The sequence below is a fragment of the Lissotriton vulgaris genome, chromosome 2_1 (genome assembly GCF_964263255.1).
Source record: "Lissotriton vulgaris chromosome 2_1, aLisVul1.2, whole genome shotgun sequence".
Classification (NCBI taxonomy): domain Eukaryota; kingdom Metazoa; phylum Chordata; class Amphibia; order Caudata; family Salamandridae; genus Lissotriton; species Lissotriton vulgaris.
Genome location: NC_141687.1, coordinates 85500682 through 85644860, shown reverse-complemented (window position 1 = coordinate 85644860; position 144179 = coordinate 85500682).

The following is a 144179-nucleotide window of genomic DNA, read 5'->3' as shown; positions in this document are numbered from 1 at the left end:
ACAGCTGAGGTGACTCTCCCACAAGGACAACTGCGGTGACTCTCCCACAAGGACAGCTGAGGTGACTCTCCCACAAGGACAACTGGGATGACTCTCCCACAAGGACAGCTGAGGTGACTCCCCCACAAGGACAGGTGGGGAGAATCTCACACAAGGACAGGTGGGGAGAATCTCCCACAAGGACAACTGAGGTGACTCTCCCACAAGGACAGCTGAGGTGACTATCCCACAAGGATAACTGGGGTGATTCCTCCACAAGGCCAGGTGGGGGGACTCTCCCACAAGGACAGCTGAGGTGACTCTCCCACGAGGACAGCTGAGGTGACTCTCCCACAAGGACAGCTGAGGTGACTCTCCCACAAGGACAGCTGAGGTGACTCTCCCACAAGGACAGCTGAGGAGGCTCTCCCACAAGGACAGCTGGGGAGGCTCTCCCACAAGGACAGCTGGGGAGGCTCTCCCACAGAGACAATTTGGGAGACTCTCTCACAGGGACAGCTGATGTGACTCTCCCACAAGGACATATGGAAGGCTCTCCCACAACGGTGTCTGATCAATGGTTTGTAACAGCAGCTGCCGTCACAAAGCACTGATACATACAACTGTGACTTCCACGTAGGCCCCTTCCTATGTGTGACTCATATTGGGATGTAAACCCCCTTTTGAGAATCAGAGCTAATATTCTAACTTGCAATGGGCGTTTTGCTCATCATAAAACGCTACTTTACTGATGCAACACTGTGGCTGTGACGCAAAACCTCTTTTGTACATGAGGTCCCTGATTCTACTATATACAGAGCTCTGTTTAACTCGGGTGCACAAATAAAGCTAATTGCAATAGCGGCACTTTACTCCTGATGTGGCTGTAATTCAGAGTTTAGGATTCACTATACCCCCAAAGTGCACAGGGAAACCATTGTCGCATGTAATTTTGATACGTCTGCGGTAGTTGTAGGCCCTATAGTTGCATTTAGGCCACCTGTCTTGAGAATTGCCATGATGAAGGAAGCAGTCCGTGAGATAGTACGGGTTGTTGCCCCAGATGGTTCGTCTTTCAGGTATGTCAGTGCACAGACCTTCGATAATGTCCTCCCGTTTGTGGATGAAGGTGTTTCGTCGTTTACAGAGTCCACGTGTTCCCTTGATACCTCGATTTAGTATTTCATCGGTGCAGTAATTGTTGTCTCCTTCTTGAACCGAGTCGTCAATGTGCTTGTTCCTAAACGCTTCCCAAGACTGTGAGGATGCGGGGTTAAAACCTAAAATGGCGACTAGGAACAATAGGAGAAAGACACAGGACGCCATGTTCTTCACAGCCATCTTCTTCCGGGGAGGGACCTGCAGGGGTGAGAAGGACAGGGGGTGGGCGTAAGGTCAGCAAGGAAGTACTCTCGCAGTTACAGCCTTATCATACATGGAAACCTGCAATAAATGTATTAAAACTCACTCCAAATTAGCATAAATCAATGTGACATCACGACTTGCCATCAATAGAAAAGCACTATTCTACTTTAATATTTTTTCAGAGTTGAGGTGACGTCACTGAGTCTATACCACAGGTGCCATGACAAATTACTGTTGAAACAATATGAGAGAAATCCGCTCTCCCGCTGAATTATTCGTCCCTTAATATGTATACTTTAGGTTTTTTAGAAGACATGTACAGCAACATTTGTATTTACTGCACCACAAACCTTCTTTTTACAAGAAAGCACAAATATATATGCATCTTCCCACACAATTTTAACTACTGTTACTGTGTAAAGTAGCATATCTGATTATAATGTAATATAAACAACAATTACATAATATAGTGAGGTCTTTGTGCATACTTGCAACCAGACAATCTCTTTCATAACAAGAAGTAATAGACAGGTGAACATTTACAAGACGGCTGGGGGAAGGGACATGGTGTAATACAAGCAATAAAGTACAAGATATACTAAGGGATAATCCAAAAAATCACAGTGGTTGAGACCTCAGAGCCCATTTTTCTTATGTACTAATTCATACCAAGTTACCATTTGGAAAGACTAGGGTCAGGGCGTTCTTTCGAAACTGTGAGTCGGTGTAGTAATTAGCAATGGGCTGCGGTTGCAAATGCACAGGCAATGTATCAATGGTTTCCAGTTGCAAGCCAATGATCAGGTGCAGGTTCCCAATTTAGGGTGGTACCTAATTGACAAACGGGAAGGGTGTGTCATGAACTCTGTGGTGATATTTAGAATTGTATGATGCAGTCATGATGCAGTGGAATTGCATCACAGGGAATGTTCTAATGTTAACCAGTATTTTGCTGGTATTGCTGATGGTTGCTGCATGAAACTTGTACTCCATTAAAGATACTTTAAGAATTTATATGAAGCTTTCTGTGTGGATTACTACAAACTCCTCCTTCGTAAATCGGTGTGGCAGCCTGTGGGGAGAGGGGGATAGTCTTACAGAGGATCAATGCCTGACTCTATAAAAATTAATCTTTTTTAAGGCAGCCCCGGTTTCTTAATGGAATATGGGCTGCTTTGAAAAAAAGACTTACGTTTTTGAATGCAATCAACTATCAGCGTTACATTTTTATTATTTTACAGAAAAATATTTTGACCAATTATTTTTTGAGCTAAATATATGTTTTTCTTTCCCCTGCATTCACTGCCTCTGTAATTTACCAAAGCGAGATTCCACAGTCAGGGTGGAGATCTCTCTAAAATAAAGTATATGAAGCATTAAACTTCTTTTAAACTTTATAATAAATAGTAAAAATATTTTATGCTACATAATAATGTAAATTCATTTTATATATTTATTTTGAATGTAAGACAAAACAAAACAAGCATTTGCAATGCAATCATTCTCGCATTCGTGAAAATGTGAGCTATTGGTGTTGCAAATGTTAATGTTTTTTTTGTTTCAAATTATGCCAACAGCAGCGTACATAATCAGTAAGAAATTACTAGACCCGAAGAGACTATTTCGTTATTGGTTTAGGGACCGGACTGTTGTACACAATGTGGGGAGATGGAGGCAGGCTTCTTGCATGTGGCATGGTTGTGCCCCCACAGTTAGCTGACTTTTGGAAACAGATCTTTTACACACTAACTGCTATCACCAAACAATCACTGTCCCCAAACCCTCTACTAGTACTCCTGGGATACACAAAGCTTCTCAAATAAGGGTATCAGGAAAATTGTCTCCATGGGATTATTATTGGCTAAGCGCAGGATAGCGATGCGTTGGATGCAAGGTTCCGTACCCAAGGTAACAGAATGGGAGCAGGATATGCTGAACTGCAATACTCAGTCATATGTCTATAATGCCCCGGTTACTTACCGGTAATCTTCATTACTCCGAGTCCTTGTCTTCCTCGCCACAGTATAGTTTCCCTTCCCTCCCGGCCCTGGTGGTGGCTTCATGTCTACGGCTTGGTTCTTCAGGTCGTGTTGGTGATTATGTGTCCCTTTATGGGATTAGCTGGAGCAACTGGGGGCCATATTGGAGGAGGGAGAGGGAGACTAGAACGCTGTTTTGTTTGTACTTGGAGTTCTGTGTGGAGCCAGAGGCTCATATGTGATTACTGTGCCGAGGAAGACTGGACGAGGAGGTAATGAGCTGTTGTCCCTCCAAAGCTGACCAATAAGTTTCTGGGGTCTATACACGCAATACCCAGCATCTAAACAAGTCAAAAACACAGATAATGAATAGTAGTACGCTATGACTCTGGTCCCATAAATAACATACGCAATATAGTCACTGCATCAACTTTGAACACGTCAGTTGTTTACCAAATGTGACTTCTGATTGTAACGAGGTTGACAGGTTCCACAGGCTGCTGCATGGAGACGTCAGAGCATAATGTTCCCCCTTTGTTTTTGTGTCTTTAATAATTTGCCTGTACTTGAAGTGAAGAACCATCACCACTGTGCAATATGCTAATAGTTGAGGCCGACTAATCGACTGACTCATATACTTTGTTTATCTTGTACCGTGCATTCATCTGAACTGTTTTTCAAAATTAAATAAAGAAAATAAAAAGTAAAAATAAAAACAGTAAGAAATTCCACATGAAGGAAGGGTGCAGTACCACAGGCTGTTACTAGGTGGCTGGGACTCCTAGTAACAGCCTGTGGGACTGCACCCTTTCCTTAAGACATAATATAGGAATTACATTACCATGAGCTTTAAGAAACGAGAAATGTAGCCTTTACAATAAAAAAATAAATTCCACTAAAGAAGGAAAAATGCTCACACTCCTTCCTTGAGCCATTTAGTAATTGAATTCTTATATTATGTCTTAAGGTAAGGGTGCAGTCCCACAGGCTGTTACTAGGGACACCTAGTAACGACGTGTGATATGGCACCCTTTCCTTAACACCTAATATAGGAATCCTATTACAATGAGGCTTAAGGAACTAGCACAAGTTTTTTTTCCTTTTTGAAGTGGAATTTATGTTTTTACCACAAAGGCTACAAAAGCCTTAAAAAAAAAAGCACAGAAATGCTCACGCTTGTACTAGTGGCAATGAAATTCTTATATAAGTTCTTAAGGAAAGGTTGCAGTACACAGGCTGTTACTAGGTGTCCCGAGGACACCTAGTAACAGTCTGCTAGGTGTCCCTGGGACACCTAGTAACAGCCTGTGTACTGCAACCTTACCATCAGGCTTAAGAAACGAGCTCGAGCATTTTAAGCTTTTGTGGCCTTTGTGATGATAAAAAATAAATTCCACCAATGAAGGAAAAATGCCTGCGCTGGTTCCTTAAGCCACATAGTAATGGAATTCCTATATTATGTGTTAAGGAAAGAGTGCAGTGCCACAGGCTGTTACTAGGGACACCTAGTAACAGCCTGTGGTACTGCACCCTTTCCTTAAGACATATTTACATTCTATTACCATGAGGCTTAAGGAAAAAGTGCAAGCATTTTTTCCTTAATAAGTGCAATTTCTGTTACTATCACAAAGGTTACTAAAGCCTAAACAAATTGCACCGAAATGGTTGAGCTTCTTCCTTAAACCCCTCGTGGTAATGGGATTCCCAGATTTGGCTTTAAGGAAAGGGTGAAGTACCACAGCCTGTTACTAGGTGTCCCTAGTAACAGCATTTGGCACTGCACCCTTTCCTTAAGACATAGTATAGGAATTCCATTAACATGAGGCTTAAATGTTAAATGTTGTATACTTGTAAAGCGCACAGCTGCCCCAGCAAAGGGGCGTCCCGGCGCTGTATACCGCTGGGGAACCCATCCTGGCTTTCCCTGTGAGGTGGTCCCTCCTGGGCATCTTCAAGGTGTAGACAAGCATCCCCGGCGCTGATGGGGCCGTTAGTACAGATTAAGCAAGTTATTGCCCAGAGTTGCTGAGTGGGATCCATGGTTGGAGTAGGCACCAAGGCGAGAATTATCGAGTCCGCTGACCATGGCCCAAGACCCTGCCGCGTCGGGAATCGAACTCTGGTCCCGGGTTGACCTCTGCTTCTGGGTCTGCCTCCTCTAACCAGTGAGCCACACCACTCTACATACTTAAGAAATGAGCGCGAGTGTTTTAATCTTATGGAGCCTTTGTGAGAAGAAAAATGTATTCCACTAATGAAGGAACAAAATGTCACGCTTGTTCCTTGAGCCAAATACCAATGGAATCCTTATATTATGTCTTAAGGGAAGAGTGCAGTACCACAGGCTGTTATTAGGGACACCTAGTAACAACCTGTGGGACTGCACCCTTTACTTAAGGCATTCACATTCTATCACACAGATGGATTGGGCTACGCTAATGAAGCCCACGAACAAGATTGCGCTACATGAGGAAACAGTGGCTGCAGGGGCTGAGCGAGAGAGCACCAGAATGAGGCTTCTCTCGGGTGAAACTGCCCTAGAAGGAGAAGCTTTAGTTACACAGGACTGGCACAAGTAGCCGACGATGATGCAGCATTGGAACAAGGACAGGGCTGCACTTTGTCTGGAGTGAATAAAAACTGAGGCTGTGGCAAGGATAAATATAAAAGTGAATTATACTTAGAAACATGGTAGCCTGTGAACCAGGTGCCATGACGAAAAGTGAAGTAATCCCAAAACAAAACAGATGCAGCCCTGCAGTGTAACTACACTGTAGTTGGCCGGTGCTGCCTGCCTTGCAGCGGAAGTGACGTCTGGAAGTCCCAGCCTATAGGGAGCTGGAAATGCGGGAATGACCCAATGGCAACCAGCTGGAAGCAGCAGGCGAGATTATACTCCTTATAGCCATTACTCCATATCTTGCATACAGCACATGCGCGCTGCCTAGGCTTGACCTAAAAATGCTCAAGCACCATTAACTTAATTTGAATTATACCTTTAATTAATTTAAATACATTAAATTAAATAAAAAAGGTTTACTCAAAGTATAAATAAATAAAAAAATTCACCTAACATAAAAAAAAAAATTCTTAGCTCACTAATAATTTTAAAAAGTGATGTATAGAATTAATTAAACGTAATTTAATAAAACTTTAATAGTAAATTAAAGTTACACTAATTTATAAATTCAATAAAGGTTGTTAACATAGTTTATAATTAAATAACATATATGTTTCATTTCTAATTTCTTTTAACATCAAATTATATTCATTTATATTTTTAACTATTTTAAATAATTGAATTGAATTTACCATTATTTCTTAAGGGGCTTTATTTTAAGTACTAAACTCCATTATTTCTGAGGGAGGGTGTTGCAGTATCAGTGATTGTCCACGTGTGGTGCCGGACTTACTTCTGTTTCTTTTTGTCAATAGTAACTTATAGTCATAAATTTGGCTTCATCCCTTTTTTTCAAGGTGTGGATACATGTAACTTATACTTTTAATTTACTTTACTTTACTCTTGGATTTTGTGAATAGCCAATAGTAGTAACGTTACTCAAAAGTGTAAGAGTAAATTACATTTGTAAGTTTACTTTGTGAATAGCCCCAAATGTGTTTTTTCTGTTGAGGTCAATAAGAGGTGGGAGAAAGTAGTAGGAAAGAAAATCCATACTAATATAAGTTAGCGCAAATCGCTGCCTTGCCTTACTCTGCTTTATGGGGGTGTTCCACGGGTGGAGCATGGACGTTCCCATGAATCACCCATGGATTTTGGTGCATTCCCAGATTTAAAAAGACTTGTAAACCTCAAAATGCTACATGTTCCCAAAAGAGGTGTGACAAGGGATAACATGTTTTCTTTCTAGAAAGAGGAAAATACCTCCACTGTTGTTTTGTGCAGGAAGGCGTACCTTCCTGCACAAAAAACAATTCTGTGTGCAACACAGGCATCCTTGCACCATGGAGCAAGAGTGCGTGCATTGGTGCTAGCCTGCACACAACACACCAGCACAGAGAGAGAGCAGGAAGGTGTCATACCTTATTAGATTTAGTGAATTCCTGCCCTCGCCCTGTCACGCATCACAGCAAGTTTTCTTGTTACATCGCGTTGTGTGACTTTTTAATAAATGTCCCCGCAGATATTTTTGTATGCTTATATTGAGAGGTATGGGGAGTTTGGAGATGGTGGGAGGGTAGGGCAACAGGTATTTGGGACGGAAAACATTAGTAATGAGGGAAACCATTTTTTTTTTGTGGTGCCATCATGAGGGAGATGGAACATCGCCATAGGGGGATTTGTTGAGCGGGGGTTGGCTGGAGATAGGAGGGTATATTTCATGTTATGTCTTCTTGATTACCTTTATTTACATATCTTTTCACTGTGGTACAGGTAAAATGAGCGAGGCTCAATAACTGAAGTTAAAATGTAATTTCTAATAAACAAAGCAAGATCCTGAATATACATTCAAAAACTTGCATGCAAATCTTAGTTAATGCCGTTCACTTGGTGACTTAGAGCCGGATTTCCATCTTGGCGGATGGGTTCGTCCGTCCCAACAGTGACAGATATCCTGTCTGCCGAAATATAAATCCCATTGTATCCTATGGCATTTATATTTCGACGGACAGGATATCCGTCACTGTTGTGACGGAGTAACTCATCTGCCGACACCTAAATCAGGCCCTTAACCAGCATTTCATAAAAGCCAAGTGTCTCAATAATTTTTCCTTTTACAGATTGTTTTTGGAACTCACCAAAGGTATTAATAATAGCAGATTTACAGGGATTTTTACAATTTGGTTGGGCCACCAAATTTAGAATTTCCTTCTGCCTTGGTAGGTATTTCCAACCTGCGCTGTTTCCTACTGACATGCTGGGAGTCACGGCCATCATAGGAAGGATTAACTACAGCAAAATAGAGTGGTAGAATACAGAGGAAGTTGGACAGGACATTATTGTATTGGAGATGCCCTATAACTGCCCTCCTCAAGCTCTTAAAATGTTGCCCTTGAACATCTTCTCCTTTGTGAATCGGGGGGATCGGCCTCAAAGGGAAAATGTTGTCGCACAGAGAACCACTGCCCTCTCGCAACAATGCTCTTACATGCAGAGCTTATTTCTCTTTCGAGACAGCCCTAGTTTCTTAGCGGAGCATTGGATGCTTAAAAAACATAAGGTTTCAGTTTTTTTAATTGAAATCAAAGGGATTTTTCCATCCATGTGATTGCCGCCAATCATATGGGGTTGCAAATTGCTAGCTGTCTAATGAATATTAATTAGACAAGTAGTTTTTCAACCTGCTGAGATGACCTATTTTGCAAACTGACCTAATATTACGTAAGTTGGTTCGCAACATTTAGTTTTAATTCCAAAGTCAATGGACCATTTGTGTCCATTTTCTGGAAATCGAATCTTATTAAATTTGGCAAAAATTCCATCCTACCGTAAGTTATGAGGATATTGTAAATCACCTCAGAATTCTGTGACTTTCTAAAGCCACTCTGCCACTCTGCTTTGGGCCTTATTCTTCTAAATGGTCACAAATTTTCTAAATATATATGGTAGCTGGTACTTCATCCCTTATATACATTTGTAAAGCCCATCATTTTCATATTACAAACACATTGTGCCATCAGAACTGCTTTTACTGAGAAAATGAAGTCACAAATTGCTTTGAGTGGTTTATTAAAAGCACCAAAGTACATCACATTTCCTAATGAGGTCACTACCACACCGCACCCTGCAGGCTTCTCTCACTAACTGAATGTGTGATGACAGGTGTTGGTAATGACTCTTTCTGCAGGGTCACCACCAAACTTTTTAACTTCCTCCTCCTATGTTTATGACCTTTTTTTCTCGGCTTTAGGACTCCAGGCACTTTTACCACTACTACCCAGTGCATGTGCTCTCTGGGGGGCATGGCTAAGCTGTGGATCAGGATGGTCGCATGGAGCTGAATTTCATCTGGCCGCCGTAACATTGCGGCCTTTTCCCCGACTCCAATGCGACTAAAAACGTCGTAGCAGCCCGGGACACGAAGCAGAAGCACCCCTGCATCAGTGACAGCCGTCGGATGTGCTTATAAACGGTGAAACGGGTGGGATCAACATCGCGTTCTGCCGGAGCGGAGGGCAAAATGGCGGCGAGGCCGATGCGTCCGGAAACAAGATCGGAGGCGGACTGAGGGAATACGTTTGAGGCCTGGCGGGGGCGGTACGGTGAGTTGCGGTACACAGCAGACTAACAAGCATCCCGCTGTCCGGGGGGGTCCGTTAGGCCTTTCGCGCAGTGCCCCCATAGACGCGGGAGCCGGTGCTTGAAGGGAAGGGGCCTGTGCGCTCAGTGCAGGCCTCAACCGCGGCCTTGAGTACTTCATCTGGGACTGTAGTGTAGTTCCTATTTTCCCAATAGGCTCTGCGCATTGGAATAACATAAACAGCAGTGTAGACGTAGGACTGGGGTCATCTAGGTCTCTACTGACTATGTTAGACTTAATTTAGGTTTGCCAGCTAGCTCCGAGGTCACTAGAAACTTTCTCGAATGAATAGGTAGGGGTTAACTTTCCTGATTTAGACAAGAAGGGATTCAGCTTCTGACAACCGCATAAACATGACAACTTTGCTCCCTCAGAATAAAGAGTGTATCTCTAGAGTCGTTTGAAAACAATAGACGGCTATTCCACTCAGTCAATCCTGCACACTTAGTTTCACCAGAGTGCAGAGAAATCGAGAAACGCGCGTTTTCAATAAAAAGGTGTTATTTTATTGAGCAGTCCTCTTTCTCATGCATGAGAAATGAATTGCCACAATTGCAATACTTATTATGAAGTAAAGTGCGTACAGTAAAAGTAGTTTTACGAAATAATACTGTAAAAGCATAGATATGGTTTCTTAGCCATATGATAGTTAAAATAGATAAAATATATATACATACATAAAACCATTGACTAACGTACTCAACTGGTGCTTCTAACTACGCCTACCCCGATGTACCTGACCTAAGCCTAATACTTGGGAAGGAGTAAGTAAGTAGCAGTTTAAGTTAAGTTGGTTAAGATTGTTTTTGCCAAGGATCTGATTCAAGAATTCTCTTTAAGGGTTTAGTCAGCTCCGTACCTTAGTAATAGAATGTGGGAGGTCTGGTATCTCTTTCTTCAGGACTCGATCTCCCAGCAACCCGCAAGGGTGACTCGGGAACACCGGATCTGGATTTTCTCAGTGTGAGAAAAAGTAGCTTCTCCAGTGCGTCAAAGGGGAGGGGCGGCTTCCGTGGGCTCTCGCATCAGCTGGGCTCTCGGGCAAGTAGATAGCCGCTCTGCTCCAAACCACCGTGTGTTTGCTTAAGGCAACCATTGGTATTTTATACCTGAAAGGTGCCGAGTTTGACGTAAGGTTGGACATAAGACGTCGCTAAGAACTAACAGTTCTTGCTGGACTCCAGGAGTTCCTGTTCAAATCAAAACAAAAGCAGGGGGGGAATTTCCCGGGCTGCTGGAGGCTTGGTTTGTTTAAAGAACGCGTTGTGCTTTCTAGGAGTTGATGGGAATAGCCGTGCTGTGCTTTGGACTACTTGGGCTATTACTGAGTATGGATCTGATTCTTATGCCTTTGTAAGGATATTATTGATTATAACCGCACAAGGGCATGAATCGGGAATATCGAATTAGGGTCCTAGATAGAAATACAACACCCACTCCACGGATTAATGTCCATCATTACTAAAAAACTAATCAATAATAAACATGTAACAATGCATGTGTGTTTTCCAACCCACCCCAAAATACATATTTCGCATTTGAAATGGTATATGGTAAATACACGAAAATGAGTATTGGTACTGTAAGCTTTTTAAGCAGTGTCATCATTCATTAAAATGCATATATATATTAGCTGAATGATTTGCGAAAATTCACACATGAAATGGCTCTGAATACAGAAAAGAAGGTCGAGACCATTCCATCACATATTTATCCAAATTGCTGTATGTGCTAGAGGCTGAGGTAAAATATTGTCTCTAGTATCCTAAAAATAGAAGCTCTGTTCTCTAAGAATAGTTCTACTTTAAGCAGAGTACCATGTGCCAAAAAAGTTACATATTTTGGAAAGGGGAAAAAATTATTTCGATTTCAGGGGAAAAAATAGTTCCAAATGTTTTCAGTAGCTTTGTTTATCAAAACTGAAGGCCGAATTCAGAGTTCAGGGAACGCTGTGTGATCCTTGTTTTTTAAGAATTATTCTTGTTGACTGGAGAGAACATCATATCAGACAGACACGCAAAAAAATGGTCTACAACATGAGGTGAAAGTTTGACCAAGTTCGAAAATGCTGCGACTGTGCAGTCTGGAGCGTGATTGCTATCATCGATGTTTGGATCAGCAATGCTCACAGAAGGTTGTACCTGTATGGTGCTGCTTTCTTCTCCTACCTCACCGCCACCTACTCGTAGTGGTGAAGTCTCAAAGAATGCCGTCATCAGAATAGGTAGCCGCCGGGAACAACACGATGCATGAGTCGTTACCGGACCTAGCAAAGTATCGATATCCTTTGGTACTATTGATGGTTGTGTAAGACAGATGTCTAACACGCATTCTTCTCCGCATAGCAGACATCGAAGCACAGGTAAGATGCAATCCTGCCAGATTGGTCTGAATGAAAGAAACCAGGTTGTAGTTAGATCTCTTAGCCGGGCCAATCCGAGGACCTTAGTGATGCGGTCTCGGTATCGTATTGCTAGGATTGTTTCTTCCATCGTTGCTAGAGTCTTGTCTGTGGATTGGCTTGCCATTTCGGAGCAGAAGGAACAAAAATAAAATTCCTGCCATGAGTCCCAAGATTAATGGTAGGCCGCCAAAGACAGAATGGACAAAATTCGGGAAGATGGCCAGAACTGTTTCAAAGGGTGCTAACAGTCCCGAAAAAACTGTCTAAAATACATGTGCGATGCCACTGGTATCAGACATGTTTAAGATTTGGCTTAACATTTCTGCGAAATGCGCGGGGCAATTTGTCGATAAAAGAGAATGTATCTCTGCCGATATCCTTGCCATTTGCAGATCATACGTTTCTGTGGATGACGTTAGAGGCACAGTTGTCTGTAAAAGAATAGACTTCATTCTGCTTAAAGTATCAATTCGAATAGAAGAGATATTCAATGAAGGCCATAACCCAGCCCCCCGTATCTGGGTTGCTGTGTGGATACAATACTTGCATACAGCAAACGACCCTGGAAGTTACGGGCACGAGATAAGCTTTACCTGGCACCATCCCACAACAGCTGTGGTCACTTATTAAAATGTAACTCCTGTTACTAAGTTGTTTGAAAAATGGCTCTATCTGTTTTGCAGGCGTGCCATGCAGGTGACATGAAAGGTTATTTGAAGACCCTTTGCAGGCTCAATGCAAGTTAATACCTTGACACAGAAGTGTACCGCTTAGTGATTTTTTACATTTGTTACCACTAAGGAATACATCCCTTTTCCCTTCACTATAGCATCTGTGTGTATAGGGTAAATCCCATGTTGATTTGATGTATTCTTTACCCAACTTTTCATACTGGCCTGAAGGTATATACTCTTGGCAGTATTTAAACTGGAAAGTTGCTATCAGAATTGAAATTGTTCCGTGTATTATCCATTCAATGACAGGTCTCTCTGACATTGTCAATGGTAATCTCTCAAGTTTTTCAATGCTCAGAATCGTATAATTTGCTCCTTTTTGTGCCAAACTGATTTGTTTATCAGTAAGGCTAAAGATGCCGAATAATGACGTTGTGTTGATTAAACGCCTTGGTACGTAGCCTGAACGCAGATTTTGCAACGTCCAATCAAGCTGTACAATAGATCGTAATTGAGACTGTCCATGTTGTAACATTAGTAAGTCCTGTTCTATTATATCAATAGCAGATGATACAATGCTGTCCAATGAATATATTCTGGAGTACAGAGTTGTTAACCCATTGCTCACTACAGAAAGTGATTTTTCCAAATTAATACGATCAATTTTTTCTGCTGTTTCAATTTGCATTACTTTCCAAGCATCGTTGTATGCAGCGTATATACCGGCCGCTTTGAAACGTTTTTGACGCTGTTTGCGTGGTCCCATTATGAAATCACGCTAGTCAGCACCGTCTTTAAGTAAAGTCAAGTGTTGTCAAGTGTTGCTTAACATCAGCCAGTGTGGATTTCTGTAGCCACTCAAGGCATAGCTTCCCTATACTGTATGTTGTAACTATCCCTGGATGTTGTCTCTGGTAGTATCTTGGGTCTGGCCTGCTCATTTTTAACCCCTGTGTTTTGTTCAGGAATCTATCTTGATAGTTATTCGTGTCTGTTGGCCAGATCAACCACTTTTTCCATTCAGGATGTGTTCTGTTTTGGTTAAAAATATGGGTTATGTCTATCTCCACATCTGTAGTGTTATCTATCAGTTATGCGTTTCGGAATAGACGGTGTATTTAAATCTTTTATCTTAGCTAAGCCAAGACAAGTAGTTTGTTGAATTGTGTCATTCAAAAATATCATTTGTTCTCGGATCATGCAGGCCCTAAATAGTGCTTCTAGGCCTTGTACTTGCCAATCTTTGGTACCCCAGATCGTTTTTGTTTCAATGTTGTTATTCCAAAATTCGAAACCAACTGTAGACATTTTGTCATAAAATTTTTCAGAATAAATCAATTTAGTATTTGTCACCATTGTTTTCATTGAAGTCCTATTTAACATTTTAAAATAAAACGTTTTCGGATCACTGTTGTTATACCTTGAGAAGTACTGGAATTTCTCATAAAATGTTTTCGAGCTGCCTTTTGGCGGCGTTGGACAGTGTTCCCATTGGTTATAAGATAAAACATTTCTAGGCTGTGCAGTTTTATGCAAATAGTGATCACCAAAGTGGTTATAACAGTATAACTCTTCATAATTCGATGAAGTAAGTAATCATGTTCAGTAAATTTGGCTGACATTACTAAATCTGACATCATATTATTAATGTTTTCAAAGTCCCAATCATCAGAGAAACCTTGAAGTGGTGTGGATACTTCAAGAGCTCAACCGGGCCAAAAATGTCATATTCAGTTCTGTCCCATGCTACCCCACCGGGTATTGGTTTGGCTGAGATGTTTACTGATGATAGTTCTCTTTTCTTGATGTGGGAGGATGTGTGAGGCTTTAGGACCAAGTTGATGTTCTATTTTGCTGTGTCCATTGTACTATATTTTCCATCAATTAATTTTCCCAAACATAGAACCATGATGAGCCAAAGCAGGAGAGTAAGTACACCTAACACAATCCATAATTCAATCCATGGTAAAATCAGATATGTTTCTTTTAGTTGGAGAGAAAGTTCAATTATTTTGTCTTTGAAAATTTTTGTTACAGGCATTTCTTCATGCTCACTTGGATCTTCCGAGAACTCGTCGAAGTTGATGAAGTAGCCAGATGCAGTTCTGTCAATTGTTGGGATTTTTTCCGGATTTTCATTTGCTTTTGCATTTTTCTTTGTTTCATTAGAATAGTCAGAGGCTACATCATTGTAGATTGGTGTTTCTTGACGAACTGTTACTATTTGGGTTTCAAGAGGCACAAGTTCCATGGCATTATTGCATAGTCCTTTTTTATTCACTGCAGGTTTATCAAATTTGATTAGTCTCTCAGCATGAGCCTCTTGGATTGTAGCAAATTTCGGTATTCTGCTATTTCTTGGGAGTCCACTGGGCCTACTACTTATTATTGGCCACGTGATTATAGGTTTACCAGGTCGATGGATACAACTCGGTTCTCCTTTTTACCAGCAAGGGGCGGTAGTACAACTGATCTTGTTCCGCTGATGGCTAAGACAGGTACAGCTTTTCTGTAAGAAGGCCCAAATTCCTTCTTCACCGCGATCTTCTCTCTGACCAGATCCCCAATCTTTGGAATCCAGACAGATCTTACTGGGACAGGTGGTTTTTCTTCAGCGGTTGTCGGCTGTTGTTTCAATTTTATGTTACTCAGGCTTTTTCTTGTTTCATTTAGATCCTGTAAAACAGCCAAACGGTCTTTGATGTCAAAGCATTTTTCTTCTACCACTGAAGTGTGACAGTCAAGATCCTGAATTAGCATTCTAGTACCGAACAATAGTTCGTATGGAGTGAGACCTTTTAGAGAATTTCTTGGCAGATTATTAAGACTACGTTGGACACTTGTTAAATGTTTGACCCACCCATCACCCGAATCTAATACCCTCGCTGTTAAAGATTGCTTTATGTCCCGGTTTTTTCTTTACACTACCGCATTTCACTCAGGATGGAAGGGAGAAGAGTACCGCAATGCGATGCCCATGCTGTTCATGGACTCTTTGTAAGCTCGAGAGCTAAACGCAGGACCCTGATCAGAATGTAGCATGCCAATTGCGTATATGCCGATAAAGACTCGCAAATCTTTTTATAGCAGTTCTGGCGTCAGCGGAATGCTGCTGGTCTACATATTCAAGTTAATTTGTCTTAATAATTATTGGGACGCATTTCTCTGGTTGGATTTCTGTATCATAGAAAGCCTGAAGCTTTCTAAAAAAGATGTCCGGGCAGTATTCTGGTCCGGTTCACAGCTGCGATCTCTGTTGCAGTCTGGATAATCCATTGCAAATTTGTAAATTTGCACGCTCATTCCCGGCCACCAGTACTCTGATTGTAATTCTATTAAGGATTTCAAGATCTGTTGGTGCCTCGGACCCAGTCCCATGTGTGCGCTTTCAATCAAGAAAACTCTCCGGTTCGTGTTTGGAATTGCTCTATCCCCCACTCCAGGGATTTGAGCAATCGGAACGGAGTTTGCATCAATTATGTATGTATTACTGAGTGGATAGTTGGGAGGTAATGCTGCATAATTTCCTTTTAATGAGGCTTTTACTGCCAGCATGGTTTCCCCATCTATGTTTTTCTGAACGCTTTTCAGTGGCTACGGAAGCCGGTTTAAGCGCTTCCGCTGTGGCTGTGTCAATCCAATGAATTCCCTGCAACGTGAACGCCATCACGTTGATGACTCAGTGTGTGTATCACGTGAGTCTTCTGTAGTTCTTTCTTTACAAGAACTACTTGTTCCCAAAGCGATTTATGCTTTATAGTGGCACCTGTGTAATCTTTGTAACCGTTTTAACTCCATGTCTGCATGTCACTGTTGTAAGACTTGACGCAGAAATGCGAATCGCACACTATTAGTGTCGGGAATTCACGATCAGCATTTTCAAGCGCCATCTTTAAAGATCTTATTTCAGCTCGCTCAGCTGAACAGTTTCTGATTGATTCAGTTTTGGTAATCATCGGTCTGAATTTACCAGAGCGCCAGCGACCTTTAACAATCGTGCACGCTGCTTTGTACGATTTTTCCACTACATTGTAGTGTTGTGCAAATCTGTCCATGTAGATTACACAAGTGTACTTTTCTAGAGGCAGAATTTTGATTGGCAGAGGATATTCTTGTCCGTACTCTAGATCATCTAGTTTCTACAGTTTCGCATCAAAATAGTATTTAACGTCTTCTGCAGCAAGAGAATTTTCCCATTGTATCCATTCTGGATCTAATGCCACAGCATTTAAATTGTGTGTGCACGTTAATGCCTCAATGGCTGATTCTGCTGTAAAAACATTTATCCTTCTGCCTTGGGCTTGGGCTCTTTCTTTTGCTACAGCAGTTTGAACCGCTAACAGAATTTTTTCTGTAGAACTGGATTTCATTTCAGCTTTAGTGTACAAATGTGATTTGTAAGCTATAGGTACCGTTTCTCCCTCATTAGAAGTCAGGTATGTGAATCCGCATCTTCCTGGGATGACTCAGATTACAAGATTGCTTGTGTTTTCACGTGTTTGCAATTTTGTTTTAGTTAACATGTCTGTTTGTAGTGATCTTAACATTTCTGTGTGTTTCTGAGTCCAACTTATTGGTTTGAAATCAGGTCTTATTAATTCATAGAGAGGTTTCACTCTCTCTGCATAATTTAGTATGTATGTTCTTCCGAAATTCAGGAAACCTAGTATTGATTGTAAATTCTTCAGCTTTTTTGGTGCTTGGAGTACAGCACATTTCTCTAAGAAATTGTCTGCCAGGCTCTTGCTTTCACTTGATAATTCATATCCTAAAAATAGGACTGTTAGATGGGCAATTCGTGACTTTTTAAAGTTGAATTTGTAACCCTATGAAGCGAACCCAAGTATTATGGTGTTCACTCTTTTTAAGTGAGTTTCCAGGTCATCATCTGTGAGATAGATGTCATCGACATAGGATAATGCCTCATCGTCGTATATTTGTAGTAACTCTGTTACCCTTGCTGAGAATAATCCTGGGCTATTCTTGAATCCCTGTGGGAGTCGACAGAAGTGTTTTTGTGACCCCATTATTGAGAAAGAGGTCAAATACCTGCTTTCAGGTGCAATGTTTTGACAAAAGAATCTATTAGAGATATCTAATGTTGTTTTATATTTTTTGCGCACAATGTTATTCATTAGTGCTGTACTGTGTGACTTTTGTACTGCAAATGTTTTACAACAGGAGTTAAGGTGTCTGTAGTCCAAAACTAGACGATATGAATCTTCTGGTTTGGAGACAGGAAACAAAGATTGTTCATTTGTGAGGTGCATGTTTCAATCCCCCCTTGATATTCAAGTTGATCTAAAATCTCCTTGACTTGCTTTTTAGCTTCTTGTTTAACTGGGTACTGCCTTTGTGCAGTGGGTTGATTTTTTAACTGGATTTTGTGGTCAGGCGAATCCTCATCCCGTCCTACATGGTTTTTATATAAAGCAGGAGCTTGGGCTACTGGCCAATTTCTTGCAAGTGTATATTTTTTATGAATTGGTATATGATTAGAGAAGGCAGGCATAATTATTTATTCGCCATGAGGGCATTCCCTGAAAAACTCTGGTGGCCAGTCTTTTTCAGCTAACAGGATGTCATAGCCTTTCAAAAGGTTATCCCAAAAGAGACCCCTCACTTTCCTTGTCTTGTCCCCCTCTATACATAATGTTATTTCGTATATTTTATGGGGTTTGCTAACCCTGGTATCTGCAGTTTCCACCTGAATGTATTCATTTGTCTCCACTGTCTCCAGATGATTCATCAGGATCTTGCGAGATATGGTCACTTCTGCTGCGCTGTCTAGCATTGTCTGGGCCCACTCTCCATTTTTCAGCTGTGTCCTCAGAATACTCGGCATGTTTAATCTTAATACTTGCTACCTTCTTTCTGGGATATTGTGATTTATTACTTTGATGAGCAGGTTCCTTGTCTTTGGACTTGACGTGCTCTTCTCTGTGTTCTGATCGTCCTCTCCTTTCCGATTTCTGTGAGGAAGATCGAGAAAGATTGAGTAACAGTGATCGAGAGGGACGTGTATCAATATCTTGATATCTATCACGTTTTCTCAATTTATCCCTATCTCTAAGGTTGTATCTTTTTTCAGAGGGCTCCCTTTGGGGAGACTTGTTTCCTCGGTCTGGAGATTTTTTTCTCCGTTGAGGAGACCTTCCTCTGCACTGGAATCGCTTTTCCCTGGGAGTGGACTGTTTATTACCCTCCCAGCTCCTTTTTGGAATATTCAGATTATTTTTAATGAAGGTGTTTTCAGGATTTTCAGTTAGTTGGGGTTTTACCGGTTGCCCATCCAAACTATCTCTCCCTAGTTCTTCATAGGATTTTTCTATGATCCTGGCAAGTTCAGATGGCTGTTCTGCTATATCTGTCTCCTTCAATTTCTAGCGGATCGCCACAGATGCTGCTAGTTGAACTAATTCTCTGTATGCCTTTGTTAATTCTTTCAGTTTAACTAGGAGTTCTTCGCTTGACATTGTTTCGATGTCTGGGTGTGTTGCGTAACTGGCTAGAACCCGCCCCGTTGCTTCCGGTCTACCTAGTGGACCGTGCCTGTTGATGTGATTATTATGTTTTACGGCGCCATTAAACCAGAGCAGGTGCTCTTGGTAATTTAGTGGGATTTCAACGTCCTCGAAAGGAGTATATATATCCGGAAGTTCCTCTATTTTGTAATAGTGGAATTCTTTTGTTATAGAATTTACTGCTGGAAAGTGTATCCATGAATAGAATACCTCTGTCTGCCGATATTCATTGGCCTCTACCACGAATATGACTGTACCACCACGTGATGTCAGTCCATTTTTTATAAGTTCAAGAGTTATAGTTCTCCTTACGTTGACCGAAATGAGTATAACACTTGGGTCACTTTCTTGGATGGCTGTGTCATCCTCTATTAGTTGAGCTACTATTCTAGCTCTCTCAGCTTCATCTTCACTTTCTGACATTTTTACTGACAGAAAGCTTTTGATGCAGATCAAGTTTGAAGGAAACAAAGATTAGGTGCACAATATTTTTGGAACACTGTATTCTTCAACGTTGACTAAACCAAAAACTAATACATAGGAATCTCTTCCTACTAAGTTCCGGCAGATATTAACCTTTCACCTACTCCAGACGTCTTTTGGAGTTTTAACGGAGAAAGGGCTCTGTGTGAACAAGCACGACTGAGTTACTCTAGTGTCTGGCGTTAGATTATCGCCTTACCAAACGTTGGGCGCCATGTAGTGTAGTTCCTATTTTCCCAATAGGCTCTGCGCATTGGAATAACATAAACAGCAGTGTAGACATAGGACTGAGGTCATCTAGGTCTCTACTGACTATGTTAGACTTAATTTAGGTTTGCCAGCTAGCTCAGAGGTCACTAGAAACGTTCTTGAATGAATAGGGAGGGGTTAACTTCCTTGATTTAGACCAGAAGGGATTCAGCTTCTGACAACTCCATAAACATGACAACTTTGCTCCCTCAGAATAAAGAGTGTATCTCTAGAGTCGTGTGAAAACAATAGACAGCTATTTCACTCAGTCAATCGTGCATACTTAGTTTCACCAGAGTGCAGAGAAATAGAGAGACGGGCGTTTTCAATAAAAAGGTGTTATTTTATTGAGCAGTTTTCTTTCTCATGCAAGAGAAATGAATTGCCACAATTGCAATACTTATTATGAAGTAAAAGTGCGTACAGTAAAAGTAGTATTACAAAATAATACTGTAAAAGCATAGATATGGTTTTTTAGCCATATGACACTTAAAATAGATAAAACATATACATACATACATAAAACCATTGACTAACGTACTCAACTGGTGCTTCTAACTACGCTCACCCCGATGTACCTGACCTAAGCCTAATACTTGGGAAGGAGTAAGTAAGTAGCAGTTTAAGTTAAGTTGGTTAAGATTGTTTTTGCCAAGGATCTGATTCAAGAATTCTCTTTAAGGGTTTAGTCAGCTCCGTACCTTAGTAATAGAATGTGGGAGGTCTGGTATCTCTTTCTTCCGGACTTGATCTCCCAGCAACCCGCAAGGGTGATTCGGGAACACCGGAGCTGGATTTTCTCGGTGTGAGAAAAAGTAGCTTCTCCAGCGCGTCAAAGGGGAGGGGCGGCTTCCGTGGGCTCTCGCATCAGCTGGGCTCTCGGGCAAGTAGATAGCCGTTCTGCTCCAAACCACCGTGTGTTTGCTTAAGGCAACCGTTGGTATTTTATACCTGAAAGGTGCCGGGTTTGACGTAAGGTTGGACATAAGACGTCACTAAGAAACTAACAGTTCTTGCTGGACTCCAGGAGTTCTTGTTGAAATCAAAACAAAAGCAGGGGGGGAATTTCCCGGGCTGCTAGAGGCTTGGTTTTTTTAAAGAACGCGTTGCGCTTTCTAGGGGTCGATGGGAATAGCTGTGCTGTGCTTTGGACTGCTTGGGCTATTACTGAATATGGATATGATTCTTATGCCTTTGTAAGGATATTATTGATTATAACCGCACAAGGGCATGAATCGGGAATATCGAATTAGGGTCCTAGAAAGAAATACAACAGGACAGCGCTCTTGGGGTAACATCCATCGCTGTGTGCCCGTGCCTGGGCATGGTCCGTGGCCGTGCCACCCCACCATCGGACTGGAAACACCAGTGAACTGCCGGCATGATCCCCCCCGGCCTGGAAAACACAAAAGGGGTACTTGCGCAGCTGTCGCTTTCCGGCCATAGCACCGGCATAGGCGAATAAGCGATACCTACCTGCGACGTGAACACCGTGGTGCAACTCCATTCCACCACTGCGCAGTTGCGCTTACCCTGAACATAACTGGGCTGATTGACGCTTCTACACTCCCCTGCACGCTCCTCTAGTCACAGTCCTGACCTGCATAGCGGTCGGACGCCTGCACAGTGCTGGACTAAGCCACCTAGTAGTTGCCTGGTACACAAGCGTACCATCTGTTACACTCCTTCAGCATCCCAGTTAGAGGCCTTGACCCGAAGACCCTATTCTAGTTCTTCTGTGCTGCAGCGGCATGAGCCGCAAAGACCCTAAACAGTGCCTACTCCCCTTTGAAAATGATAGCGGAGGCTACCCATGACCAGCCTAGCGACATGGCAGTAGGTGGGCAATCATCCTCCATACCAGAGGACAACACCAGCCAGTTAGGCCCACTGCTACAGGAGATGAGGGCAGGATTCAAAGCGCTAGATGTGCGCTTTGATACATTGGACAAACACATGGAAAATCTGGGTACGAAGGTCCAGGTGCATGATAAGCGCCTCGATGTGGTAGAATCCCGCACGTCAGACCTGGAGGATGGGATGGCGCAATCTCTGAAAAGGATTCACCGCTTGGAGCATATCCTCAAAGATTTTGCAATAAAGAACGAAGATTTGGAGGCGCGTAGCCGCCGTAACAACATTCGCATTTTGGGCGTTCCCGATTTAACAGCGGCTGGCGCATGGAAAACATGGTGGAAACAATACTGATTGACTTGTTTGGAAGAGAATCCTTCACTCCAAGCTTTGTGGTAGAGCGTGCCCATAGATCACTTGGCCCGAGACCTAACCCAGGATGTCTACCTAGGCCCATCATCGCCCGAACAATGAACTTCAGAAACAGGATCCAGCGCTGCGACTGGCACGTGAGCGCGGGGAAACCGCTTGGCAGGGCTCCAAAGTGTCTCTATACCCAGACTTTATTGTAATGGTCCAGGATGCAAGGAGGAAATATCTCGGAGTCAAAGCAATGCTCAGAAACCTTGGGCTGAAATATGGTATGCTGTATCCAGCTAGGCTGCGAGTGGAGGTCAATGGACGGGCCTGGGTTTTTGAGAATCCTATAGAGGTTCAGGAGTTTTGCCATTCTTGCAAACTCAACAACAAACGACCTGCAGAGAAGGATACGCTATTTCACCCACACAGTGGTTCGGACGCTAGCATGGAACTGTTCTCTGGTTCTGGTCCCGGCTGACTGTTTGATAATTTTTTTGATAACTTGATATTAATATTGGGATTTGGCTCGTTTAGTACACTATTCTACATATGTTACTAGGCCGTAGGAGCGTGAACCCCCCCCCTTTTTGGTGTACACCTTGCTATAGTTTTATAGCCATTCTCATACTTAAGCCTATCCCCTTTAATTGCCATTCTGTAACATGAGATGACGAGGGCAGGTATGTGATTGTTGTGGGCACACTAATGAGTCACAAGATAGCATTCATATGTGTCTACGGCCCCAATGTCGATTCCCCTGATTTGTATTAATCATTACTCTCTAGGTTGATACAGATTGGCCCTGTGCCCCTGAAAGGTAAGGGGGCGATTTTAACATTGCCCTCATCCGAACTGCAGACAGCACTTCGACTGCCCCAGATCTCAAATCACAGGCACGTAGAGCCTTTGAGTCCCTGTGCGAGCAATTCTCATTGCTGGACTTGGGTCGTACACGTGATCCGAGTCACACTCACTATACATATTATACTAGCTCCCACAAAACAGTGGACCAGGATCAACTATTGGCTGACATCCCCAGAGATCTCCAATTGGTTTCATAGGCTCCAGATGCTTCCCAGGACTTACTCTGACAACTCCCCTGTTCTATTGTCATTGAGGGTCCCTCGTCCTGAAGGTTTCGAGAGACAGTTTCGTTTCCCCAGCAGTGCATTGGATGATGAGGTGTTCAGGCAGGAACTCCGAGAGGAGATCGAAGACTACTTTAGCATAAACACTGGGTCAGTGGATTCCGAGGCAATGTTATGGGAGGGGTTTAAAGCATACATGAGAGGTGTGTACATGTCTAAGAGCCCCGGAGTACTGCGGGACTTGCGTGGTACTCTTGCCCGCTTAGAGAAAGAGCTTGGACACTGGGCAGCTTTCACTGACCAGGAGACTTACCTATTGGAGGTCGCACTAGTGTACCTTGAGAAATTCATGCAAGACTTCTTAGTGGTGCCTATCACGGAAGAAAGCATTGATGAGGCTATATCTGCCCTAAAGTCTTCCACTGCCCCTGGTCTTGACGGTTTCACGGGCCAATTTTAGAAGACTTACAAGGACCAATTGATCCCTCGCCTCTTGGAGGTATATGCCGAAGCACTGGAGAGACAGGTTCTTCCACCTACTCTCCGTGAGGCTGTTGTAATACTACTCCCCAAACCAGGAAAAGACCCCCTATTGTGTGGCTCATATCAACCCCTATTGCTCCTAAACGGCGATTACAAAATCCTTGCCAAAGCTCTTGCATGCCTTCTCTCCCTCCTAATGGAATCTATCATTTCCCTGGCTCAGTCTGGTTGTGTTCCTCATCGCTCCACAGCCTTTATCCTCCGTACTTTATTCAATACCCTACATAGAATAAATCTGGACATCCCTGCAGCACCGATCCTTCTAGACACTGAAAAATCTTTTTACTCCCTTGAATGACCCTTTTTTCTGTCCGTAATGCAGCGTATGGGGATGCCACATGGATTCATTGCCACTACAGCTCTGTTATACATCCAACTCACAGACTCCGGCTAAATGGTACCTTATCGGCACCCTTTCTCCTATCACAGGGCAAGAGGCAGGGCTGCCCGTTGGCATCTTTGTTATTTATATCAGCAATGGACCTCTTGATAAGACACTTCCAGGAGAAACACCTACACAGGGGTTTACAGTTCACCATGGGCCCACTACTGGTTTCATTATATGTAGATGACACAATACTATATGTCCGTGACCCTCATGTAAACCTGGATCCTCTTATCCGGGAAATATTTCGTTTCGGTACTTTTTATGGACTGGGAATATATTGGCGTAAATCATTGATTTTTCCCCTCATGGCTAGCACAGTCCAATGGGACCTAGAGTTCCCGTTGGAATGGTTCTCAGACTCAGTGAAATATTTGGGGATACATATACATCTTGAGACAAATCAGATTATTCGTTGTAAATATGGGTTGGCAACAGGGCCGGACTGAGAACCACAACCAGCCCTGGTAAAGTGCTTGGCCGGCCCCCCCTCCCCACTCAGGGGGTTGGGGGTGCTGCCGAGCTTCTTGCAGCGGCCGCTTTTCAGCCGATTTTGGTACAGGGCCGCTTTTGCAGGTATGCTGCAAAAACGGCCCTGTAACTAAAATGGCCCCCAGGGGCCCAAAACCGGCCCCCACCCATGCGGCGCACCGGGGGATTGCCCGGTGCCCGCTATGGCCAGTCCGGCCCTGGTTGGCAATTTCCAAACTAGAGGCGCAAAGAGACACATGGCTTAAGCTCCCACTCTCCATGGCAGGGCGGGTGACCCTCATCAAGATGATTGTACTTTAGCTGCCATCCAAAAGTACTGGGGAAGGGGCCTATTGGAACCATCGGTGAGCTCGGCGTGCCAATATGTAGTAATGGCAGCGTGCACCTATAAGGCCGTCACCTGCTTATATAGACGTATGCTTGGGGAGAGTTTGCCGCCGCTGCAGAAGATACGGGATCAATGGATGACAGATATTGATAAAGAAATACCAGACTTGGCCTGGTCGCAGATAGTTAAGAGGGCATAGAAGAGCACTAGAAATGCCAGATTCCAATTAGTTCATTTCTTCATACTGCACAGGGCATACCTCACTCCGGCGAAAATAAATCAATATTTTCATGTAGACACAGCACAGTGCCCCCGCTGCACGTTAGTGGATGTGGACCTTTTGCATATGCTATCGGATTGTCCACAATTGGGTACATACTGGGAGGATATAGTAGTATTACTATGTACTATTACGGAGCGGCAGATTGCTCCGGACAAGGGTACCTGCCTACTGCATTGGTTCCCCCCACTAGTAAGAGAAAAATAACTAGTAAATTCCTGGATTTGGGATTGGTGCTTGCCAAAAGGGAAATCACAACCCACTGGAAGGCTGCAGGAGGGCCCAGTATCGCCAGATGGAAGGCTGTGTTGCTTACATGGGCGGGGAGTGACAGCATAGTTCACCTGCAGCAGGCCCAGAGACCCCACAATGATAAGGCAATAGAAGCAGCGCGGGTGTAGGAAGGCCTGGTCTCAGTTTTGAAGGCTGTAGATGCGGACTTTGGTTCGGAATCAAGCGAACACACAGGAGAAGGAGCCTCGTAAGTGATTGTGCCAATGCAAAGATATAGAAACGTGAGAGTGTGCCCCCCCCCCCCTGCTCTAGTCATATTCTTATACATCGTTATATGTATGGTTCCCCGTTTACCTAGTATTGCTCCACTTTGCTATCGAGATATGTTATGCTGTTGTAAAAGACACACCGGTGAGACTGGGTGGGTTGAGGGAGGGATGTTGGTGGGTGGGATAGTTTGACTTATTACAATACGCTCTGCAGCACATGCATACATATAATGCAGTTGGGTATTCTGGTGCTAACATGAGAATATTGGGGCTACTTAACCGATACTTACTGATTGAACATTATTCATCCTGGCCTACTGCCCTGATTGTGTTATCGCATGTCATATGATTTTACCACTGCCTAAGCGAGATTGAAGAGCAAGTATTGATATATTTAATAATTATGTAAGTTGATTGTGGGGAAAAAACAATAAACGAAAAAAAAAAAAAATCAAGATGATTGTACTTCTGAAATTTTTATATCTATTTCAGAACATTCCAATCCCACTCACGAACAGGTTTTTTAGCACTCTTCGCTCCCACTTAATTAAACTGGTATGGGGCAACAGGAGTCCCAGAGTACGCTGGCAGATCATGACGCTCCCCTGCAATAGAGGAGGGTATGGAGTCCCTGATTTGCAATAGTATTATTTGGCAACACAATGAAGCTTCGCACAGGCATGGTACCATGCAGATGCCAGGATACCCTTCCTGCGTCCGGAATTGGATTTTGTTCTGCCGGACACTTTAGCAACCGTACAGCCTCTGGGAATCCCCAAAGACTCCAAAGACATTTAGCCGGTTTCAACTACCAGCTTTGCATGGGGTAAGCTGGGGCGTATTACGAAATCCCAGTCGATGTACTCCTCTGTCCTTCCACTCCCTAACGCCAAATGGTTACCTATAATGGGCGAAAAGCTGGTGCAGTAGACTTTTACTAAATTTAGCATCGATACGATGGGTGGTTTGTATCCAGCAGGCCACATTTTTGATCCAGATGATGAGTCCTTATTTCCAAACATTACAATCATGGATAGGTTCATCTTGGCAAGACTACGTTCAGCACTGCGGGCTAAGCTCCCAGATTATCCGCTAGAACCTACATCTTTCCCCCCACTCACAATGGTGATAGATAGTAGCAAAGGGGTCCATCTTATATCCCAGCTCTACAAAGCATGTGCCGACATCATCCCAGTTAATGATGATGAGGTGTGCAGCGCTTGGGAGGCAGATTTGGGTAACCCAATAGCTAATGAGCAATGGATGGCTTGCTGTGCGGTGACAAAAACTGTATCCCTCAATAGTTGTCATAAATTGATTCATTTGAAGTTCCCACGCAGGATTTACGTCATCCCAGCTAGAGCACACAGGATAGATCCCACTAGATTGCACTTTTGCCAGAGGTGCAATTCCCCACAAGCAGACTTTGCGCACCTTGCCTGGACATGCCCACGCATACACACCTTTTGGGTAGAAGTACACAAGACAATAAGCAGCATGATAAAGGTGCCAGTGGACCACCTACCAGAGATTGCCCTCTTAGGATACGTCATCCAGTTTCCCCATAAAGTTTGCAGATTTGCTGCCATCTGTTTACTGTTGGCTAAAAGAGAAATCGGCATACACTGGGGCGGCAGGCGGACACCTACGATAAATGCTTGGCTCCATAGCTTAGCATCATGTTCTATGAAACGTGAATTGTATGCCAATACAATCCCTCCATCCTCCAGACCTAAAGACATCTGGGGCCCCTTCAGACCCTTCCTATCTACACAACAAGATCCCCCTACTCAACAGGAACAGGGTATAGTTCCAATAGGAGTGGGCTAGAGTGGTTCAGGTTATGCATCATTAACAAAGCATATACGACATCCAATTTATAGAGCTAAGATCTCATTCTATTTTGATGTATGTCATTGGTAGGATTGTTATTTGTGTATTGACGGACACGAGAAGTAGCGGTACACTCGAGATGCGTCATGAAAGAGCTATCTGTATTGTATATCACATTTCAACTCACCAAATGTGCTTAGGAGAGAGTTATGTCAGTTATAACTGAACTCAGTGCATTGCGTTGTCTTTAATCAAATGGTAAATAAAGTTATTTTTAAAGTGCCTGTCCTCTCTGCTACAAACATGGTAACATTGGTTTATCCACAACTGGTATATTTATTTTACTTATCAGTCCCTATTAAAGTGTACTACCTGTGCCCAGGTCATGCAAATTAAATGCTACTAGTGGGCCTTAAGCATTGAGTGTGCCACCCACTTGAGCAGCCTTTTAAACATGTCTCATGCCTGCCATTGCAGGACCTGTGTGTGCAGTTGTAAACTTGACAAGATAACATACTTGTCAAGCCCAAACCTTCCTTTTTATTACATATAAGCCACTCCTAAGGGGTAGACCCAAGACAGCCCTAAGGGCAGGGAGCAGTGTATTTAAAAAGTAGGACATGTACTTTTAAGTTTGACATGTTCTGGTAGTGAAAAACGTGGCCAGTGACATGGCTCTTCGATTAACCTCCTCTTTGATGGACTGGGTCCTGCACCTCCCCTCCTTCCCAGCGCCTTGAGACCCTTACGGGTGAGTAGTCGCGCTTCACAAACCCATGATTGATTGATTGAGTGATGCTTGGATTTTTTACAACCCCTATGACTTCAGTGATGTAACATTGATTGCAGTACCCCCACTCTGAAAACTGTTCCCGCACCACTGGGCTCAGTCCTGGCAGGCTTTGGCCCACTTAGAGCACTGACCGGCAGTAACACTGGAAGATACAAGGGTCCTCAACACAACATGGCTTACAGCAGAACCTTAACATAGTGTAAAACTACTGCAACACATAGGGCCTGAAAACAAAACAAAAACCAAAGTCATGGAATTCTATAACAAATCGAAAGCAACAACCGGCCAATGTCGGCTAACAAGAAGGATGTGGACCACAATGTCAGGTACAAGTAGGGAAGCTCTGGATGAAACTATTTGATAGGGTTGTCCAACCCATTCTCCTCCATAGCAGTGAAGTCTGGGGCTGTGCAGACACTAATGCTCACATCAAGAGGAGACATACACCTGCTGTCCTGCAAACAACTCGTGAACACTCTCAAGAACGCTCCCAGCAATGCCTGTTTTGAAAAAAGAAACCTGCTCAGTATGTAAAAACAAATTGAAAAATTCCACCTACAACTCATGTTGGTACTGAGAACAAATGGCTTCATCACCATAGAAAGTGTGGCTTTAAAGTATGTGACATTGGAACGCAAGACCACAATAATAGATGAAATAAATACCTCTAAAAACATGAAAAGTTGAGAAGCATGAATGTGAATCTTATCAAAAGAAAATAATAAAAATGCATGCAGCCCACTTTCAAACACAAACACAGAGCAGATCACAAACTACTCTCTTGTAGAATATTAACACACTCGATCTCAAAGAATCTCAAAGACAGAGACCCTGGAGACAAAAAACCAGGACTGTCAACAATGTGACATGCTTCAAATGAGAGGGAACTAGCAACAAAGCTGGAAATTTCAAAGGTGTGTGCCCTTCTCGGAGATGGACCTGAACTGTGAGGATAACCAGCAAAATGGCGGGAGGGGGATCACAGTGTGTCATGTGTTATATCACATAATATATTGCAAACACAGCATTAATATAACCACTACATTGCAAGGTAAGGCAAGGTTAATCAAAGATAAAAATAATCTATTAACGCAAGACCCAGAAGCAATTAAAACAGAATTCCAGGCATACTATCAAAATCTATTTACAGAGACTAATAAAAATCAACATCTAATCAACACATATCTAGACCAAGAACCGAGACCAACATTTTTGCAAAATGATTATGACAGCCTTGAAGCTATACCCCAATGGATCGAGATTTTACTCTCCATTAACAGCTTGCCTTCGGGGAAAGCCGCAGGACTAGACGGTATACCAGTCGAATTTTATGTAAAATTTTACAAACCACTTAAAGCAATACTCACGTCTCTTATGATTCACGTATTTATAACGGGGAAACCACCAAAATCCTGGTCAATGGCAAAAATAGTAATCTTCCCCCCAAAAAATAAGGATCCAACTGAACTCGGATCATACCGCCCCATAACTTTGATTAACTGTGATTCAAAAATCTATTCTAAGATGTTAGCCACCCGATTAGCCCCGATCATCCATAAAATCGTATCGGTACGACAACATGGATTTGTCCCCGGTCGCTCAACTACAGATCACATACAAAGGGTGATTACACTATTCGATATAACAGAAGTCACAGGAGACCCTATGGCACTTATATTATTGGATGCAGAAAAAGCATTCAATAGGGTATCCTGGCAATATCTTTGGACAGCCATGATAAAGAGTGGAATCGGAGAGCAATTCATTAATGCTATTCAGAGTTTATATTATAAACCAGAAGCCGTTGTGATGATAAATGGCGGAATGACGGGTAAGATCAAAATAACTAGGGGAACCAGACAAGGATGTCCATGCTCACCCTTATTATTTGCAATATTCATCGATCCCTTTATCAGTAAATTAGAATGTAATCAAAATATTTCACCAATAAAAACACCGAACGGAAATACTAAAATATTACCTCACGCCGATGACATCGCGATCACCACAAGTAATCCATATGCTACAATAAACCTGGTAGAAGAAGAGGCCTTACGTTTTGGAGAAATCTCTGGATATAAATTAAACGAAAATAAAACTCAGATAATAATCATCAAAAATATTAACTTAAGCGACGAAAGAATAGTTAGAAATGCTACATCTCGGCGTTAATATTTCCTCTAATTTGGATGAACTTGTCAAAATCAATATAGATCCCCTTTTAAAACAATCATCGGACAGCCTGAGCAGACTAAACAATTTACATTTAACTCTTATTGGGAGATGCAATGTAATTAAAATGATTTATTTACCGAAGTTTTTATATTTTTTTCGCACTATATGTTTAAATTTTGATACACTAATATTCAAACAAATCGACACGCTTTTTTCTCGATTCATATGGGGATATCAAAAAACACGCCGAGCATTTAAGCACATCTCACTTCCAAGAATGAGAGGGGGTCTTGCAGCACCAAATCTTAAAATATATTGGTGGGCTTCATTGATGAGCTACAGCAAAGGCTTACTCATGTCGGATGATTCTCCGATTATTGAAGGGGACGTCCCCTCTCCGTGCAGACTTATTCTGGGAGCAGAAACTGGTGATCATTTATGGCGACTAACATACGACAATCACTTAAAAAAAGTCTGATTTAAAACACTGTTAGGTATCTACAACGCTTGGTCTAACATCCGTAAATTACTAGGAATAGGCAGATATTCTCATTACACTAGTCTCATCCGAAATCATACCCTCCCAGGAATATTTCAGGATACGTGCATGACCAGATGGATCAATACTGGGATTAAACATTTGGGGGTATTTTTTTCTCCATTGGCCATTAAATCTTTTGAGGAATTAAAGATGGAATTCGGGCTTGAACATAGGGATTTATTTAAATACCTCCAAATCAGAGATTTCATAATAAAAAAAGGAGGAGGCAGGGCCGAGTTTCATAAAGTCCCGATTATAGAAGCTATTATCGGCAAGACACCTATCAGAATAGGAGATATTTATAAAACTCTAATCTCATTGCTACCAGATGATCTGGATAGACATAGTCTCAAATGGCAAAATAAACTAAATATCACTATAGACGGCGTACAATCAGCATTTCAATTCTCTCAAACATCACTAATATCTACGAAATTACAGGCTCAATATTATAAGACTTTCTTTCAACTATATTACACACCATCTCAGATTGCCAAATGGAGTATGGGTAAAGGTACGAATTGTCCAAAATGTGCTACACATGCCGCCGATATAGCACACATATTTGCCACATGCCCTTCACTAACTATTATCAGATCAGAAATTTCTAAATGTCTTTCTGAAATTTTTCAAAGTCCAGTCGTTATCACGACAACAGAAATAATGCTGGGATTAGAACAAGGTCTAAGATCCAGGGAAACACAGGGCTTGATATCCATATCTATGGCCATCTTTAGGATCTGTCTGGCAACTGGATGGCTGGATCCAACTCCTCCTCTATTTTCACAGTGGCGATCAAGAATATTAGCTAGCTATAGCCTAGAAATAGCTATATACAGGTGGAAGGGGATACACAAGAAAAAAAGGGGTCTCGAGATATGGGGCCCCCTAATTAATTGGCTGCAAAATAACGAATAATGATAGGCCGCAAGTAACTTATAAGTCGTGTGAAACTAACATGACTTAATAATATGCAAACGAATGGACGAATGAGTATGGAAATAGAAAATAAATATCCCTAACTTTTATAATTTATTCATCTAATAATCTAGCTACTTTTCTTTTCTTCTCCTCTCCCTTTTGTCTATAATAATGTGCTAGTATGTCCTTCATTACTTCTTATCATATTAAGTAAGAACGAGTGAAATAAGTGTATATATTTATGTTTTCGTAATGAAATTCTTGACCCAAAAAAGTTTATAAGCTGGCTGGGCATGGGTGGGGAGGGACAAAGGGTGGAAAGGGACTAATGTCAAAATGTACTGAATAAAGAACTGTTAAAAAAAAAAAAAAAAAGCAAGGTAAGGCAAGGTTATTCGACATGGGGCTATGAGTATTAAAGATGTACTTACTGTGTGATCTTGTGGTTAGCTCGATACAATGGCTGCTGTATTGATGTATGTCAATGTTCTCAACCTTGATGAAGTGACACACAACCAAAAGAATAAGTGTTAGGCATAAATGTTAGGCTTGGAGAGTTTCAGAGACACTCACAGCTTTGTACAACTAATGCAAAGTCTATTATGGAGCTTTCACAACACGTGTAACCCCATATGCCATGCTTAAAACACATTCCTAAATTTAATTGTGATAGAGGACAAATTACAGAGAAGGAGAGGGTAGAGGAGAGAGAACATAAGTAGAGGGGAAGTGACCAGACAATAAAAATTAATCACACAGGGAGACTAATTCCATGATATCATTCTGTATGAAATAAGGCTTAGCACAGCAGCTTCTGTGGGATTCCAAAATAAATGCCAAGAAATGAAGGTCCCTTCTCGCACCACTTACACTCGGAAGTGAGAGAGCAAGTTGGTGGCCAAATGAATCAGCCAGCCTCATAGCACTAGTAAAAAAAGACCCTCAGTCACAGAATGGATAAAGATATTTAGAACCTAATTTCGATGACTCTCCGACTGACATCCAAGGTTTCAAATCCGACCGCTCTATTAAAATGACAGTAGTCAGATTTGAAAACGGCCAGTCATTCCGGTTGGCATCCGATGGGCTCAACGTCAGTCATTCGGAAACCAAACATAATCCAATGCAAATGGCAGGATTATAATGATGGTTTCCGGCAGGCTTTCATTGTCAGGCTTTCCAATGTCAAAAGTCTGTCGGAAAGTTTTTTTAAAGTTTGATACTTCCACTGTGTAATCAACTTTGTGTAAATTAATTCTGTCTTTAGGGTGTACAATTATTGTAACTGTATTTCATGTAAATTCTGTATAGAACTATTGTCTTTTTATGATATTGATTTATCGAAATTAAGTATGACTGACTGACTGTCGGAAAGTGACTTTGGGGGCCCCTAGCAGGAACCCCTCTACTTACGTGGCCTCTAGTTGGGAGCCGAGGGGGCCCACACAGTGCAGGGATTTACAGTGACTCCCATTTCTCTATGGGAGTGTGAGCTGAGGCCGAGTTCCGACCGCCGCACAAGCTCCCTTAGGGAAACCATGCACCATGTTCAGTCACATCGTAATTGCGCTCTCGGACCGCCGATCCGAGGTAGGTTGGTTTCTAAACCACATGGATGTTGGTCAGAGGCAACATCCAAATTAGGCCATAAGTGTGTTATTTCAAAAAAAGGCAGATACTAACCAGTGATCTTTATATATCCTGGCACTCCAACCTCCCCACCATGCATAACAACGAGACCCGATTCAACAGAGAATCAGAATGTTTTCTCTACAAAATTATTCTGGTATATGGAGAACTAAATGCAGGACCAAACAGAGAATGAGAATAGCTATATATTCAGCAGGAATTGTCAATATGTCTGGTCCTGGCAGGTGTGCCTAGTTTTGCAAAACTATCTGACAGGCAAAATAAAATTTGCAAAAAAAAAATATAAAAAGGAGTGGCCTAGCAATCCAGGCCTACAATCCTTATCATTTGGCTGTACGCTTGTGATGAAACAAAATGACGTCGCAGTGCAACAAAGCCGACAGTTGTGGGCTGACCCTTTGCTCAAGTTCTGTGCTGTTGACGCATAATATGATTGACAATTGAACATGCTATTGCATGAAGAGGGCTTACTCAAAGCCCAGTTATGACTATATTTGTATGTATATGTATGCATTTTTACAACGCATTTTTCGACACTTGAGACTGACAAGACAGTTACAACTGTCTCTGAGCCAGACCTAGAAAGCGAATGAAGCAAATCCGGAAAAAAATTGCCTGTCCAAAAACGCATGACAAACAAAATACAGCACACATGTCAAAACAAATTACAAAATGTACAAAATAGCTACATTTATGCAAAGTCGAGTGGAGATTTACTGGGATGCTACAGAATATGTGATACTTTCAAACCAGCAAGGAACATAAAACATCCATGATTGGACTACAGTCCTAACTCTCTTGTCCCAACAAGACCACCTGCATGAATCCATCAGCAGTGAAACCACTAAGCCAAGTACCTCAAACAACCAGTGCAAACTACAACAAGAGAACATATGGGAACGAGACAACATTGTCATGTGGGGATATAGATGTAACACAACAAGAACCTAGAGGGACTACAAGTAACTATGATCTGCCGGAAGTAGTCTAAAAAAGAACCATCCAAGAAAGGGGAGGAGAAATTAAGTGAGTGCCGAATCCATAAACACATCCATCTGTCAGTGATTAACAAACAGTGCATCGTAGAGCTTCTCTCAAGCCATGCATTGCTTCTAAAGACCAAACTCAAAGGTACAATGCACCTCATGCCACCTGCCTGAGAAAATATGCATTTGTTGTTCTTTAAACAAGCACTGGATACCACAAAAGCTTTTCATATGCAGATCAAGGGGGGGTACTTACACAGTCTCTGTATAAGAAAACAAACCACGAAATTCGAAAAATATCCCTGGAATGAAATATTCAACACTTTCATTTCAGAGCTTTACCAGATCAGCAAAGGAACACAATATATACACATATTTTGCATATATATATATATATATATATATATATATATATATATATATATATATATATATATATATATATATATATATATATGCAAAATATGTGTATATATTGTGTATATGTATATATATATATATATATATATATATATATATATATATATATATATATATATATATATATATATATATATATATATATATATATATATATATGCACAACAAAAAACAGGGAACTCCCAGCATTGAATCTGCTCACCTCAAATGTCTGTGTTTCTAGCCAAGTGTTTGACCACAAGATTAGCAGAGTAACAACCACGCCTAGCTAGAAAGGGACAAAGCCTTCTGCCATTTTTTTAGCATCTTCCTTATGCACAGTATTGACTCAAATCCAATAAATTGTTACAGACAAATTCGGGGCACAAACTCCGATATAGTAAGTACAAATTATTTTATTGACAGTATGTCCATAAAATATATACACTTATATACACACACACACACACAGATATGTATATATATATATATATATATATATTCACTGAAAAGAACCATAGTATCAGACCCCCCAGGATATAGCGGCATAAAAGTGCAAATTTAGCGGCATTATTGCGGCACTTTATTTTACTCGAAATAATTCCTTTTCAGCCCTAAATCAATAAAACCTGTTTTAGCATAGTATTCCTCTTTGAAATAGGCGTGGTTAAAGTTTCTGCAGCTCTACAGAAGCACAGCTCCTATCTACTAACCTACTAACCTTGTGGGAGGGGACGTATTTCTCCCTGGGATTTTCTAGCGCCCATGAGTGCACCCCTGCCGGGGCACCACTTTCACCGCACCCTGGGTGCAGTCGCACAGCTCCCCTTTGCTCCATGTGTGCAGTCACACAGCCCCCATTTGCTCCCTGGGTGCAGTCACACAGACCCCCATCTCTCCCTGGGTGCAGAGGTACAGCCTCTTCTTGTGTTGCGTGCACTGACTCCCTTTTATGGGTAGTGCTGACAGGGCAGACATCTCGCCATAATCATCCTTCAGAACCAGGTTCCCCAGTTCCAAATTCAGTAGCTCTGACCATGGTGTCACATCCTCTCCCCCACTGAGAGAAACTCGCACTGCCTCAACTATAACCCAATTGTGCCCGCTATAAACACCTGGATGCGGCTCAATTTAAATGACACACTAGACAAGAGCAATATCCTGCCTGCAAAAAAAAGTAACATTATCCTGGAAAAAGCAAATACTCATAGGGAATACAAAATTAAGTAAAGCATATGAAATGTAAGCAGGAAAAACATGGTTACTTTAACGCTTTTACACTCACTATTCAGAAATCAGTGAGTGCGTTTGCCTGAAAAGTTAAGGGCACAGAATGGACCCATTTCAATGTCCATTGCTTATATCCTTACAGAATGTAAGCAGTATAATAAAAAGACCAATTCCCTGAACACCGAGACGCAGTACACATTTTGTTTTCCAATCCATGTGTTGCAGTGCCTCCCGCACTGGTGCACTAGTTCCCCGTGTAGGAGAGTAGGGTCTGCTATCCTATGGTCACCCCAATTTTTGCTTTTTGCTTCACTGGTTTTCGACTTACTGAGGCTGTGGGCCTGCTAATCAGACCCCCAGCCTGCTGTTCTCTCTCTAAATTTGTAATACATGTGCTATAGGTACATACCACAATTGGAAATGGACTCCTTGTCAGCCCCTGTACCATGCACTATAGGTGCCCAGGGCATAGGTGCCACCAAGGCCTACCAGGGGCTGAAGCATAGCTTTTGCCACCCCTGGCTGGTTCTTAAATTGACACAACTGGCTGATCACTCAGCTGGGGCAAGTGGGTGTAATCACCCCTTGCTTAGATATAGTATACCTATATCTAAACCTATATCTGGACACATATATAGCCTGTAAGCCACTCCTATGGAAGGCCTCATCAATCCTGGAGGCAGAGTGCGTGGTTCTATGTGAGATGGTGCTCTGGCATGAGCTGAGCCTGTCTGCAGCTGTCGGGGACAACTCCCTAAGCTGATCCGGGATAATGCCATACCATATACTCTTAAGCGCATTATAATCCTCGCGGTTATATAGCAACTTTGGTTTGGCTTTATCAAAACATGTCGTGTAAGGTGTCATACGAATTGGAATACTATCCCCTCGCCAGTTCTGGCGACGGGGATAGCATTCCACCCTTCTAGAGGGAGAAGACATGTTACTTTACTGAAACGCGGTTGATTTAAAATGAGCCTCAGATCCACAAAATGGATGCCCCTGCCACAGACACGGGTCTGACCTCCTGCTGCTGACCGAAACCCGGCGGAGGAGGCCTGGACAAAGAGTTTCCTGTCACAGGGCGGTGTCAAACCACCCCAGACAGGAGATAGTGGATTGGAGTAGGGAGGTTTCAATGAAACCAGACACTGCCTGGGGAGCACAAGGCTGCCCCTTGCAGGATCCGGCCAAACCGGTTCGGGGGCCTCCCAGCCCCTGTCCCAGCGCGGCCAGGATCAAAGGAGAGGGGTGTAACCACCCCCTTCCTGGGTCCCACCCATAGGAGGGGACCTAGCAGGATGTCCAACCCCCTAGATTCGAATAAGAGGGGGAGCAGTCCCAACGGACCGCAGATCATCCTGAAGAAACATAAGAAACGAAATCTGGACCCTTCGACTTTCTACACGACGTGAGAAGACTGAAGAATCTCCCTTGTGGTCAAGGAGTGACCACCCTGTGCAAACAGGCACCATCCAGCCCTCGACCCTTGCTTTGTTGCAGTTCCCGCCGGAACTCGAGCGACAGAGATCGACGAGATCAAGCTTGCCTGCCTTCTACCTGCCCGATCCACAGTCCCTGCAGAGCTGAGACCCGTGGAGGCGACCGGAAGCGTGGGGCACGCCATCTTGAAAAGGCCACAAGACGCTGACCGTGCGGCCCACGAGTGACCCTCGAAGCTGTACACCGGGGTTTGAGAAGCCCCAGTCCCAAGCTCCACTTGCACCAAAGCTCACCCCTCCACACTCGCTGAGTGCTGCGTGGGGCCCTTCTGCTTGTGTGCGCTCGACGCGTTGGCCCGGTCACTTGCCAGCTGGCTTGTGGCCCCTGTGCCGACGAACTTTGAAATCCGACTTGCTTTTCTGGTTGCTCCAGATCTGCACCAGCTCCTGTGAAAAGGAGCACCCACTCTGACCCTCCTGGTTCGAGTGATAAGCAATCTCCCGGTTCCGCGTGGATTGCTTTTGCCAAGTGCTGTTTGCTACAATCTTCAAGCCGACGGTGCTGACGGCGAGAGCCTACGTGGGACAGATCGTGACCTGCTCCTGGACGTCGCAGATGCCCCAGAGCCCACGTGACAGCGGAGAGAAGCCTATCGACAACCGCCTGATTGCGCCCGACATTGCCTGGTTCCGTCCTGGTTCCACCCTGGTCACTGCTGAGTGACCCAGACTCTGTCCCCTCTGCTTTCAGGTACTTTTCTACATCGATCCACCCTTGGATCGCACCGGACACTTCTGCTTCACAGCGCCTGCAGCTGCAACAGCTCCAAGCACCCAGAACCTGCGTGACAGAACCCGACGCCACTTCGACCCTGTGCACCCACGGCCTGTGGGTGAGGTAACATTGCAACGCCGGTGTCTTTACACTGGTACACACCTCTAGGGTCTGTGTCTAAAGTTTTGTGTTCCTAGGTTCAGCGGAAGTATCTTTTTATTCACTTTAACTGACTTTTACGCACCATTGACAGTGCATTGGTGCGCGCCGCACTTTCCGTGCTGCACCCGTCTCCTGTGGGCTACTCCCGACTTCTTCATTGCTTGTCCTGACTGCTCCCAGCGAATCTCTAGGCCCTAGGCCTAACCATTGTTCGTAAAGTGTTACTTATACCACTTTTTTGATATATGGTCTGAGTGGCCACCCGCCCTCATCCATAAACGTGCAACTTTATATGTGTAACAGTGCTTTTGATTTAACGCTTGTGCCCCTTTCCTCATAAAGAGTACTGGGGAGTAATTTAGAAATAAATACATATATTTTTATAATATATACTTGTGTGGTGTCCTTTCATTTGATTACAGGATTGTATGTGGTAAAACAAGCTCGCTTAACACGACCTCTTAAGTTAAGCCTTTAAGGCTGCTTAGTCCATGCTACCACTAGGATAGCTTGTCTACAAGGTTGACTTACAACCTGACATCTTTGGGGTTTGTTTGGACTGATAACCAGTGGTTCCAGAATTGGAAACACTACCTATCAGGCCAACTTCTCACATTGGTGGCAGCGGTGGGATTTGAGCTTGCTGTTTGTTTTACCATTGCAATCTTTATCAAATTGAAAGATCACATCAAGTACCTCTAGGTACATATAAATCAAAAGCTTAGCATATTAAGTTCTACTGAACTTAGTAGTTGTAGATTAAAGGGATTAGCACACCCTGACTACAACTCACTAGCAAGGTACAGTAGGAAACCACTTAGTGTAGGTAAGTGCACCACTTACACCTCACTAGCAGTCATGTCTGATACAGAAAGAGCCTCAGGCTCTGCTCCTGTAATAGTTGATCCTATAGGGACAACATCCAGATATGACAACCTTAGCCACAAAGACCTGAGTGCCTTGTGCACAGCCAGGGGGCTAAAAAAGGGCAGAGGCCCTACCATTCCTTCCCTAGTAGCTCTCCTAGAAAAGGATGACCTAGATAAGGTGAGTCAGACTCCCTTAGAAACAGAGGAAGGGATAAACTCCCCTGAGAATGAGGATCTTCAAGATGATGTAGTGGAGGAGGAAGAAGAAGAGGAAGGCTCTGATGTAGAAGAGCCTGAAGATCAGGATCAGGTGGGAAACCAGGTACAGGTTGCCAGGCTTAACCAGGCCAACTTGGACCTACATGGGAATGGAGGGGGCCAGCACCACTCCAGATCTCATAACCAAATTCTCCCAGGTAATAGAAGGGAGAGATCTCTGTCAAGGGACTCTCACCTTTCTAGTGCCTCAAGAGAATCTCAAAGAGGAATGACTTCCTCCCAGAGAAAAGAGCATAGGGCCAGGATGAGGGCTGTCCAACTCCAAATAGAAAGGGAAGAGGTAGCCTTGGCTCAAGCTAAACTTGCTTTAGCAAGAGAGAGAAAATTGTGTGGCTTAGATGCCACTGGTGGCAGCAAAGTTCCTAAAGAAAAAGACAGGGCCTATGACAATAGAAACCTGACAAAAATTGTGCCCCCCTACAAGGAAGGGGATGATATCCACAAATGGATGACTGCTCTTGAGAGGGCCTGCATGGTACAGCAGGTCCCTGAGGATCAGTGGGCAGCAATTTTATGGTACTCCTTTTCTGAGAAAGGGAGGGACAGGCTCCTCACTGTTAGACCTGAGGATGCCAAAAACTACTCTGTTCTGAAGAGTGCTCTTATTGAAGGGTTTGGCCTAACCACTGAGCAATACAGGTTGTTGTTCAGAGACACCCAAAAAGCACAGACTCAGGACTGGACTGATTTTGTAGATTGTGCCACTAAGGCTCTGGAGGGTTGGCTGCAGGGAAGTAAAGTTTCAGACTATACAGGATTGTACAATCTTATGATGAGAGAACAGATCCTTAATAACTGTCAGAACCAGCTGTTGCATCAATACCTTGTTGACTCTGATTTGACCTCTCCCCAAGAATTGGGAAAGAAGGCAGACAAATGGGTCAGAACAAGGATTAAGCAGAAAAACCAGAACCAAGGTGACCAGAAGAAAACAGACCAGAAGGGTGGGAATCAGAAAGATAAAGAAAAGGACCAGAAGTCTTCAGGCCCCCAAACTAGCAATAAGGAGGGGGGTTCCCAAAATGGAAACAAGAAAAAGAAGAACGATGGCCCAAAGAAACCTTGGTGTAATACCTGCAAATCAGTTTCACACTGGGGCAGTGAATGCACTAAGAAAAATCCAGTCCCCACCACTGCAGCTCCTAAAGCAACTGCACCCCCTAGTACAGTCAGCAGTGGTGGTACACAGCCAAAGGGTTTAGTAGGGTTGACCCTGGGTACTGAGGTGGAATCTGGCCTAGTCAGAATCCCCACACAGGCAGTTCTCCTATATGATGTGGACATATCTTTGCCCACTGCAGTAAGCCCCAGTAACCTGGGCAAATATAGGCAGACTCCCTTAATTAATGAGAAACTGGCTCAGGCCTACGGGGACACTTGTGCCAGTGTCACAATGGTGGCACCTGGCTTTGTGGACCCTGGACAAATTGTACTAGGTGAAAGTTACCTAGTGACCAATGCAAGCAACTCCACTACTTCCCATAGTGTGGCTGTTGTGAACTTCTCCTGGGGAGGGGTAGATGGCCTAAAGAAAGTTGTTGTGAGTGCAGACCTCCCAGTAGACTGTCTGTTAGGCAATGATCTTGAAAGCTCAGTTTGGTCAGAAGTGGAGTACAGGACTCATGCAGAAATGCTAGGGATTTCAGCTCATGTCCTTGCAGTGACAAGGTCTCAGGCTAAGAAGTGCCTTCCTGAACCAGTGGTGGATCTTGAAACAATAGACCAACCACAACCCAAGAGAAGGAGCAAGAGGGTTAAGGCTGTGCCTTCCCACTTGCCCCAGGTTGAGGATCAGGTTTCACAGGAAACTGATTCTGCAGTCCAAGAGGAGACTGTCTCAGAGGAGCTTGAACCTGATCAGGTTGAGTTTCTGGGGACAGGGGGACCCTCAAGGGCAGACCTGGGGCAGGCCCAATTAGATTGCCCTTCACTTGAACCCCTCAGACAGCAAGCTGCTGCTGAGGCTGCAGGGAATGCTCAAGGTACCCATAAAGTGTATTGGGATGAAGGACTCCTTTATTCAGAGGCTAGAGACCCCAAGCCTGGCACAACCAGGAGGTTGGTTATACCTTTGAAGTTTAGGGGCTTCCTTCTTACCTTGGCCCATGATATTCCCCTTGCAGGACACTTAGGCCAGAACAAGACTTGGGACAGGCTTGTTCCACACTTTCACTGGCCTCACATGTCAGAAAATGTCAAGGAGTTTTGTCGCTCCTGTGTCACTTGCCAAGCCAGTGGTAAGTCAGGTGCCACAACAAAGGCCCCCCTGATACCACTACCTGTGGTGGGGGTACCCTTTGAAAGAGTTGGAATAGACATTGTGGGTCCCATGGATCCTCAAACAGCATCTGGGCACAGATTTATACTGGTGGTAGTGGATCATGCCACCAGGTACCCAGAAGCAATTCCCCTGAGGACCACCACAGCTCCTGTGGTGGCAAAAGCCCTCATTGCAGTTTTCTCAAGAGTGGGCTTTCCAAAGGAGGTTCTTTCAGACAGAGGTACTAACTTCATGTCTGGATACTTAAAAGCAATGTGGAAAGAGTGTGGAGTAAACTATAAGTTTACCACAACCTACCATCCACAGTGCAATGGGCTTGTGGAAAGGTTCAACAAGACCCTAAAGGGAATGATAAAAGGGTTACCAGAGAAGCTTAGGCGGAAATGGGACATCCTTTTACCCTGCTTGCTCTTTGCTTACAGAGAGGTCCCACAGAAGGGGGTTGGCTACAGCCCTTTTGAACTTTTGTTTGGCCACCCTGTAAGAGGTCCATTGAGTTTGGTGAAGGAAGGATGGGAGTTACCTCTCAAAAAGCCTAAACTAGACATTGTGGATTATGTACTTGGTCTCCGCTCCAGGATGGCTGAATACATGGAGAGAGCATCCAAAAACCTTGAGGCCAGACAGAAAGCCTGGCATGACCAAAAGGCTGTTCTGGTTGAGTACCAGCCAGGGCAGAAGGTGTGGGTGTTGGACCCAGTGGGGCCAGCAGCTCTCCAGGACCAATGGACTGGACCCTACCCTATCATTGAAAAGAAGGGAGAAGTCACCTACCTGGTTGACTTTGGCACCCCTAGGAGCCCCCACAGGGTGCTCCATGTCAATCGTTTGAAAGCATTTGTTGACAGGGAGGACATGAGTCTCCTCATGGCCACAGATGGGGAACAGGAGGAAGAGAGTGACCCTCTCCCAGACCTGCTATCCCAGAACCCTGATGATGGTTCAGTTGATGGAGTAGCCTTGGCAGGCAGCCTCACTGAGCAGCAACAGGTGGACTGCAGACAGGTGTTGCAGGCCCACAGACAATTGTTTTCACTCACACCCAGTCAGACTAACTGGTGCACCCATGAGGTGGATACTGGTGACAATCTGCCTGTGAAGAATAAGATCTACAGGCAACCTGACCATGTCAGGGATTGTATAAAGGCTGAGGTGCAAAAGATGTTGGAGCTTGGAGTGATTGAGCCATCCGAGAGCCCATGGGCTAGCCCAGTGGTCCTTGTGCCAAAACCTCATACCAAAGATGGGAAGAGAGAAATGAGGTTTTGTGTGGACTACAGAGGTCTCAATGCTGTCACTAGGACAGATGCTCATCCCATTCCAAGAGCAGATGAGCTCATTGATAAATTGGCTTCTGCCAAGTTTCTGAGCACATTTGATTTGACAGCTGGCTACTGGCAAATCAGACTAGCTGAAGAGTCAAAAGCCAAAACAGCATTCTCTACCCCTAGTGGGCATTATCAGTTTGTGGTAATGCCCTTTGGTTTGAAGAATGCACCTGCCACTTTCCAAAGGTTGGTGAACCAAGTCCTTGCTGGGTTGGATGACTTTTGCGCAGCATATCTAGATGATATTGCTGTCTTTAGCTCCACCTGGGAGGATCACCTGATCCACCTGAAGAAGGTTCTGGAGGCCCTGCAAAAGGCAGGCCTGACTATCAAGGCTACTAAGTGCCAGATAGGGCAGAGCAAGGTTGTGTACTTGGGCCACCTAGTAGGTGGGGGTCAAGTTCAGCCACTGGAGAGCAAGATCCAGACCATACAGGACTGGACTCCTCCAACTACCCAGACACAAGTCAGAGCCTTCTTGGGCCTGACTGGGTATTACAGAAAATTTGTAAAGAACTATGGGTCCATTGTGACACCATTGAATGACTTGACATCCAAGAAGATGCCCAAAAAGGTTCAGTGGACAGTTAGCTGTCAAAAGGCATTTGATGACCTGAAGAAGGCCATGTGCTCTGCACCTATCCTGAAGAGTCCTGACTACTCCAAACAGTTCATTGTACAGACAGATGCTTCTGAGTTGGGGGTGGGAGCTGTGCTTTCACAACTTAATCAAGATGGTCAAGACCAGCCCATTGCTTTTATTAGCAGAAGGCTGACCCCCAGGGAGAAACGTTGGTCAGCTATTGAGAGGGAGGCCTTTGCTGTGGTTTGGGCCCTGAAGAAGTTGAGGCCATACTTGTTTGGTACTCACTTCCTAATTCAGACAGACCATAAGCCCCTCTTGTGGCTAAATCAGATGAAGGGTGAAAATCCCAAACTGCTCAGGTGGTCCATTTCCCTACAGGGGATGGACTTTACAGTGGAGCACCGCCCAGGGACTGACCATGGTAATGCAGATGGTCTCTCCAGGTACTTCCACTTAGAACATGAAGACTTATCTGGTCAAGGTTAAGTTTAATGTCCCTGCGTTTGGGGGGGGGTTATGTAGGAGAGTAGGGTCTGCTATCCTATGGTCACCCCAATTTTTGCTTTTTGCTTCACTGGTTTTCGACTTACTGAGGCTGTGGGCCTGCTAATCAGACCCCCAGCCTGCTGTTCTCTCTCTAAATTTGTAATACATGTGCTATAGGTACATACCACAATTGGAAATGGACTCCTTGTCAGCCCCTGTACCATGCACTATAGGTGCCCAGGGCATAGGTGCCACCAAGGCCTACCAGGGGCTGAAGCATAGCTTTTGCCACCCCTGGCTGGTTCTTAAATTGACACAACTGGCTGATCACTCAGCTGGGGCAAGTGGGTGTAATCACCCCTTGCTTAGATATAGTATACCTATATCTAAACCTATATCTGGACACATATATAGCCTGTAAGCCACTCCTATGGAAGGCCTCATCAATCCTGGAGGCAGAGTGCGTGGTTCTATGTGAGATGGTGCTCTGGCATGAGCTGAGACTGTCTGCAGCTGTCGGGGACAACTCCCTAAGCTGATCCGGGATAATGCCATACCATATACTCTTAAGCGCATTATAATCCTCGCGGTTATATAGCAACTTTGGTTTGGCTTTATCAAAACATGTCGTGTAAGGTGTCATACGAATTGGAATACTATCCCCTCACCAGTTCTGGCGACGGGGATAGCATTCCACCCTTCTAGAGGGAGAAGACATGTTACTTTACTGAAACGCGGTTGATTTAAAATGAGCCTCAGATCCACAAAATGGATGCCCCTGCCACAGACACGGGTCTGACCTCCTGCTGCTGACCGAAACCCGGCGGAGGAGGCCTGGACAAAGAGTTTCCTGTCACAGGGCGGTGTCAAACCACCCCAGACAGGAGATAGTGGATTGGAGTAGGGAGGTTTCAATGAAACCAGACACTGCCTGGGGAGCACAAGGCTGCCCCTTGCAGGATCCGGCCAAACCGGTTCGGGGGCCTCCCAGCCCCTGTCCCAGCGCGGCCAGGATCAAAGGAGAGGGGTGTAACCACCCCCTTCCTGGGTCCCACCCATAGGAGGGGACCTAGCAGGATGTCCAACCCCCTAGATTCGAATAAGAGGGGGAGCAGTCCCAACGGACCGCAGATCATCCTGAAGAAACATAAGAAACGAAATCTGGACCCTTCGACTTTCTACACGACGTGAGAAGACTGAAGAATCTCCCTTGTGGTCAAGGAGTGACCACCCTGTGCAAACAGGCACCATCCAGCCCTCGACCCTTGCTTTGTTGCAGTTCCCGCCGGAACTCGAGCGACAGAGATCGACGAGATCAAGCTTGCCTGCCTTCTACCTGCCCGATCCACAGTCCCTGCAGAGCTGAGACCCGTGGAGGCGACCGGAAGCGTGGGGCACGCCATCTTGAAAAGGCCACGAGACGCTGACCGTGCGGCCCACGAGTGACCCTCGAAGCTGTACACCGGGGTTTGAGAAGCCCCAGTCCCGAGCTCCACTTGCACCAAAGCTCACCCCTCCACACTCGCTGAGTGCTGCGTGGGGCCCTTCTGCTTGTGTGCGCTCGACGCGTTGGCCCGGTCACTTGCCAGCTGGCTTGTGGCCCCTGTGCCGACGAACTTTGAAATCCGACTTGCTTTTCTGGTTGCTCCAGATCTGCACCAGCTCCTGTGAAAAGGAGCACCCACTCTGACCCTCCTGGTTCGAGTGATAAGCAATCTCCCGGTTCCGCGTGGATTGCTTTTGCAAAGTGCTGTTTGCTACAATCTTCAAGCCGACGGTGCTGACGGCGAGAGCCTACGTGGGACAGATCGTGACCTGCTCCTGGACGTCGCAGATGCCCCAGAGCCCACGTGACAGCGGAGAGAAGCCTATCGACAACCGCCTGATTGCGCCCGACATTGCCTGGTTCCGTCCTGGTTCCACCCTGGTCACTGCTGAGTGACCCAGACTCTGTCCCCTCTGCTTTCAGGTACTTTTCTACATCGATCCACCCTTGGATCGCACCGGACACTTCTGCTTCACAGCGCCTGCAGCTGCAACAGCTCCAAGCACCCAGAACCTGCGTGACAGAACCCGACGCCACTTCGACCCTGTGCACCCACGGCCTGTGGGTGAGGTAACATTGCAACGCCGGTGTCTTAACACTGGTACACACCTCTAGGGTCTGTGTCTAAAGTTTTGTGTTCCTAGGTTCAGCGGAAGTATCTTTTTATTCACTTTAACTGACTTTTACGCACCATTGACAGTGCATTGGTGCGCGCCGCACTTTCCGTGCTGCACCCGTCTCCTGTGGGCTACTCCCGACTTCTTCATTGCTTGTCCTGACTGCTCCCAGCGAATCTCTAGGCCCTAGGCCTAACCATTGTTCGTAAAGTGTTACTTATACCACTTTTTTGATATATGGTCTGAGTGGCCACCCGCCCTCATCCATAAACGTGCAACTTTATATGTGTAACAGTGCTTTTGATTTAACGCTTGTGCCCCTTTCCTCATAAAGAGTACTGGGGAGTAATTTAGAAATAAATACATATATTTTTATAATATATACTTGTGTGGTGTCCTTTCATTTGATTACAGGATTGTATGTGGTAAAACAAGCTCGCTTAACACGACCTCTTAAGTTAAGCCTTTAAGGCTGCTTAGTCCATGCTACCCCTAGGATAGCTTGTCTACAAGGTTGACTTACAACCTGACATCTTTGGGGTTTGTTTGGACTGATAACCAGTGGTTCCAGAATTGGAAACACTACCTATCAGGCCAACTTCTCACACCCCGCCAGGGGGAAAACAACGCTATTCAAAGAAAGACAAGTAAACAAAAGAAGAGCTTCACTGGCAAACTCTGTAGAGTGGCGCAAATGTGTTTAGGTATGAATAAAATCAATCTGCCCACTTTGCTATCACTCTGGCTTTATTTAGTTATTTTTCATGTTTTGAACCTTTCTTTCCCACAGCTTCACTTTGGAACATTGCTTTCATTGGGCCGGTACTGTCCAGTACGTAGTACACAGCACTTTTTTATATTGAGAGAGAGAGAGTACCGGCACTTCTCAGAAACAAGCAGGTACTCTGTTACAGAGTACCTGCACTTGTATTTATCTATTTCAAGCACTACTCTGGAATTGTAAAATATCACAAAAAGACGTCAATTACATGTTTTTCTTTTTTTGGATCCATTTCACAAGTGCACAAATCAAGGAACGAAGAAAAGAGACTGGGAGAACCGTTTCTGAAGGCAGGGATTTCAGTAGGAGAGAAGCTGCTACACAAAGAGAGGGAAGAAAAGGGAGGTAGAAAGAAAGGGGGAGGGCAGTTGAAGCGGCAAAGCAGACACGGTGTATTCTGTGCGCAAGAAGGAAAAGACAGTCCTTTCCCTTCTCTGCGCGCCCCTCCCGTCCCCAGCTGGAATCGTAATTTTTTATTCTTTCCAGTCCCTGCAAGCTGAAGAGAAGCGATACTTTCCTCGCCTCGCTCCTCTTTCATAACTTTTGTAAACAAAGGAGGAAGCAGGCATCTAATAGCGCCGTTTGACGGGATGACGTATGGGCGCACAACCAATGAAATTGCATCATTTTTTCATGCCTACCGGGAGAGTTATTTTCGCGGGCAGTTAGGTAAATATCGCGCCCGTCGCGCTTGCCAGCTGATTTCGCGATTTTGTCGTGAATCGCGAAATCGCGAAATGCTGGAGGGTCTGCATAGGTTTCACACCAGTTATAGTTACCTGGAACTTTTACTGACATAAAACCATTGAGATTCCCACGTTATAGTTAGTTGGACTAACTATATCTTGCGCGCCTGCAATGCACTGCTGATGATGTCACATATTACATCACTCATGGCACCTTTTCTGCCCCGGCCGCAAGGCGACCGGGGTGGAAAAACGTCGGACGGTCTTTCCGTCCACCGCGGTCCCCCCCCGCCATCCTAATATGGCGGGGGGAATTAAAGTACAGAAGGCGGGTGTATTGCCCTAGCCAGGCTGGCTGTGGCTACCGCCAGCCTGGTGGGGGCAATCGGCCTGCTATCCTAATGGGCCCCTTTGTGTATGGAAAGTTTCGGGGTGATCCGTCAGGCGGGGGCTGAGAACAAAGGGGTCCCAAAATGCAAAATCCCCATGCATTTTCCATAGACTTCTTTAAGATGGGCTACAGCAAAAACTGCTGAACGAAATAACACCAAATTTGGCAGGAAGCTAGATTTTAGTACGCAGATTGTGCTTTTTGTAATTTGGTGTAAATCTGTTAAATAGAATTTGAGAAATTAAGGTTAAAATATAATTGTTTATCTGGTCAGTAGAGTTCACAAAAGTCACTTGGGACTCTTGCAGGAGCACCAATTTAAAAACAGAGTTTTCTGATTGGCTCAGGGAGCCTTATTTCCCTTGGGCCATCTCGCTCCAGTGGGACTCAGACTCCTGAGGGAGCAGGTGCTCTGATTGGCTGCCAGCAACATGAGAAAAATGTTGTTAGCAGCAATTACAGGACTCAAGGACTTAGTCTCCTGTTCTAAACATGTTTAAAGAAAAGAAGTGCAGGATGAACCACATGTGTGGTCCCAGATTGACCCCCCCCACCCCCAGGAGCAAAACATGAGAAAACACAGAAAACGTCCCTCAGGATCAGGTCCCCATGGCCTAATAAGGCTTGGGAGACGAGCCACACGCCCTCATTTCTCTTTAAAAAAAATAAGGTCCTGGGGGATGGGGTCCCCAGGGTCTAATAAGGCTTGGGAGGGGGGCCAATTGGTCCCCCTACCACTTTGAAACCCATAAGGCCCTTTGGCCAGCTCCCTCCTGTGCACAGCCTTTGCTTTTCGTATGCTAATAAAATATTAACCTACACTGAAAAGTAATATTATAGTTAGGTGTGATAAAAAAAGATCTGTAATTGTTTTTTTAAAAAAACATATACATTCACTGAAAAACCAAGGGTTTAAGTTAGCTAAATTTGTCAGTAGCAAGATTAACATTTTAAACTAAAAGAAACACAGAATTAAGCAGTTATAGTTAATAGAGATAACTATAACTTGCACCCCCGCCGTGTACTACTTATGACCTCACAAATTATATCACTCATGCCATATTCTATGACATCATCGATGACACCACTGATGACATCTCAAGTATATGAAAAGTGGGAATCTGTTAACATAAGAAACTAAACAAAATATGCAATTCATATTTTATAACATATGCAGTGCGTCACTACACGTGAATTAAGTCTTACCGACCTCTTTTCAGAGAGTTACTGTCCTCTGATGAGGAAGTTAACCGGTCCCAATTTTTCATGCCTCACTTATGAGCTGCAACCCAAGGCATAATGCATTATGTGCAGCACACAACTTTTTTTTCTCTACTCGCCCATCCACCTATTGACATTCAAGCTATAGGTACATTTCGCTCCTATCTCACCCTAACTTTGTCCCTCTATCTCCAAACAGCAATTGTGAGGGATGTACGGCTTTACGACGCATACTTTTACAACGCGTGCCGTTACAACGCGTTTTTTTCGACGCAAGTCGTTACCACGACTTGTGTTGGACGGGGTGCGGACTTAGGAATTTTTTAATTTACTATTCCAACACCAGCCTACGTACAGTAGGGAAGGTGTTGGATAGTAAATAAAAAAATTCCTTGTCCTGCAGTCCCTCCAACGCAAGTCGTGGTAAGCGTTGAAAAGACCGCGTTGTAACGGCACAGCGGTGTAACAGCCGCGTCGTAAAGGCTGTTCCCCAATTGTGAGTAATGCCATTTTAAGAACTTGATTGGCCGAGACAGTCTCATAATTTCATGCAGGGTGCAAATTGTTTATGAGTCCTGAGCAGCTGACAGCAACATAGATAAAAACAAAGAATACCTATTTTAATTACGATTGACACATAAAACTCAAGCAGGAGACACATTTATTACAAGATAGCATATACTCCCTATACTTCCTTATTCCCAAGAAGGACGGTTCCCAGAGACCAATATTGGACCTCAGACCCCTAAATCAATACATACTGTCGGAGCACTTCAGGGACTGGAGTATACTCCCTATACTTCCTTATTCCCAAGAAGGACGGTTCCCTCAGACCAATATTGGACCTCAGACCCCTAAATCAATACATACTATTGGAGCACTTCCATATGATTACACTGCAGCAAGTGCTCCTGTTGCTATAAAAAGGGGACTTCCTAGCAACATTAGACCTCAAGGAAGCGTATTTTCACAACAAAACACATCTGCCACTCAAACTCCAAGTCATCAAATACCCTGTAGGAGGTATGTTTTTGGTGTTTAGTGAGAGGTCTCGGGGTTTAACAGTATCATATCTGCCTGCAGAATATTACACATCTGGAAACTCCACACTCCACATCTGCTCCTCCATGAGCCATAGATCATAACTAACTACATATTGGCCTCACCTCAACTTAAATAATGGTAAGGGTGAGAGCACTCACTCATTCAAACGCCTTGCAGGGCTATCTGCATGTAACACATCAAGGACTGACGGCCCCGGATCCCTCCTTCGTAGAGTGAGCATGAAGCGACCTGCTGCATCCAGCACTGCCTGCAGGCGCCTACATGGATGGCAAGGTCGCCCATCATAAAGGGTGTTTGCTTTTCACAATCGCATCCACCACCACTGCACCAGCCAACAGACACCACCGCTATACCCACTCCACTATTTCACCACCCAACAGACACCCCCACTACACCCACACCACCACTGCATCCACCCCACCACTGCAACCACTGCACCACCCACAAGTCACCACGGCTGCACTCACCCAACCACCCATCACTGCACCACTCTTCCTATCAGGATTATACTCGTCCCCCTTCTCCCCCGCCACCCCACCTCCCTGCTCAAAATCTTTGAGTGTTGTTTAATAAAAAAATGATAATAGAGGAATACAGGTAGAAAAACCTCTCGGGGCAGTGTGAGGACTCAGCCACTAGGGCTTTGATCTTCCCAGATGCAAATAAGACAACAGATTAGTAAACAATAACTTTCATGTAGCATATTTACTCTCAGTGAAGAACCCAAACACAGACAATCAATGTAAATACACAAGGCTGGCAACCAGAGAATAACAAAGAGCGATTAGAGATGTAAAAGGAGGGACCATCAGTTATATATGTTGAAGACTGTCATTCAAAGAGAGGCGTAGGGAGAGTGACAGGAAGAGAGAGGGAGTGAAAGGCAAAGATTAAACAAGAAAGAGAGTGAGAAAAAGGGAGTGAGTGAGATAGGGAGTGAAAGAAAGAGAGTAAAGGTCTGGGAGAGAGATGAGGGAAAAAAGAGAGAGAGAGAGAAAGCAAATAAAGGATTAAAAGATAGGGAGTGAAAGAGTAAGAAATAGAGAAATACGCAGATTTTTAGATGAGAGCCGAATAAGTGGCAATATCGAAAAGGAGTTGTACTGACACTAACAAATATGACACAGAATAAGGCATATACAGAATGAAAGAGGGAAGAAAGATAGATGACAGAGAAAAAAGTGAGCGCCGGTAGCAAAGATGTGAGGTGTAAGAGGCAGAGAGATGGACCTGGCCAGGGGAACAGAGAGAGGAGGCGATATGGAGTCAGAGAGAGAAGTGGAAGAGAAGACTGAATGATAGAGCAAGGTGAGCAGAGAACATGAACCAAATTCAGATTGTCAAAGTGGTGGGAAAGAGAAAAAAGAGAGTGGAGGCTCAAGAGAGATTAAGATTGGAGAAAAAGAGAGAAAGAAAAATAGAGAGAAAGCGACCAAAGACAGCTCATCAGGATAATCACAGAGAGTTCCAGCAGGTACCTGTCTCTTCGCCGACAGTCTCATTAGGGTTAGGGGAAATCAAGGCTACTTTATATACTGTTCTTCTCTTTAGCTTAGAATCATGTGACACATGGTGGAAGGCGTGGATTGGCTAATAGCAGTCCAATCAGGGGTACCATAGTACAGTGAAGAGACCCTGAGGTGACCTTTGTTTAAAATTTCAGCAAACCAAACGAATGCATACATGAATGTGCCAAGATATAAGGAGTTCAATTATGACATATTTTAATATTTAAGGTTTTCTTGACTGTATCATAAGTTTAGCTCCTCCGAATCTCTTGGGGTGTGAAAAAGACCTGCTGCAGCTCAGCCTCACATATCAGAAAGGCAGACCACAGGATGTGGGCTCAATGCAGCCCTGCCTTGGCTACAAGTAAAGCAACGTTGCACTTGTGGCTATTTATTCTGAAGCACTGCCCAACAGAGGCCCACATCACCTGAAGATGCATGTTTGTGTATGTAACTAAACTATGGTAATGCAAAACTGGAGGTGGCGCGTTCTCCTGCATCGCACCCAAGACATGGACCGACCTCCCGCAGCACATCAGACCCTCCGCCTCACTGCTTGGGTTCAGCAAGAAGCTGTAGACCTGCCCTTCGTCTAAGCACCTTGGGGACCACACACCTACACACCTGCCCAAGTGCCTGGATACCCTCTCGGGTGATTAGTGCGCTATACAAATCAATTTAACATAAAATATTTTGGGGGCCCTGCTCAGTGGCGACAGCTGCACAACGAAAGTGGGGAGGAGGGGAATTGAGGGTTAAAATATTTTCTTAAAACCTTACCTCTTGTTGCCTGGCGCCGATGGCTGCCTCGGTGCTTCACTCCCAGCTGTCTCTGGGAGGGCATTGGCTCCACACCCAATCCAGACACTGCTGTCATGCTACGAGAGCAGAATATTATGAGAGGCCTGGTCTGCCGCTCAGACACTGCCTGGGACCCTGAGGCTTTTTCTCTAACCCGGCTGTGAACAGAGCAGGGTTGGATGAATAGAAGTGTGCATGTCTGTTTGGCCGGCCTAAGACGGCCAGCAAAACTTACATGCACTCTTTGAAGTGCCCACCATTCCTGCCCGTTATGACCTGGCTCGCCCGGACTCACAGTCAGCCAGGGAACATCACAGAAAAAAAATCATATTATTTTTTTAGTATTTTATTTTTCATTCACTGACTCTGACCAGTGGAGTGATGCTTCTGCGCCATTATGGAGGAGCCACCCCTAAAGTAATCAAATAAGAAGACCCTTTGTGCTTGCTGCAGCTGTCCTCTTCTTTGTTTAAGACTGTTTTTTAATTTACTTATCAAAACAACCGAATTGAAGAGAGAGAAAAAAAATTCCTATAGGTTATGTTTGGTACAGTCACATTATGAGTCACTATGTGTGGTGCTGGAAAAAAGCGTAGACCTTAAAACGTTGTGCAAGTTTAGAGAGACATAGTAACTTGGGGTCTGATTCACATAGTGACTTACGAGTAGTATCTGTATGAGTGAAGAGACCTTACACAGCACCTTGGGACCCTCACGAGTGAGTAGCGCGTTTTATAAACCCCTGATTGGTTGATTGATTGATACATAAAAAGATTGGACAGTTCAATATTTTTATGTGTGGGGACTCCGCACTCATAAAGATATTACTCCAAAGTCCCTTTGTGAATATCAGCCAATTGTAAACGTACACAAAAGTGCAAATTTACCTTTGTGAATCAATGACTACTAATCTTTGATATCATTCTAGATACATGTGTTAATGTGGTATGAACGTCTATCAACCAACCCTGAAATCCATGCCTACCAATAAATTACTCACCTACTGCACGTAATGCTGATTGGCATGAAATGAAGGGCAGCAACATATATATATATATACACACACAGGGCCCCTGGTTGAGGGAACTCCCAGGTTTCGACAGTGGTATTTGCTGAGTGCGTAAAATTTATGTTGCCTTGTGGGACATGTGGTCCTTGAAGCTGTAAGTTCAGTACCCTGAGTGGGTTCCATGCGCCATACTGTAGTTTAAAAGCTTTTCATTAACCTGTTGTAGGTGCAGAGGTATTGAGGCAAGACTCTTTTCAATTCGGCTAATTGTGCCCCGACCGTGAGGGAATGCACCATCTCTGGATATTGAGAGGCTGTGGGGGGGACCGAATCCACGCCAGTCAGCACTCAGCAAGTACCACGAGGAGCAATTATCCAATGAATGAACGTGCCTTTGACTATAAAGGAACGAAGCGTCCATAGCGTCATCTGTATGCAAATCGCCTCTGAAGAAGCGGTGCAGAGCCGTGAAACGCGTCAGGCAAGGATAATTCAAGCAGAAGGTGTCAGGGCAAGCTTATTATTAATGCTGGATGGCAGGCGAGCTGTTGAGTGCTTCCTTGAGCTCTTTGGGCATTTCTGTTGAAACAATATATATAAGACATGTAGAATCGGAACACAATAACAATTTGAATGTATTGTCTTACTTTGTTATTGACAGTGTCCCAGCAAACAAAAGGGGAGGCAACAGGGATAAGGCTCTTAGGCAATTAGAAACAAAGTATATCTTAGAATTGGATACTAAGAGCCCTCGAGGTCTTAATATGTGCGAGGACCTGTACCATTATCTTTGAGATCACATGCATTGTAGATACATTGGGTTTTATGGATGTTTTGAACTGTTATGTTGACGAGTTGAATCTGTACATAGTGTTGGTAGCTTTTTTATTGTGTAAGGAATATTAGTATTTTATGTCTTCATCTAGTGGCCGGTGGATGTGTGTTTTATCATGAATTTATTTATGAATTTATGGTTTTATACTATTTATTGGCGCCATTTGTACAGATGTAGTTTTCAAAAATGAATTTGCACACAATCAGCTGCTATGCACTAGTCACTTTAGCCCTGACCTTAAATTCTGGCTTATTAGCAAGGTTACATAAGAACTGTATATACACAACACTGGTTCTTTCTCCGATTTGCCCAGCTGGGATTCCCTATTTTTTTATTTAAGCTCTTTATTCATTCACTTATAGCACTTTTTTGCACAATAGCACTTTACATAAGTATGATATCATATGGTCAATTTTCATGATATACATGTATGTGATTTGACAGCAAAGTTTTTTGTACCAAACAATATTGGTCAAATAGAGGTGCATTAGGGATAGAGACAATATTGCATTAAGCGGTCATAAGATAGTTTACTATTACCATGTATTGTTATGCTTTTAATAATGATCAAAATATTTATTGTTTTAGATATGAATTGTGCAATGGTAGCTCACAGTATTAGTACGGTTATTTTATCCCAAGAAATAATTAGCAATGTTAAATGTATCTGTTCAGGAATCAATTACATTGCGATTACTACGACATAGAGATGGACTATCATTAAGTCTATCTTCTATGTTGTTTGCTGTCATCATCTATCACATGATACTCTGTAAAAAGTGCTTTCATTGGTGGTTTGCTATTTAAAATGTGTGTAATTACAAACACTTTCATCTGGTGAGCAAGGCGACTGGGATCGCCGAAACGCGTCAGATCGTGGCACTCCTGATTCACTAAATCGAAATAAAAAAACACTGCTGCATTCATTACCGGATTTCAAGTGTCCGTTCTTCTCTCGGAGAGTGCTGTTATGCGCGGTGCGCTTTGAGAGCGTTAGCGTATATATATATATATATATATATTACCTACTGGCGGTCGTCAGTAGGTAATAATAGTTAGGATTATTTTCAACAGAAAATCTCAACATTCTATTATGAATAACTTTGGCGTCGGTTGAGGAATCTGCCTGGAAATTTCCTCAAATTTGCCTCGCGGCGCCCCGGTCCTTCCCTAAAAGTTTGGGGGGGATTCGTCAAGCGGGGGCCGAGATAAAAGGGGGGTCCCAAAACATGTTTTCCCCATGTTAATTTCCATAGGGCGGTCAACCTCACTTTTAGCCCGAACGGCTGAATGGATTTCCACCAAACTTGGCAAAATTGTAGGGAGTGGTAGCCCGATGTGCCTTTGCTATGTCTCAAGATATGTGCTCCAGTGGATTTTGAGTAATTTAGGTAAAAAAAAATATATATATCTATGGCCGCGCGGAAAGCTGATTGGCTCTCGGGTGTCTGTAAACATTCCAAACAGTCCGGAGCGGCCGCCATCTTGTGTCTCGGTAGGATCGAGACACAAGAGGTGGCAAAAACAAAGTGGGAACTGACCATAAGGGGGCAGAGTAGACCCCCCCTGGCCCCATAGGTTTGATGTGGGGGCTATAAAAGGGCCCCGCGGGGCAGAGCGCCCGGTACGCACACCGGGGAGCGGACCAGGGAGCGTACCATGAGGAAAAAAGAATGACAGAGTTTTTTAAAAATTAAGCTTTTTTTTATAAATTGGAGGTAGTTCTAAAAAGAACTGTTTTTTTATTCTTTTGGTTGTTTTAGATTTTTTTAATTGTTTTTTTGAACATTTTTTTCTTTTTTTGGCTTTTCTGAACAGTTTTATATTTTTTTTGTATTTTTTATGGGGAGAAACAAAAAAAAGGGAATTGAAAATGGCTCAACTGGAGCACAAAAAAAAATAAGAAAAATTATGGTTTCCTCGGGCATTTGTGGTGATCCATCGCAACAGTGATTAGTGTAATGCTTTTTTCACCATAACTAATGGTTTTGTTACAATAAATACAAACAATTTTGTATCCCCCAAACTTTGTTTGTATATTTGGAATCACTTCACTTGCTTCTGGACCCGATGGAGTGGGTTCTTGAGTTGTAGAGGTTCTGGATAATGATTGGGGTAGGTTACTGCAGATTTCCCTCACCTCTGCTGCAGAATAGTTATTAGGGTGTAAACGCTGCATGTGTCGTATCATAGTATGATTCCCAAAGGAATATTTTTTAGCAGGGTTCCCCCTGGATAGCACAGCTTTACAGATGAGACAAGTCACCTTTGCAGCGTTTACTTTTTTAAAACACCCATATGAAGTGCTCTCTTGGTTTGTATGGGGGATTGTCTTCATGCAGGAACTGCCTTGTCTGTTCCTCCTCTTCCTCCTCCTCCTCCTCCTCCTCTTCTTGACCACCAATGTGATCTTCTGGTGGTCCTTGTGGTGGTGGTGGTGGTGGTGGTGGTGGTGGGGCCGATGCTCCAGCTGCTGATAGTACTGTAGCCATATCTGTAAGAAAAAGCAGGTCTTCCTCACTCAAAGAATAAAGTGAGAATGAGGAAAAAAGGTGGGGGCTTTCATCATTTGGAAAACAAAACTGTTCTGAACCAATGAAAAGTGTTATGTTCAGGTCACATGAGCCGGGCTTTCATCATTTGGAAACCAAAACTGTTTTGAACCAATGAAAAGTGTTATTTTCAGGTCACATGACCCGACGCGCTTACGCTTACTTAGCGCGTTTGTATGCGCGTGGGTGCTTCCGGGTGCGCTTACGCCGTGCGTATCACGTGGATGCGGCTACGCGAAACGTCACGATGATGTTTTCGTTCGCGGCATTAGCGCTAACGGGCCGCTCCCCGGTACGCGCCCCGGGGTGCGCCGTAGCAATGCGCTCACCGGTGAGCGCATCGGTATGCGCCCCGGGAGCGCTCCGGGGCAAACAAATAAAAAAAAAAAAAACATTAAAAAATAGTATTACATAATTACAAAATATAAAATTCATCATAAAAAATATTACATTTCATACCTATAGAGATTTGCTATTAAAAAACCTATGAAATTCACTGAAAAAACCATAGGTTTTACACCAGTTATAGTTAGGAATTAGCATTTAAAAAACCTATGAAATTCACTGAAAAAACCATAGGTTTCACACCAGTTATAGTTAGTAATTAGCATTTAAAAAACCTATTAAATTCACTGAAAAAACCATAGGTTTCACACCAGTTATAGTTAGAATTAGCATTTTAAAAACCTATTAAATTCACTGAAAAAACCATAGGTTTCACACCAGTTATAGTTAGCTGGAAATTTTACTCGCATAAAACCATTGAAATTCCAACGTTATAGTTAGTTGGACTCACTATAACTTGCGCGCCTGCAATTCACGTCACATATTACATCACTCATGACATGGTCAGTGACATCACTCATGCCATCACTGATGACACCATCCTTGTGACAGAGTGACAGACCTCCTTTCAGTGTAATGTATCCCTTGAAACACATATTCAAAAATAGAAACTAACATCTTCAAAAAAATGGAGATACACATACCAGTTACAACAACCAATTCAGTAATTCCACCATCTATATACACATCCACTTACTCACTAACAGTTCTATATAGTCACTCATACATATACTCATTCATCATATGTAGTGATACACCTGTACATCCTGTTACACACCGACAGTCATCCAAAAGTTACTCACACACATACTGACACATGCAAATAAACGATTGAACATCCATTTATTTGCATATACAGCTAAAGACACACACTACCACCTTACTTCTAAGGGAACTTACACATACTTACTCTCTTAAACAATCACTTATAGAAATACATACTTATTTAAACAGGAACTATTACAATCTCTCACTCTCACATATACTCACTTATATACATCAATACTCACATATACTACATTAAAACATATGTAGTTACTGATAAAAACACTAGTCAGACAGTCATTCGCTCACTAACACACACATATACACACTCATCCACCCATACAGTCCTTCACATATGCTGTCTTCAAAACACATACAAACAGTGAGTCAGTCATTGATGCATCTATGTGCTAAGTAATACCCCCAACAAACCATACAGACACTCATACTGATACTAAAAAAACTATCTAATAACCCATACACACACACATGTAGCTACTCACTAACCCATGCAGCTACTTATACACAAAGTGAAACACTGATATATATATTTAAATATTTAAACATTGCTCGCTAATATATGTATTCACTAAGATACACTTAATAAGCCAGTTAACCAATCAATTAAAAAAAAAACATCCATTTAGACACTTATTTAAAAATGTATTCTTCCATCGACCTTTACAAATACATATGTAGAATATATTTATTTTACTGAAAGACACACATTCACTGGATGGTGTCATCAGTGATGTCATGAGTGATGTCATTAGAGATGTCATCAGTGATGTCATGAGTGATGTCACTGACCATGTCATGAGTGATGTAATATGTGACGTCATCAGCAGTGCATTGCAGGCGCGCAAGTTATAGTGAGTCCAACTAACTATAACGTTGGAATGTCAATGATTTTATGCGAGTAAAATTTCCAGCTAACTATAACTGGTGTGAAACCTATGGTTTTTTCAGTGAATATATATATATATATATATATATATATATATATATATATATATATATATATATATATATATATATATATAGATAGATAGATAGATAGATAGATAGATAGATATATATATCAAAACAAAACCCTTTACCACTGTGTCAGGGGTTGCTTTTACAAATTTCAGGATAGGCTTGAATTGGTATTTTACCAATTCAAAGCTGTAATACTGTGCCTGGAGTGATAAATGGCTTTTGTCATTTTACAGCTCAGCAAGGATAGCACTGTGCTAGTCCTGTGCTTAAAGACTTTGCTGAAGAAATGGCAAAATACGTTGTCCTTTTCTATCTCGGTGTGGATGGCACTGTGCTAATCCTATGCTTAAAAACTTTGATAGAAAAACAGACATTTGAGGTGAGCAGATCTAGAGTGTGGCTGGTGTTGAGAGTGCTCTAACAGGAGCTGCTTTCCACATAAACTGGAGTACTATCCAGAGTTCTCTCCTTCTTTTTTGCATAATTTAAGCGTCAATCTATGCCTGAAAGGGTTTTGTTTTGACTTATACTGGGTGCTCCCTTGTGTCTGGACAAAGCTATACCTCTCTGAAGAGCTCTAATTAGAGCAAAACACTGTGTCAGGGGTGCTTTTACTAATTTCAGGTTGGCTTGAATTGGTATTTTACCAATTCAAAGCTGTAATACTGTGCCTGGAGTGATAAATGACTTTTGTCATTTTACAGTTCGGCAAGGACAGCACTGTGCTAGTCCTATGCTTAAAGACTTTGCTGTAGAAATGGCACAAGACTTTGTCTTTTTCTATCTTGGCGTGGATGGCACTGTGCTAATCCTATGCTTAAAAAATTTGATAGAAAAACAGACATTTGAGGTGAGCAGATCTAGAGTGTCGCTGGTTTGGAGAGAACTCTAACAGGAGCTGCTTTCCACCTAAACTGGAGAACTACCCATAGTTCTCTCCGTCTTTTTTGCTTATATATATATATATATATATATATATATATATATATATATATATATATATATATATATATATATATATATATATATATATACATATATATGTATATGTATATATATTCACAGAAAAAACCATTGGTTATAGACCATATATAGTTAGGGATTAGCCTTTTCTAAACCTTATTTTACTCACACAAAACCATTGAAATTTCATATATAGTTAGTTCCACTAACTATATATCGCGCACCCGCAATCCACTGCTGATGATGTCACATATTACATCATTCATGACATGGTTAGTGACATCACTGATGACATCACTGATGACATCTCAAATGACATCACTGATGACATCACTGATGACAACATCCAGTGACTGTATGTTTCTGTAAAGTTAAAATATGTCTTACATATTGAAGAATGAGTGGATGTATAAGTGTCTGGATGAAGGATTTAGTAGGTGCATGACTGACTGTATGAGTGAGTGATTAAATGTGTCTCACTGAGTGCATGGGTTAGTGACTAAACTGTTTTAATTTGTGCATCATTATATCTGTTGTTCTACAAACTGCTGCATATGTTGATCAGTAGCTATATGAGTAACTGTATGGGTTATTCATTGGTTGTCCAAGTATTTGTAATGGAAACTGAGTGTGTGTGTATGGGTGGCTGGGAGGTGTGTGACTCTGTACATAGATGTGTGAGTAGTTGATTCACTATATGTATGGGTTAAAAAGTGCATGTGGAAACAGCTGTATGGGCGGTTGACTGTGCATGAGTGTATTAGTGAGTGAATGGATATCTCAGTGCTACATGTCAAAGTAAGTACATATGTAAAACACAGTACATGTGAGAGTTGACATATATAAATAACTGTGCATAAGAGCCAGTGAATGTGTGAGTGGCTGTATGGATCATTGTGAACATGTATCAGGGATTGTATAAGAGAGTAAAGTAAATATGTGTTAGTATATGTTTGAATAAGTAAGGTGTGTATAACTGTATAGTTGAGAAAATGGAGGTGTGATTGATTTTTTGCATAACTGACTAGGTGTGTGAGTAACTCCATGAATGAGTGACAGTCTGTGACTGTCTGTTTACACTGATTGTATCTAAGGTTATATTAGAGTCTGAAGAGGTTCATGGTATTATCACATGAATGATATCATCAGTGATGTGATCAGTCATGTCAAATGAGATGTTATCAGTGATTTTATCAGTGATGTAATTTGAGATGTCATCAGTGATGTCATTTGAGATGTCATCAGTGATGTCATTTGAGATGTCATCAGTGATGTCATCAGTGATGTCACTAACCATGTCATGAATGATGTAATATGTGACATCATCAGCAGTGGATTGCGGGTGCGCGATATATAGTTAGTGGAACTAACTATATATGAAATTTCAATGGTTTTGTGTGAGTAAAATAAGGTTTAGAAAAGGCTAATCCCTAACTATATATGGTCTATTACCAATGGTTTTTTCAGTGAATTTTCAAGGTTTTGTAAATGCAAATGCCTAACTATATATGGCCTATAACCTATGGTTTTTTCAGTGAATTTCAATGGTTTTTTAATAGCAAATATCAAAAGCTGTCAAATGTCAAGTACGTGATAGGTAAAAACTTTTTCGTGTTTATGCACGCTGATGTGCTTTGAACGCTGCCCCCCCCCCTCTTTTCTCTTAGTAGTACTCTCTCTTTGCAGATAGTGAAGAGTAGTTAACGCAGGCCTTTACCCCCGTTGTAATCCGTCGTGCCTGCTTGTCTCTCCATTTGATTGATTGTTATCCAAGCATTTACTGTTTTACAATTGATTCTCTTTGGTTCATTCTCTATTTACAAACAAGCACAAAGTCGCAATACTCTGTTTAGTCTTTGCAGATAGTGAAAAATCGTGTAAAAAAATAAAATTAATCGAGCAAAATCAGTAGGCCACTAATTGGATCTCTTTTTGACCTCGCTAAAATAGAAATATTAGGAACAACCCTTCATGAGAAATACGAAAATAGTGAGATGAACTGAGCTCCACACCATGAGGGCTGCAAGACAGCTCGGCTCCGTCACCCACCCTGCCCAAAAAAAACGACAAACCCTATGCAAATATTAAAAATATATACAACACACCAGCAAAGAAACAGGGTAAAACATTTTATTAAATAACTATTTACATAACTATTTTATACTTTTTATTGCCCGATCCGGCTAGCTCAATCGATCGAGCATGAAACTCATGCACTCTGATAGCAAGCGTTGCTACTGATGCTATGCAGACCAAAACTGGTTTTCAGTTTGTACATTTTTCTAGATTTTTCCATCCAAGGTTGGTTGAGTTTGTAGAACGATGGCTTCAGATTTTCAACATACGGTGTGGTGGCGCGGACTGGGAGGGGGCGCTTCGCTCCTGCCCCCTCCCCAAGTAAGATTTTCATACGTGAAAGTACGTTAATGGTTTTGGTCCCTGAGTTGCTTCGATGTCACTGCCATTCTCAAATGGCATAAGTTCTGGATGTTGGGTGCCATAGTTCAGAGTTCTGAGCAGCGCTTGTAACACTGTCTGAAGCTTATTTCCACCTACTGCAGCTTCACTATTCTCAAAGTAAGTGAGTGTCGTTTGTGGACCTGACTGCATTTGAAAACAATGTGATATGGTACCTCCCTAAACTGCTTGACGGAGGCCCCCGAGGGGCGGTGTGATGGCACGGACTCGGAGAAGACGCTTGGCTCCGACCCCCTCCCCAAGTCTTATAGCACCGGTTTAGCCTGAGATCGCCCCCGACATAGGCGGCCGGCTCCCGGGGTCCGGCGGAACTTTTTGCCTTTTGATGACTCTTCTATTCTGGACCTTGTCCCACAATCCGTTTGACCTGAAGACACGCTGTAGTGGGGCGCCCCTTTCCCGTTTTAGTTGCCATTCCGCCCGCTTTTGCTACACTGTGCCTCTTCCGCCATTCAGCTGTTTACCGCCCGCTCTTGCGACTACAGCGTCTCGCTCACCATGTAGTTGAGTTGCTCCTGCTCTTGCGATGCAACGATAAGCGACTGCCACAGGACTCTCAAAATGGCGGCCGGCTCTTCAGATTTGGGCGTGGTCCACTAAAATGGCCCTGGGACACCTTGGAACTCGGACGCTTCCCTGATAGGGCTTGGGTCCCATTCTCGAAAGCGTCTCCTCAGCCGTGAAGATTCTACAAAAGTCTTGGGAGCCCCCGACTCCCGCAGGCTTCTGGTGGGGAGCGGCTGCCATGTTTGCTCGTGGAATGGCCACGACGGACCTACGAGATGGTAGTGCTCTCATGCTGACGCCAGCTTTAGTCTGAAACATCCAGAAACACTGTAGACTACCAATTCGATCAGTTCCGGTATAGCCCCAACATGACCCGGTAGAGAAGAACTTGCCCTCCCCTCTTTGACTGATGGTTCTTGTTGCCTGTCCCCTCTGTTGTCATTTTACAGAACTTTTTGGACTGCTGAAAGGGGTTGTGTTCCGAACGCTGGTTGGTGGAGACATTTTGACTATATTCTTGACCTACGTTGTCGCGTAATGCGTTATATGAGACGCCGCGTTAGCGCACCCGGAAGTGATCCGGGGCGCGGCGCGCAGCGCGTAACGTAAGAATAACAGGTCATGTGACTTGTTAATAAAACTTTTTATTGGTTCATTTTACTTTTGTTATTTTAATAATGAAAAGCTTGGTCATATGACCTAAAAAATACGCTTTTTATTGATTTTGAACTTTTTTTTTTTAAACATATATATATTATAATATTCCAGGCTAATGTACTTTCCCGGAAAATTTACAACTGTCCTGCAAGTAAAATATATTCCTTTTTCGAAAAAAGGGCGTTTCTTCGTTCCATGACGGAGCCGTTGAGTAAAAGAGACTCGGCCTGCTGTCTTAGTCGCCGATACGCCTGATTATCAGATTCTTATCGATCACTTTATGTTGCAGGAGTGGAAAACACAACTGCCCATGACTATTTATCTTTACTGCGTTCCTACATATTATACCTTTTATCCGTCATGTAATTGGACTGCTTTATTTCACTTGCCTTTTACTGAATCGAAAACAGTGACTAAAAGTAAAAACTTTACCAATGTAAATACTACTACCATGTTTTGTTTTAAAAACCTTTATTGTGAAAATGTCAGTATACAAATACGGGCCTATAACCACGTGGGCCGGCCACGGAGCAAACTGAAATCGTATATGATGAGGAGACATTTACATTATAGAGGAACGTAATGAGCGGGCCATTAGGTTGCAAGAACTAAGGTGTCTAACAGTTGCGGAATCGGTGGACGTACATTTTGTAATTAAAATACGACAGGGCCACTTACAAAAAAATCATCTAGATATACATTTGCGGGCAAGTACCATGGGTGACGTTAATTCGAACTTTCAATACTACAGTAATCAATAACACATCAGAACTTAATATCAATAGGGATGTCAAAATATTCAATCAATCCTCGTCCCCGCCCGCCATGAGCATCAAAACTGCATTCATATCTCGTGATATCAAAGTTGTTCAACCAGTACACAACAAGGAGTTACGAGTCCCATTTATACCGGCGCCATTTTGGGCGAGGCCGGGCAGGTCCAAGATATAGTCAAAATGTCTCCACCAACCATCGGCCAGACCTGAACCCCTTTCGGCCCTTTATGCTACAAGATGGTGTCTTCCATTCAGAAAATATTGTTGGCAGCATTTTGAAAGGAAAGATAAACAGCCGTTCTCCTAGTGAGTCTCACATTGTTACATTTAGGAAGAATGTTGAAGAGTAGTATGTGGAAAATCTGAAGCCATTTTTCTACAAACTCTCAATCAGCCTTGGATGGAAAAAAAAATCCTGAAGAATGTACAAACTGAAAACCAATTTTTGTCTGTATAGCATCAACAGCAACGCTTGAGTCAGCTTTGTGTCAAGCCGCCATTTTCATTCAATCAATAACGTCCCCCTGCACACATTCAGGGACCTGGTCGTGTCTTCAGTTGAAACGGATTGTGGGACAAGAAACAAAAAGGAAAAGGAAAAAAGTTCCGCCGGACCTCGGGAGCCGGCCGCCTATGTCATGTGCAACCTTTGGCCACACCAGGGCAATAGTGAAGCTGCAGCAGGTGCAAATAAGCTTCAGACAGTCTTACAAGCACTGCTCAGAACTCTCAACTATGGCACTCAACATCCAGGACTTGCCATTCGGATCTTGGCGCCTTGTGCTGGTTCCGACCTATTCACACATCGGTCCACTACTGACATCACCTCATAAGCCAACGGGGCACCCCACGCCGACTTTCGGCGCAGCATTGTAGGATGGCCACACCAGTGCGGCAATTTGCTGGACACCACCTCAGTGCCATCCGGATCTCGGCGCGTTCGAGTCACTGTACCGCAAGAGTGACCGCAACTCAGCTGGACACGCCGTCTTTCGGCGCAGCATTGTAGGATGGCCACACCAGTGCGGCAATTTGCTGGACACCACCTCGGTGCCATCCGGATCTCGGCGCGTTGTGCTGCCTTCGGCCTACTGTAGCCGCAAGTGCGGACGCAACTCAGTTGGACGGCGAGTGAAAAGATAAGGGGCGCCCCACTGCAGCCGAGGAGCCTCCATCTTGGGGGAGACGCACAGCCCCCACTGACTGACGCGACCTCACAGGCCAATGGGGCGCCCCACGCCGATTTTCGGCGCGGCATTGTAGGATAGCCACACCAGTGCAGCAACTTGCTGGACACTAACTCGGTGCCATCCGGATCTCGGCGCGTTGTGCTGCCTTCGGCCTATTCGCACATCGGTCCGCTACTGACGCCGCCTCACGTGCCAACGGATTTTCTACGCTTTTTGTAGCCCTATGCCGCATAACAGGTCATGTGACTTGTTTATAAAACTTTTCATTGGTTCATTTTACTTTTGGTTTCCTAAAGATGGAAGGCTTGGTCATATGACCTAAAAATAACACTTTTCATTGGTTTAGAACATTTTTTTTTCCCAAACGATGAAAGCCCCACCTTGTTTCTGGATGTTTCAGACTGAAGCTGGCGTCAGCATGAGAGCACCACCATCTCGTGGCTCCGTCGTGGTCATTCCGCGAGCAATCATGGCAGCCGCCCCCCACCGGAAGCCTGCAGGAGTCGAGGGCCCCCAAGACTTTTGTAGAATCTTCACGGCTGAGGGGACGCTTTCGAGAATGGAGCCCAAGCCCTAGCAGGCAAGCGTCCGAGTTCCAAGGTGTCCCAGGGCCATTTTAGTGGACCAGGCCCAAAACCGAAGAGCCGTCCGCCATTTTGAGAGTCCTGTGGCAGCCGCCTATCGCTGCACTGCAAGAGTGGGCAGAAGTCAACTACATGGTGAGCGAGACGCTGTAGCCGCAAGAGCGGGCGCAACTCAGCTGGATGGCCGCCACCTGGGGAGGCCCGTTCACGCCGCCTCCCCCACGCCCCCCCCCCCGGGCCGCCCCACGCCAATTTTCGGAGCAGCATTGTAGGATACCAAAACCAGTGCGGCAGTTTACTGGACATCACCTGGGTGCCATCCACATCTCAGCGCGTTCTGCTGCCTTGGGACTATTCGCACTTCAGACCGCTACTGACGAGGCCTCCCCCCGCACCACCCGGGACGCCCCACGCTGTTTTTCTGAGCTGCATTGTAGGAAACCAAAAACCAGTGCGACACCCAGGTGACATCACCTGGGTGCCGTCCAGAACTCAGCACGTTGTGCTGCCTTGGGACTATTCGCACAAAAGACAGCTTCTGACCATTGTTGTTTTTTTTTGTCAAAAAATGTTTAAATGTATTTACAGTTTTTGTTCCGTTCGTTATATTTAAAAGTTAATAAAGTTTTATAATCCTACTTTGTTGGAGTGCTATATATTTTTAAAAAATCGGGTGAATGGGGCCTTGAATCGGGTTATTGTCATGTGTGGGCTTTGCAAGTGTACTGCTACAGGATCGGACATTTCAAACTCAAATGCACGTTCTTTTTCTTACCTTTCCGAAGCATGGAGCGCAATAGCAGGCAGAGAAAGGGTGATGCAAGTGTTGAACACTGCCTGGCCTGGCAAGTTGCTGGCAGTGCCCCCCCCCCCCCGCCCGCTCCTGAAAGAGGACACACACACACCGCCGCCCCGTGTACTTCACAGATCTTTAAAAGACCATGCGCTTGTTCATGAGGCTTAAATGGTTTATCACCCCTTCTAGAACCCCTGCATCGACCCTCTGAAGTTTCCTGGAAGAATTACCACATAACACAATACCAAGCCCTGTCACCTGAAACCCCTGAGGAACCGTGGGGCATATTATCAAGGGGGTTTGTCTCCGCTTTTTTGGCTTAAAAAGCCAAGAAAGCGGAGATAAAATTATCTCCCTATTACCAAGCTGTCGCTAACACCAGTTAGTGACAGCTAAAAGGAGATAGCGACCATCTTGGGCCCCGCTTTGCATGTCAGTGATATTTATCACTAATGACATGCAAAGTGGGCGTGCCAAGATGTTAGCGACTGGAAACAGTCCCTAACATCGCTATCTCCTATTACCAACTTTTGGAGATATTCGCGCTAAGCGCGAATATCTCCAAAAGCTAACACCTGCCCTGAGCAGTTCTTAGCCATGTTATCCAATGGGAGGTGGATAACATGGCTAAGAGCATTTGCTCGATAATGCATGAATATCGCTGACTTTTCAGCGATATTCATGCATTGCGGCTGTTTTTTATCGCATTTGCGATAAACCTTGCTAATAGCAAGGTTTATCTGCGATAAAAATCGCCGATGTGCGGCGATAATTTTTGTCTCTAAACAAGTTAGAGACAAAAATTATCGCTAGTTGTTGGTAATATGCCCCCGGGTTTTTGCTTGCAGAAATCGGGAGGCGGGAGACTAGCACTGAAATCAGTAGTCTCACGCCTGAATCGGGAGGGTTGGTATGTCTGGATTCTCTACAGCTGGGGCCATAAACTACATCCGCAGGGCTAGGTGATAGCCTGGGACCGGCCTAGCATCTAAAATGGCTGCCGTGCACGACAAAATTGTGGCATTGGAAAAAAGGCAAGATGGCGCAGACAATGTTTATCAATAAGGATTCATTTATAACAAAATATTTTATCGCAGTGACAAATTGGCGGTCAACACTTCCTGATTTCCATCGAATCGAACGTTAACAGACGTCACGCAGCAAAAAAAAAAAAACACGCACTGCCGCTGGAAGACATGTATCAACATATATGAGCCTCCTCAGCCACCCTCAGAAAACATAAGGGATCAGGATACGTCTCCCGCATCCCCTTATACCTAGTAATTTAATTAAAACGAAACACAAAATGGCAAATTCCCGTTTCGCTACCAGTTTGCGGCCCAGTTCGCGGCCCGAGAAGCGCTTCTACCGTGAAAAATCTTTTTTTTTTTATTTTCCCCACGGGACCCTTTAATAACCCCGACATCATTCCTAGGGGGTCAAGAGGGGTCTACCTTGCCCCCTTTCATTAAATTCCCCCTTCATTTTTCACCTCTTCTTCTCTCTCGATCCTACCGAGAGATAAGATGGCGGCCGCTCCGGACTGTTTAGAATGTTGACAGACACCGGAGAGCCAATCAGCTTCGCATCGCAAAGTTCCGTTTCGCGAAAAGTAAGCGGACCGGAGCGCAGCCCGGAGCGCTGTTACAGATATATATCTTGTTTTGAACGTTAATTTCTCAAAATCCACTGGAGCACATATATTGAGACCTAGCAAAGGCACATCGGGCTAACAGTCCCTACAATCTTGCCAAGTTTCGTGCAAATCCATTCAGCCGTTCGAGCTAAAAGTGAGGCCAACCGCCCTATGGAAATTAACACGGGGAAAACGCGTTTTAGGACCCCCCTTTTTTCTCTGCCCCCCCTTGACGAAACCCCCCCAAATTTTCAAGAGCTGCTCAGAAACAAAATGTGCCATTTTCCTGAAAATTTCAGCCGATTCCGTCCACAAACGCCAAAGTTATTAGACATAGAATTTTCAAAAGTTCCATAGACAAAAAATCCTAACTATATATACCTACTGGCGAGACGCCAGTAGGTAATATATATATATATAGATATATATATATCTATATATATATATATATATAACCTACTGGCGATAGCCAGTAGGTATATAAAGTTAGGACCTAGCTACCATACTAAATCCGCAACATTCTATTGGGAATAACTTTGGCGCCGGTTGAGGAATTTGCGTGTAATTTTCCAAAATTTAGGTGAGCTCCGCTCCGCTCCTTCCCTGGAAGTTTTGGGGGGATTTGTCATGCGGGGCCGAGAAAAAAAGGGCGTCCCAAAACGTGTTTTCCTCATGTTAATTTCCTTAGGATGATTAGACATGGCTGCAGCCCAAACGGCTGAACGGAATCACACCAAACTTGGCAAAATTGTAGGGACTGTTATGCAGAAGTGCCTTTTCCATATTTGGTGAAAATTGCTCCAGTGGTTTTTACGAAAATTAACTTCAAAAACACATATATATCTATATGGGCGCTTCGAGCGCTTACAGGTACGCGTACCGGGGAGCACACCCGGCGCGACACGGAAGTGCACGAGCGGAAAGCTGATTGGCTCTTGGGTGTCTGTGAACATTCTAAATGGTCCGGAGAGTCCGCCATCTTGTGTCTCGTTAGAACCGAGACACAAGAGGTGAAAAACAAAAGGGGAAAACTATAAAAGGGGGCAGGGTAGAGACCCCCTGACGCCCTAGGTTTTATCAGTGGGGCCTAGGAGGACCCCGAAGGTCAAAAAAACTAATATGTTTTTTGGGAAAATTTCGCGGAGTACGCGCTGGGTGCGATGCCATGTACGCGTACCCTGAGTGTACCACGTGGAAAAACAAAAAAATATATATATTTTTGGGCCTATATTTGTGGAACCCCCAGAGCAGGCCTAGGGGGTCAGGGTGCTTCTACCCTACCCCCTTTGCGTGTTTTGCACCTTTGTTTCACTGCTTTCTTGTGCCTTGGTTCTACCGAGGCACAAGATGGCTGCCAACACTTACTGGTTTGGAGTGTTGACAGGCAGTGGCAGCCAATCAGTATGCCTTTCGCAGGAAAGCAGCATGCTCATTGGCTGTGTGCTGTTGTTTAATGTCGATATAGGTGTATAAGTATTTTTGATAGTGTTCTATTGTTCATTGATAGCATGTATGAGTGAATCTACAGGTAAGTGTGTATACATCTATAAATCACTGAGTGAATTTTTAGATTTTTGTATTGCTGTGAAAATGGATTCAAATATGATACTCTGTATTTTACACAGTGATGAAAGATTTTAATAGTGTATGAAAAGGTGTAAGATTGTCACGTGGATAATGTCATTTGAGATGTCATCAGTGATGTCACTGACCATGTCATGAATGATCTAATATGTGACATCATCAGCAGTGGATTGCGGGTGGGGAAATATAGTTAATACAACTAACTATATAGGAGCAAATTCATTGGTTTTTTAAATGCTAATTCCTAACTATATAAGGCCTGAAACCTATGGTTTTTTCAGTGAATATATATATATATATATATATATATATATATATATATATATATATATATATAAAGAGAGAGAGAGAGAGAGAGAGAGAGAGAGAGAGAGAGGAGAGAGAGAGAGAGAGAGAGAGAGAGAGAGAGAGAGAGAGAGAGAGGGAGGGAGGGATGGATGGACTAAAACAGGATAAAAATGCTCGGGACAGAGGGTCTCAGCATGCATCTGCCTCTTCGTCGGCTGTCTTTTTAGTCTCAGGGAAATACAAAGCTACTTTAAATAGAGTTCTTCTCCTTGGCTTAGAATCAAGGGACACATGATGGAAAGCGTGGATTGGCTGATAGCGGTTCAATCATGGGTACCATAGTACAATATAGACTTCACGGAGCATGATGTGACCTGCTTTTTGACATTTCACCAAACAAATGCAAACATGCATTTGCCAGTGATATTAAAAGTATAATTATGACATATTTTACATATTAAGGATTTTCATACAGTATAACAAATTTAGCTCCTCCGAATCTCTTGGGGTGTGAAAAAGACACTCTGCAGCTCGCCCTCAAATATCAGAACAGCAGATCACAGGATGTGGGCTCAACACAGCCCTGTCTTGGCTTCTAGCAAAGCAACGCCACAAATGTCACTATTCTGAGTCACTGAGCAGCAAAAGCCCACATTACCCAAAGATTAATATGTCTGTGCATAAAACTTGGGGACCCTGCTGTAATCAAATAAGAAAACTCCTTGCACTTGGTGAGGCAGTCCCACTCTTTGTTTAAGACTTAATTTACCTATCAAGACAACCTAAAAAAAAGAGAAAAACCGAACATAAGTGGCACAGAATCCTATTTGGTAAATCTTGTAGGCAGCACCTTGAACTATATGCGCTGAGTTGTACAGCCACATTATGAGCCATTAAGTGGAGTGCTGGAAAAAAATGAATGGACCATAGAAAGGTATGCAAGTTTAGTGAGGCATAGTAAGTAGGTGACTGGTAATCTTTACTCTCATTCTAGATACCTACGTTTTTAATGGCTTCTATCCACCAACCGCGCAATCCATGCCAGCCTATTACTTACTTACTGCACGTTATGAACATATGAAACCATGCAGTAATTCCACTCCAGATGTACTTGTGTTACCAAGCTCCTGAGCCTCTACCTTCCATTTGGTCCTATTCCTCATGCTCCATGTAAGTAAGTAATAGTTTATTGTTCAGTTAACTAAAACCATAACAATATTATATACACAATTTTAAAAAAATCCTAAAAAAATGACGTTATTGTATTCTAAAAAACATCATAATAAGATATCCACAATTGTTAAAATATTCTCCAGCATGTCTCATTAAGATACTTTTGCTTTCAGTTCTTGTTCATGAATGCGTAAAAACGTTATCAATTTGCAATTCATTTGGGAATCGGTCGAGTCCAGTCCTCTTATAATAGCGGTTCTACACAATTTGATTCCTCTGTCCAAAAATGCTCTCTGTAGAAAGGAAATTCGCGCTGGTTGCAGTATCTCACAGTGGCATACAAGACAAACCAAATCTTCCTTTTTATTGCCACAAAGCCAGCGTTTTTGGTTCTCTGTATGCTTCCATTTCGTGCGTCCGCAAGAGTGGGGGCCTTTCCAAACCGTACTGCCATTAATTGTATTTTTACATAAATAGAAAAAGTGGAGTCCAAATAGGCTGCTTGTTTCAGTATATTATAGCTATTGATCACTATCCAGGAATGAGATCTTTTAGAAAATATGTCTTTATCAACAGAGCAATGAATGGAACTTTGCACTATGTTTAGTGGTAGCTTGAATGATGGATAGGGCATATTTTAGTCCTGAGATCAGTAGTACAAGTAACTTTTAGGGCATGTTCCAAGAATTTATAGGCTAGCAAGTTTTTTTCCTGTTCTAATTCCAGCCATAAAGATTCGTTGATACTATTTTCCTCTACATTTTGTTTTATCTGATACCACACCTTTATGTACGTGTAGAGCCTTCCTAATGTTTCATTCAATAGCCCAAATTCTAAGCTCATCAGCGATGATGAGGCAGTGTTGGGGAGCTGTAGAACCTTTTTATATATACTTATTATTGGCTTGTTTAGAGTTTCTGAGTCCTTCCCATTCATAGTTGCACTGGTGTATGATAGTGTTTGCAGTACTTTAGCAGAAATAGTCATCAGTAGTGGCCTTAATGAAGGTCCCTCCAGTTTCTTTGCAAGTGCTTTAAGTACAAATGTTAGAGCCCCCGCTCGCTGCATCATATATTTTTACGGGTCTCGAAAGGATAACTTATCATCTACATAAAATCTCATATACTTATAGCATGATACTATCTCTAATAAGTTGCCTTTTAGCCTGATGTTATGATAATAGGCTATTCGGTTTGTAATGAGTATTGATTTCGTTTTGGATCAATTGAGTTCAATTTATTTACAGTCTGAAATTCAGAGAGTTTGTTTTAAAGTCTTGTCAAACCTACCTTTGTTAAGCTCAAAAGAACAATATTGTCTGCAAAAGCAAGATGCGACAATTGTAGTTAGTCAACTTCGTTGAATGTGAGTTAATACCATTGAGCTTTCCAGATAGGTCGAAGATGAATAAATTAAATAGGAGCGGGCCGAACACGAACCCCTGTTTTAGACCCATGGTGGTATACATCTTTCTGGAAATTCTAGCTCCATTTCCAAGCTTCACACCAACCCATGTGTCTGTATAAAACAGCAGTAGACCCCTAAGTATTCTCTCCGGTATATTCCAAGATTTCAATTTAGTCCACATTAGTTTCCTGTCTACGCTGTCTAAAGCAGCTTTTAAATCTATATAGCACAGATGTAGGTCCTGTTTCTTGTTTTTTTTCATTTTTCAGCAATCAGTGAAATTTACAGGATATTTGAGATATCTATGATGCCCTTTCTAAATCCTGTTTGATTTTTTGGAATTAAATTACATTCTCTTGACTAATCAACCAGATCTTTAAGGATAAGTGAGGCCAAATACTTAGCTTCGACGTCCTGTAAGGCAATTAGTCTATAATTTGTAGGGTTGGATCTGTCTCCTCCTTTGTAAATAGGGGTTGCGAGTGATTCCTGCCAACTATCTGGAACTAGATTGTTAATTTCTACATCAGTGTAAAGTTTTTGTAAGTTCGAGCTCCAATACTCTGAATCATATTTACAAGTGGCGTGCGGAATGCCATTTGGCCCTGGTGCTCCATCACTTTTACCTTTATTTATTATATTTATTATTTCCTCTGTTGTGTAAAATAAGTGATTGGCAATCATCCACATCTTGAAGTTGTTTCTGTTTAAATTTCTCCCTGAGGAAATTAACCCATTTCTGCTCTTGTATATACAATGTTAATGCATTTTGAGGTCCTGACAAGTTATTTATTGTCTGCCAGAATTTGTTCGAGTTTGAATGCCTTATGTTGAAAATTAGTTTGGACCAGAAACTCTCTGCTTTCACTTTTTTAAATGCCCACATTCTCCTTTTGAAATGTTTTCTCAGTTGTTGAAATGTTCTCCAGATTATCCCCTCAGATTTGTCTAAGCGCAGATTCCTTTGTGCTCTTCTAAGTTCTCTCTTAAGCATTTGTAGATCATTTGGTAGATTTTTCGTTTGATTGTATCTTTTTTAACCCTGATTTCGGGTTCTTTCATTATTTTTATAAATTTATTTAGAAAAAGCGACCAAGCTTGTATTCTGTTCATGGGTTCTGTTGTTTGTTCTGCCTGGAGAGCTTTCATTGTTAAAAACAAATCTGTTTTGGTTGCATTTGTCTATTTAAGGCTTTTCAGAAGTAATTTCGCCCTCTGGTGCATTAGTAAAATGAAATCTTGGCATGTTTAGATTAAAAATGACGTGCTGATTTGAGTGATAAATCAAAGTGGTGTACTCTATGAAGAAGCGAGCTAATGATGGCATCAGAGGAAGTGTAATAAGTGTGAAATCTAATGTTGGTTGTGCCCTTGGGTCGTGATATGTTTTTTTCGGTGGGCTATCTTCATCCAGTCTTCCATTAAGAATTCAAGACCTGTTACTAGTTGCTGACCAACATGGTCCACACGACATGTCTCAGCATAATGTTGTTGTGCAACACTTCAAAATGAATTATCTGCAGGTAATATTTCATCATTATCCGGCGTAAATATCAAATTGTAATTAAAGTCTCCTGTCACTATTAGATTCCATGTAGGCTCAGTACAGCGTAATCTCGATATTGTTTTAGAAGGGCGTTGTTCTCCTTTTTTATTTTAGCCTTATGCTGTGTGTAGTAATTAATCAATAACATTGTATTACATATACTTGAGTGTTGAACTGAGAATTTTACAAGTTGTATACTGGAATCCGGAGATTTCAGCTGTTCCGTTGTTATTTTTATAGCTGTGGACACGTATACTATAAATTCGCCTATCGCACAAACGTATTGCTTGCATTTGTCCACAGCGACTGTATAATGGGTGAAACCTGCTATCTGAATCTCTTCCTGCAACCAAGTCTCCTGCAGGGCTATTATATCACAATCTGCCCACTCCTTAAGTGGAAGGCCCTCCTCATGTAATCACCTTGCTCCAGCTATGTTCCAAGATAACATGAGTAGAACACTTGTTTCAGAGCTGGTAACCTTAACTCTCTTATGTCAGACACTGCTTTTGTTGCTTAGTATACTGTATGTATGTATGTATAGGCATTTATATAGCGCACTACTTACCCGGAGGGTCCCAAGGCGCTTCGACCGCTGCGAAACCCTTCCTGGCTTCCCTGAGAGATGGTCCCTTAATGGGTATCTCCAGGGTGAGACCAGGCATTCCCGGCGGTCTGGTGGGGCCGTTAGTGAAGATGAGGCAAGCTAATGCCCAGAGTTGCTGAGTGTGATCGCTGATCAGAGTGGGCACCGAAGCGAGAGAATTATCGAGTCCGCTGACCCTGGTCCAGAAACCTGCCGTGCCGGGAATCGAACCCTGGTCCCGGGCCGTCCTCTGCTCTCGGGTCTGCCGCCTCTAACCAGTGAGCCACACTACCCCACATACTGGGTAGCCAATTCCATTAATCTTGATTTTGTTCAGTCTCCATTTGTACATCTGTAGCTAATCCCTCTGAAATCTGGACTGTAGCACTCCTACCCTTTGCATTTTGTATAATTGAATAAACCTGTGTGTAACTCCCTTTTGATTTGTTTTCCTTTTAGTGTCCTGCTTTTCAATTTCTTTCAATGGAAATGGATAACGAGGTATTACAGGTTTCTAATATTTGAATTCCCAAGGCTGAAAATTGATCAGAGCTACTTAGTATTAACTGTTCTAACTCTAACGTCTGCCACTTAGTTAATGTTTCTTCTTTTGTTGTGTTATTATCTCCTGGTAGAAATTGGACTGCTACAAGATCTGACGATTGTATGTGTTTTAGTTCCTGAATTTCTGCCATAAGTATCATAATAATGCCTCTATTTAGGATATCATAGTTGCCCTGCGTTTCACACTCTGGGGTTCATATTACCTGTTGAGTTACCTGGGTATTAGACACTATTCCTCTTCTTATATATTTGTCTTCCATATTCTTTGACTGAGATTTCATTTCATTGGGAATACAGATACTTAGGTGACCATAAGAGGGACTTTGCTGCCTAGTGTGTATAGGATTTTTAGATACTACTGGAGTACATTGATCTGCCACTTCTTTTACTGGATGTCGAGGTAAAGAAGTTGTGTCTACTTTCTCAGCGTATGTATGTAGTTGCCCCAGTAACAGATTTCCAATTATTTGTATTAGTATGTTCCCTGTTTACCACTAGATCAGTTTTAAATTTTTGAGCACTTAATAGTGTATCTCGCTTCATTGCAACATGCTTTTTTGGAGTTTTTATGTTTCCCTCTGTGATGACCCTATCTTTTTCTTCTTCCTCCTTATATGGCCGGGATGCCCGCCACCCCCTCCCAACACCAATTCCCCAGGGGGAGGAGACAGACACTGGTTTGAGCTTTTGGAAGGCGGGGGGAGTTACCCCCCCGGCCGTATTTATTAAAATATGAAACAAAATTTAAAACATTAAATTAAAACGTTTCATGAATTATGTACAATTTTACTTGCGTTACATTTTGATGAAGACATGTTCTTTGGCTAACCTTAACAGTTCTCTAATACAAAGGTTTCCTAGCCGAGTCTAGCATCCTGAAAATGTATACATTCTAAATTAAAATTGTACATCCTAGCATTAAGGGCCAACGGCAAGGTCTTAACCGGTGTCAGATCCCTACTACCAAACTCCCGCCCTCACGGTGTGAGTGGCGCATGCGCAGAGGACTTTACCCTCGTTGCCAACTGTAACTTCCCTTGTCGTGGGGGCCCCCTCTCACTCAACGCCATCTTAAAGGTCGTCCGAGTCCCCGTGTGAGGTATCTGTAAGAAGGACAGCGTGGACTCCCCCCCTTCCCACACTCTCTTCTGCCGTCGCGGATATCCGGCCCCCGGGAAATTCGTAGGAGGGGCATCTAGCCGTCCTCCCTGGGAGTGGCCAATGGCCGTCTCCCTCTAGGCGACCCATCCGTAGTGGGTGCCGCCTACCCGTGGGAGGGGCCAATGGCCGCCTCCCCCCGGGGCGCTCCCATCCATTCTGGGTGGCGCCCCCCCCCTAGGGACCTTGAAATTACTGCTCACCGATCATGACCTTACCGCCACAGGCCGGATAGTTGACCGACTATCCGGCCCCCCCACACCTCCTAAAGGTCATGCCTGCTCAAACCCCTTAGCCATGCTATGAAGTCTCCTATGAGTAAATCATTCCCCGCCCCAGACAGGTGAACTCCATCATCCAGATAATAGTGATCACCCCGAATACACCCATGGGGAATGCTATGCAGATGCGCGGAGCCAAACAGTTTCCCGATTTTATTGTTGACCCTCTTAACTGAGTGGTTCAACGCTGGCACAGAGAAACCCCCCCACCAAACTTTCCTGGGAATCATGTGGGACCATGCAATCGTACACCCCGGGAGCCTCTTAGCCAACCAGCTGACTGCCGACAAAATGTGTTCCACTAACACTTGTCTTCCCAGTCTTACCAAGTCATTGCCCCCCAAGTGTACTATGATTATAGATGGCGGTGACCTTTTCCGCCCTAAAAGACCCTCCATAAACGATTGAAATTGGTCAAAACAGAGGCCTCCCTTCCCATGGAAGGTCACTCTGAACCCGTATTCCCCAGATGCGTGAGTCGCGTCACCTGCCATGAATACTTCTCCGGCGTGCCTCACGTATGAGTGGCCCACAACCCATACCACTTGCTCTCCAGTCGGTGTTCCTCGACCGCTGGTCCTCCGGTGATGGGTTGATCCCAGATTCCGCCCCGCGTCACAGGCTCGCGAAACTGTAATTCAAGCAAAAGACAACAAGCGTGAGTGCATTTCATCAGTCTTTTACAACATGTGCAGCCGCACATACCTTTTGAAACAGTTCGAGGACCAACGGCCTAGCTGTTTTACCTCTTCTGCACCCAGACCCCGAGCCGTAGCCTCAGTAGCGGCCCCTATTCTGAAGGAGTGGGTCCCAAAATCGCACGGGTCCATGCCCGCCTCGGCGATTGTCAGTGCTAGCACCCTCTGAAACTGAAATCTCGTCAGAGGGGTGCCATCCTTGTGCCTAAGCAGGCTTCCTCCCCATGTCGCCGGCCTCTGTGCCAAGTATTCCTCTAACCACTTTATCGGACAAGTGGGACACCCTCGAGCACGCTGCACAACCACACTATCCCCCACAGCATCTTGGTCTGTCTTGGACCTAGCTATTGAGATTAGCATCGAATCACCCCCTATTTGCACGTGATCCCTGCAAAGGCCTCCCTCCATATCTTTCTTGTTCCTCGCCACGAGTTCGCTTACCCGCATGGCCCCATGAAATGCCAAGGCGAAAGCTGCCTGGAACAGAACTGTTTCAGAAGGGGAGGAGCATGTCTCATCCAGCTTTGCTAAAAGCCGAGACAATCTCTCTAAACCAATCGGGTGCCTCGTATCTTGTTTGCGACCCTCCAGGCGTTGCCAGCTGCGAAGCGCCTTTCTGACTAAAAAGGAACCCGTTGGATCCCTTATACCGTGGAGCTGTGCCATGAATGATATGGCCGCCCTATGTCTGTTGGCAGTTGCGGCTGATCGGCCTTCTCTGTGCAGTGCTACTAGGAACCCCAGGAAGGATTCCTCCGGCCCCCAACTATGTCTCACTGCCGGGCCTAAAAAATGCGCAGTAAGAACGAAACGCTCCCTCATAAGCCTTCCTCGTCCAGGGCGCTAAGCTGGCTGCCACGAGGTCTTGTAATCCGGGGCACCGATCAGCCACAGTGCTTCGGGGAACGGTGCCGCCACTAGGTCCGCTGTGGGTAGATAGCCCCTGAAAGCCTGCATGTGTGAACAAGAGAGTGCATCAGCTGCATTATTCAGTACACCCGGCACATGTTTTGCCCTGAACTGTACATTCAATCTCATGCAATGTAACACAATCTCTTTCAACAGTCTCAAGATCCACTTGCAGCGGGCCGCTTGCTGATTGACGCACTCAACCACAGTCATGTTGTCCGACCAAAACACTACTGATAGGTCCCTAAAATTGTCTGGCCATGCCAACAGAGCCACCCAAATGGGGAACAGCTCCAAGAACCCAATGTTACCTGTTAGGCCACTAGAGTGCCACCATGTCGGCCATACTTGTGCCGACCATCGGTTACCAAAGATGGCGCCAAATCCCACGCTCCCAGCTGAATCGGTCCACAAACCCAGTTCATCCGATGAAGCTGGGGGTTTGTTCCACACTACTCGACTGTTGAAGTCCGCCAGAAATGCCAACCAAATGCGCATATCCTGGCGAACCTCTGCCGACAGTCTCGTGCGGTGGTGTCCCTCCTTGAGGCCGACCATAGCTTGTGCAATGGAGCGGGAGAATGGGCGAGCCATCGGTATTACTCTCAAGGCAAAGTTAAGCTGACCCACTGTTTGTTGTAACTGGTGCAGGGTCACTTTCTCTTTGCCCAGGCATTGCGTTAAGGATCCCCTGAACTTGGCCACCTTCTCCATTGGCAGACGGAAGCATCCCTCCACCGAGTCGAGCTCGATTCCCAGAAACTCGAGTGAAGTAGATGGCCCCACCGTCTTACCTGGTGCCAGTGGGACGCCAAACTCCTGCATGAGAATGCAGAAATCCTGCAGTGCCTGTGCACAGTTCACATTGCCTGCCGGCCCCAAGAACAGGAAGTCATCTAAATAGTGCATCACTTCTCTATGTCCTGTAGCCTCAGTGAAAGCCCATTCTAAAAAACAGCTGAACATCTCAAAATAAGCACAGAAAAATTGAGCAGCCCATGGGCATGCATTTATCCATGTAATATTCCCCTTGGAACGTAAATCCTAGCAAGCACTGGTCCCGTGGGTGTACCGGGAGCAACCTGAATGCCGATTCGATGTCCGATTTCGCCATCAGAGCCCCCGGGCCCAGGCGATTCAGCAGGGTCACAGTATTGTCAAACGATGCGTACCGGACTGAACAGATATCCGGATCAATGGCTTCATTCACCGAAGCGCCCTTCGGGGCCGACAGGTTGTGAATGAGTCTATACTCCCCTTGGTCTTTCTTCGGGACCACTCCCAGAGGTGAACACACGAAATCCGCCACCGGCGGGCATGGGAAAGGTCCTGCTACCCGCCCCAGGTTGATTTCCTTGGTAATTTTTCTGGCTGCCACTGTAGGGTTGTGTTGGACGGATAGCTGATTTTTACAAAAGGGGGTCCCCCGAAAATTCCCCGCTGGGATGTTGAAGCCATATAAGAAACCATTCCTCAACACCCCGGCGGATATATGATCAGGGTATTTGTTCAACCAGGGAGTCAAAGCCATGATGTCAACGGGGGAAGGGGATTGTTTACCCAGCATCACCTCACTCTTGCTTGGACCCCCCCTTTCCTCCCGTCCCACTGTTCTTGGATCTACAGCTACTCTCCGGGTGTGAGGAGTTCCCACAGCCCGCACAAGCATGCCGGAACCTACACGTTCCCTGGGGTCTGTTACAGTTTCCTCTGTTGAAGCCCCAACAGACCCCGCGCTTGCCCCGTTCCCACCGGTTTTGGGCTGTGATTCCCCACCGGCGCTTGCTCGAAAGGGTTGCGCTGGCCTTTGCTGAAATGCCCCCGGCCCGCTCCCGCCCGGCGAGGACGTACCTGCCGGTCCAGGCAAGAGCTGCCTGTGCCAAGATACCGTGTCGAGGCAGTCCCATGTCAAAGTTACATCAAACTCTTTAGACTTTCGGAATTGCATGTCGTATCCTTTCCACTCATTCCCCCCATACATGTTATAAAAATCCATGATCCTATTCTGGTAACAGGATAGCTCGGTCAACACTTCAGGCTTACGCTCCCCCATTACTGCCGTAAATATCGAGAAGGCCTTCACCCAGTTCGCTACGGTCTCGTCGACCCTAAATTCTGCCATCTTGGCCCGCCATACGCTGGGGTGCCATAGATCTTTCTGGGTCTTTGCGTATTCCATCTCGCGATGGTCGGTCAATAATGAAAACATGTTCACATACTTGTCCCCCCATATCATTTCCTTAGTGGCCGCTGGGATGTGCTGGGCCACCCTTTCACGCTGCCAAGGCACTGAACTTTCCCCCACCATTGATAATGGATTCTTACCAGGTTCCATCGCCGTGTCTGTTATCTTTTCCCGGCCAACCGTGGTTGCTCCTGGCGCTACCTGTGGGGAAATAGAAGGAACATTCGCCGTCCCGGCTTCTCTCGATTGCCGCAACTGCTCGATTATCAATCTTGCCTCCTCGGCCGGATCCCCCGCCGCCACTGCCCCCCCTGCTTTCTTTTTGAGCCAGGGCAATACTGCCGCTAACTGAAGAGCCAGTTCTGGGGGCATCTGATCATCATTAACAGGGGTAATTACAACCGGGATTGAGAAACCCATATCTGGACTTGGTACCGGGCTGTCCGCCGGTGTGATGGGGGCGGATGGGGGCACCTCAGAAACCGGATCCTCCCCGGAGACCGCCCTTCTCTTAATACGCTTCCCCCTACCCTCTGGGGCGACTCCCGGCAAGGCCGGGCCTATTACCTTCTTAGGGCGGCCTGAGGGGTTGTTCTGGGACGCTAACTGCTTTTTAACTTCGGCCAAACCTCGACCGATCGAATCAACTTTACCGAGTTTTCGGTCCATGATTGCCATTCGGTTCGACAAGGTGCGCAGTACCTTCTCCAGCTCGGAACTCTTTCCCGCTTTTTTGCCGCCCATAGCTTCGTTTACTTCGCTCAAGTCGATCAACGAGGTCCCAGATCCTTCGAACTCTCGATAACTGAAAGAGAAAAAACAAGATTACAAGTTCTCAAAATTGCCGCTTGTTCCGTCGAGGGCTCACGAGCAACGAGTGGTGCAGCCTTCAGAGCACTGGAACAAGAGGACACTTCTTTGGATTCCCGCTCTTTTATCCGTCTGCGGGAGGGCGGGGACCCTCCTCAGGTACGCCCACGGGGCGCGGTCTTCCGGGTGGGAGTCTAGGACAACCCCTTCTGGGCGGGAAGGGCGTGCCCCGGCTACGCCGCTTTGGGCATACCAGCCGAACCACGCCCCCCGCCAAAAATGGTTTCCCGGAGGGATCGGGGCACCCGTCCATACGTTCGGGGGGACCGAGTGGTCTTCCCTTTCCATTTTCTTGTACTTGTGGCCGCGTTTGTGAGGACAGATTGTATTTTACAGGCTTATTTTTGATTGCCACTTTGTCTAACTCTTTATATATACTATTCCTTTCTTCACGCTTTATTGTGGCAACTACCAGTTAACCCTTTGACTCGGTTTTCATAAGAACTTTTAATGATGCTGATGAGCAGTCATCGATTTCCATTGAAATTGTATTATTGATGTAATTCCAGGGGCCTACCTCCTTTCCCTTATATGTGCCTTTGACTCCTTCACTTGAGGTATTTGCGTTACTTGTAACACTATCCAGTGTTGTTCCAGGACGATGCTTACATGCTGTTGTTTTTAAAAAGATGGGATATACTCTTTTGCTTTGCTGCGGTTTAGGATCATTCATCCTGTTTCTTGCTTTCCTTTCTTTCTTCGTTTGCCTTCTCGATTGAGGCCTCTTCTTTTCAGGTTGCTATGTTGTGAAGCACTGATCATTTCCTATAAGATCCACTGTCTCAGCAGTGAGAAGTTGAAATTCTTTCTTTTGTTCTTGAGTTATATTTGTGGGTGCCTGTGCATGGTTCTGACTTATAATTACCTCTGATTTTATTGTATTGACTGTCTCTAGATTCACAGCCGACGAAACCAAGCGCTTATTTAGGCACAGTATCTGTTCCAATATTTATCTATTTATTTATTTATTTATTTTTGATATTTGTAAAGCGCATGCAATGGCCCGTGGGCGTCTCGGCGCTAAGTATCTGAATATTTACCCTGAGGAAACTATGGATGATTTATTGATTAAAGAGCCAGGTCTTAAGTTGTTTACGAAAAGACCATAGAGATGGACTGGCTTTAATCATTGGTGGCAGAGTGTTCCACAACTTGGGGGCTGATACCAGGAATCTTCTATCGCCCCATGAGACCGTTTTTGTGCGGGGTATAACAAGATCTCCTGAGCAAGATGAACGTAGTGTTCTGAGCGGACGGTAAGGAGTCAGATTGCGGATGAGAAGTGCTGGTCCTTGGTTGTGCAACGCTTTATACACAATGCACAGGGTCTTGAACTTTATCCTATTTTTAATGGATAACCAATGCAGCTCTTTGATGGTTTTAGAGGCAGAGTGATGTTTAGGGATATTTCCCAAAAGCCTCGCAGCAGAGTTTTGTATTGTTTGCAATTTATTCAAGACTCCTTCCTGTGCATTGAGGAACAGGGCATTGCAATAGTCCAAGGTGGACAGCACAAGAGAGGTGACAAGAGTTTTACCAGCTTTATCAGGTAGAAAAGGGAGGATTTTTTTGATAAGCTTCAGTTTGTAAAAAGCTGAAGAGGTAAGCTGGTTGGCATGTGGGTGGAACGTGAGGCGGTCATCAAAGATGACTCCCAGATTCCTCGCTTTGCTGACAGGTTCAGGGGGAGAGCCTAAGGAGGAAGGCCACCAATTGGATGACCACTCAGGTGTTAGTTGTCCAAAGATGACTACCTCTGTTTTATCAGAGTTTAACTTTAAGCAATTGGAGGCCATCCAACTCCCTATAGCCATCATGCCAGCCCTGAGGTCATCTGCCACTTTATAGCCATTGTTCTTGATGGCTAGAACCATATTGTCGGAAGAAAACAATATTTGTCTATTATTGGTCCACATGTGCAGTTTGATTCCCGAGGTGAGTAAATTGGTTGTACTATTTTTATTAAATTGGTTTAGTCTTCAAGTTTTGTATTTATTCCAGCTATATATGATGCGATGATATTCATAAGTATGTCCAATTTATCCGACTGCATTATCAACATAGCTGTCGACATTTGTAGTGCTTGGAGAACCGATGGAATTAATTCTGTTTGCCCATTTTTATTGCTTTTGATGTTACTTGCCCCTTTTTCAGGTGACTCTCCAGATTTCTCAGTTGGATTTAATTGAAAGTTGGCTCTAAGATCGGATGTTTTGTCTTCTCCTCCCGTGTGGTTTGGGCTAAACATCTGTTTTTCCTCTTCAACCCTTCCATGGGCCTCCACCCTTACCATGTGTGTGTCTTCCACAGGTTTGCTCGCTCATAAAGCGATCAACTCCTCATCTTCGTTTCCATCCACCATTAACTCCTGTGTACCTTCCACATGGTTACTTGCCCTTGAGTCATCCAAGTATTGTATTGTATTGTATTGTATGTTGGATTTATATAGTGCTTATCACCCAGGGGTCTCTAAGCGCTTGCCTTGGGAACCCGTCCTGGCTTTTCCCTGTGAGATAGCCCCTACAGGGCATCCCCAAGGTGAAAGCCAGGCATCCCGCCGCAGGGGGCCGTTGTGGAGATTAAGCAAGCTTAATGCCCAGAGTTGCAGAGTGTGAACCCATGATTAGGTCAGGCACCGAAGCGAGAATTATCGAGTCCGTGGACATTTGAGCTCAAGACCCTGCCGCGTCGGGAATTGAACCCTGGTCCCGGGTCTGACCCCTGCTTCAGGGTCTGCCTGCTCTAACCAGTGAGCCACACTTCTCCACAGTCAGTTAGAGATAGACCTTGGTTTGATCAAAGGTGTACTAGATCGGCTATGTTTGATTGCAAGTCATTTAGGCTAACTTCTTGTCCATGAGCAGTTGTTTGATATGTTCAGATCATAGTGCTTCTGTGTTGTAGCTGAACTACATGGCGTACTTTCCCCACAGGTTTTACTAGTGGAAGGTAGAAGTTTGTGATGTTCATGTTCTGAACTAAAAAGCGTGTTGCGTTCTGGCCTTTTGCATTGTTCCTGAGCACTCGCTGTGAAATTTCGCTGCAAATGTCGCATAATGACACAAAATTGTGTAATTATGTAATTTCAGGAATTTTGTGTAACAATAGTAACACCAAGTTCCTGTAATTATGTGAATAACCCCAATGTACTTAAAATCTCACTCAGGCCTAATATTAATACATATCCCTGTACCTGCAGAAGGGCAGAGTATTGTTAATGATTCAATGACATGAAGTACCAGGTCTAGTTTTTAATGGCAAAGAATCAAGTATCTGCTTTTACTGAGGATTAATGAATCCCAAGTAGTTTCAAGGACACAAGCACAGTGATAGGTAACAACCAGGTCTTCATTACAAGTTGATGGTGGGTTGTATTTTTCCATTGTATTAAATCTGCACAGTGGGCTGTCGAGTGGCTTTGCCAAATGGGTAGAATCCAAAAGTTCAATGAGAGACTGGAATCCCCCAATTCACATATAGAAGGGCCGGCTTTAGCGCTAGTGGCGTCCAGTGCAACAATCTTTGTTGCTGCCCTGTCCCCAAAAACCTCCTTCTCTGCGAATTCACTCACTACCACACTCCACCAGTGCCTCTCATCTCTCTATAGCCCCTCAAGCACATGCATTTCATTTGTTTTATAGGGCTACTCATACCAGTGTAGGGTGTCAGAGCACTTAACATCATGCACACATTGTACACAGTCAAGGAATCTTAAGTATGTAAATGAGACTGTAGGAAATGTTGCACAAGACAATAAGGATTACTAGGTGCAGGAGTCACATATCACTGATACTAGAAGGTAGTATATTTTAAGAGTGTTTGATCTGGAAAAGCACAAAGTCAGGGTTTAAAAAGTAACACAGTGGTTGGATTTACTAATAAGAATGCAGTTTGCATGTAGCTCTTCAATGATAGTTCATAGCTACTAGTCAGTTCTTTGTGTTGCGTATAAACTGCAAGTAACAAAAGGATCTCAGCAGTACCCTACTGAGTGATCCACATAAAATACTGTTCAGTGATTTGCGTGCTACAAGTACTTTGTAGCAGGCACATTAACCCTTTGCACTACTTTATCATGAGTGAACATTGCCCCTGGAGAAACTTCCATCTCTCTCCAGCAGGAACATTAATCAACAGAGTTATCTTCATATGTTATGGTTGCCTGAAAACCGCTGGACACCCAAAGAAGTCTGCAGTAGGTGCTTTTTAAACTGTGTTTATTCTAAAGAAAGCCCTCCCTCACCCACCAGTGCTTAAATCGAGTCCCTGGTTTCTGGTGCGTAGCACCGGCACTTAGTTGTCAACTCCAGCACTTATGATAGCTGCTACATGGTGGCACTGATTGTGTAATTTAGAGATGAGTAGGACAGCAGTGGTTTATTAACTGAATACACCAAAAGCAACTAATTCCTGTTGCTCAAGCCATTCTTAAAACTCTTGTAGTGTAGTTCCTAGTTTCCCACTAGGCCCTGCGCATTGGAATAACATAAACAGTAGTATCGACGTGGAACTGGCTATATTCCAGGCCTCCACTGACTATGCTAAACTTAATTGGGTTGTGTTACCAACTAGCTCAGAGGTCACTGGAAACTTTCTTCTCTGCATAGGAAGTGATCAGCTTCCTTGGCACAGACAAGAAGGGATTCAGCTTTCCAACAACCGTGCAACATGACAACTTTGCTCCTCAGATCAAGAGTCGATCTCTAGGGTCGTGTGAAACAATAGACATAGATTTCACTCAGTCAGTCTAGTGCAGTTTACTTTCACAGTATGTAGAGAATAGAGAGACGGGCGTGTATCAATAAAGGGTTAACATTTATTGAACAGTCTTTCTTCTCGTACAAGAGAAATGTATTGCCACAATTGCAATAACTGTTATTATGAAAAGTACGTACAGTAAGATAAGAATAGCGAAATAGAACTGTAAAAGCATTGATATGGTTTCTTAGCCATACAATGGTTTAAAAGTAATAAAACATTTATACAGTCATATATACATTAGGCTAACGTACTCAACTGGTGCTTCTAACTAAGCCTACCCCAGTGTGCCTGACCTAGGCCTAACACGTGAGAAGGGGAGTAAGTAAGTAGCTTAAGTTAAGTTGGTTTTGCCAAGGTTTGTTTCAAGAATTCTCTTCTAAGGGTTTAGTCAACACCATACCTCTGAATAGAATGATGGAGGATTGGTATCTCCTTCAGGGGTCTCTCTCGATATCCCAGTCACCTGCGAGGGTAAACTGGAAGCGCCGGGACTGGATTTCTCTGCATGAGAAAGGCAGCGGCTTCTCTCAGCGCGTCTGGAGGAAGGAGGGGTGACAGCGTCCGCGGGCAGCTGGGCTGGATGTCTTCGCAGAGGACGGCTGCACGGCTCCTCAAGCGTACTGCACCATAGGTCGCGCTGTAGCGGCGATAATGGTAATCAGTAGCTTCACCACCACAGGATAGCAGGCTGCAGCGACAGAGTGCTAGTTTTTACCAACACGGGGTCATGCAGGCAGCTGGCATCAGCAACATGTTCGCTCATTGCTTAAGGCAACGTTGGTAATATTTATACCTGACAGGTGCCGGGTTTGACGCAAGTTTGCTGGACATAAGACGTCAATTAAAGATGTCACTAGGAAGTGGCAGCTATCAGTTGCTCATTAGAGTTCTATTACTAATCAAAACATAGCAAGCGGGGATTTCCAGGTTTGCTAAGTTTTTATCTTGTTGAAGAACTCGGAGTGTTATCTAGGAATATCAGATAGTGACTGCTGCTCTGTCATTGCACTAATTGGTCGCAAAGGAAGTAGCAGAGAGTCATGCTGGAATGTGGCTCTGTGGCTCTGCTCGTGTGAGGCCAGAGATGACTTTACAGAAAATCGTACTTGAACGGTTATGCCAATATAGGGAACAAAGGGCTTTATAGCCGAATAGGGGCATAAGGTCACAGTATCGATCAGGAACCTAGATAAGCACATGACACCCACTCCACGAATTCATGTCCATCAAAATTACTAAAACTAAGCAATTAGATGCATGTGTAACATTGTGTAACATACCCCACCCCAAAATACATAAATGCATTCGAAATAGGCGTACTTGTAATACATGGAATTCAGGTACTGTACGTTTTTTTAAAAGCATAGTAATCATTCAAAAAAATTATTGCATATGAAATCAATGAACGATTATGCATAAAGAATTACACATGAAGTATCTCTGACAGAAGAAATGCGAGATAAATCATCACATAAAAATGCATTGTAATAATATGTGTGCTAGAGGCTGGTGTTATGTTGTTATGTCTCTAGATGTGTTTAGAAATAGAAGTGTGAAGCTTCTGTTCTCTAAGAATAGTTTTTACGTTAAGCAAAGAATTGTTCGTGCCAAAAGGAAAAGGTCAATATTAAAAAATTGTCCAATTCAAAGAAAAATCAGTTTACCAAAGCTCCTGGCAGTTTTTTGTTGATCAAAACTGAAGGCCGAATTCAGAGTTCATGGGAACGCTGTGTGTCGGAAAGCTTTACAAAAGTTATTGTTTCTCTGTGGGTGAGAACATCGTATCAGACAGGCTCGCAAAGAATTGGTCTACAAAATCAGGTGATAGTTCAACCAAATTAGATAGCGCTGTAACTTGGCAGGTGTGAGAATGATTGCTGTCATCGAAGGCAGGACCAGCAATGCTCACAGAACGTTGTACCTGGATGATGTTGCTTTTGTCACTCGCTCCACTGTTACCACTTGGCTGTAGTACAGGAGTCTCCACGAATGCCGTCATCAGGATTGGTAGCCGCTGGGGACAACACAATGCGTGAGCCGTTATTGGACTTAGCAAAGTATCGACGTCCATTGGTACTGCTGATGGAAGTGAAAGACAGATGTCCAACACGCATTCCTCGCCGCAAAGCATACACCGTAGCACAGGTAAAATGCAATTTTGCCATATCGGTCTGAATGAAAGGAACCAGGTCATGTTTAGATCTCTCAGCCTGGCCAATCCGAGGACGTTAGTTATCCTGTCCCTGTAGCGCATTGCTAGGATTGTTTCTTCCATTCCCATGGGAGCTATGTCTGAGCCGAGGCTTGCCATAACGTAGCAGGATGCTCAAAAATAGAATCCCTGCGATGAGTCCAAAAAATAGTGGAATACCACCAAAGATGGAGTGCACAAAATTAGGAAAGATTCCCAAAATTGCCTGGAAGGGTGTTAGCAGTCCCGTAAAGACTGTCTTAAATATGCCTGGGATGCTTGTAGCACTAGACATGTTAAGGAGTTGGTCGAGCATTTGTACGAAATGCACGGGGCAATTTGTTGATAAAAGGTCATGGACTTCTGTAGCCGTCCTTGCGACTAGAAGATCATACGTCTCTTTAGATGACGTTATAGGCACTGTTGTCTGTAAAAGCACAGATTTCATTTTGCTTAATGTATCAATTCGTATAGAATAGAGATTCAGACGAGGCCAGAGGGGAGTCACTGTGTCTGGAGGCCCGCTCGGAAACAATGCTTGCATACAACATTTGACCATGGACGTTACTTCTACTAGATAACTTAGTCCGGGCGCGAGGCCACAGCACCTGTGATCCGTTCTAAGAATGTAACTCCCGTTTGCGAGTTGCATAAAGAAGGGCTCTATCTGAGTTGCAGGTGTGACTAGCTGGTGGCATGAAAGGTTGTTTGAATTGCCATCACATGCTCCGTGTAAATTAATACCCTGACACAAAAGTATACCGCTTAGTGAGTGTTTACAGTTGTCACCACTAAGAAATACATTTTTGTCGCTGTCACTATAGCAAGAATGAGTGTATGGTAATTTCCATTCGGATTTAACATATCCCTTACCCAATTGTTCATATTGGCCAGCAGGTATGTATTCAAGGCACTTTTTAAAGCGGAAAGTTGTTATCGGAATTGTGATAATTCCGTGTATTATCCATTCAATGACAGGACTCTCTGACATTGTCAATGATAATCTCTCGAGTTTCTCGATGCTCAAAATTGTATAGTCTGCTCCTTTCTGTGCCAAACTGATCTGTTTATCAGTAAGGTTAAAAATGGAAAATAATGACGTTGTGTTTATCAGACGCCAAGGCACATAGCCTGAACGAAGATTTTGCAGCGTCCAGCCTAATTCTATAATAGAGCGTAATTGAGATTGGCCATGTTGTAACATTAGCAAATCTCTGTCTATCACATCAAAGGCAGATGATACAATATTGTCCAAAGAATATATTCTGGAAGACAGAGTCATTAACCCATTGTCTACCACAGAAAGTGATTTTTCCAAATTAATACGATCAATTTCTCGTATCTTTTCAGCAGTTTCAATTTGCTTTACTTTCCAAGCCTCGTTGTAAGCTGCATAGATGCTGGTCGCTATGAAACGCTTTTGACGCTGTTTGCGTGGTCCAAGAATGAAATCGCGCAAATCAGCACCATCTTTTAATAAAGACAAGTGTTGCTTAATTTCAGCCAGTGTGGATGTAGTTAGCCATTCTAGGCAGAGTTTGCCTACACTGTATGTGGTTATAATTCCTGGATGTTGTCTCTGGGAATATCTTGAGTCTAATCTGGTCATTTTTAAACCCTGTGTTTTATTCAGGAATCGATCTTGACAGCTATTTGTGTCTGTAGGCCAGATTAACCACTTTTTCCAATCAGGATGTGTTCTGTTGAAATGTAAAATGTGTGACACGTCTAACTCATTATCTGCAGTTGCATTCTCAGCTATTGGCTTTGGTATAGACGGTGTTTTAAGGTCTTTGTTCTTAGCTAGGCCAAGACAAGATGTTTGGTGTACAGTGTCATTTAAAAATAACATTTGTTCTGGTATCATGCAGGTTCTAAACAGTGCTTCTATGCCTTGCACCTGCCAATCTTTTGTACCCCAAATTGATTTCGTTTCAATATTATTTTTCCAATAATCAAAACCAAATGTCATCATTTTGTCATAAAATGCTTCTGAATATATCAATTTAGAATTTGTCAGCATTGTTTTCATTCCTGTTTTATCTAACAGTTTATAATAAAACGTTTCTGCATCACTGGTGTTAAACCCTGAAAAATATTTGAATTTCTCAAAAAATGCTTTAGAACTGCTTTTAGGTGGTGTAGAACAATGTTCCCATTGATTATACATAAAAACATTTCTAGGCTGTGCAGATTTATGCAAGTAATGATCCCCATAGTGGGTGTAACAGAATAACTGCTCATAACTAGATGAACCTTGTAAATAATCATGATCTGTGAATCTAGCTGACATTACTAAATCAGACATCATGTCATTAATACTGTTAAAGTCCCAATTATCAGAGAATGTACTAGGTGTAACAAAGTCACTTAAGGAAACCTTTAGTTGATGAGGATACTTCAGGATTTCGACCGGACCATAGATCTCATAGTCTGTTTTCTCCCATACTACCCCACCAGGTATTGGAATTGCTGTGACATTAACTGTTGACAGTTCTCTTTTCTTCACGTGGGATGATCTGTGTGGTTTCAGGACTAGGTTGATGTTCTGACTTGCTGTGTCCATTGTAATATATTTTCCTTCAATGAATTTTCCCAAACATAGTACCATGATGAGCCAAAGCAGGAGGAAAAATACACCTAGACCGAACCAGAACTCTAGCCAAGGGGAAATAAGGTAGATTTCCTTCAATTGATGAAAGAGTTCCATTGCTTTTTCTTTAAAAGACTTTTTTGTTTCTGGCATTACTTCGGGATCGTTTTCATCTTCAGAGAAGTTGTCGAAGTTGATGAAATAACCAGAGGCAGTTCTGTCAATTGATGGGATTGTTCTTTCAATCTGTCTCTCGGTAGCACTTTCTGATGCCACATTATTGTAGACTGGTGTTGTTTCTTGACGAACTGTTTCAATCTGTGTTTCAAGAGGCACGAGTTCCATGGCATTATTGCATAGTCCTTCATTGTGCACTGCAGGCTGATCGAATGTGATTAGTCTTTCAGTTTGAACCTCTTGGATTGTTGCAAGTTTGGGTATTCTGTTGTTTCTTGGGAGTCCACTGGGCCTACTGTTGATTATAGGCCACATGCTTGTGGTTTTACCAGATCGATAGACACGACTCTGTTCTCCTTTTTACCAGCAAGGGGCGGTAGCACAACTGATCTTGTTCCGGTAGCTGCTAAGACAGGTACTGCTTTTCTGTAAGAAGGCCCAAATTCCTTCTTAACCGCGATCTTTTCTCTGACTAGATCCCCAATCTTTGGAATCCAGACAGGCCTTGCTGGGGCTGTTGCGGGTGGTGCCTCGTCAGTGGTACTTGGCTGTTGCTTTAACTTTATGTTGCTTAATGATTTTCTTGTTTCATTCAGTTCCTGTAAAACAGCCAAACGGTCTTTTACTTCAAACTGCTTTGTTTCTTTTTGTACCACTGACATCTGACTATCGAGGTCCTGAACGCGCATTCTTATTCCGAACAATAGTTCGTATGGGCTGAAACCTTTTAGAGAATTTCTTGGCATGTTGTTAAGACTAGTCTGGACACTTATTAAATGTTTGACCCACCCAGCGCCTGAACCTAATACCTTCGCTGTTATAGATTGCTTTATGTCCCGGTTTTTTCTTTCTACCACACTTGTGCGACGGACAAGAATACCGCAACCCAATTCCCATGCTAGCCATGGCCTCCTTATAAGCTCGAGAGCTGAAAGCAGGACCCTGGTCAGAATGGAACGTGGTAATTGCGTATGTGCCGATATGGACTCGCTAATCTTTTATAACCGTTCTAGCGTCAGCCGAGTGCTGGAGGCCTCATTTTTTTTTTAAGTGCTTTTCGTCTTAAACGTTGTATACTGGGACGCGCTTCTCTTCTTTGATTGCGCAGATAGACCGCCTTATGCTGTCTAGAAGGGATCCTGAAACTACACTGGCCTGTTCATTACTGCGATCTCTGTTGCAGTCTTCACAATTTTGAGCAAAACATTGAATATCTATACTCATTCCTGGCCACCAGTACTCTGATTGCAATTCTTTCAGAGAGGCTTTGATTGTTTGGTGTTTCAGACCCAACCCCATGTGTGCTTCCAGTAATAGGAAGCCCCTCCTGCTCCTGTTTGGAATTACTCTATCCCCCACTCCAGGGATCCGAGCAAAAGGAACGGAGTTTGCATCGATTATGTATGCATAATTGAGTGGATAGTTTACGGGTAGTGCTGCACAGTCGCCTTTTACGGTCGTTTTTACTGCTAGCATGGTTTCCCCGTCTATATACTTATCTGTACGCTTTTTTGTGGCTACGGAAGCCGGGTTAGTTGCTTCCGCGGTGGCTGTATTAGCCAATGAATTCCCTGCAACGTGAACGCCATCACGCTGAAGACTCTGTGCGTGAATCACGTGAGTCTTTTGTAGTTCTTTGTGTAAAAGAGCTACCTCGTTCCAGAGCAATTTATGCTTTATTGTGGCACCTGTGTCATCTTTGTAGTCGTTTTCGATCCAACTCTGCAGTTTGTTGTTGTAAGAATTGACGCAAAAATGAGAATCGCACACGATAAGTGTGGGGAATTCGCGTTCTGCATTTTCGAGCGCCATCTTTAAAGATCTGATTTCAGTTCTCTGAACCGAACAGTTTCTTACAGATTCAGTTTTTGTTACTTTCGGTCTGAATTTACCGCACAGCCAACGACCTTTAATAATCGCACATGCTGCATCGTAGGATTTTCTCTCTACGTTGAAATGCTGTACAAAGCTATCTGTATAGATTATACATGCGTATTGTGGGAGAGGCAGGATTTCGATTGGCAGAGGATATTCTTCTTCATATTCTAAATCATTCAGTTCTTCGTATTGCGGGGCGAAATAGTATTTCACATCTTCCGCTCCTAGAGAATCTATGCACTGTATCCATTTTGGATCCAGTGACACTGTAGGCAGGTTTACTGGGCTGAATAGCGCCTCGAAGGCGGATTCCGCTGTAAGGATATTAATCCGTTTGCCGTGTGCTAGTTCTCTTTCATTTGCTAATGCGATTTGCACTGCGTTCACAGTTTTTTCTGTGCGACTGAATGTTTTTTCTGCTTGTGTGTACAAGTGAGATTTAATTGAAATTGGTACCTTTTCTCCCTCATTAGAGGTTAGGTATGTGAATCCGCATCTTCCTGGGATGACTCGGATTACAAGATCACGTGTGTTGTCACGTGTATCTAATTTTGTTTTTGCTAACATGTCTGTTTGCAGTGATCTCAAAATTTCTGTGTGTTTTTGAGTCCAATTGATTTGTTTTAAATCAGGTTTTATTAGTTCGTAGAGAGGTTTAACCCTCTCTGCGTAATTTAGGATGTAAGTTCTTCCGAAATTCAGAAAACCTAGTATGGATTGTAAATTCTTCAGCGTTTTTGGAGCTTGGAGTACAGCGCACTTCTCTAAGAAGTTGTCCGCTAGGCTTTTCCCTTCACTTGATAATTCGTACCCTAAAAACAGTACTGTCAGATGGGCAATTCGGGACTTTTTAAAGTTGAATTTGTAACCCTCTGCTGCGAACCCAAGTATAATGGTGTTCACTCTTTTCAAGTGAGTATCCAAGTCGTCGTCTGTGAGATAAATATCATCTACGTAAGATAATGCTTCATCATCATAGATTTGTAGTAACTCTGTTACCCTAGCTGAGAATAGTCCTGGGCTGTTCTTGAACCCCTGTGGGAGTCGACAGAATTTTTTCTGTGACCCAAATGCGGAGAAAGCGGTCAAGTATCTGCTTTCTGGTGCAATGTTTTGACAAAAGAAACCATTAGAAATGTCTAATGTCGTTTTATATTTTTTCCTAACTATATTATTCATTAGGGCTGCACTATGCGAGTTTTGTACTGCAAAAGTTTTGCAACATGTATTAAGATGTCTGTAGTCCAAAACTAGACGATATGAATTGTCTGGCTTGGAGACAGGAAACAAAGGATTGTTCATTTGAGAGGTGCATGTTTCAATCACCCCCTGGTACTCAAGTTGATCTAAGATCTCCCTGACTTGTTTTTTAGCTTCTTGCTTTATGGGATACTGCCGTTGGGCAGTTGGTTCACTTTTTAGTTGGATTTTGTGAGGCGTTGAATCCTCATCCCATCCTACATGATTTTTATACAATGCTGGTGCCTGGGCTACAGCCCATTTCCTTGCATATGTGTATTTTTTGTGAATCGGTATGTGATTCGAGAAGGCAGGCATAATTACCTCTTCGCCACGAGGGCACTCCCTGACAAACTCTGGGGGCCAATCTTTTTCAGCTAACAGAATATCATAGCCTTTCGAGAGCTTATCCCAAAACAGACCCTTAATTTTCCTAGTCTTATCACCCTCTATACGCAATGTTATTTCGTATATTTTATGGGGCTCGCTAAGTCTGGCGTCGGCAGTTTCAACCTGAATGTATTCATTCGTGTCCACTGTCTCCAGATGACTCATCAAGATCTTGCGCGCTATACTGATTTCTGCTGCACTGTCCAACATTGTCAATGCCCACTCCCCGTTTTTCAACTGTGTCCTCAGTATTCTCGGCATGGTTGATTACTCTAATACTGGCTACCTTCTTTTTAGGAAATTGAGATTTCTTATTTTGAGCAGGTTCCTTGTCTTTGGACTTGGTGTGCTCTCCTGGGTCTGACCGTCCTCTTCTTTCCGAATTCTGTGGAAAAGATCGAGAGGGACGTGTATCAATACTTTGATATCTATCAGGTTTTTTTAGATTATCCCTATTTCTAAGGTTATATCTTTTCTCAGAGGGCTCCCGTTGGGGAGACTGGCGTTCTCGAGTCGGAGTTCTTTCCCTCCGTCGAGGAGACCTTCCTCTGGACTGGAAAACTTTTTCCTTGGGAGTGGATTGTTTATTTCCATCCCAGCTCTTTTTAGGAGTGTTTGAATTATTTTTAATAAATAATTTTTCTGGATTTTCGAGCAGTTGGGGCTTAACTGGTTTCCCACCCAAGCTGTCTCTACCTAATTCTTCATAGCATTTTTCTATGATTTTTGCAAGCTCAACAGGATCTTTTATATCTGTTTCCCTCAACTTCTGGCGAATCGCCACAGATGCTGCTTCTCCCTTTATGTTGGCTAATAATATAGCCGTGACCTGCTTGAAGTCTTTCAGTAATTTCATACCTAGATTTAAAGCGGGTTCTGGACCGAATTCATTTTGAATCTGTTTTAGCACATCTGGTATTACCGCCATAGACGGAACACCGTGTGTTTTTGTGTAAATGGAAGCAAAGACTGTACCCCAAGTGTCACAGTCCTCCACGTGTGGTGCGATTCCCATAGGAAGGCAGATGGTCAAGATTCTGTGTTTCTCAATAGGGGTAGTATCAGGAAATACTGCCTCTATTTGAGTGATTTTCTGGGCTAACCAGAAAGGAATTTGTTCCCGTTTTACGGGTGTTTTACCAAGACATGACTGTATGTTCTGTGGTGTAATTTTATTTGTGTTCCCCTGATGAGGGGTCAGCTGGTGTGAATTAACAGCTGGCTGGACTGTTGCAGTCCGTATTACATATTGGACTAATTGCCTATGTATTTTTATTAATGTGTTTAGCTGTGCTAACAGCTCTTCTCTAGACATTTTTATAATGTCAGGATGTGGTGTGTAGCTGGCTAGAACCGGCCACGTGGCTCCTGGTCTACCTAGTGGACCGAGCCTAGTTATGTGATCATTGTGTTTTAGGGCGCCATTAAACCAGAGCAGGTGCTCTTGAAATTTAAGTGGAATTTCAACCTCCTCGAAAGGGGCGTACTCATCCGGAGGTTCCTCTATTTTGTAATAGTGAAACTCTTGTGTTATAGCGTTTACCGCTGGAAAGTTTATCCATGAATAGAATACCTCTGTCTGCCGATACTCGTGAGCCTCTATCACGAAAATTACTGTACCACCTTGAGGTGGTAGTCCGTTTTCTATAAGTTTTAAAGTTATAGATCTTCTTAACTGGACCGGGATGATAATAGCATCCGGGTCTGTGTATTCGGGACCTTGCTGAGTCGCATCTACTGCGGCCCCAGTGGTGCCGTTGTTTTCTACTGACATTGTATAAATGCAGTTTTTGCAGAGTAGGTCTCCAAGGAGACAAAGATTAGATGCACAATATTTTGGAACACTGTATCCTTCAACGTTGAATAAACCAGAGCTTTACATAGGAATCTCTTCCTACTAAGGTCGGGCGGATTTTAACCTTTCACCCACTCCAGACGTCTATTGGAGTATTTACGGGAGAAAGGGGTGTGAAATATGCACGACTGAGTTACTCTACAAGTCTTGCGTTAGTTTATCGCCTTACCAAACGTTAGGGCGCCATGTAGTGTAGTTCCTAGTTTCCCACTAGGCCCTGCGCATTGGAATAACATAAACAGTAGTATCGACGTGGAACTGGCTATATTCCAGGCCTCCACTGACTATGCTAAACTTAATTGGGTTGTGTTACCAACTAGCTCAGAGGTCACTGGAAACTTTCTTCTCTGCATAGGAAGTGATCAGCTTCCTTGGCACAGACAAGAAGGGATTCAGCTTTCCAACAACCGTGCAACATGACAACTTTGCTCCTCAGATCAAGAGTCGATCTCTAGGGTCGTGTGAAACAATAGACATAGATTTCACTCAGTCAGTCTAGTGCAGTTTACTTTCACAGTATGTAGAGAATAGAGAGACGGGCGTGTATCAATAAAGGGTTAACATTTATTGAACAGTCTTTTTTCTCGTACAAGAGAAATGTATTGCCACAATTGCAATAACTGTTATTATGAAAAGTACGTACAGTAAGATAAGAATAGCGAAATAGAACTGTAAAAGCATTGATATGGTTTCTTAGCCATACAATGGTTTAAAAGTAATAAAACATTTATACAGTCATATATACATTAGGCTAACGTACTCAACTGGTGCTTCTAACTAAGCCTACCCCAGTGTGCCTGACCTAGGCCTAACACGTGAGAAGGGGAGTAAGTAAGTAGCTTAAGTTAAGTTGGTTTTGCCAAGGTTTGTTTCAAGAATTCTCTTCTAAGGGTTTAGTCAACACCATACCTCTGAATAGAATGATGGAGGATTGGTATCTCCTTCAGGGGTCTCTCTCGATATCCCAGTCACCTGCGAGGGTAAACTGGAAGCGCCGGGACTGGATTTCTCTGCATGAGAAAGGCAGCGGCTTCTCTCAGCGCGTCTGGAGGAAGGAGGGGTGACAGCGTCCGCGGGCAGCTGGGCTGGATGTCTTCGCAGAGGACGGCTGCACGGCTCCTCAAGCGTACTGCACCATAGGTCGCGCTGTAGCGGCGATAATGGTAATCAGTAGCTTCACCACCACAGGATAGCAGGCTGCAGCGACAGAGTGCTAGTTTTTACCAACACGGGGTCATGCAGGCAGCTGGCATCAGCAACATGTTCGCTCATTGCTTAAGGCAACGTTGGTAATATTTATACCTGACAGGTGCCGGGTTTGACGCAAGTTTGCTGGACATAAGACGTCAATTAAAGATGTCACTAGGAAGTGGCAGCTATCAGTTGCTCATTAGAGTTCTATTACTAATCAAAACATAGCAAGCGGGGATTTCCAGGTTTGCTAAGTTTTTATCTTGTTGAAGAACTCGGAGTGTTATCTAGGAATATCAGATAGTGACTGCTGCTCTGTCATTGCACTAATTGGTCGCAAAGGAAGTAGCAGAGAGTCATGCTGGAATGTGGCTCTGTGGCTCTGCTCGTGTGAGGCCAGAGATGACTTTACAGAAAATCGTACTTGAACGGTTATGCCAATATAGGGAACAAAGGGCTTTATAGCCGAATAGGGGCATAAGGTCACAGTATCGATCAGGAACCTAGATAAGCACATGACACTCTGGGGGTGTCGAACAGTCTGAATGGCCACACTTGTAGGAGTGTGATGGTGAGTAGTTGTGTATGTACTCTCATTGGCAATGGGTGGTGCAAAGCTGCGGTGACTGACCAGGGCCTTAGCACTTATCTTTTTTACAAATCAAGCATTACCCCTGCCCTCGATGTCTGGCCCTGATGATTAGCCCTGAACTTATTTTCTGGATCTTGGGAATGGCTTGCATCGGGACATTGAAAATGTAAGCTGGACCATGGCCAACCCACTGGTGTCTGAAACCTCCCTGTGGCATAAAAGTGTGGTACAGCCAGGAGGGGGTTTGCACACTGAATGCTTATATTACATTGCAACCCATCCCTAATGGCAGTCAGCGAGTGCTAAATGCTCCCCATGTCCAGCCAATATATTTTCAGGAAACAGACTGTGGACACGTTGAGAGAGTTTAGGCATTGCTAAATTAGACTGGGACTCCTCATGCATATGGGGGGAAGAAAGGGCAGCAAAGAACACGCGTTAATTCCCCTAGTATGGGAGACTAGTAAATCTTCGGTCCTCGCACCAACAGTGCGAAAAACACGAAATTGGTCAAAACTCCCGCTGGAACAGTGGACACATGAGCTGCAAAGCTCAATACCATCGATTGGTCAGAACCCATCGCTAGCCAATGAGACATTCAATGAATGGATAAAAAACTCTTTCAATGCCACTCTTCCTACCAAGAAAACTGTTCTAAAATGATCTAGGGTTTCTGCCCCCTGGTACTCGGCTGAGCTCCGGAAGAAAAAATGTTACTGTAAAAGACTTCAAAGGAAATGGCGATTGGGGTATGTTGAGTTGTATAAAACCATCTATAGTGAGGCTATCAGAGCCTATAAAAATGACATAAAGACTGCTCAATCCTTATATTACACCCTTAAAATCTCTGAGGCCGGTTCAACCTCCAAAGAGATCTATCAAATTGTAAAAAGTCTCATTAAGCTTCCAACACCGCCATTAATTGATCATAATCCTCTGGCCCGATGTGAAGATTTGGCAGAATTCTTTTTCCGTAAAGTTGATCTTATATACTCCTCCTTCCCGCCTCTAGACCTGATCATTCCGAAGGAGTCACCTCTTCGTCCTTCGCAAGAAGCTAAATCTAACTGTCCGTCTTCATTGGCTGAATTTCCCCTACTGAATGTGGACCTACTCACCTCCCTCATGCTGCAGGTGAAATCGGGCTCCCCCAGTGATCCTGCACCTCCCCCTATCTTAGACTCTGCTGCTCATACCATTCTCCCTACTTTGTTAGAAGTACTTAACACCTCTATTTCTGCAAGTATTGTCCCAGTGGCTTGAAAATGGGCCAAGGTGCGGGCTCTTGTCAAAAAACCTAACCTGGTCACCTAGAATTTTAATAACTTTCGCCCGATCTCCCTGCTTCCCTCGGTTGCCAAAATCCAAGAGAAGTACATAAATGGTCTTTTAACAGCCTTTCTTGAAAGCAACCAGCTGCTTGACCCCTCACAGACGGGTTTCCGACCCAAACATGGGACGGAACCCGTTCTGCTGGCGGTCACGGAAGAATCCAGGAAAATTTTAGATCGAGGAGGATCGGTGGCAGTCATCCTCCTCGATCTGAGCGCTGCATTTGATAACGTTAATCACGGTATCCTTCTGCAGCGTCTCCTGGATACTGGAATATCTGGCAGAGCTCTGAATTGGTTCAGTTCATATTTGAGCAACAGAGCCTTCCAGGTATATGATGGCAATGCCATCTCTACCAGTAAGCCTTTGGGTTGTGGAGTCCCGCAGGGATCTTCGTTGAGCCCGACGTTATTTAACGTCTATATGAGACCGCTGGCTGAGATCGTCCGCCCATATGGGATCAAGATCATTACCTATGCGGACAATACTCAGCGGGTGGTCTCTCTGGCTCAAGAGGGTGGCTCCTTAGCAGGGGTGGATCTTGCAGGTTGTTTGGAGAGGGTCAAGAGCTGGATGACCAAGTCTTGTCTCAAACTCAATGGAGACAAGACTGAGCTCATGTTACTGGGTCGGCTCGCACCAGCTTCCATCGATGCGCTTTGGCCACCCTGTCTGGGCCCTTCTCCGGCACCCAAGGATACCATCAAGAGCCTTGGCATCTGGTTAGATAGGTCTCTGTCATTTGATCATCAGGCAACTAGACTATCTGCCATTTGCTTTGGCATCCTTAGAGTTATCAGAAAGATCCTTCCTCTGCTACTTTTTGAAGCAAAAAAGACTGTGATACAGGGCCTGATTCAATCCCGTTTGGATTTCGGGAATGCCCTGTATCTGGGAGCACCTGACTTTACCCTGCGGAAATTACAAATAATAAAAAACTGTGCTGCCCGGCTTGCTTCTGCAAAACCCTTGCTGGTCATCTGTCAAGTCTGGGCTAATAATCCTACACTGGCTCCCCGTTAGGGAGAGAGTCAGTTTTAAATCCCTATGTATCGCTCATCAGGCTTTCTGGTCCACGGGCACAGCAATCAATCTCTCCCTTATCACTCCGTACCACCCTGCCAGACAGTTGCGCTCAACTCATGCCACTCTGGCAATACCCAAAATAGGCCGCTCCTTCTCCTTTAATGTGGCCAAGATGTGGAATGCTCTCCCCCAACATCTAAGGTCTAACCCAGATCTCACTTCGTTCCGTAAGCAGCTGAAAACGTTCCTGTTCAACAAACAGTAGTCGTAATGGATATATCTTCTTGGCAACCGCACTCTCAGCTTCAATCTCAGTGCTTGGACGCCTCAGGGCAGCTATGTGCGCTCTATAAAAATCATTTTCATTTCATTTCATTTTCATTTCATTTCATTTCAGAGCCATGGTGCTGGGTTGTTCCCACCACTTTCTGCCACTGTAGGAGTAGCTGCAAAAGTTTTTAGATGGCATTGAACATGACAAAATGGTTTATGTGTCTTTCAGCAGTGGCACTGGGAGTGGAGGGGGGAGTCGACAGACGACGGACTTGGGAACAATAAATAAATAAATAAATCATATTCCGTAGTGTGTAAACTTCCTCCTCCGCCCCTCCCGCCCGACCCACTGCCTCACTGCACTTTACTGCTCTGGCGTTGCTGGTGTGCTTCGTGTGATGCCTGCAAATTTGTGTGAGGCAGGGTCTGATCATCAATTTTGTAGTCTTGTTTGGCATCTATGCATTTGGGGATTCACCTCGCTGTCCCCCAACAGCATAACCATAGCATCACTGAAGACTAGTGTTTGCGGTTTCCAGTTTTTTCCTGTCAGCGGTTTTGCATGTTTGTGTCCACAGCAATTTGACCACATTTGACTTTAAAAGGTTTGTTGTGCTAAGATCATACTCTTCCCAGCATTCAGGAGCAGGCAGCACACTACCTACATGCAGTTTGTGTTGGAAACAGGTGTGAAACTCATCAGTGAACCTGGGAACCTTTACTGTTCTGTGAGCATTGTTGTCAGGTGCCTCGGTTTACCATCTGCTGTGAGCAGGTGGAACTCCACCTGTAAACCAGTTTAGGCTTATTCAGAACTTGTGTTCCTAGAGCAGGTTCTAGGGGATCAGCCGACTGATCCTTTGAGTCACTGTTTTCACTTGGTCCAAAGATTCAATTTTTCCTTGGTTCAGGGACCGTAGGCACAGTCCAAACATCACTATTCCAAAGTGCCGCTGTTGCAGTTCTTCTGACAGTACAGCCTCTATTAGTGCAGTTTCAAGGGCAGCAGGGCAGTCAGTCCTTTCTTTAAATCCAATGTGATCCTGCGAGCAGGGAGCCAGGGGGGCCTTATTTGTCCCAGGAAAGTACCCTGGGGGGCATGTGGTCATTAGCCAATAGGCTACTGTGTCCACCCCCCTCCTGGTGACGTTTCCTGCAATGTGTGGCATCGGGCGGTCCCATAGTTCACTATGCGAACCACACTCAACAAGTTAGGACCCTTCCTTGACTGTCAGGACCTTAGTAGATCACCCTAGAAGGGGGTCTACCCGAGGTCTACACACCCATGGGAAAACCAGTCCGGGGAGGGATTTCCCTTCTCTGTCCTGGTCTACAACATGTCTCCAGGAACAAAAGGCATCCTGCTTGGGAATGTTGTCACAGGCGGCCCATCAAAGGCAGCTTCCCCTTTGCCCTTCAGCACACCCAAGGGCTCCTATTCTAGGACTTATTGCCTGGCACCAGGGTGATTGACTTGGTTCTGCTGCAGCAGTGACCCTTCCCGGCTTCAGTCGAGGCACAAGTTCACACAGTCTGCCAGCGCAGCGGGGGAGGCCTTGAGGCCTAGGGTGCCCTGCCACGCCTAAAGAGCATTGGGCCATTACGAGACCTTATACCGCAACGCATAAGAAAGTGGCCTCCCTCTTTGGCTACACCAGGCAACATTTCAAGTAAACAGCGCCAGCAGGCATTGGCACCTCTGCTCTGTCTACTGAGTCGCAGCTCATGACCAACATATCACCGCTAGAACTAAATTAACAGACCCTTCTTTCTCGGCTGTCTACAAACAGCATTTTGCACCACCACACAGCAATATAGTTCAAGTCAGTGGTGGGGTGAGATTTGAGTCCTCCAACATAACCCAGCTCCTAAACCAGGCGCAGAAATTGTGAAACAACCCCGCTATGTCTAGTTGCATACACCATAGTGCCAGGTATACCCCTAGCCTAAGGCAACTCACTTTCCTGGAGCCCACGGAGCAGCGCCACCATCACGATGGGCAAACCTAGAATGGACAAGGAATTGCCACATACTAATGATACACAGGGCCTACATCCTGGCACTCAAGGCTCTGTGCAATCACCAATAGTACAGCCCATCCCCCAGTTGAACCTCTAGCACCGCTTTGATGAACTAATGGCAGCTGTAATGGGCTTTAAATCCACTCTAGTCCCCAAAATAGACCCACTGTGGCCTGAGCTGGGATTTCTACACGAGGACCATAAAATATTGAAGGCTAGAGTGGAGGATGTAGACTCAACATTAGCCTCTGTTAAGCCTTGCGTGGCTTCATAAGCAGCCCAAATCAAAACATTGCAGGAAGAGGTGGAATGTCTCAAGGGTCGTGTCGACGACCAGGAAGGCAGATCACGAAGAAATAATGTGCGCATGGTGAGCCTGCCAAAATGCATCGAAGGACAAAGTATGGAATTGTACCTTGAAACGTGGTTCTCAAAAGTTGTCCTTCAAGGCAAGCACTCCAAGTTATTTTCTGTAGAGCGCGCCCATAGAGAACCGGGGGCCCCCCTTGACAGGGCAATCTCCCCAGACCGGTGGTTGCACGCATCTTGAACTACTGCGACAGGGACCACAATCTACAAGTAACAGGAGCCCGGGGACCATGGGCAATAGAGACCGCAGAATTACAACATTACACGGATTGCATGCTATCGGTGAAACGTTGCAGGTTCTCCTTCATGGAAGTAAAACGATGCCAGAGTGGACCTAGCTTAGCAGTTGAGGGTGGATTGTTCCTATTGGAGCAGGATCAAGTCTGATTTGCATATAGTTGGATCTAATCTTAGGTGGCATGGCGGACAGAAGAATGATGGGTTGAGATGCAAGCCTGAGCGATTGCCAATGGTTAGACCTATTTCAAGCAGTTCTCCGATCACCTTTTTTGTCTTTTATGATCTCCAGTGCATATTTACTCATTAATTCTCTGCATTTGGGATCCTTCACAGTGAATAAATATTCTCCTAGGGCATAGTACCTGTTTAATAATTGATTCCAATTCTATTTGTTCTGTGTTTTGGTTTCCTAGTGGTGGCATGTTTTGTTAATTTATCCAAAGCTTCTGTGGTGGATTCATACTGTGGAGTTTGACATTAAGGGGGTCATTAGGATGGAGGATTTTCCGCATCCTCCGGGCCGGCGGAAGCCACCGCCGGCCCCGAGGATGCGGAAAATCCTCTGCGGACCCACCAGGACCCACCGCCACATTAGGATGGCTGGTGGGTCATGGTTTAGGTCCGCAGCTTTTCCGCCGCGGCTGGCTTACAACCGGGGCGGAAAAGCACTAAAATGGTGAAGGTGTCTCTTAGACACCGTCAGCCAGATTAGGATGTGCTTGGGAACATGCTTTTCCGCGGCGGCTTTTCCGCCGTGGAAAAGCATGTGTAACTGCACTGCAGGGGCCCATTGCGGGCCCCCTAGGTGTAGTGGGGGGTGCACATGGGGGGTACCTACGGTACCCCCCTGCATTTGCGTGCACAATGCAGCAGGCACCGCGCGGTGCCTGCCGCTTTGTGCACGCAAATGCTGTGCATGCATTTTTAACATTGCTGCGGGTGCAGCTTGAAGCTCCACCCGCAGCAATGTTAAAAATAGAGGATGTGGCCGCCACCCTGGCGGTCACATCCTAATCTGCACAGAGGGAACGCCGCAGCCCATGCGGACGTTCCCTCATGCTCTAGGGTCGCGGACGGACTCAAGTCCGTCCGCGATATTAATGACCCCCTATGCCTGCATAATTTTCTCGTGTAGCAGATTGCACAAACTTGTGTGGAGGATCCATAGGAAGCAATGCATCTTCCGTCTCTGACCATTCCCACCAGTAACCACATACACAAGAATATGAATGCTAGAGTTAGAAACTGAGATAGGGAAATGGAACAAGAGAAATAATATAGACAAAAGACTGTACTTCTGTTGGTCAAGGAGGTCTGCCGGCTCTGGTGGACTTCAACAAGATAAAGAGATAGCTTAAGTAACTTTTCTGAAAGAATGCAAAGAGTAACTAATTGAAGATGGATATACCTGAGCAATATCTCTTGATAGTCAACTTTATATATTTTGATGAGAGTGCAAATTTGTGTACACTAAACTTATGAAAAATAAATATCTGACAAAATATCAAGTGCACTGCCATCTGTGAGTTTTCTGAAACATGAGTATACTGGAAAATAATAACTAGCATTTACATCCAGCTGTTCCCTACTCCTTTGGGAGTCCTGCTGGATCACAGCAAATGTTGCTGATTTAGTTTTTATTTTGGCCCCAGGGCAGTCCACTGGGTCCCCCCAGGGGGCTTTATGGGGCAGGATATCACTACCCTGCCTCTTTCATTATTATTATTTTTAAGTTCAGGACAGGCTACTAAGTCCCTAAATCCTGCAATGGCTGCCAGAAAAATTCCTCTCATGTTGCTTGCAGCCTGTCAGAGGGCATGCTCTATCGGGAGTATGACCACCATGGGAGCGAGATGACCCACGGGAAAAAAGCCCCTGGGCTAATCAGAATGCTCCATTGTTTTAAATTGGGTTCAAGGGACTCTCGCAAGAGTCCCTTGAACTAAAATGTCCTGATAGACAAATTTTTGTGGATTTACACAAAATCACAAAAATCACAATCTGTGAACCATATCTAGCTTCCTGGCGAATATGGTGTAATTCCATTCATCAGTTTTTGCTGTAGTGCTTCTTGAAGAAGTCGATAAAAAATGCATGGGGATTTTGCTTTTTGGGACCCACACTTTTTCTCGCTCTCTGTTCAATGGATAACCCCAAAACATTCCATGCACAAACTAGTAAAAAAAGAGCGCTTTTTGGGAAAGGTTTGTGATGATTCGCCAAACTGAGCCAAAGTTTTAGCAACGCAAAAGATGAAACGCTGACCTAATTATAACTACCAAGTTGTGACTGCTGGGTAATATATTCCCCAGTAATCTACCAAAAAGTGCTTCAACACCTCATCAGGGGAAGAAAGTACTATATTAATGCAAACCCTTCCCTCCCATATCACCAAACTATGTTTTTTCAATCCAAATAGCAAACTCACATGTGCACGGCTCAAATTAATTTCATAGATCGCTTGCTGCCAGCAGGGGGCTTGGACTACCCGCTCCGTTTGTGGGCTGCGGCGCCATTTCTGTTGTTTGCTTGGGATGTCGCCGTTCTGACCTGCCTTGTGCCAAGTTGCTCGGCAATGGCCACTGACACCTTTTGATCTCCGGCATCGGGCTCTTTGCTACCTTTCCTTTGGCTGGGTCCCGTCAGGAACACGGCAGCCTAGAAAGATGTAACCAGAGATGGCCGTGCTGTTTTGGAACCCCGGACACCCTTGCCACATGTGGCGGCCCTCCGTGCGACAAGCTTCCCGCCCTAAGTTCCAACTCATTCAGTGTGGCACCGTGATTGCTATTTGGAACGCAGTTTGGGAAGAGGTGTGGCGCCGCGGCTAGGGCGTCTGACTCCGGAATCTTGGGATCATGGTTCGATCCCCGGCACCAGCGGCAGATTAGCCTAGCACCATGTGACTCTGGGCAATAGTTTGCTTAATCTTCCTGACGGCCCCCAGCGCCTAGAGACCCTTACGGGTGATTGTGCACTTTACAAATGTGGATTATTATTATTATTGCTTCCTTATATTGTTGTTTCTTGAATACTGCTTCTTGAATACTGCCTGCCTTTAAAATGGTGTAACGACGAAGACAACGTATTAGCCTGCCACTGCCTGACTTTAAAAAAATCAAAAAACTACAAAGGGGTGGCTCTAATCAGTAGGGCTGAGCCAATATCCGAAAGAACAGAAAGAAAATGCCAGTACTGATAACAAAGGATAATTAACATATGTTATAACACAGAACCTGAAAATATAATTCAAGACTGGGAGCTGATTAGTAGCTTTTATTATTTTGTTCAGTTTTGTCAAAGAGCAACTATTTTCATGGAAAACTTATTTAAAGAGATAAACAGATAATACATGCTAGGTACAAAAATAGGAAGTGAGGGAATCTTTCACCATAACTAGCATGTCACAGGCATACAACATTCGACCATTCAGGGGCAAAAAGGGCTGCAAGAAAATAAGAGACTGCAACGTGTACAATATTTACAGTGAACAATATTTACAGTAAACAAACGAGCACAAGAATACTGGGGGAAGCCACAGTCTGCAAAGTATTTGAAAAGTGTCACTAGAAAGTTATTCATACAAAAAGTACATTCCTTAAACTAATTTGAATATTCTCAGTGTTTTTTAAAAGAAATCAAAAGGTAATGTACAAGAGGTAGTGATAAGCAACAGAAAGATTTTTGATGAGCTTATCACCCGTGCAGACTCAAGAGTGGCAGGGGCCTACGCATTTCGAATCCTGCTGGTCTAAGAGGATTCTCTTCAGGGCCTTTAGTCTTATCTAGAAAAGGAAAAAAATATATTTAGAGGGAAAGTTTATAAAAGATGTGCATTCAATAGATCAACATCAGGTTCCTCACTCAGAACGCACCCTTTCCTCCACAGCTTACCAATTAGCGATAGTGCAACCGGGTAATGAGATTCACAGCATCTTGGCTGGAGGGGGAACACGACCTACAAATAGTCAAGACAGACATTGATTACGGTGGAGACCTAATCGGGGTGGCTGAGGAGTAGGAAGTTGGAAAGGTTTTTTTAATCTTACCTACCTTAGTAATAGACGGGAATGCTATGCTTGAAGCAAACTCAGAACACTTGAAAGGACGATTGTTTTACCTGTAAATGAGTAAGCGAGTAAATGGTCAGGGCGGGGTTCTTTCTAGTGGGGAGCGAGAAGTTCTGGGATAACTACAGAAGTTCTTACCTACTATTCTTGGACCTTTATTTCGGAGTACATCGCCGTGGAAATGAAAATAAATAATGGCACGAAGTCTGTAAGGGAGTAATGGAGCAAAAGCTTCAGTTTACAGAGACCGCCGGAAGATACAAAAGTATCGACGTGAAACTAATAAAGTTTCTTCCCGGAAACACTGGACGTTCAGTGGAAAATTAGCTTTTAACCAACACTTTATCTAGGATTGTTTAGAGAGCCTAGAAAAGAACCAACATGGGCCCATAAGAACAGTTAAAATGTTAACCGCCAGTGTTTTAGAAAAACATCAAAAAAGCAATGCAGCTTACCGTAATTATTTACTCAGGGTGTGGTCCGCCAAACGCGGCTCGCTGATTACGGACAATTCAAAAGCCCTGAAAAATATAACATACCAAGTGTCAAGGGAACACTATTCCGGGTGGGTGGGACTAAATTTGAAAAGGGTTTTTGGACGTATTACCTTCAACGTGGCGGTGCACGCAGAGGGCATGTTGGAGAGTAGTTACTAAGGCAAAACAACGGGATGAAGGTTAGTTTCAAAGCGGGAAAGTGTGACCGGCTGACACAACAAGACATATAGTCTAGTAATACTCACAATGAATTCACTAATCCAAACCTTCGTCCAACGGCGTTGCGAGGGTGCTGCACTCTGGCTCAAGCGCCTTAGCTAGCCGAGCTACGGCTTCACCGCCCATATATATAGGTCAAGATTTAGTATACGCCCAAAATGGGTCCCGGTAGTCTGCTTGAGACAAAAAACCCGGACTGGATTTACAGGTCCACAATGGTTCCCGGTAGTCTGCTTGAGACAAAAAACCAGGACTGGAGTTACAGGTATAGTGGGTGTAAATGTATGTAAAACAGACCAGGTTATAATTTAAATATTTGGCTTAGTTCATTCAGCCCAGAAACTGCTGTGTCAAATTTGACTATCAGGAAAGCTTCCCGTTTCGACAATGCGAGATTTTGATCGCCACCTCGAGGATTTTTTTCCACTTTGGAAATCACAGTCCATTTGAGGTCACTTACAGAGTGTTGCATCCGCGTCCAGTGGAGCACCAAAGGGGCGTTTTCGACCTTCCTTTTGATTCTCGATTTATGTTGCGAGATCCGATGGCGGATCTCCTGATTGGTTTTGCCTATGTACAGTAGACGACAAGGGCATATAATGCCATAAACAACAAACTTGCTCTTACAGTTACTAAAGGAGTCATGTTTCCAGAAGATTCCGTTGTGTTGGAAGAGTGAACCCTCAACAGAAGATTCACAACAGAGGCACGTGCCACATCTGTGGTGTCCAAGAATGGGGGGCATCCCCATCATTTGACGTAGCGTGGCAGGTTTGGGTGCTGGCATGGCAGCCCGGACTATGTGGTTGGCAATGTTATTTTCCTTTTTAAAGGCAAATAAGGGCATATTTACAAGACTGTCATCCAGATCTTTTACTAGATGCCAATTTTGTTTTATGACCTTTTTCAGGTGATTAGCGTTAGGGCAATATGTCGTGACACAAACCTGTCGTTTTTGTTCAGGTTTGGTTTTGCGTTCCAGAGTGGTCTCGCGTGGTGTCCATTGCGCTCTCTTCATGCAGCTCTTCACGAGTTTCTTAGGGTACCCCCTATCACACAATTTGGATGTTAATTTTGCTGAGTGATGTTGAAAATCTTCTTTAAACGTGCAGTTCCTGCGAACTCGCAAGAACTGCCCATAAGGGAGATTTTCCTTGAGGTTCCTAGGATGATTACTTGAAAACATCAAAGACTTGTTTCTGTCAGTGGGTTTGCTGTATGGGGTGGTAGCCAATTTCCCTTCAGATGGGAAGACCTCCACATCTAGGAATGCAATCCTCCTAGTAGAACTAGAAATGCTGAATTTTATATCGGCAGTTCGGTCATTCAGCCATCGATGGAACTGATCGAGGGTGTCACTATCGCCCGTCCAGGTCATAAAAACATCATCAATAAACCGGAGCCATGCTCCGATGTATTGAATGAAAGGATTGTTGTGGTAAATGTACGCCTCTTCATACATCGCCATGAATAGTACCGCCAATTCCGGTGCGAAGGGGCAGCCCATGGCTACCCCCTTGACTTGGTAGTAGTATTCACCGTTAAAACAGAAGTAGTTCTTCTTTAAGGCGAAAGCTGCTAAGTCCACAATGAATTTGGTGGGCACCTACGTCTGTCTGGAGTCAAGATAATGTGTGAGTACTGCTACCGCCTCATCTTGAGGGATCTGTGTATATAAAGCAGTTACGTCCAAAGTAACTAGTCTGTCTCTGTTTTCACAGAACTCAATGCTTTCTAGTTTGTTAATGAAATCAGTTGTATCCTGGAGATAGGATTTTACATTGATCATGAATTCTTTTAGAAAACAGTCTACATATTTGGCTGCTGGCTCTAGCACAGACCCGCACCCTGCAACGATGGGTCTGCCAGGGGGATGGTCAGGGTCTTTATGAATCTTAGGCAATACGTAAAACATCGGCACTTTCGGATGTTTAATTTTAAGGTATTCAAGTTCTTTTGGCCCAACAAAACCTAGGTCAAAACCTTCTTGTACGATAGCAAAAAGTTCATTTTGAAGGTCTGTAGTTGGGTCTTTGTTTATTTTACGGTAACAGCTACTGTCTGCTAGCTGTCTCATGACTTCAGTTGTATAGTCATTGATGTCCCAAACTACAATAGCACCGCCTTTGTCGGCCTGCTTTATTATGACCGTGCTGTCAGTTTTTAGGTTGTTTAAAGCTGTCATCTGTGCCTTGGTGGTGTTAAATTTTACATATTTCCTCTCTTTTTCCATAGCCGATATAGCCGACAGGACACTTTTTTCAAAGGTTAAAAGGTTTTTTGGAACTTTACTTGCTGGGGGGCAAAAAGTGGATTTATTCCTAAGGCCAGTGACCTCCGTTGGCTGGTTGATGGGGGTTTCCTTGAAGAACAGCGTCAATCGTAATTTTCTGCAAAATTCGATAAATTCTGACTTCATTTTAACAAAGTCAGTTCTTTTAGAGGGCACAAATGACAGGCCTTTTGCCAACACACTTTCCTCGTCAGGTGTTAGAACTTTTTTTGATAAATTGAAAATAGGCGACGCATCTAGTTTTTGTAGTGCTGCCGTCTGGTTTTCATTTCCCACGGGGTGTTGTTCTCACTCGACCCCTGGGCAGTGTTTGACCTCTCCCTAAAAAATGGGGGTTGGACGATTGGTTTTGTTGTTGCTGGTTAGCGTTCCAGTTACGGTTCCTATTTGGGCGGTTGTAATTACTGGTAGACTCACTGTCAGTTCCTGATGACGATGTATCACTGAAGGAAATAAACTGCTTTCGTGATCTTCCTTGGTTTCCTTGAAGGAAACGTCTCGATTCCGCCTTGGAATAAAAATCGGCTTGCAAGTAAGGGTATATGTTATCTAATGAAAAACCTTTTTTATCCTTCTCAAATTGGTTGGATTTTTGAGTTATCGTGTAATCTTTGAATTCTTGGACTTCTTTATTAACTTTCTCCAAGAGTGCCTTTGGCATCAGCTATGGTCGGATTAATGCTTATTTCTGACTCTAGTTTGGAGATTTCGGCTAGTTCTTCTTTTGATATTCGGGCAGCTGTCTCAACTGTTAGGACCATCAAATCTCTACTACATTTAGTTTCTATCATAGAAAAACCTTTTTTAAATATCGGGTCCTCTGTAAAAATTACAGGTATATTTTTGATTTGTAAACCAGCAGGAATGGTGCCTTCCCGGAGGTGTTGCAACAGGAAGTGACCATGGAGGTCTGTCCTTATCTGCTTCTTATAAATTAATCCGTCTTAAAAAGAAGCAGATAAGGACAGACCTCCATGGTCACTTCCTGTTGCAACACCTCCGGGAAGGCACCATTCCTGCTGGTTTACAAATCAAAAATATACCTGTAATTTTTACAGAGGACCCGATATTTAAAAAAGGTTTTTCTATGATAGAAACTAAATGTAGTAGAGATTTGATGGTCCTAACAGTTGAGACAGCTGCCCGAATATCAAAAGAAGAACTAGCCGAAATCTCCAAACTAGAGTCAGAAATAAGCATTAATCCGACCATAGCTGATGCCAAGGCACTCTTGGAGAAAGTTAATAAAGAAGTCCAAGAATTCAAAGATTACACGATAACTCAAAAATCCAACCAATTTGAGAAGGATAAAAAAGGTTTTTCATTAGATAACATATACCCTTACTTGCAAGCCGATTTTTATTCCAAGGCGGAATCGAGACGTTTCCTTCAAGGAAACCAAGGAAGATCACAAAAGCAGTTTATTTCCTTCAGTGATACATCGTCATCAGGAACTGACAGTGAGTCTACCAGTAATTACAACCGCCCAAATAGGAACCGTAACTGGAACGCTAACCAGCAACAACAAAACCAATCGTCCAACCCCCATTTTTTAGGGAGAGGTCAAACACTGCCCAGGGGTCGAGTGAGAATCAACACCCCGTGGGAAATGAAAACCAGACGGCAGCACTACAAAAACTAGATGCGTCGCCTATTTTCAATTTATCAAAAAAAGTTCTAACACCTGACGAGGAAAGTATGTTGGCAAAAGGCCTGTCATTTGTGCCCTCTAAAAGAACTGACTTTGTTAAAATGAAGTCAGAATTTATCGAATTTTGCAGAAAATTACGATTGACCCTGTTCTTCAAGGAAACCCCCATCAACCAGCCAACGGAGGTCACTGGCCTTAGGAATAAATCCACTTTTTGCCCCCCAGCAAGTAAAGTTCCAAAAAACCTTTTAACCTTTGACAAAAGTGTCCTGTCGGCTATATCGGCTATGGAAAAAGAGAGGAAATATGTAAAATTTAACACCACCAAGGCACAGATGACAGCTTTAAACAACCTAAAAACTGACAGCACGGTCATAATAAAGCAGGCCGACAAAGGCGGTGCTATTGTAGTTTGGGACATCAATGACTATACAACTGAAGTCATGAGACAGCTAGCAGACAGTAGCTGTTACCGTAAAATAAACAAAGACCCAACTACAGACCTTCAAAACGAACTTTTTGCTATCGTACAAGAAGGTTTTGACCTAGGTTTTGTTGGGCCAAAAGAACTTGAATACCTTAAAATTAAACATCCGAAAGTGCCGATGTTTTACGTATTGCCTAAGATTCATAAAGACCCTGACCATCCCCCTGGCCCATCGTTGCAGGGTGCGGGTCTGTGCTAGAGCCAGCAGCCAAATATGTAGACTGTTTTCTAAAAGAATTCATGATCAATGTAAAATCCTATCTCCAGGATACAACTGATTTCATTAACAAACTAGAAAGCATTGAGTTCTGTGAAAACAGAGACAGACTAGTTACTTTGGACGTAACTGCTTTATATACACAGATCCCTCAAGATGAGGCGGTAGCAGTACTCACACATTATCTTGACTCCAGACCGAGACCGACGCAGGTGCCCACCAAATTCATTGTGGACTTAGCAGCTTTCGCCTTAAAGAAGAACTACTTCTGTTTTAACGGTGAATACTACTACCAAGTCAAGGGGGTAGCCATGGGCTGCCCCTTCGCACCGGAATTGGCGGTACTATTCATGGCGATGTATGAAGAGGCGTACATTTACCAAAACAATCCTTTCATTCAATACATCGGAGCATGGCTCCGGTTTATTGATGATGTTTTTATGACCTGGACGGGCGATAGTGACACCCTCGATCAGTTCCATCGATGGCTGAATGACCGAACTGCCGATATAAAATTCAGCATTTCTAGTTCTACTAGGAGGATTGCATTCCTAGATGTGGAGGTCTTCCCATCTGAAGAGAAATTGGCTACCACCCTATACAGCAAACCCACTGACAGAAACAAGTCTTTGATGTTTTCAATAATCATCCTAGGAACCTCAAGGAAAATCTCCCTTATGGGCAGTTCTTGCGAGTTCGCAGGAACTGCACGTTTAAAGAAGATTTTCAACATCACTCAGCAAAATTAACATCCAAATTGTGTGATAGGGGGTACCCTAAGAAACTCGTGAAGAGCTGCATGAAGAGAGCGCAATGGACACCACGCGAGACCACTCTGGAACGCAAAACCAAACCTGAACAAAAACGACAGGTTTGTGTCACGACATATTGCCCTAACGCTAATCACCTGAAAAAGGTCATAAAACAAAATTGGCATCTAGTAAAAGATCTGGATGACAGTCTTGTAAATATGCCCTTATTTGCCTTTAAAAAGGAAAATAACATTACCAACCACATAGTCCGGGCTGCCATGCCAGCACCCAAACCTGCGACGCTACGTCAAATGATGGGGATGCCCCCCGTTCTTGGACACCACAGATGTGGCACGTGCCTCTGTTGTGAATCTTCTGTTGAGGGTTCACTGTTCCAACACAACGGAATCTTCTGGAAACATGACTCCTTTAGTAACTGTAAGAGCAAGTTTGTTGTTTATGGCATTATATGCCCTTGTCGTCTACTGTACATAGGCAAAACCAATCAGGAGATCCGCCATCGGATCTCGCAACATAAATCGAGAATCAAAAGGAAGGTCGAAAACGCCCCTTTGGTGCTCCACTGGACGCGGATGCAACACTCTGTAAGTGACCTCAAATGGACTGTGATTTCCAAAGTGGAAAAAAATCCTCGAGGTGGCGATCAAAATCTCGCATTGTCGAAACGGGAAGCTTTCCTGATAGTCAAATTTGACACAGCAGTTTCTGGGCTGAATGAACTAAGCGAAATATTTAAATTATAACCTGGTCTGTTTTACATACATTTACACCCACTATACCTGTAACTCCAGTCCTGGTTTTTTGTCTCAAGCAGACTACCGGGAACCATTGTGGACCTGTAAATCCAGTCCGGGTTTTTTGTCTCAAGCAGACTACCGGGACCCATTGTGGGCGTATACTAAATCTTGACCTATATATATGGGCGGTGAAGCCGTAGCTCGGCTAGCTAAGGCGCTTGAGCCAGAGTGCAGCAACCTCGCAACGCCGTTGGACGAAGGTTTGGATTAGTGAATTCATTGTGAGTATTACTAGACTATATGTCTTGTTGTGTCAGCCGGTCACACTTTCCCGCTTTGAAACTAACCTTCATCCCGTTGTTTTGCCTTAGTAACTACTCTCCAACATGCCCTCTGCGTGCACCGCCACGTTGAAGGTAATACGTCCAAAAACCCTTTTCAAATTTAGTCCCACCCACCCATAATAGTGTTCCCTTGACACTTGGTATGTAATATTTTTCAGGGCTTTTGAATTGTCCGTAATCAGCGAGCCGCGTTTGGCGGAACACACCCAGACTAAATAATTACGGTAAGCCGCATTGCTTTTTTGATGTTTTTCTAAAACACTGGCGGTTAACATTTTAACTGTTCTTATGGGCCCCTGTTGGTTCTTTTCTAGGCTCTCTAAACAATCCTAGATAAAGTGTTGGTTAAAAGCTAATTTTCCACTGAACGTCCAGTGTTTCCGGGAAGAAACTTTATTAGTTTCACGTCGATACTTTTGTATCTTCCGGCGGTCTCTGTAAACTGAAGCTTTTGCTCCATTACTCCCTTACAGACTTCGTGCCATTATTTATTTTCATTTCCACGGCGATGTACTCCGAAATAAAGGTCCAAGAATAGTAGGTAAGAACTTCTGTAGTTATCCCAGAACTTCTCGCTCCCCACTAGAAAGAACCCCGCCCTGACCATTTACTCGCTTACTCATTTACAGGTAAAACAATCGTCCTTTCAAGTGTTCTGAGTTTGCTTCAAGCATAGCATTCCCGTCTATTACTAAGGTAGGTAAGATTAAAAAAACCTTTCCAACTTCCTACTCCTCAGCCACCCCGATTAGGTCTCCACCGTAATCAATGTCTGTCTTGACTATTTGTAGGTCGTGTTCCCCCTCCAGCCAAGATGCTGTGAATCTCATTACACGGTTGCACTATCGCTAATTGGTAAGCTGTGCAGGAAAGGGTGCGATCTGAGTGAGGAACCTGATGTTGATCTATTGAATGCACATCTTTTATAAACTTTCCCTCTAAATATATTTTTTTCCTTTTCTAGATAAGACTAAAGGCCCTGAAGAGAATCCTCTTAGACCAGCAGGATTCGAAACGCGTAGGCCCCTGCCACTCTTGAGTCTGCACGGGTGATAAGCTCATCAAAAATCTTTCTGTTGCTTATCACTACCTCTTGTACATTATCTTTTGATTTCTTTTAAAAAACACTGAGAATATTCAAATTAGTTTAAGGAATGTACTTTTTGTATGAATAACTTTCTAGTGACACTTTTCAAATACTTTGCAGACTGTGGCTTCCCCCAGTATTCTTGTGCTCGTTTGTTTACTGTAAATATTGTTCACTGTAAATATTGTACACGTTGCAGTCTCTTATTTTCTTGCAGCCCTTTTTGCCCCTGAATGGTCGAATGTTGTATGCCTGTGACATGCTTGTTATGGTGAAAGATTCCCTCACTTCCTATTTTTGTACCTAGCATGTATCATCTGTTTATCTCTTTAAATAAGTTTTCCATGAAAATAGTTGCTCTTTGACAAAACTGAACAAAATAATAAAAGCTACTAATCAGCTCCCAGTCTTGAATTATATTTTCAGGTTCTGTGTTATAACATATGTTAATTATCCTTTGTTATCAGTACTGGCATTTTCTTTCTGTTCTTTCTGACTTTAAAAAATGGCAGTGCTTCATATTTTTCTGGCCGACGGTTTCCCTCTAGTTTTATCAGGAGTGTTAACCCTTGCTTGGAATTAGTGGGGTTGGAGAGCTCCTTACATTTCATGCGGATCTTTCCACTACACATCTAATTTCTTTATTAGGGGTTTCCTTTTTCAAGCACACAGTGGGTGATAGTGTCCATGGAAACATATTGGGCCTGATGCTAGGTCTGCATACCTTGAGGAGCACACCACTGATCTTGTTAAATGAGGTGATACTTTTTGGTCATTCCCATATAGATTGCAGAAGACCTGGGTCCTTTACTGCCTGTCTTTAATATGGCGCATATTGGGTTCCTTTCACTCTAAATTGTAGAATCACAGAGTAATCTTCTTTCTGCTACCGCCTATATCTTGCTGGATTGGCCTTCCATAGCCCTGTTTGCCATCCAGTGTAAGTCTTTACACCCCAGACGAGTTTAGGGATGCCATGACTGTAGTGAATTTTGGGCCCTGGTCACTGACACCACACAGCAAGATCACTGCACCTCCCAATGTGCTATCATTACTCCCCGCACCCTTCCAATGAGATCCAGGAATTATGTTGTTTTCTCCCACCCACTGATTTCTCCTCTTCTTGGCTCCCAACCCCACCAGGTCTCTTCTTCATAATGGAGATAAGTCCTGACCCCAATTCCTCAAACGCCTTCATCATTAATTACCCAACTGAACTCTCCAAGAACGCATCAAAGAAATACAAGCATTGCATACTCAAAGCTAGACTAGAAACCCTAATCCCAGACTACTACTTCTGCACCAACAAAGGCTCTCTGGTTAATGACCTCATCTTCTGCACCGGAAAACAGGCTTGCTGGCGAACTGTGCTCTACTCCATGCTTCAAATAACTGGTTCTAAGAAAACCGCACAGGGCCTCAAACTAACAGTGTCTCCCTAATCCACTCTCAAAGCCACTACCACCATCACCCTCTACAATAATGGTATCATCCTATTCCAAGCCTCAAACATCAACCTACCTAAAATGGCCAATATTTACCCAACTCTCAAAAATGCGGTTTATGGCAACGCCACTGACAATTCAATCACCACGTCTGCGTTGGGCCTAACTAGTACTCTCCCTTTAACAGTTGTGAGTACCCCACTCTCTCTAAACCCCACACCTCCTCTTGCTGATCCCATAGCCACGTGTCCCTAGTTGGATTACATCAACTCACGAAAAAACCCTCTTTAACAGTTGCGAATACCCCACTCTCACTAAACCCCACACCTCTTCTTGCTGAACCCATAGCCATGTGTCCCCAGTCGGAATACGTCAACTCTCTAGAACACCCTCTCAGCTGCTTGTCAGTTCTATGAGCTCAATCACCTCACCGAATGTCAGTCCGATACAGGATGACTTTCAAGATGATAGGCTCCCTCAAGTCCTACAGACTTCCCCTGCAACAGATGATGTCCCCTTCCCCATCCCTTTAACTTCGCATCATACGAGATTAGAGGCTGTGCATCGACCCCCCTCACAGGCTCCAACAGGCTAACTCCCTGGGCCCCCATCGCGGCTCGCTTTTCCCCCACTTCTTCCTCCCCTCGCCCAACACTCAGACTTGGCTGCGCGCCTTGATAATATATCTCTACAGTTACACCTTCTCTCTTCTGAGCTACATGAACTGAAAGATCACTCAAATGATATTATCCCTATGATCAGCTCTCTCCTCACCTCGATGAATTTGCCTAGAGCGTCCATTAGGGATATTGATCATATGGATCAGCATTTTAGCTCCCTCCATCATGAAATCCATTCCAGTACCCAGCGCCCCCCCAGCCACAGAGGATCTGAGTCCCACCCTGCAACCATTGACCAACATGACTCTCACAACTCAAGCTCTACCTTGTCCAAATTTAACATCTACCCCAGAGACAAATACTTTCCATTCTTTCTAACCCGAACAGAGAACCATCTTGGAATCTTAGATGTAGCAATTCTGACAACCTCACCTGTGTGAACGTTACCCAGATTTCTTCTCCCAAAATCCACCTCGACTTAAATGTGTACTACTTAATTGCAGATCAGCCAGTAAACACGCCTCTGATATCTTCGACCTCATCCGACTCAATGATTTAGACATTATCATCCTCACTGAATCTTGGCTAAATCCGACTTCCACTCCTATCTTAGACCTCCTAGTACCTCTCACTCAGGACATAATTAGGTTAGAGGGAGCTCGGAAGTTGGGCGGTGTCATAGCATGTATCCACAGGAACACACTCTTGATTTCTCGCTCAGACTCCTTGATGCCCTTCTCCTGCGAATACCTCTGTCTCAGCATATCAAGTATGAACTTACCAGGGGAGGAGCTACATCAGCAAACAAGATGGCAGATTAGGCTCCCGGCTCCGCCGACCTCCGTAACCCGCCGCGATATCCTGTACATTATCCTGACTTTACGCCTGGTCTCTGTGTGCATGAACTGTTCCGCACTCCGATGGTGAAATCCGGAAACTTTTATCGGCTTGTTGGACGAAGTTCTGTTGTGTTGAAGTTTGCGGCCTGCTCCAGCGGTGAAGCCGGGGCCTCGAGTATTTTCACAGCCGGGCTGCAGTGCAACAACATTGGCCAGAAGAACCAGGCTGGGTCCGGTCAACCGGAGTGGAGGCTTTGTTAAAGCCCGAATTTGGCGGCGATCGTCTCTATTGCTCATTATCGATGGAGGAGTGATTCTGCTTATTGCTGGCTGTGAGTGGGGGTCCCCGCCCAGCGGACCCGGTATTGGGGCCGCTGGGGTTCGTGGTTCGGGTCCTCTGGCCTGCGGCCTTAACGGTGTGGACCGTGGCTGCGAATAAAGACCGGTCACCCGCCGCATCTGCACGTTCGCGATCCTGTTTGTCCCCCCCGAGGATGCCGGATTCCCCCGGGGAGGTGATTGGGATTGACTGTGGATCGAACGATGCATGAGCCATCGCTGAGGTCAGTACTGGCGGAAATGTGGGCGTTTCGCTCACATGTGGATATCTTGTTGAGCAAATTGGACTCGCGCCTATCTGAGATGCTCCTGGTAGAACCGGACACGGCCTTACGGTTGGAACAGGAAACTGCAGCCATTCAAACCGTGGCCATTTTGACTCCGTGCGAGAGCCCCGTGAGGAAACAAGCATTGGAACCATCGGATGGTGCCCTGGGAGACGGTGTCCCGAGGATGTCATGGTATCACCGAACCTTCCACCACTATCGGCTCTGGAGATATCAAAAGGCGTTCCCCTCCCGGAGACTTCTGTTTGTGACTTTCCTTTCACTTTGTGGTCGTCTTCTCCTTTCTTGGTGACTCTACGACTCCTGTGCAGGATACATTGGGACTGTTCATCCAGGAGGGAGAGTTCTTCAGCGTCTAAAGTTCCCGTGGACCCATTGCCTGAGAGTCGCCACGGATTGATTTTTGATGACTCTTTTCTCCTTTATTACCTCTTTGTGTGCCTTTGGGTCTCGATGGGGGGGGGGGGTCGTGTTCTTGTTCGGAAGGGCCAAGGTTAAGATCCACTAGGTCGGGAAGGGTTGGAGTGGCTTTCACAAGTGTTCGACCTGTAACTGTTTGCTTTAAGAGGCTGGGCGGTGTCTTACGATACCCTCTACTTTCTTCTGTAGTGTTGTCATAAGTGCTCTTTTAGTGATAGGGGGTGGCTGTTTATGGTGGGGGGTCTAAAGGGGCTGGGAGCCCAAATGCAAGCCGGGTCTGGTGGCTCAGTGGACTTATGCGTCTACTGCAGGGGCCTGTGTTCGACCTCATGGTCACAGGTTCAAATCCCGGCGGGTCCACTCAGCCTTTCATCCATTTGGGGTCGATAAAATGAGTACCATTGAGTTGGGTAACAACAAACATCTGTTATTTTCAGCGCCAAGAGGCCCGTAGTGGTGAACGTGCGCTTTACAAATACTCATGTTATGTTATGTTATGTTATATGCCCTCCTCCATTCTTTATCCTACCTTTAGGGTTTTAGTTATTATGGGCAACAGGCACGCTGCTAGTGGGGTTAGGCTGTAGCCATCTGCAGGGGTGCAGGGTGGGGGGCTGGACGGGTTTTTTTTATTTTGCCTTTTTTATTTTCTATGGCCTTTCTTTTCCTTCTCTTTCTTTCTTAAGGATCAGTATAGCTACGAATCATTCAGACTTTTATCGTATGCTTGTATTTAGTGCTCATGCTTTTATGATATCCGATTTCCGGGTGGGCAGGCTTCGAGAATTGGCGCAACATGGAATGTATATTGTGTGTTCATTTGCATCGATCTGTATGCTTTGGCGCCGATTCTCCATCACAGTGGTTATTATATGTATATCCTGTTTCTTACCCTGTCCCCCGCATTCTTTGGTTTGATTGTATGGCACCTGATCCTCTCTTATATAATATAAAACGAAACCTCTGACTCATCCTGGAACTTAGTTGTGCATTCTTATACCAGTTTTGTCCTGAATCGCTGCTGAACCTCTGGGTTGTCGGCTGATGAGCTGTGTAGTACTTTAATATCGGTGGTCTTAATTTATCGAGCGGCCGGACCCCGCGGTTGTAGGCCCATGCTTGAATTTTATTGAATTCTAAAATAAAGGTTTTCAAAAAAAAGTATGAACTTACCGGGTTGTAAACTTTACACCTTTTACCACCCCCAGGAGACAATCTCCCTTTCACTGACAAGCTAATAGAAATCATCTATAGCAATGTTGACTCAGGGGTGTTCCAACTCTACCTTGGTGATTTCAACCTTCTGTGGTCTAACCCCAACGACCCCGCTGTATCTTGCATTAAATCTTTCTTAAATGATCAAGAACCGACTCAGCACTGTCACCAACCAACTCATATTAAAGGTGAAACCTCATTATCTCTAAAGGGAAGACTGTCACCATAGATTCCATTACGCCATGTGACTGGTCCGACCACCACAGTATCCTTTATATTAACGGGGAAGTGTTGATGAGGAAGGCACAACCATTGAAATCAAAGTTATGGAAAAGGGACCTAAGAGCTATAAACTCTGACGGACTATCTGCTCATTGTAAATCTGCCCTCTCCTCCCAAGTTGACATGTTTTTTTTCTTTTTTTTAAACTTGTTTTTATTAGCATTTCGATATTGCACAATACAGACCATATCATGAGACATATACACAATAGGGTGCATAAACAACAGTGGAGGTCGAGAATGGAGGAACAGTGGCGTGTGGGTCGGATCCGTGTGGTCCATGTTCTAGCAGTAGTAAGAAACGTGTGGGGTATAAACCAGGGGAAGAAGCATGTGGGTGCGAAGTGTGCGTAGGAAAGGGGGCGGTATGGGTCTGGTGAGACTGGACGTGACTAGGTGTATCGCGAAATCGTGGTGCTATCAGAGAGGGGGCTGAAGAACTGGGATTATGACTGTATCGGGGACCAGGGATGGCGGAACTGGGCGGGGGAGTTTCCGGAGCTCTCTCCTCCCAAGTTGACATGGTTGAGGTGCAATCACTCACCGACGTCTACAATTCAACCATCTCCAACATCATGGATAATATTGCTCCACACCAACAAAAAAATGCTTCAACAAAAATATCCAAACCATGGTATAACGACAACTTAAACTCATAAGACTGCAACCCTAGGGCAGTTGAACAGTCCTAGCAAGCCAAGCCCCCTTCTGTTCAACTAAAACTCCTTAGAGATGCCAGGAGCCTCTGCAAAAAACAAATCAAGAATTCTAAGGTGGCCTACTTCAGACATACACAACAAACAATTAGAGTAGGGTCTAAGGGCGAGTTTACCGACCAACCAGGTGCATACCCCAAAATACAGTATTGTCACAACAGAAAACCATGTAGTACGGTGATTATTTAGAACCCGCACTTACACTTGCTTTTTAAACTTTAGGGATTGGGAGACACTAATAAATGTTGTTCGTCTACCTGATCACCTAATTTTATTTTCTCTCCCCTCACTTATACACTTTTCCCACCACAACACTGCCTCTACAGTAGCCACCTTAACTCTTTGTACTTTACTCACTTCCCTTATCTCACACATATCGGTACGGCAACACCTGACCGGTCGTTCAGTCTCCTGGGTAAGGAGAACCCAGATGATGAGAATAAGGGCGGTACAGTGTGGCTTCTGATGGGAACTATTTCTCCATTTGCTCTTGAGCCTTAACCTGGCCTGCATTTCACTATTGAAGCTCACTCACTGGTGTCTTTTGTGTTGCATTGGCTTTATGATCCACCACTTATTTCTGTCACGGCCTACTTCAGACACCAACTGGATCAAGCAGCAAACCGCCCCAAGAAACTTTTCAAATTGGTCACACTACAATCAGTCACTGATCCTAACCACTCTTCCACAACAAGATCGCAGACATACACAACAGCTTCGAAGCACAGACCACGCACCCTAGCGCCGAACCAACGCCCGCCACCTCCACCCTCTGCAACTGGACCCCGATCAACACCGAAGACACCACCCGCACGATGAACTCCATCCACTCCGGATCACCAACCGACCCCTGCCCACACCACGTCTTCAACAAAGCCGATGCCATCATCGCACCCCAGCTCCGGGACATCATCAACTCCTCCTTCCACACCGCCACCTTCCCGGAGAGCTGGAAGCACGGCAAGCTCACCGCCCTCCTGAAGAAACCAACGGCGGACCCCACCGACCTCAAGAACTACCGCCCCATCTTGCTCCTTCCCTTTCCGGCCAAAGTCATCGAGAAGACCATAAACAGACAGCTGGCCACCTTCCTCGAGACGAATGGTTCCCTCGACCCCTCACAGTCCGGGTTTCGGGCCAACCACAGCACCGAGACCGCCCTAATCGCAGCCACAACGACATCAGAACCCAGATCGACAACGTGGAAACATCGGCCCTCATCCTCCTGGACCTCTCTGCGGCGTTCGACACTGTCTGCCACCGCACCCTAGTGAAGCGCCTCAGCAATATCGGAATCCGAGAGAAAGCACTTGAATGGATCATCTCGTTCCTCGCCGGAAGAACCCAGAGGGTCCGCCTCCCCCCGTTCAGATCCAAGGCCAGTCATCTGCGGCGTTCCTCAAGGATCTCCACTCAGTCCAACCCTCTTCAACGTCTACATGAGCCCCCTCGCAGCCATCGCACGCCAACACAACCTCAACATCATCTCCTACGCCGACGACACCCAGCTGATCCTCTCCCTCACCAACGTCCCCACCACCACCAAGGCCAACCTACACGAAGGGATGAAAAACGTCGCCGACTGGATGAGGAGCAGCCGCCTTAAACTGAACTCAGACAAGACGGAAGTCCTCATCCTGGGATCATCACCCTCCGCCTGGGACGACTCCTGGCGGCCCCCAGCCCTGGGCACCGCTCCCAAACCAACGGACCACACACGCAACCTGGGCTTCATCCTGGACTCCTCCCTATCGATGACCAGACAAGTCAACGCCGTCTCATCCTCGTGCTTCAACACTATGCGCATGCTCCGCAAGATCTTCAGATGGATCCCGACCGAAACCAGGAAGACCGTCACCCAGGCACTCGTTACCAGCCGACTGGACTACGGGAACACCCTCTACGCCGGAACCACAGCCAAACTTCAAAAAAGACTCCAGCGCATCCAGAACGCCTCCGCCCGACTCATCCTGAACATCCCCGGACACAGCCACATCACCGGACACCTGAGAGACCTGCACTGGCTCCCCGTCAGCAAGAGAATCACGTTCAGACACCTGGCCCACGCACACAAGGCTCTCCACGACCTGGGCCCCAAGTACCTCAACGACCGCATGACCTCCTACACGCCCGCCCGCCCGCCAGCTTCAATCAACCAGCCACGCCCTCGCCACCGTACCGCGCATCCGTAGAGCCACCGCCGGAGGAAGATCCTTCTCCTACCTGGCGGCCAAGACCTGGAACTCCCTCCCCACCCACCTTCGGCGAACCCAGGACCATCTCTCCTTCAGGAAGCAGCTCAAGACCTGGCTGTTCGAGCAGTAACTTAGCGCCCCCCCCCCAGCACCTTGAGACCCTCCCGGGTGAGTAGCGCGCTCTATAAATGCATTGATTGATTGATTGATTGATTAGATCCTAGTGGCAACCCACCCTCTTGTGATGAACTAGCCGCTTTCTTCACTGAGAAGGCAAGTCTCATCTCCATTGACCTCGCCTCTAAGAAGACTCTAATACATTCTACCAGTACTGTCCCACCCATTGTCTCCTCTGAGAAGCGTAATTCGACCTCCACGAACTCCAAGAACAATGCATCATGGGGCACCTTTACCCCATTTAGTGAAAAGGACATCACCAAGATTCTTGCAAATATTGACCCTTCCAACCACTTCAGCGACCCATTGCCCCCCTCCATCTTCAAAGAAATCAAGAATGCCCTCAGCCCCACCTGGAGAAGAATTGTAAATGCTTCTGTATCTCAAGGCACGATCCCAGTCTGCCTAAAAGAAACTCAGGGAACACCTATACTAAAAGCAACTAACGCTGACAAAAATCTGAACTCAATAACTTCCGCCCCATCTCTAACATCCCTACCTTAGCGAAACTCCTAGAAAAATGTGTGCAATCCCAACTTTGTGCTCACATAGAGTATTACCAACTCTTAGACCAGCATCAATCCAGCTTTAGGAAGGGGCACAGCACCGAATCGGCTCTCACTCACGTTATGGATACCATTTTTAAAATGCTTGACAAAAACAAATCCTGCCTCCTGATCCTCCTGGATCTTTCCTCCACATTTGACACGGTTAATCATGACAACCTCCTATCCATCCTGTAAAATTGAATGGGTTTTTCTGATCAGGTGTTACAATGGTTTTTCCACTTCCTTCATCACAGAACACAAAGAGTCAAGGCAAACCACTCTCTCTGCTAGCCCTCTCCTGTACTCATGGGGGTCCGCCAATGGTCCGCCAATGGTCTGCTTTATCTCCTTTCCTCTTCAACCTGTTCTTGGAACCTCTTGCAATCTCACTAAATGCCATGAACCTTCTCTTCCACATGTATGCGGACGACACACAACTATATCTGAAAGTCTCATCCCCGGAAAACATCATCTCACTCAATACTACCCTAATGTTTACCCAAAAATGGTTAACGGAGAAACATCTCCTGCTCAACACTTCTAAAATGGAATTTCTTCTCATCTCCCCTCCGAACCACATCCCTAAGCTAGACCTCTGGCTGAGTCACCTCAATGCTTTCAACTGCACTCCTCTCATCATAGCCAAATCTCTTGTTATCACCATGGACAAGCACCTGAACATGAAAAATCATATCAGCAATGTATGCAAAGGAGCAAACCACTTGATGAGGTCACTCAGAAATATCAAACCTTTCCTTCCTCTAAATGAATTCAAGCAGGTGGACCAAGCGCTCATTTTGCCGAGGCTAGACTACAGCAATGCTACTCTCTGTAGCCTTCCCAAATACGCCCTGGCTCCGCTGTATCGATTTTGGCCACTATAGGTGTGGCAGGGTATACTCAGACATGAGTCCCTTTCTCACTGCACCATCAGGATTCAAGCAAGCCGGGCCGAAGACGGCTGAAATGCCAGAAACCGGTCCCCGGTAGCTTGTCTCCTTTCTGGTGAAGAATTGGCTTGGTAGTTTAGTCTGCCCTGTTCTCATGATGCACTGGGCCAGGGACAGACTGATTTGCATATAGCCAGGTTCTGAGCTGGGATGGTGCAGTGAGATAAATAACGGTGATGGATCTAGCCCTGATCTTTGGACTGGGTAAGAGTGGTCTGCTTACTTCAGACACTCTGTTCATCACCACCCCCTTTTCTGTATCGATTTTGGCCACTATAGATGTGACAGGGTATACTCAGACATGAGTCCCTTTCTCACTGCACCATCAGGATTCAAGCAAGCCGGGCCGAAGACGGATGAAATGCCAGAAACCGGTCCCCGGTAGCTTGTCTCCTTTCTGGTGAAGAATTGGCTTGGTAGTTTAGTCTGCCCTGTTCCCATGATGCACTGGGCCAGGGACAGACTGATTTGCATATAGCCAGGTTCTGAGCTGGGATGGTGCAGTGAGATAAATAACGGTGATGGATCTAGCCCTGATCTTTGGACTGGGTAAGAGTGGTCTGCTTAATTCAGACACTCTGTTCATCACCACCCCCTTTTCTGTATCGATTTTGGCCACTATAGGTGTGGCAGGGTATACTCAGACATGAGTCCCTTTCTCCCTGCACCATCAGGATTCAAGCAAGCCGGGCCGAAGACGGCTGAAATGCCAGAAACCGGTCCCCAGTAGCTTGTCTCCTTTCTGGTGAAGAATTGGCTTGGTAGTTTAGTCTGCCCTGTTCCCATGATGCACTGGGCCAGGGACAGACTGATTTGCATATAGCCAGGTTCTGAGCTGGGATGGTGCAGTGAGATAAATAACGGTGATGGATCTAGCCCTGATCATTGGACTGGGTAAGAGTGGTCTGCTTAATTCAGACACTCTGTTCATCACCACCCCCTTTTCTGTATCGATTTTGGCCACTATAGGTGTGGCAGGGTATACTCAGACATGAGTCCCTTTCTCACTGCACCATCAGGATTCAAGCAAGCCGGGCCGAAGACGGCTGAAATGCCAGAAACCGGTCCCCGGTAGCTTGTCTCCTTTCTGGTGAAGAATTGGCTTGGTAGTTTAGTCTGCCCTGTTCCCATGATGCACTGGGCCAGGGACAGACTGATTTGCATATAGCCAGGTTCTGAGCTGGGATGGTGCAGTGAGATAAATAACGGTGATGGATCTAGCCCTGATCTTTGGACTGGGTAAGAGTGGTCTGCTTAATTCAGACACTCTGTTCATCACCACCCCCTTTTCTGTATCGATTTTGGCCACTATAGGTGTGGCAGGGTATACTCAGACATGAGTCCCTTTCTCACTGCACCATCAGGATTCAAGCAAGCCGGGCCGAAGACGGCTGAAATGCCAGAAACCGGTCCCCGGTAGCTTGTCTCCTTTCTGGTGAAGAATTGGCTTGGTAGTTTAGTCTGCCCTGTTCCCATGATGCACTGGGCCAGGGACAGACTGATTTGCATATAGCCAGGTTCTGAGCTGGGATGGTGCAGTGAGATAAATAACGGTGATGGATCTAGCCCTGATCTTTGGACTGGGTAAGAGTGGTCTGCTTAATTCAGACACTCTGTTCATCACCACCCCCTTTTCTGTATCGATTTTGGCCACTATAGGTGTGGCAGGGTATACTCAGACATGAGTCCCTTTCTCACTGCACCATCAGGATTCAAGCAAGCCGGGCCGAAGATGGCTGAAATGCCAGAAACCGGTCCCCGGTAGCTTGTCTCCTTTCTGGTTTAGAATTGGCTTGGTAGTTTAGTCTGCCCTGTTCCCATGATGCACTGGGCCAGGGACAGACTGATTTGCATATAGCCAGGTTCTGAGCTGGGATGGTGCAGTGAGAAAAATAACGGTGATGGATCTAGCCCTGATCTTTGGACTGGGTAAGAGTGGTCTGCTTAATTCAGACACTCTGTTCATCACCACCCCCTTTTCTGTATCGACTGGCTCCGCTAAGGGCGTCACTGAACGCTCCGGCTAGACTGGTTACAGACACCAAATGAAAAGAGCATATATCCCCAGTCCTAAAATCCCTCAATTGGCTGCCCTATGAAACACTAATTCACTTGAAGACTGCTGTTCTTACACACAAAGCTCTACACTTGAACACTCCTATGTACCTTGCACAACAACTTACACTATCCTGTGGTGTAAGAGCCTCATGAAGCGCCTTACCTTCCTTCGGAATTCATTCATCCTTAACAAAAAGAGAAGTTGTCACTGAGGCTTGTCCGGCGCTGCCCCTAAGATATGGAACTCTCTTTCTCCGGAAGTACATAGAATCTCCTCATTGACGGCGTTCAAAGTGGAAGCCAAAAGATTCCTAATTAACAAATTCTTATCCTAATAGGGATAGACTCAAGCGCCTGTTGACATTGCTCCTACTACTATTGTACTTCCATCTGATTCAGCCCCCCCCCTGCTGCATACTGTGCCTCCCCCTTTCTGCTTGCCTACACCTGTCTATTACATTACCCTCCTGGGTGCAATTGTACTGTAATTTGTGACCTATCCTGTTTTTTTCTCCCTACTACGTGATATGAATATTACTTTTGTACTTCCTCCCATTATACTGTTAAGCACTCTGATATGCCTCAGGATCTTGTTTGCGCTATATAAAACTTTATAAATAAATTAAATACATAAATAAATAAATGCCTCCCTATAATAGTTCACGACTAATGCTCCTTGGGTTCCGGAGTAGCGTGCTCCTCCCCAAAAACGCTTCAACGCCTTGTCAGGGGTTGTAAGCCTTGTATAAATACAATTAAAATTATAAATATATATATTACTCAGTAGTGGTGGTCGCATCTAAATATACATGAATGGATGTCTTTGTGGTATATGTGTGTAAGTAACTACATATGTGAAAGGCAGTATATGTGCGTCATGGAGTATATAAGTGAGTATATGTGACAGTGAGTGATTGTGACAGTAGCTGAATGGATAAGTGTGTGCTTATGTCAGTAACTATTGAAGAGAGTACATATATGGTACGAGGTATGAATAAGTGAGGTGGCGTGTGAACTGTATATGTGAGTAAATGGCAGTGTGATTAATTCTTTGGGTGACTGACTAGGTTTTTGAGTAATTCTTTGGGTGAGTGGCAGTGTGTGTGTGTCTATATGGGTGTACGAGTGGCTATATCAGTGCTGTCTTGATGAATGACTGCGTGTGTGAGGGACTCTATGGGTTAGTGAGTGGAGGTGTGTGCAGACATATGAATCACTGAGCGGGTATGTACTAACTGCAATAGGTCTGTCTATGGTTTCGATATTGGTAGTCTGTATTTTAGAGTGGGTGTCTCAAAGTTTTAATTGGGGTGTGAGGAGGTGCATCAGATGATCACGTGGCTGATGTCATAAGTGATGTCATTTGAGATGTCATCAGTGATGTCATCAGTGGTGTGACTGGCCATGTCATGAGTGATGTAATGTGTGACGTCATCAGCAGTACATTGCGGGGGCGGAGTAATAGTTAGCTCTACTAACTATAACAGCCAAATTTGTCTGGTTTTATACGAGTGAAATGTCCAACTAATCATAATGTCCCTGAAACCTTTGTTTTTTTTCATTAAATTTCTAAGGTTTTTTTAAATGCTCATCCCTAACTATATTGTCCCTGAAACCTGTATTTTTTGAGTGAATTTCTAAGGTTTATTAAATGCAAATCCCTAACTATAACGTCCCTGATACCTCTGTTTTTTTCAGTGAATTTCTAAGGTTTTTTAAATGCTAATTTCTAACTATGCCTACGTAGGTAGGACATGTGCAGAAAGAGGAAGAAAGGCACAGAAAGAAGCAAGAGAAGTGCAGAAAGAGGCAAGAGAGGTGCAGAAAGAGGCCTACTTTGACTGTACCCTACAACAGACTCATACAAAGTACCCTAATCACTAATCCTTCTCCGAAATGTAAATAATGTCCAGTATTTGTAAAGCGCAAACAATTACCCGAAGGTGTCAAGGCCTTGGGGGCCGTCAGGAAGATTAAGCGAGCTATTGCCCAGAGTCACATGGTGCTGGGCAGACCCCTGCCGCCGGAGCCGGGGATCAAACCGTGATCCCCAGCGTCCAGCCTCAGTTGCCCTGGCCGCTGCGCCACACCTCTTCCACCGAAGATGTCTGAAGCCTCACTTTTCTCTTGAAGGTTTACTATTAATTGACTGCTCAGAATGGTAGGCCTACCAAATATAAAACAGCAATCCTAAGCATATCACTGCTGTAAGTCTGACCAAGTTTGTGAAGGTATGCATGTGGATATGCTTTGGGGGCGTGGCTTGGGCGCCAATGGCGATGGTCGCCTGAGAGCTCGGCTCCGGGACTGAGCCCGTGATTATCCTGTAAATCGGAGGCTGCGGGGCACCCCAGCCCCCGCATTCTGCTGATCGGCCCGACGGAGACCTGCCGGGGCCCTTGGCGAGGTCTGATCGAGTGGTGACCCGGCGAAACATCGAAGTTTGCGGAGTTGCGGAGTGCGACCCAACATGGCGCCCGGACTTCATTGTCCCCCTGGCCGAATCCATTAGGCTGGAGGGGCATCGCCGGCGGCGGCACACCCCCGGCTCTGCCATCTCCCAGTGATCTGTGTTCTGGATATCGGTCAGATCGGACTTTTGTAACGAGGATCGCACTCGGATGGGTGACTGGGCGGATGCCCATGCAATAGTGGATCCCGCACGCGGACGTCCGGAGCTCCCGGTGGTAGCCCCACTCACGACACCGCCCTTAGCTACCTTCTCCTGGCCGACCCACTTCCATGGGAGGCGCGACCCTCTGGCGCCGCAAATCGCCCGGTGGAGTTGGTGACCCTCACCCCGGGACTTTATCGGCCGTGCGGGCCTGCCCGACCTGGCGGCGATTGTCCCCGCCTCCTCCTCGGTGCCCTCGGACGACGTGGTGGTGGCGCGAGCCGAAGCGGAGAAGATCCAACAGGCCTTGGAGACGGAGTTCTCCGGCACTCGACTTGGGGCCCAGCAACCGGGAGAGTCATAGCCGGAGCCTGCACTCGGAGGCGTCTGCTCCTGAACCCGCACGGAGTGCTCCCGGCGACATGGGGAAACCTAGAGGTGCCAAGGGGACTACCCCAGCCGCCTCAGACTCGGAGACCCAGGACAAAGAGGAACGGGGGGACCCGGAGAGTTCTGGTGGTGCATCGATGCAACAGCAATTTGACCGCGTCTTGGAGGCGATAACGACCACGCGCTCGGCCCTCCAGCAGGACATTGCCCAGGTAGCGACGAGCCTGGGTCTCCTTCGAGCGGACCACGGCAAACTTTCAGACCGGGTCAAGGAAGTGGAGGGCTCGGTGAAAACCTTGGAGCCGGCACAGCGAACTTTGGCTGCGACTATGAAAGATGCTCTATCCCGGATTACGGCCCTAGAGCAGAGAGCGGAGGATGCGGAAGGCCGCAACAGGAGGAACAACATCCGTGTGGTGGGCCTGCCGGAAAAGATTGAGGATGGCGACATGGTGGCATACTTGGAGGCCTGGCTCCGTGACACGGTGGCCCCGGAGGGTCTATCCTCCTTCTACACCCTGGAGCGTGCCCATAGAGTCCCGGCGAGGCCACCGCAGCAGGGACGTGCCCCGAGACCAGTGGTGGCGTTATTGCACTTTAGGGACAGAGACTTCATCCTCAATGCCGCCAGACATAATGGTCCATTCAAAGTGGCGAACAGCCAGGTGAACATCTTCCCGGATTACACGTACGAGACTCAACGCAGACGGTTTTCCTTCCTGGCGGTCAAGCGCGAGCTCAGGAGCGAGGGCATCCAGTACTCGCTCCTCTATCCTGCAAGACTCCGCATAATTGTCGATGACAAAACTCAATTTTTTGATACCCCGGAGGATGTCTGTGCCTGGCTCGAACTCTATAGAGCAGGGAAAGATGGCTTTGGCTCCTCATCCCAGCAGGCAGCGGAACCGGAGCAGAGACGGCGATCCAGGAGGATTCGGAGTCGCCGCGGCCGCTCGGAGGGGCCCTCAACTGCGGAGACATCGTCGGAGCGGAGGGGAGTGCTGGAGGTGTTATCTGCGCTATCTGGCTCACGGGACGATGCCATTGAGGAGGAAGCAAACCCTGGTGACGAGGGGGCACCAACGGACTCCGAGGAATCGGTGACTGATAGCGTCCATACACCGGTGATCACACCGAAATCGGTGGAAGACCTTCTGGATGGACAGGGATAATGGGGTGAGCTACTTCATTTTGGGAGGGGGCCCGGCAGGGGGGTGGCGGGTGCCGACGATTGATGCTGACTCCCGGAGCAGGGAGGGTGGGGTGCCCTGTTTTTGCCCCGAGGGTTTCTGACACTATTTTGGGCTTGCTTTAGTCCTGGTGGCCTGAGCGTCGAGGGCCCACTGCCTCCGCCCGGCCCGCACCTGGCCCTTAAGGCCTTCCTACGGTGGCGACCGCAGGATTAGTAGGGGTTAGTGGGTTGTTGGAGGGTATGGTTTGGATGGGAACTAGATGGTGCTATTTGGGTCCTGTTCTGGGGAGGGTGGATGGGGGTTTGGTTCATTCTTGGGTTGTTCAGTTTTGGTTGGGGAAAATGGCCGCCATCGGTGCTGGGATGATTGATATCCTTTCTTTGTTGGGACCCGGATGGGGAGACTTTGCAAGAACGATATGGGACAATGGCTGATGTTGCTAATCTGAAATGTGTTACTTGGAACGTGCGGGGGCTTCATACTATGTCCAGGCGCCACAAAGTCCACGCTTATTTAGTGCGTAGGGGGGTACAAATGGCGCTGCTGCAGGAGACTCATCTGAACAAGGCGGAAGGGGCGGCGCTACAGCGTAGATGGAGGGGGCAGGTCTTTTGCACTTCGTACTCCGCGTATGCCAGAGGGGCGCTGATTTGGGTTAGAGCTGGGGTTCCCTTCCAGGTCACGAAAACAGTGATAGATCCAGAGGGGCGTTATGTGGCTATCTCGGGCACTTTGGGAGGGAGGGACTTAAACGTTTGCTGTGTGTACGCTCCTAATATAGACCAGACTGCCTTCCTTTCCAGGTTATCGGGCTCGTTGGCCCACTTCCTCTCCGGGCCCCTTCTGCTCGGTGGAGATTTCAACTCAGTAGTGGATGTAGACACTGATCGCTCGCATCCGCCCCTTCCCGATTCTCCGGTTCGTCGCATGGCTAAGGGTCGTAGGGACTGGCAGACCCACTGGGGTCTAACGGATATCTGGAGGGCGCAACACCCCACATCTAGGGACTATTCCTACTTTTCGAGCCTCCATGAGTTGCACGTCAGACTGGACAGATTTCTTGGCTCGCCCGAACTGGTTTCGGCAGCGGTCCGATCTGAATATTTGACCAGAACCATATCAGACCATAACCCCCTCCTGCTGGACCTTCGTTGGTTCCCCGGGGCGCCTGCGGTGCCCACCTGGAAATTACGGCCCGAGATCCTTGAGGACAGTGTTTTCAGGGCGGACCTAGGTGATAAGGTCTCAGAGTACTTTGCGTCCAACGGCGGCACCGCGAGCACGAGAGCGTTGGAGTGGGACGCTTTTAAGGTGGTGGTGAGGGGTTACTGTATTTCTAAAAAGGTAGGCATGAGGCGAGTTATCCTCGCCGACCTAGAGGCAGCGGACCGGAAACTCCGCGTGCTGGAACTTCGCCGCCCCGGGCGCCCTGAATTACAGGTGCGCACGGCGGAGGCGAAGGAGGCGGTGGCGGCGGAGGTCGAACGGCTTCGCTGTTTTGACTACAAGGCCTATACGGTTCGGTCCATCGCAGAGGGGGATAGATCGAGCGCGCTGCTGGCGTGGCTGGCCAACCCCACGCGTCAGTCCTCATTGACAACATCTATGCGCAAGGCAGACGGAACCGAGGTGTACACTCAGCCTGAGATTCTGAGCTGCTACCGGCAATATTACGAACGTTTGTACCGCAGTCGCTCAGCCCATGACCCTGACCTGCTCGATAATTATTTACGGCCACTGGAGCTCCGAACAGTGGAGCAGGATGTGGCGAAAGCCCTGGGGTCCGACATAGAACTGGGAGAGATTTGTGGCGCCATTAAAAGGATGGCGAGGAATAAGACCCCGGGCCTGGACGGCCTTCCTGTGGAGTTTTATGCAGCTTATGCTGACCTCCTAGCCCCTAGGTTATTGGTGGTGTACAAAGAGGCGAAGAGGCTCGGGCGACTCCCGAGCTCGATGTGCGAGGCGTTGGTGGTTCCACTCCTCAAGCCCGGAAGAGACTCGTCCGACCCGGGGTCTTACCGTCCCTTATCAATGCTGACGGTTGACTATAAAATACTGAGCAGTATCTTGGCCTCGAGGCTGCTGGGACACATGAGCTCCCTGGTGCATGAGGACCAAGCTGGCTTTATCCCTAGGCGTAACACGACCATGAACATTCGCAGGTTGTTCCGCTTGCTAGGGGAGCCGCTTGTGAATGCCCCTTGCCCGGTTGTCTTATCGGTAGACCTAGAGAAGGCTTTTGATAGCCTGGAATGGGACTACCTTTGCACTGTGCTGCGGAGGTTCGGCCTCGGTGAGGGCTTTATCAGATGGACCACGGTTCTCTATGCCTCTGCATCGGCCAGGGTTCGGGCGGGACCACTGATTTCCTCACAATATCCGGTGGAACGGGGCACGAGGCAGGGATGTTCGTTATCCCCACTCCTCTTTGCGCTGGCGGTGGAGCCACTCGCGCTGCATCTCCGGTCGGGAACCCATTATACGGGCCTATGGACTCCTTCGGGCCCGCACTACATATCGCTGTATGCAGACGACCTGCTGCTCTTCCTAGAGGACCCGCTCGCCGCCCTACATGGAGCTGCGACGGCGCTCACGGAGTTTGGGGAGGTCTCCGGCCTCAGGGTGAATTGGACTAAGACCTGTCTTTTCCCGGTTCGCAAGGGCACCCCCGCCCCTACTCTAAGTAGGGAGATTAGGTGGGAACCCGACTGCTTTAAGTACTTGGGGGTGTATGTCTATCACGAACCTTCCGACCTTCTAGATGGGAACATTGCCCGCAGCACCCGAGCACTTCGAGGCTGTATGGACTTCTGGGCCACGCTACCGCTCTCGGTGGCAGGGCGGATCGCTCTGCTTAAAATGGTGGCGCTCCCCCGGTTGTTATATTATTTCCGGACACTACCGATTTGGGTCCCACCGGCCACGTTTCGACTACTAAGATCAATGATAATCGGATTCCTCTGGGGCGCGGGCCGCCGACGGGTGGCCCTCAAGACCCTGATGAGGCCGAAGGATGAGGGTGGGCTTGCGGTGCCGGACTTTGAAAAGCATTATTTAGCGGCGCAGCTCCAGACCTTCACCCAGGAGATCGCCCGGGAATTCCGGGGCCCAGAGGACGGAAGGGGGACGGGTATGGCCAGGCATGTTCTCTCCTTCATAGCGCTGCGACAACGTTTGGCCCTACGGGATTTGTCGCTGGAGGAGCGGACCGTCCGCCTGTGTTGGAACCGAGCTCATGCCCGGGGCCATCTGAGAACACCGTATGCGCCCGAAATTCCTTTGGGGATGCTGACGGCCCTGCCCCATGGCGGCGATTGGTCACGATTGGCGAACTGGGAGGACACCGGCTTACAGCTAATAGGGGACCTGTATGAGGACGGGGCGCTCTTGCCCTTTCAGGAGCTCATTGATCGCTTCGAGATCCCCCGCGGCGACTTTCTGCTGCACTCGGCCCTTGTCCGAGCGATCCAGGCGCATTGGAAAAGCGGGCAGGAGGAACCCACTTTGTCTCCGGTGTGCCAATACGTGATGATGTCTGCGGGCACGGTGAAGGCGGTCACTTGCCTTTACGGCAGATTGATCAACGAGGGGCTGGCTCCCCTCACTACTTTGAGAAACCGCTGGGAGGAGGACATTGGCAAGGAGATCCCGGAGACGACCTGGTCCCAGCTGGTGCGGCGAGCCTGGAAGGGCACACGCCACGCCCGCTTTCAATTGGTCCACTATTACGTGCTCCATAGAGCATATCTGACCCCGGTGAAAATCAGGCGGTATTTTGCTACGAATTCGGCGGACTGCCCCAGGTGCCCGGCCCAGGAGGCGGACCTTCTCCACATGTTGTGGGCCTGCCCGGGATTGGCATCCTACTGGGTAGAAGTGGGGAAGACCCTGGAGGAGGTGACGGGGAGGTCCTTATCGTTTGACGCGGCGGTTGGACTCCTGCACTGGTTCCCTCATACCCCCAAGAATAAAATATCCAGCAAATTCATCGACTTAGGGCTACTCCTTGCTAAGCGAGAGGTGACCAGGAACTGGAAGGCACGAGTTGGTCCGACAGGAAGCCGGTGGCACAGCGAACTCTTGAAGTGGGCGGCAGGGGAGAGCACGCTAAGATACCAGCTAGCTTGGAGGCAGCGTAATGAGAAGGCGCAGGAGGCAGCGCTGGAGTGGGAGACATTAGTACAGGCCCTTAGGGATTATTGCACCCCCAGCGACTCTGAAGGCGAGGAAGCGGCTCGCCCCATGTCCCGATAAACGATTACACTTACAGACCTGTCGCTTTCCCCAGGGGTCCCTTAGCAGATCCTGTTGCGGTTGTTACCGGGCGCTGATGGCGGGGTTGGGTAGGGTTTTCTTTGGTTTGTAGCGTTTGAGGGTGGGGTTTTTCTTTCTGGGTTTATAGGCTTGTTTGGAAAAGCAGATGACGGACAGTGGATCATCCGGACCAGCTTCGACATCCTTCTGAGCCCCCATTGAATTTCGCCGCCCGACCCCAGGGTTGTGGGCCGTAAGGCTGTGTAAGGAAATTACGGCGGGGGGACGGAGGGTTGTATCTCATTGATTTTGCTTGTGCTATAATGCTGGTCGATTATGTAACGATTTACTGATTCCTGCAATAAAAATATATTTAAAAAAAAAAAAAAATGCATGTGGATATGCTTTTACCTAGTGACATGTTAAATAAAAATAAACATACAAACACTTGAATACCTGTGTTTCAAAGCATATTCTGTAAATTTGTCTAAAATAGAGGTGTATACATCTCTTTCTGCTCACAATACAGGGCTCATGGGTATTCAATAGTATATTTGAGGGACTCTATAACACACACATATATAAGACATGTCTGCCTGTGCAACCGAATGGCAAACCAGAACTGAGAGGATTTAGCCACCTATAGGAGAAGTTACTCTTTTTATTTTTTTATTTTTATTTGTATTTTGCAAAATTGATAGTAGAAAAAGAGAGGAATAGAAAAAAAGGACAAGAAAGAAGAAGAAGGTGAAAAAAGGAACAGGCGACATTCTGCCATATGGCCCCACACAGGGGGTGCTGAAGAACATGATTGCAAAAAAATAAAAGGGAACCCAAAAAGTACAGCAAAAGGGACGGCAGCCAGCAGAGTCAATAGGAGTGCTAATGATATGGAACTTCAGTCTTCATTGTCCGAAATACGCATCCATGTCCCAGCGGCTAGTGCATAGTTCTCAGAAGAAGAAGGGTGTTCCAATCTCGCTCATAATCATAGAGGAAAAAAAGGGGCCAGGTCGTCCGCCTGCAAAAGTGCATCAAGTCGCAACCAAGAGAAAAACAACAACCCCAACGTACGCCCCACCTCCCCCTTCTTCCCCCCCTATCCCCCACCCCTTCCCCAGTGGTGGCGACCAACACGCATTCAGAACATCATCATACATACAGGTGATTAGATTTGAAAGAGGTGAAGCGCACGTAGCGCCGAAGGGCAAACTGCCGAAGGCAACCCACGTGACAAAAACTTCACCAAGGGGCCCCAATTGAACATAAAGTTTTTAAATTTCCCCAGGAAGATATCTGAAAGTCACTCCATACGTGCATGCCATAAAGAAATGGCAGGAGCAGTCGGGCTTTTCCAAGCGGCTGCCAAGGTCAGCTTGGCCGCTCCCAGACACAGCCACATAATGCGCTTATCAGCTCTAGTTTGGTGTTCAAGCTGCGGATCCCTGAGGCCCAACAAGACAAAGTCCATTGAGTCCGGGAGTGGGTATCACAGCACATCTTTGATGTGGGAGAGGATCTCGGACCAAAAGGGCCGGATGGTGGGGCAGTCCCACCAGATGTGGCTGAAGTCACCCAACATCCCGCAGCCTCGCCAACACTTATCTGAGGTAGTCAGGAATATTCGGTGCAACTTGGACGGATACAAATACCAATCGAAGATAAGCTTCATATGAGCCTCTCTGAGATCAGTAGAATGATTATGTGCCGTCACATCCCGCCATAGGCTCCTCCATTCGCTGTCGGAAATGTCCCTCCCAAGTGTACTCTCCCAGTGATCCATATAGCGAGGTCGAGGGGACATCGCGGTGTCTAATAGCATCCCATACAAGAAAGAAATCGCCCCCTTCATGGTGGATGTGCGAAGAATAAAGGTTTCAAATTTCGGCAAAGGTCTAGTAGCTGCATCCATCACTCCAGGGGACGTCGCCCAATGAAGAAGCTGAAGATGACGAAAGCGTTCGGATGGCAGAACACCGTAGTCCCTCATACAATTATGGAAAGTAAGGGGTGTGGCACCGTGGAACAGGTGGGTGAGGGCCCTACAGCCACCCTCCCTCCAGACACCAAAGGGTCCCTCCGTCAACGCCGGAGGGAAGGCCGGGTTGAAATGGATAGGGGTGAACGGGGACGGGAATGTGGTCCACCGATCATCGCCACTAACCGTGTCCCAGACCTTTAACACCGTGCTAATGGGGGTGCTAATGTACGCATTTCTGGGCCGGTCCACCTTAGGTTTCCAAGCTAGATCCCAGATGGATCGCCACGCAACGCTCCGATCCATATGGAGCCAGTGCTTCTCCAAAAGCTGCTGGGACCATTCCACCAGGACTCTCAATTGGGCAGCCTTATAATACAAGTGCATGTCCGGGAACCCCACTCCCCCCTCCATTCGTGGGCGTCAGAGAACCACATATGAAAGTCGCGCCCGACCATCCTGCCAGACGTATTTCAACATCAAGGTCTTAAGCCGACGGAAGTAATCCACTCCTATCGGAATGGGTAGAGCTTGGAAGAGGTACAGGAGTTTAGGCAGGAGGACCATTTTAAGCGCATGAATCCTACCCAACCACGAGATATATTTCGGTTTCCATCTCTCCAATTCCGCACGTATCGACGCCAGCATCGGCGGAAAGTTGGCCTGAAATAGTGCACCTACGGTAGAGGTCAGCCGTACGCCCAGATATAGCAAGGAGGAGGTTGACCACGAGAGTGGAGTAAGCGACCGGATCCGGTGCACCTCTCCAGGCGGTAGGGTTAAGTTCAAAATGTATGATTTATCAAAGTTAACTTTGAACCCCGCCACAGTTTCAAACTCAGAGAGCACTGTATGGATATGGGGTAACGACAACGCCGGATCCCGAATTGACAGCAATACGTCATCAGCGAAGAGCGAAATCTTATGTTGCTCACCCATAAAGGGGAGGCCCAAGATCCGTTCGTTCTCTCGAATCGCTAATGCCAACGGTTCTATGCTAAGCGCAAAGAGAAGAGGCGAGAGCGGACAGCCCTGACGTGTTCCGCGGGAGTGGTGGAAACTCCCGGACCTGTGGCCGTTAACCAGCACCCGAGAGGTGGGACCGTTGTAATTGGCCTCAAGCATTCTTATGAATCGGGGTGAGAACCCGATGGCCCCCAACGTGCGGTGTAAAAAACCCCAATCAACGCGATCAAAGGCTTTTTCCGCGTCAAGCCCTACTAACACCGCCGGTATGTGAAACCGCTCAGCCTTCTCAATCAAATGGATTACGCGCCGCAAGTTGTCGTGAGTCTGTCGACCTTTTATAAACCCGGACTGGTCCGGGTGGATCAGAGCCGGCATCAAGTCCTGCAGCCTGCGAGCAAGAATAGACAAATACAACTTAGCGTCCAGGTTAAGGAGCGCTATCGGGCAATAAGATGCGCAGTTGGTAAGATCCTTCCCTGGCTTGGGGATAATAGTGATCAGGGCCTCAGCCATGGTGTCCGAGGTTCTACCCTCAGAGGCCATCGCATTGAAAAGGGAGACCAGGTAGTCGCAGATGTCTGACGCAAATGTTTTGTAAAACAGGGCCGTGTAACCGTCAGGACCCGGGGCCTTGTGTAATTTCAGAGCCTTAATGGCGTCCAGTACCTCTTCCCTAGAGATGGGGGAAGACAGCAACTCGTTCCATTCCCTGGAGACCTGTGGGTTAGGAAGACCACCTAAAAACGCAGACTGGGCCTCTGGATCCAGGGCGTCGCTCGAGTAGAGATCCGCGTAAAAGTGACCACAAATGGCCGCCTTGTCTACATCCTTATGCCGAATAGAACCTGCATGGTCCTGTATGCCCCCGACGTAATCCCGCTCGCGCTTGTCTCGAAGCTGCCGGGCAAGGTGATGACCAACCTTATTCCCCTGGGAGTAGGAGACGCGTCTAAGACGTAGGAGGGTAAATTCAGCCCGGTTGTTGTAGTGGGCTTTCAATTTCCCCCGTACCGCCGTAAGCGGGCGGAGGGTCACCCTAGAGGGGTTTGACTTGTGCGCCTGCTCCAGGGCCGCAAGCTCCGATTCCAGAGCCTCCCTCTCCTTCCGCCGAAGCTTGTTAAGATTCGCGTTAAGGGCGAGGCACGTACCCCGTATTGAGGCCTTGCACGCATCCCATGTGGTATACACTGACGTATCAGAAGGTGGGTTAAGAGCAAAAAAGTCCCCTATAGCCTTTCGCAGCTCCTTACAGGACACCTCATCCCGCACCAACGCAGCTGGGAAGTACCACTTCCGCCAGCCGTCCCCCCCTACAGACCAATGCAATCCAAGCACCACTAAACTATGGTCCGACAATGAGAGCGGGAAGATATCGGCCATTCGAATATCTCCCCTGAGGGCCTGGCTAACAAAAATGTGATCTATGCGGGAGTACGAGCGATGGACGTGAGAAAAGAAAGTATAATCCTTGGACTGAGTGTGTACAAAGCGCCAACTATCCACCAGACCCAATTCGCCTACTTGACGTTGCGTTTCCTCCGAGAAGATACCAGTATCTGCCCTGCGCGCCCCTGAGCTATCTAAATCCCTGTCCCACACCATGTTGAAATCCCCCAGCAGTATCAAGTGCCCATCCACAAAGTCCCCCATCTTGTCCATCAAGCATTGCAAAAAACCATTTTGGCCCGCATTCGGAGCATAAACCACAACAAATGTACACTGGCGGCCATATAATGATCCCTTCACCATAAGCCAACGGCCCTCTTTATTACCGCTCACCCCCAGGGGTTGAAAGTGGAGAGAGGCCCGAAAGAGGATGGCCACCCCTCTATGCTTCGTGGGCGCAGACGCCCTGTAGATAAGGAGGAAATTCCTATGACGGAGTCTCAGTTCATCTCTCCTGGCCAAGTGGGTCTCCTGGAGGGCAACTACATCTAGGTGGTGGTCTGAAAGATACTTCCAGAGCTTCTGGCGTTTCTGCGGGGAATTGAGACCCTTCACGTTCCAGGTACCTATACTAACTGGCATGATGACGACATGAGACTCCGTTCTGTGCGTTTGCTAAGGTACCCAGAGTCCAACCCCCGGCCCCCGCCATCTACCCGTCCACACCCCCCTGGATCAGGCCCCCCTCCCAACAATCCCCCTATAGTCTGGGCCATCCCTCCCACTTCAGTGACTCCAGCGTACCCCACCTCCGAACCTCCCTGGCAGGACGACAGGTTAAATTCTGTATACTGAAAGTAATTGTACAAAGACAGCAAGAGTGAAGCCCCAAGTACCCACCGTTCATGGGGAACCGCATTCACCCCTCCCCAGCATCCCAGAGAGGCCTCCCCCCTACGAATCATAAGCAATGGAAAGGTCACATTGTAGTACAAAATAAGAAGTGCAAAGAAGAACATCACTAGTGCCAACAACATCACATACACACCATCCTCAGTCGCCACCACACCCCCCCTCCCCACCAACCCCAACCCCAACAGTTCCCCTGCAGTACCAACCCCCAGGATCTCAAGGCACTAAACCTGAACCAAGCACTCAGCAGTTCCAATGGGCCACGGGTCACAAGGTCCACATCAGACTGGAATCGGGGTGGGGGCACCAGTTCGGGGGCCCCCAGGGCCACGGCCCGGGGAGTCTTCTCCAAAAGTACCATAGTACCCCGGGACCTTTGGGCCAGAGACCCTCCGGCGCCCAACCATCAAGTAAATCGGGGATCATGCTGCTCCAGAGCTCTGCTGAGTATCTGCTAGCGTGGCCGAAGCCACCGATGCCACCGCAGCTCCCCTCTCGTGCAAACTAGCAGTGCGGTCCGGACGCCCCCGGTCCGGGGAAGGACCAATTCGATGCCATGAGGAAGATCGATGCCGTCGCCTCGATGGGGAGGGATGTGCCGCCTGAGAGGAAGGAACGTCCTCCAGCCCCAGAAGATCCTTCGCGGCCTGCAGGGAGCGGATTTGCGCCAGCCTGTTCTGCCATCGGAATATTATACGGAAGGGGTGCCCCCAGGAGTACGAGATGTTACGCTCCCGCAAGAAAGCAGTCACTGGGCGGAATTCTCTCCTCTTTTGAAGCGCAGATGCCGCCAAGTCCTGGTAGAGTTGCGGACGGTGGTCTCTGAATTGTAAGGAGGTGATGGCTCTAGCTTTCCGTAGGATACGTTCCTTCATTTGAAAGTCATGCACACATACGAGGATGTCCGGCGGGGGCCACCCCCTTGTCCAGTCAGGCCGACCCTGTGCACCCTATCCATTTTAATTTCCTGCACGTCCTCCTCGTCCAAGATCTGCAAGAACAGGGCCTGGATATACTCTCGCAGGTCTCCAGCCTCACCGTCCCAAGGGACCGCCCTAATACGAATATTGTTTCTCCTGGAACGATTCTCCAAGTCCTCCGCGTGGGCCTGCAGGTCCAAATTCTGTTCCGTAAGGCGAATAATATCCTGTTGTAGTTGGTGCACATCATTCCCCACACTCAGGTCGTGATCTTCCAGGGTTGCTACCCGCTCACCAATACCATCGACATCCCTCCGCACCTCCCGCAGATCCGAAGCCAGCTGGGCGCGAAGCTCAGGAATGTCCTCCTTGATAGAAGCGAACAGCTCCGTCATGAAGGCCTTGGTGGCGGGCCCCTCTTCGTCCGACTGCCTAGACGAACCACTGGCCCCTGGGGAAGATGGCTGCTGCGATGATTTGGAGGCCCCGTCCTTAACCGTCCGTCCTTTACGTGGTACAGTGGACATCTTGGAGGTCTGGCT